We start from the raw sequence: 139,348 nt of genomic DNA, 5'->3' as shown, positions 1-139,348 counted from the left end.
TAGGTAGGGCAAACCATAGGTCAGGGAACAGAGTAGAGCCAGCTCTGCCCCTTCCACCCTGAAGTGGCCAGGAACTGCATGCTGAAGGAGCACAGAAAGGTTCAAAGCAGGGCCACCTGCTCCTGGTGACTGGCAGTGATGCCTGCTCCAGAAGATACTCAGCTGCATTGGGCCAAGAGGTGAGCAAAGGATGGACTTCCACAGTTCAAAAGCTGGTGCCAGCAAACTCCTTGCACTGCAGCCTGTGAACTGATCCCAACAGCTGCCCAAATTCACCCTACCCACCTGGGGCATGATCTGGGGGACAAAAATCCCCACACAAATTCTCAGGCAGAGATTGCTCCACCTTGCTGTCACCTAGCAGTGTCCCCCAGGAGGAAAGGCATCACCTCCTTCAGGGCAATGGTCCTTCATTAATGAGAGACTCCTGTGTGCTGATGGGACATCAAAGTGTCCCTGAAGCCAGGGAAGTGCAGTGGATTTTTCCTCTGGCACTAATCATGGTTGCCCAGCCAATTTCCTTGTGGAGCAACAAGATTTGCCCCTTGAGAACACATTCTTGTAAAGCCTTTCAAACCACAGGGAAGGCTGCAGCTTGTCCTAACCAAGGGCTAGAATGCAACTGCTTCCCACTAACACCTGCTGCTTCTGGAGTGCCCCAGCTAGCAGAGTCTCACAAAGAATCACACAACAGTGGGGCTCAGGAGGGACCTCCAGACATCATCCAGTCCAAACCCCCTGCCAGACAAGGCCCACCTAGAGCAGGTCACACAGGAACACATCCAGGAGGGTTTGGAAAGGCTCCAGAGAAGGAGACTCCACAACCTCTCTGGGCAGCCTGCTCCAGGCCTCCAGCACCCTCACAGGAAAGAATTTTTATCTCATGTTTAAGTGAAACCTCCTGGGTTCCAGTTTGTGCCCATTGCCCCTTGTCCTGTCCCTGAGCATCACTAAAAAGAGCCTGGCCCCATCCTCTTGCCCCCTACCCTTTAGCTATTGATCAGCATCGATGAGATCCCCTCTGGGGCTGCTCTTCTCCAGGCTCTCAGCCCCAGGGCTCTCAGCCTCTCCTGACAGAGCTGCTCCAGGCCCCTCAGCAGCTTTGACTTCCTCCACTGGACTCTCTCCAGTAGTTCCCTCTCCCTCTTGAGCTGGGGAGCCCAGAACTGGACACAATGCTCCAGATGAGGCCTCAGCCGGGCAGAGTAGAGGTGGAGGAGAACCTCCCTCAGCCTGCTGGCCACACTCTTCTTAAAGCACCCCAAAATACTTCAGGCCTTCTTGGGCACATTGCTGCCTGAATGGACTCCTCCAAGGCTTAGCACACTTTACATGAAGCTACAACATCCTCCCCATTCTCCCCACCCCCAAAAAAAGAGTTAAAATGCCATCTTGCTTTCCTGGGTTCTTACCCAGTAAGCTTTTAGGTTGCACATTCTGTGTTCTTTGAGGTATGATTCAAGGCTCTCATTTGGCTTCCCTGCCAAAAAAAGGCTGCCCCCTGATGCCTTGGACCACAGGCTGAAGTGATCCAACACACTGCAGTTCAGTTGCTGCTGTTTAGAACACAGGGAAGTGCAATTCAGGGACAAATTTAAGGCCAGAACAGGCTCTGGGCAATATGCCACATACCTCTGGGGATGGTATGCATAGAATCCTAGAATGGCTGAGGTTGGAAGGGACCTCAGCTCATCTGTCCCAACCCCCCTGCCATGGGCAGGGACACCTCTCAACTAGAATTGGTTGCTCAGGGCCTCATCCAGCCTGGCCTTGGACACCTCCTGGGAGGAGGCATCCACAGCATTTTCCACCACCCCAGCATCCCATAGAAGGTAAGGCACCTAGCATTCTCAGGTGACTTTTTGCATGACCATCATCCCTTCACCTCCAGCTGTGTCCTTTGTGTTCATACCATGTTCCACACCATGGAAATTGCAGCAAAAGACATAACATGGATGCAAAAGACATAAAATGTGCCTTACAGCAGCAGACACCCACAGAGCATCTCCAAGTTCCCTGATCATAGAGTGGCTCAGGTTGGAAGGGACCTCAGAGATCATCTGCCCCAACCCCCCTGCCATGGGCAGGGATACCTCTCAGCTACACTCAGCTGCTCAAGGCCTCATCCAGCCTGGCCTTGAACACCTCCAGGGAGGAGGCAGCCACAGCCTCCCTGGGCAGCCTGTGCCAGAGTCTCACCACCCTCACCCTGAAGAACTTAGAATCACAGAATCATAGATCAGTCAGGGTTGGAAGGGACCACAAGGATCATCTAGTTCCAACCCCCCTGCCATGGGCAGGGACACCTCACACTAGATCAGGCTGGCCAGAGCCAGATCAGGCTGGCCAGAGCCTTCTTCCTAAGCTCCAGCCTAACCCTGCTCTGCCTCAGCTTCAAACCATTCCCCCTTGGCCTGTCTCCAGACACCCTTAGCAAAAGTCCCTCTGCAGCCTTCCTGCAGGATCCCTTCAGCTATTGCAAGGCAGCTCTGAGGTCCCCCTGGAGCCTTCTCCTCTCCAGGCTGCACACCCCCAGCTCCCTCAGCCTGGCCTCACAGCAGAGGTGCTGTGAGGACACTCAGGTGATCATCCTCGTGGCTCCCCATTTCTGGAGGCCAAAGAACTTGTGCCTGATTGCAGTCATTACCCTTGACCTGCTGTAGAAGTTGACAGATGCAGGTTCAGCAGGTCCATGCCTAGGTACTGGGCAGAGCTGGATAAGATATGGCCAGGGAGGGTGAGGGGGAAGGTGATACTCTTGGTTTCAATCAACACTTGGGCTCTCACATTGATTTGTTACCAGCAGAGAGAGTCACCTGCACCCCCATGGTGCTCTTCAGCTCCTTCCCCAGCTCTGCCCCCACACCAGCACACAAGTGGGCAAGCCTTGGCTTCTCTGCTCTTAGTTCTGGGGCAGCCCATCCTACCAGGAGGGTTGCAGAGCTTCCAGGGGGGGTTCAGAGCTATCAGGGGTGTTTTTAGAGCTACCAGGTGGATTTCCAGAGCTACCAGGAGTGTTTCAGAGCTACCAGGGGTGTTTCACATCTACAAGGGGTGTTTCAGAGCTACACTGAGTGTTTCCACAGCTACCAGGAGTGTTTCAGAGCTACACTGAGTGTTTCCACAGCTACCAGGAGTGTTTCAGAGCTACACTGAGTGTTTCCACAGCTACCAGGAGTGTTTCAGAGCTACCAGGAGTGTTTCACATCTACAAGGGGTGTTTCAGAGCTACCAGGGATGTTTTAGAGCTATCAGGAGTGTTTCACAGCTACCAGGGGTGTTTCAGAGCTATAAGGAGTGTTTCAGAGCTACCAGTAGGTGTTTTAGAGCTCCCAGTAGGTGTTTCAGTGCTACCAGGAATGTTTCCAGAGCTTCCAGGGGTATTTCAGAGCTACCAGGGGTATTTCAGAGCTACCAGGAGTGTTTCAGAGCTACCAGGAGTGTTTCAGAGTTTCCAGGGGTGTTTCAGAGCTACCAGGAGTGTTTCAGAGCTTCCAGGGGTGTTTCAGAGCTACCAGGAGTGTTTCAGAGCTTCCAGGGGTGTTTCAGAGCTACCAGTGTGTTTCCACAGCTACAAGGGGTGTTTTCAGAGTTGCAAGGGGTGTTTCCACAGCTACAAGGGGTGTTTCCACAGCTACACTGGGTGTTTCCACAGCTACAAGGGGTGTTTCCACAGCTACAGGGGGTGTTTCCACAGCTACAAGGGGTGTTTCCACAGCTACAAGGGGTGTTTCCACAGCTACAGGGGGTGTTTCCACAGCTACAAGGGGTGTTTCCACAGCTACAAGGGGTGTTTCCACAGCTACAGGGGGTGTTTCCACAGCTACAGGGGGTGTTTCCACAGCTACACTGGGTGTTTCCACAGCTACAAGGGGTGTTTCCACAGCTACAGGGGGTGTTTCCACAGCTACACTGGGTGTTTCCACAGCTACAGGGGGTGTTTCCACAGCTACACTGGGTGTTTCCACAGCTACACTGGGTGTTTCCACAGCTACAGGGGTGTTTCCACAGCTACACTGGGTGTTTCCACAGCTACACTGGGTGTTTCCACAGCTACAAGGGGTGTTTCCACAGCTACAGGGGGTGTTTCCACAGCTACAGGGGGTGTTTCCACAGCTACAAGGGGTGTTTCCACAGCTACAGGGGGTGTTTCCACAGCTACACTGGGTGTTTCCACAGCTACAGGGGGTGTTTCCACAGCTACACTGGGTGTTTCCACAGCTACACTGGGTGTTTCCACAGCTACAGGGGGTGTTTCCACAGCTACACTGGGTGTTTCCACAGCTACACTGGGTGTTTCCACAGCTACAAGGGGTGTTTCCACAGCTACAGGGGGTGTTTCCACAGCTACAGGGGGTGTTTCCACAGCTACAAGGGGTGTTTCCACAGCTACAGGGGGTGTTTCCACAGCTACAGGGGGTGTTTCCACAGCTACACTGGGTGTTTCCACAGCTACAGGGGGTGTTTCCACAGCTACACTGGGTGTTTCCACAGCTACACTGGGTGTTTCCACAGCTACAGGGGGTGTTTCCACAGCTACACTGGGTGTTTCCACAGCTACACTGGGTGTTTCCACAGCTACAAGGGGTGTTTCCACAGCTACAGGGGGTGTTTCCACAGCTACAAGGGGTGTTTCCACAGCTACAGGGGGTGTTTCCACAGCTACACTGGGTGTTTCCACAGCTACAGGGGGTGTTTCCACAGCTACACTGGGTGTTTCCACAGCTACACTGGGTGTTTCCACAGCTACAGGGGGTGTTTCCACAGCTACAAGGGGTGTTTCCACAGCTACAGGGGGTGTTTCCACAGCTACACTGGGTGTTTCCACAGCTGCAAGGGGCGTTTCAGAACTACCAAAGGTGTTTTCAGAGCACAGACCTGTCTTTGCAGCTGCCACATGCCTAGAGGGCTTTAGGGGGGGAGGGGTTGTTTGCTGGAGGAACAGCGTGCAGGCTGCCTGGGTATCTGCTGCCGTTTGGGATCCTCCTTCCTCCCCCGACAGGGGCTTGTCACACTTGGCAGTCCCAGATCCACAGGCTCCACCCTTGGTCTCCCTCCAGCACATGCCACTGGGCAAAATTGTCCTGCTATGAGTATTTGGTTGGAAGGGACTTCTGGAAGCCTCTATTCCAACGTCCTGCTCAGAAGAGGGTGATTGCCAGTGCTCAAGCAGGCCAGCTGCAGTATTGTCTAGAGGATACTTGCACCCCTCCAAAGGTGGAGGCTCCCCGTGGCCACCCCCTCTGGTGATGTGTCCCAGGGGTGCACACCTTGCCCTGTGTGCAGGTTTCCCTCCAGCATCCAAGCTGAGCCTTCCAAGCCTTGATTTGGGCCCTTTGCTTCCTGTTGTACTCTGTGCCCTCACCCAGAAGAGTTTGGCTCTGCCAGCTTTTCAAGTGCCCTTCAAGAAGTTGGAGATCATTATTCTATCACCCTTTGGCCTCCTGCTCATGCCAGGACTTTGTTGCTGGTGGCAACAAAGGGACAGCCTTCAGAAAGGAGGTCACCAACACCATCCTGCTGGATGCTGAGGAGTGCTTGGCACCTTTCAGTGTTTGCAAACAAGCCAGGGAGCACCCAGGCCAGTGGGTGTGGGTAGGCAGAGCCAAGGATCTGGGTGCCAAGGATCAGATCCTCTGCCAGCTAATCTCCTAGCAGCTGCCTGCTCAGTTCCCCTGCATGCCCTCTTGTAAGAGACCAAATCTTCTCTCTCTTGAGGTGAATCAACAAACGTAGAATCACCTTTGCTCCTTGCCCAGACAATAGCTGCCAAGGGAGGGGATGGTGAGCACATGCCACTGGACAGGGACTCTCTGGAATGTGCATAGACAAGACCATCTCTACCCATCACCTACCCAGGAAAGGGAGGATGGTGAAAAGGACAATGGATTCACCACCTGGACACATACCTAAAAAAACCCTGTGCCTGAACAACTGTATAAAAGACCTGAGTGATGCCTGCTCAGGAGAAGAAAGAAGAAAAACTGAGAAGAAAATACAAGGAGAGAAAAGGACAGACACAGGAGAGAAGACATCACCATGTAGAATCACAGAATCAGTCGGGGTTGGAAGGGACCTCAAGGCTCATCCAGTTCCACCCCCCCTGCCATGGGCAGGGACACCTCACACAGGATCAGGCTGGCCAGAGCCTCATCCAGCCTGGCCTTAAACACCTCCAGGGATGGGGCCTCAACCACCTCCCTGCACAACCCATTCCAGGCTCTCACCACTCTCATGGGGAAGAACTTCTTCCTCACTTCCAGCCTGAATCTCCCCACTTCCAGCTTTATTCCATTCCCTCCAGTCCTGTCACTACCTGAGATCCTCAAAAGTCCCTCCCCAGCTTTCTTGGAGCCCCCTTCAGATACTGAAAAGCCACAAGAAGGTCACCTCAGAGCCTTCTCTTCTCCAGACTGAACAGCCCCAACTCTTTCAGTCTGTCCTCATAGGAGAGGTGCTCCAGCCCTCTGCTCATCCTGGTGGCCCTTCTCTGGACACCTTCCAGCATGTCCATATCCCTCTTGTAATAGAGGCTCCAGAACTGGACACAGTACTCCAGGTGGGGTCTCAGCAGAGCTGAGCAGAGGGGGAGAATCCCCTCCCTGGCCCTGCTGGCCACACTTCTCTTGCTGCAGCCCAGGCTCTGCTTGGCTCTCTGGGCTGCAAGTGCTCACTGACAGCTCAGGTTGAGCTTCTTGTCCACCAGCACCCCCAAGTCCCTCTCCTCAGGGCTGCCCTTCCAGCCTGGAAGCAGCAGACCAGGAGGATCCCCCTCTCCATGTCCAAAGTTTCACCTGCTGCAACTCATAGAGCTGAAGAGGGTGCAGAGAGAAAGTCTTGGACTTGGACTTTGGGATCTCTCCCTGCCCTCCTCCAGGGAGGACAGCACAAGCCAACAAGGATGACATCTCTTCCAAGCCAAAGCAGCAGCACCTTTCCTCCACAGACCCAAAACATCTTGGAGGGTGGGGTAATATAATTCCTTTCCTCTCCTCTTTTTTCCCTCTCTCTCTCTCTCCCTTCTCTGTTCCATTCACTTTATTGTGTTAATAAACAGCCTGGCTGTTGATATTTTGGTCTTGTTTGTGCCTCTAATTTCATAACATGGGAATGTTCAAAGAGAACTGAGTCTCTTTCCCTCTCTGGGCTGAGACACCTCTGGAGGGAAGGGATGGGAGGTGGAATTTCTGTGAGCTTTGAGGTTCATCAAGCACCCCCACCCATGCAAACAAGAAGTGCAAACCCTGTAAGGAAGACAAGAGGCACCACTGAAGGATGTCTCTTGCCAGGAGCAAGTTGGCTCAGCCATAGTCCCAGCAGTCTTGTGTGAGGATATGCTGAAGGAAACCACTGTGGAGCTAAGCCCCAACAAGAACACTGAGGCACAAGGCCAGTGTGGGGGAAGTATTCATGGGAGAAGAGGAAGCACATTGCTCCCCGTGTGGGCAAGGACACCACTGCTCAGTGCTCCCCAGTTTCACTGACAGAGCTTATGGGGTGTCCTTCTCAAGAAGGGAGGAGGAGTGTGTGAGGCCTGGAGGCAGAACCAAGAGAATCACAGAATCAACCAGGTTGGAAGAGACCTCCAAGATCCTCCAGTCCAGCCTATCACCCAGCCCTAAGCAATCAACCAGACCATGGCACTGAGTGCCTCATCCAGGCTTCTCCTGAACACCTCCAGGGACAGGGACTCCACCACCTCCCTGGGCAGCACATCCCAAGGGCAAATCTCTCTCTCTGTGAAGAACTTCCTCCTAACACCCAGCCTAGACCTCCCCTGGCACAGCTTGAGGCTGTGTCCTCTTGTTCTGGTGCTGGGTGCCTGGGAGCAGAGCCCAACCCCCACCTGGCTCCAACCTCCCTTCAGGCAGTTGTAGAGAGCAATGAGGTCTGCCCTGAGCCTCCTCTTCTCCAGGCTAAACACCCCCAGCTCCCTCAGCCTCTCCTCACAGGGCTGTGCTCCAGACCCCTCCCCAGCCTTGCTGCCCTTCTCTGGACACCTTCCAGCATCTCAACATCTCTCTTGAATTGAGGAGCCCAGAACTGGACACAGCACTCAAGGTGTGGCCTGAGCAGTGCTGAGCACAGGGCAGGATGACTTCCCTGCTCCTGCTGGCCACACTGTTCCTGATGCAGGCCAGGATGCCATTGGCCTTCTTGCCCCCCTGGGCACACTGCTGGCTCCTGTTCAGCTGCTGTCACCCAGCACCCCCAGGTCCCTCTCTGCCTGGCTGCTCTCAGCCACTCTGTCCCCAGCCTGTAGCACTGCTTGGGGTTGTTGTGGCCAAAGTGTAGAACCTGGCATTTAGATGTGTTCAGTCTCATGCCCTTGGCCTCTGCCCACCTGTCCAGCTTGGCAAGATTCCTCTGCAGAGCCCTCCTGCCCTCTAACAGATCAACTCCTGCTCCCAGCTTGGTGTCATCTGCAAACTTACTGATGATGGACTCAATCCCCTTGTCCAGATCATCAATAAAGATATTGAACAGGATGGGGCCCAGCACTGATCCCTGGGGGACACCACTAGTGCCTGGCTGCCAGCTGGATGTGCCACCATTCAGCACCACGCTCTGGGCACCATTCAGCACCACTCTCTGGGCACCATTCAGCACCACACTCTGGGCACCATTCACCACCACTCTCTGGGCACCATTCAGCACCACGCTCTGGGCCTGGCCCTCCAGACAGTTCCTGACCCATTTCAGAGTGAATCTCTCCAAACCACGAGCTGCCAGCTTTGCCAGGAGCTTCTTGTGGCACACAGTGTCAAAGGCTTTGCTGAAGTCCAGGCAGACCACATCCACAGCCTGCCCCACACCCACCAGGCAGTCACCTGAGCATAGAAGGAGATCAGGTTGGTCAGGCAGGACCTGCCCCTGCTGAATCCATGCTGGCTGGGCCTGATCCCTTGCCCCTCCTGTAGGTTCTGTGTGAGTGCACTCAGGTTGATCTGTTCCATAACCTTGCCTGGCACCGAGGTCAGGCTGACAGGTCTGGAATTTCCCAGTTCCTCCTTCTGGCCCTTCTTGTGGATGGGCATCACCTTGGCCAGCTTGACCAGAAGAGGTGGGATGTGCAAGGTCAGCAGTCCCCATGGAGAAGGGGCCTCAGCAGCAGGCTCACCTACCTGGCAGGTGAGAGCTGTCTTGTTCTGAGGGTTGTTTGCCACAGCAAAATCTTCCCCAGGAAGTGAGTGTGCCCAGCAGGGCCATGCCTTGGCTTCCTTAGTGCAGACATCACCTACTCTGAGGGCATCTACCACAACTACTGCCACTGCCTTTTAGACATGGCTGGGGCATGGGGGCTCCCAGGGCTTCTAATCCTGCTTCCTATGGACAGTCTCAAGAAGGAATCAGCTAGGCCCCACAAAAGGCCAGGCCCTCTTCTCCTTTCTCACCAGAGGCCAGGAAAAAGGAACTGAGGAAAATCAAACATTCCCCAAGAGATGCAAGACAGAGGTCTCACAGCAGAGCAGAAGACTGGCTGAAATCATCAAGAAAAGTGCTTCCAGCACGGCTAAGGAGGTTCTCCTCCTCCTCTGCTCTGCCCTGCTGAGACCACACCTGGAATGCTGTGTGCAGTTTGGAGCTCCCCAGTTCAAGGGAGACAGGGATGTCCTGGAAAGAGTCCAAGGAATGGCTACAAGGATGTTGAAGGGACTGGAACACTGCCTGCTGAGGAGAGGCTGAGGGACCTGGGACTGTTTAGTCTGGAAAAGAGAAGACTTAGAGGGGATTTAATAAATGTTTATAAATATCTGAGGGCTGGGGGTCTGGAGGCAGGGGACAGGGACAGGCTCTGCTCACTTGCTCCCTGTGATAGGACAAGGAGCAATGGATGTAAGCTGCAGCACAGGAGGTTCCACCTCAACACAAGGAGGAACTTCTTCACTGTAAGGGTCACAGAGCATTGGAACAGGCTGCCCAGAGAGGTTGTGGAGTCTCCTTCTCTGGAGACTTTCAAGGCCTGTCTGGATGTGTGATCTGAGCTAGATTGTGTGGTCCTGCTCTGGCAGGGGGATTGGACTTGGTGATCTCTTTGGGTCCCTTCCAACCCCTGACATCCTGTGAACCTGTGAAGGTCCACAGCACTGTCAAGTTAAAGAGAAATGAAAGCAGGGTAATGCAAGAGGAAAGAAAAAAAAACCCCAGCCAAACAACCTTTAAACTTCAGGTACAATTCATGTAAAGAACAGGAGATGTTCACCTAAGAGCTGCACAGACACAGCCCAGAGCTCCTGGGGATTGTGAAACAGACTTGAGTTTCCTCCAGGCAAGCAGGCAGAAACAAGGAGCTGGAGCTGCAGAAACAAGGAGCTGGAGCTGCAGAAACAAGGAGCTGGAGCTGCAGAAACAAAGAGCTGGAGCTGCAGAAACAAGGAGCTGGAGCTGCAGAAACAAGGAGCTGGAGCTGCAGAAACAAAGAGCTGGAGCTGCAGAAACAAAGAGCTGGAGCTGCAGAAACAAAGAGCTGGAGCTGCAGAAACAAGGAGCTGGAGCTGCAGAAACAAGCAGCTGGAGCTGCAGAAACAAAGAGCTGGAGCTGCAGAAACAAGCAGCTGGAGCTGCAGAAACAAGGAGCTGGAGCTGCAGAAACAAGGAGCTGGAGCTGCAGAAACAAGGAGCTGGAGCTGCAGAAACAAGGAGCTGGAGCTATTGAAACAAGGAGCTGGAGCTGCAGAAACAAAGAGCTGGAGCTGCAGAAACAAGGAGCTGGAGCTGCAGAAACAAAGAGCTGGAGCTGCAGAAACAAGGAGCTGGAGCTGCAGAAACAAGGAGCTGGAGCTGCAGAAACAAGGAGCTGGAGCTATTGAAACAAGGAGCTGGAGCTGCAGAAACAAAGAGCTGGAGCTGCAGAAACAAGGAGCTGGAGCTGCAGAAACAAGCAGCTGGAGCTGCAGAAACAAGGAGCTGGAGCTGCAGAAACAAGGAGCTGGAGCTGCAGAAACAAAGAGCTGGAGCTGCAGAAACAAGGAGCTGGAGCTGCAGAAACAATGGCAATTTTCTAGCTGAGTTAGCCTCAGTAATGGTGTCCTGAGACAGCCCAAGCATGCAGAAGGAAAGGAGACCTTCAGTCCTTACTGTCCTAGAGACAGAAAGTCCACAATCTGAAGATCTGGAACTCATACAAACCAGTTAGTTTGGCTACCAAACCAGTCAGAGTGAATGCTCTGCCATTACTCAGACTGGGCTGTGGACCTGCTGGCTCAACATTTCACAAGATTTGGGGCAGGATCTGCCTCCCAACCACCCAGAGCTGTTTATGGAAAGAAAGAGATTCTGGCCAGCCTGTAGTCAACCTCACAACCTCATTTGGAAATGATGCCTTTCTGTGCCCTCCTCACTGCGCTTTGCCAGCTGAGAGGGAGATGTGGTGGAGCACTGAGGAATGAGCAAATCACAGGAACATTCAGGTTGGAAGAGACCCTCGGGGTCACCAAGTCCAACCATTGAGCCTACTCTGCAAGGTTCACCCCTAAACCATAGCCCCAAGCACCACAGATGGAGGGTCTGACTCTGCTCTGCTGGGACTTTGGTAAAGTCATTTCACGTCCTTGTGAAATAAGAGTGAACTAAAAGGCTCCTTTCTCCCAGAGTGAAGTGATTCTGCCTCTTCAGAGGGATGACTTTTCAAGGCAGGGCCAGTGCCAAGCGAAACACAGCCCACAAGGCAACAATGAACATCCTGCATTCGTTGGCACCAACTTGCAAAAGTACTTTGGTGGTTAGAAATGGCTGGGGGCCCAAGGCAAGAATCACAGAGGGTCCTGGTTGGCAGGTATGAGGAAAAATCTGCTTTCATCTGAAGGATTTACAGATTATTAGTAAGATAAAGCATCTTTTTCCCTGCACAAGGAGGTAGTGGAGTCACTGTCCCTGGAGGTGTTCAAAAAACCTGTGGACATGGAACTTTGGGATATGGAGCAGATCCTCCTGGAGGCACTACTGAGACAGAAGAATAATGAAGAGGTGATTGGGTACAGTCAGCATGGGTTTACTATGGGCAAATCCTGCCTGACAAACCTGGTGGCCTTCTATGACCAGGTCACAACCTTAATAGATGAGAGGAGAGCAACTGATGTCATTGACCTGGACCTGAGCAAAGCCTTCCACACTGTCCCACACCACATCCTGCTCTCCAAACTGGTGACACAGGGGTTTGATGGGTGGACCACGAGATGGCTACAGAACTGGCTTGATGGCTGCACCCAAAGAGTGGAGTCCCTCAGGGATCAGTGCTGGGACCAGGCTTGTTCAACATCTTTGTTGGTGCCATGGACAGAGGCATTGAGTGCCCCTTCAGCAGGTTTGCTGCTGACACCAAGCTGTGTGGTGCAGCAGACAGGCTGGAGGGAAGGGATCCATCCAGAGGGACCTGGGCAGGCTGGAGGGAAGGGATCCATCCAGAGGGATCTGGGCAGGCTGGAGGGAAGGGATCCATCCAGAGGGACCTGGGCAGGCTGGAGGGAAGGGATCCATCCAGAGGGACCTGGGCAGGCTGGAGGGAAGGGATCCATCCAGAGGGACCTGGGCAGGCTGGAGGGAAGGGATCCATCCAGAGGGACCTGGGCAGGCTGGAGGGAAGGGATCCATCCAGAGGGACCTTGACAGGCTGGAGGGAAGGGATCCATCCAGAGGGACCTGGGCAGGCTGCAGAGCTGGGCCCATGACAACCTCCTGAGGTTCAACAAGGCCAAGGGCAAGGTCCTGCAGCTGGGTCAGGGCAATGCCAAGCACAGATCCAGGCTGGGCAGGGACTGGCTGGAGAGCAGCCCTGAAGAAAAGGCCTTGGGGGTGCTGGGGGAGGAGAAGCTCAGCAGGAGCCAGCAGTGAGCACTTGCAGCCCAGAGAGCCAAGCAGAGCCTGGGCTGCAGCAAGAGAAGTGTGGCCAGCAGGGCCAGGGAGGGGATTCTCCCCCTCTGCTCCACTCTGCTCAGACCCCACCTGCAGCTCTGGGTCCAGGTCTGGAGCCTCTGTTCCAGGAAGGCTCTGGAGGGGCTGGAAGGTGTCCAGGGAAGGGCCATGAGGATGAGCAGAGGGCTGGAGCTGCTCTGCTCTGGAGACAGCCTGAGAGAGTTGGGGTTGTGCAGGCTGGAGAGGAGAAGGATCCCAGGAGACCTTCTGGTGGCCTTCCAGCATCTGAAGGGGGCTCCAAGAAAGCTGGGGAGGAACTTTTTGGAATATCAGGCAGTGACAGGACTGGGGGGAGTGGAATAAAGCTGGAAGTGGGGAGATTCAGACCGGAGATGAGGAAGAAGTTCTTCCCCATGAGGGTGGTGAGAGCCTGGAATGGGTTGTGCAGGGAGGTGGTGGAAGCCTCATCCCTGGAGGTTTTTGCAGCCAGGCTGGATGAGGCTCTGGCCAGCCTGCTGTAGTGTGAGGTGTCCCTGGCTATGGCAGGGGGGTTGGAACTGGATAATCCTTGAGGTCCCTTCCAACCCTAAAAATTCTATGAGTCTATAGTGATTAATCTGAGAGACATCTGAAGAAATCTGATGGGAGACCTCATTGCTCTCTACAACTGCCTGAAGGGAGGTTGTAGCCAGGTGGGGGTTGGTCTCTTCTCCCAGGCAAGCAGCACCAGAACAAGAGGACACAGTCTCAAGCTGTGCAAGGGGAAGTTTAGGCTTCAGGTGAGGAGAAAGTTCTTCCCAGAAAGAGAGATTGGCCATGGGATGTGCTGCCCAGGGAGGTGGTGGAGTCACTGTCCCTGAAAGTGTTCAAAAAAAGCTTGGATGTGTCCCTTGGAGCCAGGGTTTGGTCGTCAGGAGGTGTTAGGGATTAGGTAATAGGTTGGACTGAATGATCTCTGAGGTCTTTTCCAGCCTGATTGATTCTGTGATTCTGTGAAAACAGACCTGGGAAGAAACCTAGAAATAGGTACAGCCTGAAGGAGACAATGAGGTATCATCAGGATGCTTCTGAGGTGCAAATTCCTCTCCCTCAGGACGAAAAGGCTCTCACAGGGAACACTGAGAAAAAGGCATTGAGCTCTGCTCCCATGTGCTGGGCACTGGCTTGGCCCCACCACATGGTTCAGCTGAACTGGTGCCACTCCAGAGCTGGTATCACCTATGCCCTGAGATCAGCAAGAAGGGCTTTTTCCTCTTCTAACTCAGAGATGTTCATCAAGAAGGAATTCTGTTTGCCTTGGAAATGACTTCCTTATTGCTTGTGTGCTCACTGATTACTTTGTATGCTGATGCTGATGGTGGGAGGACTCATTGCACAACCAGTAAGAGGGATGCTAAAAGATCCATAACTGGCTGATATCAACTTCCCCCCTCCCACCCTCCAGTTTCCACTTAAGCAACACTTTAAAGTAGGTCAGAGCACTAATTAAGTTCTGCATGAAATCTCTCCTCAGTCCATCCTGCCTCCCATCAGCTAGTTAATTAAAACCAGCACCAATATTAGGCTGCTACTTTGCAGCAAGAAAAAAAAAAACAAAAAAAAACAAACCCAAAAAGTAGAAAATCAAATGGCCAGTAATTATCCTTTGGGGGAATAAATTCATGGTGGGATCCTAGGTCTTCATGCTCACCTGCTAGAAGCCAGGATCCTCTCTGTCCTTCTTGGGTCTCCTGAAGGTAACTGGGTCATAGAAACACAGGCCTTGGCTTCACCCCTGAGCCTGGCAAATCTGTGGGAAAGATAAATCTCCTTAAAGCAGAGGCTAGTTTCTCCCAGCTTTCCTGCTGCACACTGGCTCCCTCAGCACTTCCCAAGGGCAGGGCTGATCTTGGAAAGGTTGGAGCTCAGGCTTGCAATGCTCTGGGCTTTGCATTGATGGAGCAAGAGGGGAGGTTCATCTTTCTCTGCTTGACATGCCAGCAGTGTAGGCGCCTGGGGCTGAGGAAGCTGAGCAGGTATGCAGCCAGTGGAGGGCAACAAGCATGGCTGACTTGCTGCTTATGACATGCCAGGGGAAAGCCTTAAACAACTCAGAGCCACCCTCTTCCAGACATCCTTCCCCTTCCCTTCATGAGGAGGGGAGGGAGAAAATAAAAGGCAACAAGGGAAATGTAGAGTCTGGCATCTGGGAAAGAACAACCCAAGGGACCAGTACAGGCTGGGGACTGACCTGCTGAGGGCAGCACAGAGAAAGGGGACCTGGGGGTGCTGCTGGACAGAAGGATGCCCAGGAGCCAGCAAGGTGCCCTGGTGGCCAAGAAGGCCAAGGGAGCCCTGGGGTGGGTTAAAAGCACTATAGTTAGGTCTGTGCCACTCAGCTGGGACAGGTCTGTGCCACTCAGCTAGGACAGGTCTGTGCCACTCAACTAGGACAGGTCTGTGCCACTCAGCTGGGAGAGGTCTATGCCACTCAGCTGGGAGAGGTCTGTGCCACTCAGCTGGGACAGGTCTGTGCCACTCAGCTGGGAGAGGTCTGTGCCACTCAGCTGGGACAGGTCTGTGCCACTCAGCTGGGACAGGTCTGTGCCACTCAGCTAGGACAGGTCTGTGCCACTCAACTAGGACAGGTCTGTGCCACTCAGCTGGGACAGGTCTATGCCACTCAGCTGGGAGAGGTCTGTGCCACTCAGCTGGGACAGGTCTGTGCCACTCAGCTGGGAGAGGTCTGTGCCACTCAGCTGGGACAGGTCTGTGCCACTCAGCTGGGACAGGTCTGTGCCACTCAACTAGGACAGGTCTGTGCCACTCAGCTAGGACAGGTCTGTGCCACTCAGCTAGGACAGGTCTGTGCCACTCAACTGGGACAGGTCTGTGCCACTCAACTAGGACAGGTCTGTGCCACTCAGCTGGGACAGGTCTGTGCCACTCAGCTAGGACAGGTCTGTGCCACTCAGCTGGGATAGGTCTGTGCCACTCAGCTGGGACAGGTCTGTGCCACTCAGCTGGGACAGGTCTGTGCCACTCACCTGGGACAGGTCTGTGCCACTCAGCTGGGACAGGTCTGTGCCACTCATCTGGGACAGGTCTGTGCCAATCAACTAGGACAGGTCTGTGCCACTCAGCTAGGACAGGTCTGTGCCAATCAACTAGGACAGGTCTGTGCCACTCAGCTGGGACAGGTCTGTGCCACTCAACTGGGACAGGTCTGTGCCACTCAGCTGGGAGAGGTCTGTGCCACTCAACTGGGACAGGTCTGTGCCACTCAGCTAGGACAGGTCTGTGCCACTCAACTGGGACAGGTCTGTGCCACTCAGCTGGGATAGGTCTGTGCCACTCAACTAGGACAGGTCTGTGCCAATCAACTGGGACAGGTCTGTGCCACTCAACTGGGACAGGTCTGTGCCACTCAACTGGGACAGGTCTGTGCCAATCAACTAGGACAGGTCTGTGCCACTCAACTGGGACAGGTCTGTGCCACTCAGCTGGGACAGGTCTGTGCCAATCAACTAGGACAGGTCTGTGCCACTCAGCTGGGACAGGTCTGTGCCACTCAACTAGGACAGGTCTGTGCCAATCAACTGGGACAGGTCTGTGCCACTCAACTAGGAGAGGTCTGTGCCACTCAGCTGGGACAGGTCTGTGCCACTCAACTGGGACAGGTCTGTGCCACTCAACTAGGAGAGGTCTGTGCCACTCAGCTGGGACAGGTCTGTGCCACTCAACTGGGACAGGTCTGTGCCACTCAGCTAGGACAGGTCTGTGCCACTCAGCTGGGACAGGTCTGTGCCACTCAGCTGGGACAGGTCTGTGCCAATCAACTAGGACAGGTCTGTGCCACTCAGCTGGGACAGGTCTGTGCCAATCAACTAGGACAGGTCTGTGCCACTCAGCTAGGACAGCTCTGTGCCACTCAGCTGGGACAGGTCTGTGCCACTCAACTAGGACAGGTCTGTGCCACTCAACTAGGACAGGTCTGTGCCACTCAACTGGGACAGGTCTGTGCCACTCAGCTAGGACAGGTCTGTGCCACTCAACTAGGAGAGGTCTGTGCCACTCAACTAGGACAGGTCTGTGCCACTCAGCTGGGACAGGTCTGTGCCACTCAACTGGGACAGGTCTGTGCCACTCAGCTGGGACAGGTCTGTGCCACTCAACTGGGACAGGTCTGTGCCACTCAGCTGGGACAGGTCTGTGCCACTCAACTGGGACAGGTCTGTGCCACTCAGCTGGGACAGGTCTGTGCCAATCAACTGGGACAGGTCTGTGCCACTCAGCTAGGAGAGGTCTGTGCCAATCAACTGGGACAGGTCTGTGCCACTCAGCTGGGACAGGTCTGTGCCACTCAGCTGGGACAGGTCTGTGCCACTCAGCTGGGACAGGTCTGTGCCAATCAACTAGGACAGGTCTGTGCCACTCAGCTGGGACAGGTCTGTGCCACTCAACTGGGACAGGTCTGTGCCACTCAGCTGGGACAGGTCTGTGCCAATCAACTAGGACAGGTCTGTGCCACTCAGCTGGGACAGGTCTGTGCCAATCAACTAGGACAGGTCTGTGCCAATCAACTGGGACAGGTCTGTGCCACTCAGCTGGGACAGGTCTGTGCCACTCAGCTGGGACAGGTCTGTGCCACTCAACTGGGACAGGTCTGTGCCACTCAACTAGGACAGGTCTGTGCCACTCAGCTGGGACAGGTCTGTGCCACTCAACTAGGACAGGTCTGTGCCAATCAACTGGGACAGGTCTGTGCCACTCAACTGGGACAGGTCTGTGCCACTCAACTAGGACAGGTCTGTGCCACTCAGCTAGGACAGGTCTGTGCCACTCAACTGGGACAGGTCTGTGCCACTCAGCTAGGACAGGTCTGTGCCACTCAGCTGGGACAGGTCTGTGCCACTCAACTAGGACAGGTCTGTGCCACTCAACTGGGACAGGTCTGTGCCACTCAACTAGGACAGGTCTGTGCCACTCAACTGGGACAGGTCTGTGCCACTCAACTAGGACAGGTCTGTGCCACTCAACTGGGACAGGTCTGTGCCACTCAGCTGGGACAGGTCTGTGCCACTCAACTAGGACAGGTCTGTGCCACTCAGCTGGGACAGGTCTGTGCCACTCAACTAGGACAGGTCTGTGCCACTCAACTGGGACAGGTCTGTGCCACTCAACTAGGACAGGTCTGTGCCACTCAACTAGGACAGGTCTGTGCCACTCAACTAGGACAGGTCTGTGCCACTCAACTGGGACAGGTCTGTGCCACTCAGCTGGGACAGGTCTGTGCCAATCAACTAGGACAGGTCTGTGCCACTCAACTGGGACAGGTCTGTGCCACTCAACTGGGACAGGTCTGTGCCAATCAACTAGGACAGGTCTGTGCCACTCAGCTGGGACAGGTCTGTGCCACTCAACTAGGACAGGTCTGTGCCACTCAACTGGGACAGGTCTGTGCCAATCAACTGGGACAGGTCTGTGCCAATCAACTGGGACAGGTCTGTGCCACTCAGCTGGGACAGGTCTGTGCCACTCAACTAGGACAGGTCTGTGCCACTCAACTGGGACAGGTCTGTGCCACTCAACTGGGACAGGTCTGTGCCAATCAACTGGGACAGGTCTGTGCCACTCAGCTGGGACAGGTCTGTGCCACTCAGCTAGGAGAGGTCTGTGCCACTCAACTGGGACAGGTCTGTGCCACTCAGCTAGGAGAGGTCTGTGCCAATCAACTAGGACAGGTCTGTGCCACTCAACTGGGACAGGTCTGTGCCACTCAACTGGGACAGGTCTGTGCCACTCAGCTGGGACAGGTCTGTGCCACTCAACTAGGACAGGTCTGTGCCACTCAACTGGGACAGGTCTGTGCCACTCAGCTAGGACAGGTCTGTGCCACTCAGCTGGGACAGGTCTGTGCCACTCAACTAGGACAGGTCTGTGCCACTCAGCTGGGACAGGTCTGTGCCACTCAACTGGGACAGGTCTGTGCCACTCAGCTAGGACAGGTCTGTGCCAATCAACTAGGACAGGTCTGTGCCACTCAGCTGGGACAGGTCTGTGCCACTCAACTGGGACAGGTCTGTGCCACTCAACTAGGACAGGTCTGTGCCACTCAACTAGGACAGGTCTGTGCCACTCAACTGGGACAGGTCTGTGCCACTCAACTAGGACAGGTCTGTGCCACTCAACTGGGACAGGTCTGTGCCACTCAACTGGGACAGGTCTGTGCCAATCAACTAGGACAGGTCTGTGCCACTCAACTAGGACAGGTCTGTGCCACTCAACTGGGACAGGTCTGTGCCACTCAACTGGGACAGGTCTGTGCCACTCAACTAGGACAGGTCTGTGCCACTCAACTAGGACAGGTCTGTGCCACTCAGCTGGGACAGGTCTGTGCCACTCAACTGGGACAGGTCTGTGCCACTCAGCTGGGACAGGTCTGTGCCACTCAACTAGGACAGGTCTGTGCCACTCAGCTAGGACAGGTCTGTGCCACTCAACTAGGACAGGTCTGTGCCACTCAGCTGGGACAGGTCTGTGCCACTCAACTGGGACAGGTCTGTGCCACTCAACTAGGACAGGTCTGTGCCACTCAGCTGGGACAGGTCTGTGCCACTCAGCTGGGACAGGTCTGTGCCACTCAACTAGGACAGGTCTGTGCCACTCAGCTGGGACAGGTCTGTGCCACTCAACTGGGACAGGTCTGTGCCAATCAACTAGGACAGGTCTGTGCCACTCAACTAGGAGAGGTCTGTGCCAGTCAGCTAGGACAGGTCTGTGCCACTCAACTGGGACAGGTCTGTGCCACTCAACTGGGACAGGTCTGTGCCACTCAGCTGGGACAGGTCTGTGCCAATCAACTAGGACAGGTCTGTGCCACTCAACTGGGACAGGTCTGTGCCACTCAACTGGGACAGGTCTGTGCCAATCAACTAGGACAGGTCTGTGCCACTCAGCTGGGACAGGTCTGTGCCACTCAACTAGGACAGGTCTGTGCCACTCAACTAGGACAGGTCTGTGCCACTCAGCTAGGACAGGTCTGTGCCAATCAACTGGGACAGGTCTGTGCCACTCAACTGGGACAGGTCTGTGCCACTCAGCTGGGACAGGTCTGTGCCACTCAACTAGGACAGGTCTGTGCCAATCAACTAGGACAGGTCTGTGCCACTCAACTGGGACAGGTCTGTGCCACTCAACTAGGACAGGTCTGTGCCACTCAACTGGGACAGGTCTGTGCCACTCAGCTAGGACAGGTCTGTGCCAATCAACTAGGACAGGTCTGTGCCACTCAACTGGGACAGGTCTGTGCCACTCAGCTGGGACAGGTCTGTGCCACTCAACTAGGACAGGTCTGTGCCACTCAACTGGGACAGGTCTGTGCCACTCAGCTAGGACAGGTCTGTGCCACTCAGCTGGGACAGGTCTGTGCCACTCAACTGGGACAGGTCTGTGCCACTCAACTGGGACAGGTCTGTGCCACTCAGCTGGGACAGGTCTGTGCCACTCAACTGGGACAGGTCTGTGCCAATCAACTAGGACAGGTCTGTGCCACTCAGCTGGGACAGGTCTGTGCCACTCAACTAGGACAGGTCTGTGCCACTCAGCTGGGACAGGTCTGTGCCACTCAACTAGGACAGGTCTGTGCCACTCAACTAGGACAGGTCTGTGCCAGTCAGCTAGGACAGGTCTGTGCCACTCAACTGGGACAGGTCTGTGCCAATCAACTGGGACAGGTCTGTGCCACTCAGCTGGGACAGGTCTGTGCCACTCAACTAGGACAGGTCTGTGCCAATCAACTAGGACAGGTCTGTGCCACTCAACTGGGACAGGTCTGTGCCACTCAGCTAGGACAGGTCTGTGCCACTCAACTGGGACAGGTCTGTGCCACTCAGCTAGGACAGGTCTGTGCCACTCAACTAGGACAGGTCTGTGCCACTCAACTGGGACAGGTCTGTGCCACTCAGCTGGGACAGGTCTGTGCCACTCAACTAGGACAGGTCTGTGCCACTCAACTGGGACAGGTCTGTGCCACTCAGCTAGGACAGGTCTGTGCCACTCAGCTGGGACAGGTCTGTGCCACTCAACTAGGACAGGTCTGTGCCAATCAACTAGGACAGGTCTGTGCCACTCAGCTGGGACAGGTCTGTGCCACTCAACTGGGACAGGTCTGTGCCAATCAACTAGGACAGGTCTGTGCCACTCAACTAGGACAGGTCTGTGCCACTCAACTGGGACAGGTCTGTGCCACTCAACTGGGACAGGTCTGTGCCAATCAACTAGGACAGGTCTGTGCCACTCAACTAGGACAGGTCTGTGCCACTCAACTGGGACAGGTCTGTGCCACTCAGCTAGGACAGGTCTGTGCCACTCAACTGGGACAGGTCTGTGCCACTCAGCTGGGACAGGTCTGTGCCACTCAACTAGGACAGGTCTGTGCCACTCAGCTAGGACAGGTCTGTGCCACTCAACTGGGACAGGTCTGTGCCACTCAACTGGGACAGGTCTGTGCCACTCAACTAGGACAGGTCTGTGCCACTCAACTGGGACAGGTCTGTGCCACTCAGCTAGGACAGGTCTGTGCCACTCAGCTAGGAGAGGTCTGTGCCACTCAACTAGGAGAGGTCTGTGCCACTCAACTAGGACAGGTCTGTGCCACTCAACTGGGACAGGTCTGTGCCACTCAACTGGGACAGGTCTGTGCCACTCAGCTAGGACAGGTCTGTGCCACTCAACTGGGACAGGTCTGTGCCACTCAACTGGGACAGGTCTGTGCCACTCAACAAGGACAGGTCTGTGCCACTCAGCTAGGACAGGTCTGTGCCACTCAACTAGGACAGGTCTGTGCCACTCAGCTAGGACAGGTCTGTGCCACTCAGCTGGGACAGGTCTGTGCCACTCAGCTGGGACAGGTCTGTGCCACTCAACTGGGACAGGTCTGTGCCAATCAACTGGGACAGGTCTGTGCCACTCAACTGGGACAGGTCTGTGCCACCCAGCTGGGACAGGTCTGTGCCAATCAACTAGGACAGGTCTGTGCCACTCAACTGGGACAGGTCTGTGCCACTCAGCTGGGACAGGTCTGTGCCACTCAACTGGGACAGGTCTGTGCCACTCAGCTGGGACAGGTCTGTGCCACTCAGCTGGGACAGGTCTGTGCCACTCAACTAGGACAGGTCTGTGCCACTCAACTAGGACAGGTCTGTGCCACTCAACTGGGACAGGTCTGTGCCACTCAACTGGGACAGGTCTGTGCCACTCAACTGGGACAGGTCTGTGCCACTCAACTGGGACAGGTCTGTGCCACTCAGCTGGGACAGGTCTGTGCCAATCAACTAGGACAGGTCTGTGCCACTCAACTAGGACAGGTCTGTGCCACTCAACTGGGACAGGTCTGTGCCACTCAGCTGGGACAGGTCTGTGCCACTCAACAGGGACAGGTCTGTGCCACTCAACTAGGACAGGTCTGTGCCACTCAGCTGGGACAGGTCTTTGCCAATCAACTGGGACAGGTCTGTGCCAATCAACTAGGACAGGTCTGTGCCACTCAACTAGGACAGCTCTGTGCCACTCAGCTGGGACAGGTCTGTGCCACTCAGCTAGGACAGGTCTGTGCCACTCAGCTGGGACAGGTCTGTGCCACTCAGCTAGGACAGGTCTGTGCCACTCATCTGGGACAGGTCTTTGCCAATCAACTGGGACAGGTCTGTGCCAATCAACTGGGACAGGTCTGTGCCACTCAGCTAGGACAGGTCTGTGCCACTCAACTGGGACAGGTCTGTGCCACTCAGCTAGGACAGGTCTGTGCCACTCATCTGGGACAGGTCTGTGCCACTCAACTGGGACAGGTCTGTGCCAATCAACTAGGACAGGTCTGTGCCACTCAACTAGGACAGGTCTGTGCCACTCAGCTGGGACAGGTCTGTGCCACTCAGCTAGGACAGGTCTGTGCCACTCAGCTAGGACAGGTCTGTGCCACTCAACTAGGACAGGTCTGTGCCACTCAGCTGGGACAGGTCTGTGCCACTCAGCTAGGACAGGTCTGTGCCACTCAACTAGGACAGGTCTGTGCCACTCAGCTGGGACAGGTCTGTGCCACTCAGCTAGGACAGGTCTGTGCCACTCAGCTAGGACAGGTCTGTGCCACTCAGCTGGGACAGGTCTGTGCCACTCAGCTAGGACAGGTCTGTGCCACTCAACTGGGACAGGTCTGTGCCACTCAGCTAGGACAGGTCTGTGCCACTCAACTGGGACAGGTCTGTGCCACTCAGCTAGGACAGGTCTGTGCCACTCACTGGACAGGTCTGGCACTCACTGGACAGGTCTGTGCCACTCAACTAGGACAGGTCTGTGCCACTCAACTGGGACAGGTCTGTGCCACTCAACTAGGACAGGTCTGTGCCACTCAACTGGGACAGGTCTGTGCCACTCAGCTGTCACAAAAGTGCTGCTGCTGCTTATTTCTTTAAAAGGGTGCCAATAAAACATCAATTACTTCTTGACTGGGGAATTGAAAAGGTGAGAAGAAAGCTGTTTCATGCTTTGGGTGCATGAGGAAGAACTGAAGAGCTCAAAGAAGGTAAGTGCCAAGGTAGTAAACCTTGCAAGGTCATGGCTAGCAGACAGGCTGCAGTGGAGAGTACAAGGTCAGAAGTCCTGGAGGTTCTTCCCTGGCTGGCCACCAGCAGTTTCCCTGCAGCTGAAGGAGCATGCCTGTGTTGCACCAGGAAACTCCTGGCATCTGAAGGTGTGCATTTGGTGGTGACAATACACTTGCCTCCTCGAGTCAGGCAGTTTTCTCAGTTCTTCATGTGTGCCTGTTCCTGGCAGGATCCAAACCAATGTGCCTTTAAGCAGCAGCTCTGGGACTGACCACCCAACCCTGGATCTGCAACCCAAGCCTTTTCCATTGGTAACTTAAATCCTACTGCTGACATTCCTCTTCCTTCCACATCCTCCTCCATTCTACAGAAGACTGCTGGCAGTTTTGAGAAAGGCTGTACAGGTACAAGCTCCTCAAGCATAGGGGAGATAGAGCTGATAAATCCCATTTCATAGAATCACAGAATCATTTGGGTTGGAAAAGCCCTTTCAGCTCATCCAGTCCAACCATTCTATAACTCTACCAAATCTGGGGCTAAGCCTTGGCCCTCAGCACTGCATTGCCAATGTGTAAACACTGGAGAGAGCCCAAGCTGCTGAACAACCTGTCAGCCTGATTACCTTACTTTCCACTCTCTTCCTTTTCTCATCTCCCTGGTCGAGCTGCTCTCCTCCTGGCTGGGGTTGTGCAGCATGGCACATGCTCAACAGACACCCTGCAGGTAAGAGGAGAAAGAACTTGTCAGCATGACATGAAGGTGACAGAGCTTTGCCCTCAGTCTGTGAGGTCTGTGGGGCTGCAAGGGAGGAAGACTATGTCTTGCCATTGGAGCAGGTCATGCTTGGCTCCTGCCAAGTGAGCCTGATGCAGTTAGGAGGCTTTGTCTGAAGGTGGTGATGGAAATGTGCCTCTAACTCTCAGCCTTCAACTGTTCTGCAAACCCCAGCATCAAAGGAATGTATTTTCCTGACACCTCTGCACCTTCCCCTGACATTAACATGTGTGACACCAGCCTTCTGCAGCACTGATCAAAACATTTGGAACCAGTGACAGAAAAGCTGTGACTTCATCCCTCAGATTGCTTCCCGGGAAAGCAGGTGAGTTATTAACTCGTGGCATGACTACCCTGGAAAAGAAGAGGGCTGCAGCACTCACCCCAGAACTCCTCCACAGAGAACATGGAAAAGAGACAACTGGCTCCATAGGACTTTGCTCTTCCCTGTTCCAATGTCAGCTTTGCTTGAGACATTAATGAGGGAGGGTGCCTCTGGGTGAACAACACCCCCATGTGAACCACCAGAGGCTGTGGGGTGACCCTGTTGGAAATTGCTACCACTTGTGAAAGGAGGTGTTGGATTTGGGGAAACATTTGGAACATGCTAAATGTGAAGTGCATAAGCACTCACATTGGCCTTGGAAGTTTTGCTGACCTGGGTCAAGGATGGGATCCTTTCCCCCATAACAGCTGTGGGTACTATCTCCATCAGGTTCCTAACCCTCATCCTCCAGAAAAGAAAGCATTCCATGTGGAAGTCACTACCACCTCTCAAACAATCACAGAATTGATTGGGTAGGAAAAGCCCTTTCAGCTCATCCAGTCCTACCAGTCTCTAACTCTGCCAAGGCTGGGGCTGAGCCATAGCCCTCAGCACCACAGCTCTGCCTCTCTGAAACACCTCCAGGGATGGGCATTCAACCACCTCCCTGGGCAGCCTCTGCCAGGCTTTGAGAACCCTTTTAGTGAAGAGTTTCTTTCTAATATTCAACCTGAACCTCCCCTGGTGCAACATGAGGCCCTTTCACAGGATCACAGAATTAACCAGTTTGGAAAAGACCCCAGAGATCACCAAGTCCATTTCCTCTCATCCTAATTAACCTTGGTACTCTTTTATTTGGTGAGAAAACCAGCCAGCGCTCCAGTAGGTTTTGTACTGTTTCAGAAGTCTTATCTACCCCTTACATGTCTGAGGTGAACCTGACAAAGCAGTTTCTGCTGCCATCACGAGTGCCACGCACTGCTGAGCTGTACAATGGGTCATTTTTATCTCCCATCTTGCATTCTCCTAATGGTTGCTCTTGGTTTTTATAGCTTTGACTGCCATGTGAATGGCAAAGTTGTGAACAGCTTCATGTGGAGAACCAGCTACCGAGGACAGCTGTCAGACCCAGCTAGAGCAACAACCTCCTTGCAAGTAAGTCTGGCTTTGCAAAACAGGGGCTGTTGTCATCTTGCAAGTTACACACCTTTGTGTGTATCTTCAGAAGTCTGGAGATGGGAGCTCTTCCTTCCTTGCAGCAAGGAGAACTGCCCCAAAAGCTTTCTTCCTTTGTATTTTGTTAGCCTTTAAAAAAAAAACAAAAAACAAAAATAATCTCATTTTTTGGATATTTGCAATGCTGGAGGCAGAATAGGCACCTTCTGTTCAGAAGTGCTGTACACCAAAGTGTACAAAGTGTCAAGTAACTACCATGTTCTCCTCTTCTCCTACAGAAGTCCTCCTTGGGGCTTAAGCTGTGTCAGGGGAGGTTTAGGTTGGATATTAAGAAAAAAATCTTTGCTGCAAGAGTGGTCAGGCACTGGAAGAGGCTGCCCAGGGAGGTGATGGAGTCAGTTCAAGAAGTTGTAGATGTTGCCCTTCAAGATAGGGTTCAGTGGTTATGGTAGGTTAGGGTTGGACCTAATGGCCTTTATTAAAGGTCTTCTCCAATATTCATGATTCTATGATGATTCTATGATGATTCTATGACTCTGTGATTAAGGATGTTGGCTCTGGCCAGCCTGATCTAGTGTGAGGTGTCCCTGCCCATGGCAGGGGGGTTGGAACTGGATGATCCTTGTGGTCCCTTCCAACCCTGACTGATTCTATGATTCTATGATGTTCACTGATAGCTGCCTCTGGTTTAAACCTCTAGTGACAAATCTGTCACTGAGCTGCCTTCTCTCCAGCTCCACTCTCACAGCTAGCAGCTTCCTGGCAGCTGAAAGGGATTTAATTGTAGCTGCTCATGTCCCCACTTGTGCTAGGACAGCTGTAACCTGGTTTATTAATCCAAGCTGGCTTTGAATTGTTTCAGCCCACTGACCCAACACAGGATTAACCTAATTCATACCAAAACAACGCCCAAACCCCACTGATGGAGAGCTTGTATAGCTGAGGGGAAGGCCAGAAACGGGCAGAGAGGGTACAAAGGGCAAGCAGGAGTGTAAGAGCAGGTGCAGGAGTGTAAGAGCAGGTGCAGGAGAGCCAGATGTTAGGCTAGCTTAGATCAGGCACACCTTTAGCTTGTCCTCAGGCTGAGCTTTGCTCACAAGAAAGAAATTGTGTTCCTGGGGTATGGCTGCATGTTCCCAGGATCAGCAGAGCAGTAAAGCTAAGGTCACTGCGTGTGACTCGATATCTCCTGAGTAAGGAAGGTCTAAAGACTCTGGTGGCAATCACTGAAACACATTGCTGTGTCCTTATCAGTGTGTGCAGCAGAGGGAGGAGAAACCAAGCTGCCAGAGGACAGGAAAAGCCAACTGCTTCCCCTCGAGGATTTCAGGTCTCCCACTTACTTTCCCCATAGAAGAACACTGAGGGCAGGAACACTGCCAGAAACGTTGGGTCTGGAAGCAGGCAGCTGAAGTGCACAATAAATGTGTATAAATATCTGAGGGGTGGGGGTCAAGTGGAGGGGGCCAGGCTCTTTTTGGGTGGTGCACAGTAATAAGCCAAGGAACAACGGGTACAAACTTGAACACAGAAGATTTCAGCTCAACATGAGGAGAAACTTCTTTACAGTGAGGGTGACAGAGCCCTGGAGCAGGCTGCCCAGGGGGGTTGTGGAGTCTCCTTCTCTGGAGCCTTTCCAACCCCACCTGGATGCATTCCTGTGCAGACTGCCCTGGGTGCCCCTGCTCTGGCAGGGGGGTTGGACCTGATGATCTCTGGAGGTCCCTTCCAGCCTCTGCTATACTGTGAGACTGTGATAAGCAGGGGCATGTTTCTGCCCCTGTGGGGCTTTTCAGTGTTCACAGGGCTACTGGGAGCACCACTGTCTGCCCCCCCAGGGGACACTGGGCACCATCACACTGCAGCCCTGCATTATTGCCAGCCCTGACCTGTGGAGTCCAAAGGAAGCCCTTGCATCAGTACTATTGTTATCTGGCAGAGCACGAAATGTAGCCTCAGGTTCCATTTAAAGCACAAACATGACCTTTGAACCAGGGTTTTGAACGGAACCAGAGGCAAACCTCTCTGCTGTCACAGGAAAACCTGTCTCTCCTTATCTTAGGGCAGCTGTTCCTCCCTGATGTTGAGATGGAAAACAAAAACAAAAAGAACAACAGACAGGAAGACAGAAATCAACATTATCTGTGTCATAGTCCACAGCTGCTGTTGTTCTTCATTTGCTGACTGTCTCTCATCTGGGTCAGGGCAAGCACCAATATAGGCTGGGCATGGACTGGCTTGAGAACAGCCTTGAAGAAAAGGCCTTGGGGGTGCTGGGGGAGGAGAAGCTCAGCAGGAGCCAGCAGTGAGCACCTGCAGCCCAGAGAGCCAAGCAGAGCCTGGGCTGCAGCAAGAGAAGTGTGGCCAGCAGGGCCAGGGAGGGGATTCTCCCCCTCTGCTCCACTCTGCTCAGACCCCACCTGGAGCTCTGGGTCCAGGTCTGGAGCCTCTGTTCCAGGAAGGCTCTGGAGGGGCTGGAAGGTGTCCAGAGAAGGGTCATGAGGATGAGCAGAGGGCTGGAGCTGCTCTGCTCTGGAGACAGCCTGAGAGAGTTGGGGTTGTGCAGGCTGGAGAGGAGAAGGCTCCCAGGAGACCTTCTTGTGGCCTTCCAGGATCTGAAGGAGGCTCCAAGAAAGCTGGGGAGGGACTTTTGAGAGTGTCAGGGAGTGATAGGAGTTGGGGGAATGGAGCAAAAGTAGAAGTGGGGAGATTCAGATTGGATGTTAGGAAGTTCTCCCCCATGAGGGTGGCGAGAGCCTGGCAGAGGTTGCCCAGGGAGGTGGTGGAAGCCTCATCCCTGGAGGTTTTTGCAGCCAGGCTGGATGTGGCTGTGAGCAACCTGCTGGAGTGTGAGGTGTCCCTGGACATGGCAGGGGGTTGGCACTGGCTGAGCCTTGAGGTCCCTTCCAGCCCTAACAATTTTATGATTCTATTTTTGTCTCTGGTCCAGGAACATGGGTGCTGCTGGCAACATGGAAGGGCTTGAGCACAGCTTCAGAGACAGCGAGATGGAGATGTTAAAGCAAAAAGGCTTTGTGCAAGAACACAAGAGTATGGCTGGGAACTGGCAAGCAGATAGACCTAGAAGTTCTCAGAATAGCACAGGTACCATTGATATCTGCCAAAATAAACCAGACATGTGAGCTGCATAACCTGTACTCAGCACTAGGGAGGCCTCACCTGAAGTACTGGGTTCAGTTTTGGAGTCCTCACTCCAAGAAGGACATTGAGGGGCTGGAGAGGGTGCAGAGAAGGGCAAGGAAGGTGGGGAAGGGTCTGGAGAAGAGGGCTGGGGAGGAGCAGCTGAGGGAGCTGGGGGTGTTTAGTGTGGAGAAGAGGAGGCTGAGGGAGACCTCATTGCTCTCTACAGCTCCCTGAGAGGAGGCTGGAGCTAGGTGGGGGTTGGTTTCCCTAGGAACAAGTGATAGGAGAGGAAATGGCCCCAGGTTGCAATGGGGGAAGTTCAGATTGGTTATTAGAAGAAATGCCTTGACTGAAAGGGTTCTCAAAGCCTGGCAGAGGCTGCCCAGGGAGGTAGTTGAATGCCCATCCCTGGAGGTGTTTCAGCTGGGGATCATTTGGAAAGAGAAGAGGAGAATGCTCTGTGTGCAGGCTGAGAATTCTTCCTGGGCCTTTCTAAGGCCCCATCCAACCTGCTTTTGAACACTTCCTGTGGTGGAGCCTCTGCAACATCTCTGGGCAATCTGTTCAATTGCCGTGCTAATAGCAGCTCTACAGTCTTGCTGGTTTTATTCTTGCTTGATACCTTCCAGTCTTAGCATCACTTTCCTTTCATGCCTGTAAATTGTCCAGACATGACATTTATAATGATACAGCAGTCTGAGTGGCAGAGAAAAGGTCAGAACTGCATTCTGGAGCAGAAGTGACTGTACAAAAGAGAAAAAAAAAGAAAAAGCTAATGAGACTTCACATTCCTAATGCTGTGCATTCAACTGCATGATCTGAAAGGGCTTTTTTAATGCGGCTTTAAACAGCTGCAAGCATGGCTGAAGACTCTGAGGTTGTTCAGTCTTTAGAAGAGGAAGACTGAGGAGCAACTTCATCACCCTCTACAACTACCTCAAGGGAGGTTGCAGTCAGGTGGGGCTTGGTCTCTTCTCACATGCAACAAGTGACAGGACAAGAGGGAACAGCCTCAAGTTGCCCCAGGGAAAGTTCAGGTTGGATATTAGGAGCAATTTCTTCACAGAAAGGGTTCTCAGGTGCTGGCCCAGGCTGCCCAGGAGCTGGTGGAGTCACCATCTTTGGTTTAGTGGCAGTGGCTTAGCAGCAGTGGTGGGATTGTATCACAGTATCACAGTATTTCAGAAGTTGGAAGGGACCTCAAGAGATCATCAGGTGCAACCCCCCTGCCAGAGCAGCATCACTGATGCACAGGGCAGTCTGCACAGGAATGCATCCAGGTGGGGTTGGAAAGGCTCCAGAGAAGGAGACTCCACAACCCCCCTGGGCAGCCTGCTCCAGTGCTGTCACCCTCACTGTAAAGAAGTTTCTCCTCATATTGAGGTGAAATCTTTTATGTTCTAGTTTGAACCCATTGTTCCTTGGCTTATCACTGTGAGCTCTAGGCGAGTGGTTGGACTTGATGATCTCAAAGGTCTCCTCCAGCCTCAACAGCTCTGTGATTCTAATCTCTAATTCTGACAGCTGAAGAAAAAGCTACACTGGCTACAGAAAGGGACATAAAGCTTTAAAGGCATTACCTAGGGCCTCTTTAGTCTGGGGTTTGCTGGTGCATTCTCTGCATGAAACTCAACCACTTACTTGCTGCACTGGGGCAAGTATTCCTGTCACTATTCATGAAACCCAGGCTGCCTGAGTGCCATTGGGCTTCACATCACAGCTGGTACAGCCAGGTGGGCTGGGTTGAAAATTCCCCCCCCCCCCCCCCAATATTAAATTTGCCAGAGCAGCTCAGTTGGAAGCAAATGGAGCAGAATTTACAAGCAAAACTACAATCTGCAATGGAAATGTACAAAATATACAGTATTTACAGGGATTTACAATTAATGAACAGCACAAGAACCCCCCTGGCCAAAGACCAAGGGAGCTGCTACAGCTTCTCTCTCCCTGTTCCTTTCCCTACTCCCCTGTGCACAAAAAGGGACAAGAGACAGAGCAGAGAAGACCTTGTTAATAGCAGTCACAACAGAGCAGTGCAGCCAAGGTCAGTAAAGCCAGGAGAAGCATCAGCCAGAGCCAAAGAAGTGAAAAGAGAGAAAGATTGTTTTGCAAACTAAATCTTATGGTAGATACCTCTCCAATGGGATTGTTTAGAACTATCATTATTTTCCTTTTTACACCCAATAGTGACTTTATTTACATTTTACTACTTTCTGTTCCAGATCTGTGAAAAATTTTTAGAGGCATAGCCTAAAACTACCACACCCAGGCTGCCTGAGTGCCATTGGGCCTCACGTCTCAGCTGGTACAGCCTTGAGGCAACTCTGATATTGTGCCTATGGCACACACCACCTCCAACCCCACTTCATCCCCCATGCCAGGGCTGGGAGCAACCCACAGTTTTAAGGCAGCTTCCAAGGTGCTTGGGGAGACTACAGACACATCTTCTAGCTCCATCACTCCTGCTCATCGACCTCATCACAACACTGTCACTGCCAGGGCAAAGAACAAGGACAAAGCAATGTGTGGGGCAGCTACAGACACATCTTCTAGCTCTATCACTCCTGCTCATCGACCTCATCACAACACAGCCACTGCCAGGGCAAAGAACAAAGCAGTGGGCCAGGTAGTGCTGGTTAAGCACAAGTTATTCTTATGCAACTCCTACAATGGAAAGGGGAAAATAGGCTTCCCAACACGTGTGCCCACCATTCAAATAGAGTTTGTGTTTGCAGACCTGAAACAGAGCTTGTAGCCTTGTTTCTGGCATCTCTTTGGGGCTTTTGAAAAATAGAACTTGATTCATCACGAGGCAGGCTCATCTCAGTGACAGGACAAGGGGCAATGGACACAAACTGGAAGCCATTCTTCCCTGTGAGGGTGGCAGAGCATTAGGACAGGCTGCCCAGAGAGGTTGTGGAGTCTCCATCTCTGGAGACTTTCCAAACCCACCTGGACGTGTTCCTGTGTGATTTACTCTGGGTGATCCTGCTCTAGCAAGGGGGTTGGACTGGATGATCTTCAGAAGTCCCTTTGAACCTCCATCATTCTGTGATTCTGTAACTTAGGCTCTGTGATATAAACCCCCATTTCCACTGTTTTTATTGTGTTGCTGTGGTAACAAGAAAAGCAGACCACAATCTGCACTTGTATTCACACAGATACTCAAGAAGAGTTCTATGAACTCATCTACATGCTCCCATTTCTGCAGGGCTTTATATCATCTGAAGGAGCAGCTGAGACTTGCTTGCTGCGTCATGGCAAAGTATGACCTTATCTGACCCAACCATATTGAAGCAACTCCTTAAGGAAGAGGGAGAGAAAAAAGTGCACTGACAAGCTGAATGAAATGTAGACTTGTTTTTTTTCCAGAATAACATTTCCCATCCCACCCCTTTCCTACTTGCTGTACACTGAGCACGAGCTTAATCATCATTCTTAATTTGCTGCTTTTGTTTTATTCAGCAAGAAGTAGTGTGGTAGAATTATTTACAGGAATAAAGGGATTCAAATTTGCATTTTAATCCCTTAAGAACAAAGGCTGAGAGAGTTGGGACTGTTTGGCCTGGAGAAAAAAAGCTCTGGGGAGACTTTAGAGCAGCCTTCCAGTACCTGAAGGGGGCAGGGACTTCTAACAAGGGCTTGTAGTGACAGGACAAGGGGCAGTGGCTTTGAGCTGGAAGAGGGCAGACTGAGACTGGAGATTAGGAAGAAACTCATTACAGTGAGGGTGGTGAGACACTGGAATAGGTTGCCCAGGGAGGTCATGGAGGTGTTCAAGGTTGGATGAGGCCTTGAGGATCATCTTTAAGGTCCCTTCCAATCCAAACCATTCTACGAATCTAGGAAAAAGCATTTTTCACCAGTCTTCTCTCCTGCTTACACCAGTGGAACTTCTTTTATCCTTTTGCCTTCAAAACAAACTGCTTTTGGCTACTATTGCCTTTTGGTGCTTATCTCCCATTACCTTTTCTTCCTGTAAGCAGGGTACTCTGACATTGCAATACTCACATAAATTCAGAAGCACTGCATAATTTTTGGGTGTAGAACAGGTGCTAGGAACATTCCTTTTCCCTACAGCATGCAGGGCTGTCACAAATTCCTTATTACCTCGAGTGTATCTGCAGATGAGGAGTAAGTGGAAAACAGCCTTCTACTTAAAACAACTGATGGCAGGAAGGCATAGAGCAGCCTGGTGCTGACCCCCAGAGCAACACAGCAGCTTCTCTACATGCTGCAGCTTTTTTGTCACCAGGCACAAGCTGTACAAAGTTACTTACCAAACTATTCATGCAACAGAGTGAGAGCACTGCTGGTACAGTCACAACTCCATAGCTCCCTCAAAAACACAGATGAAAACATTTGTCCTATTGTCCTAATATTTTGCTGGATGAATTCCAGTGGGGTATCCTTTTTGTCATAAAATCAGGTCTCAGGAAGGCCACAGGGACAACCTTTTAGCACAGCAAAACTCTCCAGGATTTTCACTTAACGGTCTCAGCTACTCTGCAAGAAACCAGTATCACTCCCAAGCGTTGCCTGCAGCTTCAGAATTCCAGCATCAGCATTCCCACATCAGTTTTCCTTGGGGCTGTTGATATCAATGATCTGGACAAGCGGCTTGAAGTACTCTCAGTCAGCTTGCAGATGGCACTGAGCTGGGAGGCAGTGTGGAGCTGCTGGAGGGCAGGAAGGCTCTGCAGAGGGACCTGCACAGGCTGCAGCCATGGGATAAGGCCAATGGGAGGAGATCCAACGAGGCCAAGGGCTGGGTCTGCACTTGGGCCACAATAACCCCAAGAAGGCTGCAGGCTTGGGGCAGAGGGGCTGGAAAGTGCCCAGCAGAGCAAGGCCTGGGGGTGTTGGTGGGCAGCTGGCTGGAGATGAGCCAGGGGGTGCCCAGGTGGGCAAGGAGGCCACCAGCAGCCTGGCCTGGCTCAGCAATGGTGTGGGCAGCAGGAGCAGGGCAGGGATTGTCCTCCTGCACTCAGCACTGGGGAGGCCATACCTGGAGTGCTGGGGGCAGCTTTGGGACAATCACTGCAAGGACATTGAGGGCCTGGAGAAGGGCAAGGAAGCTGTGGACAAGGCGGCTGCTGATGACCAGCTGAGAGACCTGGAGTCCTTTAATCTGGAGAAGAAGAAGCAGAGGGGAGACTTTCTCGATGCCTACAACTCCCTGACAGAGGGTGGGTGTTCCGTGAGCCCCACAGCCCATACAACCTCCCCATGCAGCCTCCCACACAGCCCCAGAGGCGCCCTTCGAGGTCCCGCCCCTCGCCCCCGGCTCCCTGAGAGCGGGAACGCTCATTGATCTCCCAGCTCTTCATTGCTCGCGTCTTATTGGCTGCTGTAGGAAAGGCGGTCCCGGAGCCGGGGAGGTGACGTGGGTCAGCCCCCTGAGCGGCCTGGGGCGGCTGGAACTGGTTGGTGGCCGCCCCCTCCCCTCCCTCAGCGCTGCGGGGCGGTCCTGGGCAGCCGCCGCGGACCCCGGGGCGGGAGCTCGGGCGGCGCTGCTGGCAGCCCCGCACAAAGGGCTTGTGATAAGTTGGGTGCAAGCGCTCGGCCAGGTCAGGTCAGTGCACGCCGCCGGCCGCGGGGGTGCGGTGGGGTTGCGTGGCGTTGGCGGCAGGTACCAGCTGATGGGTCCTGGAGATAGGTCCTAGATAGGGATGGGGAAAGCGCTGGGGGAGTGGCGCCACTCTTCCCCGCGGGTGCTAGCGGCATGACGGTGCTCGGGCACTCGATGGGTTGGCGATGCGGGGAACTGCCGGTGCCTGACCCTGAAGGTGAGATGAGGAGGACACCGCCGCCGCGTCGGTCAGGCGGCCGCTAAAGCCGGGTACACCCTAGACTCCCAGCCACGGCTCCCCGCGCACACCGAGCCTGCCCTTACCACGCCCTCGCCCCGCCCCGGGGCTTTCGAGGAACAGGCCTGGCCCCGTCCATCCTGCGCGCTCCCTATTGGCTGAGACGAGCAGTGACGTATCGGTAAGGAGTGACGTGGTCCCCGCCTCGCGCCGGCCGGGGGCAGCTGGAACCGGTTGGCGGCTGTGCTGCCCCCGCCCTCCCTTCCCTCCCCCCTTTTCCCTCCTCCCCTCTCCCCCGCCCTCCCCTCTTCTCCTGCCCCGCCCCGCTCCGTGCTGTCAGGCGGCCCCGGGCAGCGGCCGCGGAGCCCGGCGGGCGGGGAAGGGGGCAGGAAGGTTGGACGGCCCCCGCAAGGGCGGTTCGTTGGGTAGCCGGCAGCACCGCTGGGCCAGGTCAGTCCGCGCGGGCGGGCCGGGTGTGGCGGTTGGCGCGTGGGTAGTTGGAGGTCTGAGCGGGGTCGGTTCTCTTTCCGCTGCGGGGAGGGCGCCGCGGAAGCTGGGCCGTGCTCCTCCCGGGCCGTGCTCCTCCCGGGCCGTCGCGGCTGGCCTCGCGTTCGTGCGTTGCCGCCTGAGGAGCGGGACGGCGTTTGCCCCTGAGAGGATGCGGGGGAAGGACGCGGGGTCCGGGCAGCGGGACGGCAGCCGCACCTCTCCCGGAGGGAGGGTGGCAGCCGCGAAGAGCCGTCCTGCCGGGGCTGACCCACGAGCATCGTGGCAAGAGGGCTGCCGGCACGTTAGGCTGCCGGCACTGCGGCGGCCGGAGCGGGGCCGTCACCCCGGTGAGCGTGGCTTGGCGGGCTGCCGGCCGGGGGCACGCCGGGGCTGTTTGTTTGCGTCCCCCGCCGAATGCCCTCGCCCGGGGCGGTCCCGCACTGTGGCGTTATGTAAGGGGCCGGGAGGCTGGGACGGGGCGGGCCGGACCCGGAGGCACGACACGCCGCCTTCCGCCGGGGAGCCGGCCTCGGGGCTGCGTCGTGCGGGGCTTTCGGTGCGGCAGCGGCGACAGCACTCGGCAAGTCCCCGGCAGGCCGGCCTTGCCTCTTCTGAGGGCTGTTAGTGTTTTAATTGCTTAAAGGAGAGGCACTGTGAGGTGGAGATTGGCTGTCAAAATACTGTAGATGTTCATGGTAGAGTGAAATAGCTGGTAAGTAGAAACCTTTTTTTTTTATCATAAAAGAGCATTCCTTAGTGATTTTTACTATTCTAGCACTGTTTCTTGTAAAAGAGTTGTAGAAGATATTAACAAATTAGGGGAATGCTTTTGGCTTGAAGAGAAGCGCCTGGTCTAAACTGTCAGGTAAGCTAATCACAGAATCCCAGGATGGTTGGAAGGGACCTCTGGAGACCTTGTAGTCCACTTGAGCTGGGTCACCTAGAGCAGGTTTCCCAGAATTGTGTCCAGGTGGGTTTTGAAAGTCTCCTTTCAAAAAAGAGTGAGTTTCTTTCTCTTTGAAAGAAGGACACTCCACAGCCTCTCTGTGTATCCTGGTCCTATGCTCAGGCACCCTTACAGCAAACGAGTTTTTCCTTACCTTTGAGTGAAACCTGGATTCTGGTTTGTGTCTGTTGCTCCTTGTCCTGTTACTGGGCACCAGCACTGAAGAGAGGCCATCCCTATCCTCTTGACCTTCACCTTTGATCAGTATTGAGAAGATACCCTCTCAAGTCTTCTTCAGAATAAATAGCTCCAGGTCTCTCTAGATCTCCTCATAAGAGAGACTTAAGAGGCTTTCTCTTGTGCAAAGCAGGTTACTCCTCAATAAAATGGATACAGGCTTTGAAAACCCTTTAAAAAAAGTAGTTTGTTGTACTGAGAACTGTAGGGAGCATTGTCCTTGTTATTTGTCCATGTCATTCCCAGGTGAGGAATGTTGAAGTCCTACCTGGTTAAGATCTTGCCAGCCACATGTTAATAATGAACAGCACTTCAGCAAAGAGTAATCCAGGCCAGGCTGTTCTGGTTTCCCAGACAGCCCCAGCCATTTCCTGACTTTTTCAAGAACTTTGTCTGCAGAACTACTGTGATGTAGCTGAGACAGAAGTTTGCTGCTTGAACAGGTACTTCAGAAATGCTGGAAAGCATTGAAGTTCTTCTTGAAAACAAAGCAGATGCATTCTAGGTGAACACAGTATGTCAGATAGGGATCTTGTATTTGATTACCAGGGCTGGCTTGGCCTTGCAGAGAAGTAGTTGAAGTCACACTAGCAATAGCATCTTAAAGATCCTTTTTTCTCTCTTGCTGTACTCTGATGTGATGGTGTTTTAGAAATAGAACTTGGACTTTGCTTCTTTCCAAACATCAGCAGAACCCTGTTGGTGAAATTCTTGCCTTCAGAGCAGAACAGCATGTCCACATCTTCTATATAAGTTTGTTTTCTGTCCACTGTTACTACTGCAATGCAGCTCGCAGGACCTGCTGACTTTGTGGCTGTCCTTCCTCACACAGTCAAGGTGCAGGGGATGGAAAGGAGGGGTCAGGAAGAACCTTTTGATTGCTTGGGTGAAAAAGAAGGTGTTTGTTTCTAAAAATTCTCCTCCAGTTGTTAAGAGTGGCTGTCCTGGACAAGGACAATCCTCTGACCTAAAATTCTAAAATCCAAGTGTTGTCAACTGTTGCTGCTTAGTTTTAGAGATTCACAGACTGCATTGGGTTGGAAGGGACCCTCAAAAGTCATCTTGTCCAATCCCCGTGCAGTCAGCAGGAGCTAGAGCAGGCCTCTGACCAGATTTTGTCACATACCTGATTTGTTACTTTTAGAGGTACTTTGTAAGATTTCTGATACCTTGCTAGACTTGACCACAAGAAACACTGTACTCTTCACAAGTTTAACTGGATTTGAATAGATAATATTTAAATTCATAGATTCATGGAACCATTTGGATTGGAAGGGACCTTAGAATCATAGAATCAGTTAGGGTTGGAAGGGACCTCAAGGCTCATCCAGTTCCAACCCCCCTGCCATGGGCAGGGACACCTCACACAGGATCAGGCTGGCCAGAGCCTCATCCAGCCTGGCCTTAAACACCTCCAGGGATGGGACCTCAACCACCTCCCTGGACAACCCATTCCAGGCTCTCACCACTCTCATGGGGAAGAACTTCTTCCTCACGTCCAGTCAGAATCTCCCCAATTCCAGCTTTATTCCCTTCCCCCTAATCTTGTCACTACCTGATAGCCTAAAAAGTCCCTCCCCAGCTTTAAAGCTCATCCAGTTCCAACCCCCTGCTGTGGGCAGGGACACTTCACACCAGCCCAGCTTGCTCAAGGCCTCATCCAGCCTGGCCTTGAACACCTCCAGGGAGGAGGCAGCCACAAATTCCCTGGGCAACCTGTGCCAGTCTCTCCCCACCCTCACTGTCAATTTCTTTCTAATATCCAGTCTAGATCTGCCTTCTTCCAGTTTAAATTCATTCCCCTTCATCCTATCACTCCAAGCCCTCATCAAAAGTCCCTCCCCAGCTCTCCTGGAGCCCCTTCAGGTATTAGAAGGCTACTCTAAGGTCTCCCTGCAGGCTTCTCATCTCCAGGCTGAGTATTAAGGGTGTAGTGTGAAGTAGCATGAGGTTATTTTTGTACTTGAGTAGCCTAATGCTTGTGTAACTGTTTCAAAACTCTGCCTTAACCCAGCAGTTCAGTGTGGTTAGGCTGAGATCTCTGCTTTGTGCAGCACAGCCACAAATTTGACAAGGGGAGTTTTCCTGTTGCTGTATACAGTACAGCTTTCAAGCAGGTAAACGTAGCTACAGAGCCTTTTCCTACAGAGCATGGCAGTGTTCAAATGCAGGAGGATGCCAGAGGGTTGTGGTGCTCTGCACTAACCTTGCTTCTGCCAACAGGCACTCCAGCTGCCAAATGACTTGGCTGGGACCATGGTATCTTTCCCCTGCTTCAGGCTGGACATCTCCTTGGTGTTGATAGGTTTCACGAGTCTCAGCTTTCAAGGTGAAGAGTGTTTACTTAAAATCAGAAATATAAAAATACTGCAGCCTTCCAGTCACAGGATCACAGGCTATTAGAGGTTGGAAGGGACCTCTGGAGATCATTGAGTCCCAGCCTCCTGCTAGAGCAGGACCAGAGAATCCAGCACAGAGCACACAGGAACACATCCAGACAGGGCTGCAAAGTCTCCAGAGAAGGAGACTCCACAACCTCTCTGGGCAGCCTGCTCCAGGCCTCTGGGACCCTCCCAGGGAAGAAGTTCCTCCTCCTGTTGAGGTGGAACCTCCTGTGCTGCAGTTTCCATCCATTGCCCCTTGGCCTATCCCAGAGCACAACTGAGCAGAGCCTGTCCCTGTCCCCTGCCTCCTGACCCCCAGCCCTCAGCTATTGATAGACATTGATCAGATCCCTCTCAGCCTTCTCCTCTCCACACTAAACACCCCCAGGGCTCTCAGCCTCTCCTCCCCAGGCAGTGCTCCAGGCCCTTCAGCATCCTTGCAGCCCTCCCTTGCACTCTCTCCAGCAGATCCCTGTCCCTCCTGACCTGGGGAGCCCAGAGCTGGATGCAATATTCCAGGGGAGGTCTCAGCAGGGCAGAGGAGAGGGGGAGGAGAACCTCCCTGGCTCTGCTGGCCACACTCCTCTGAATGCAGCCCAGGCTCCCCTTGGCCTTCTTGGCCCCCAGGGCACATTGCTGTGCCATGCAGAACTTGCTGCCCACCAGCACTCCCAGCTCCTTCTCCTTGGGGCTGCTCTCCAGCAGATCCCCTCCCACCCTGTCCTGCTGCAGTTTCTTCTTCCTTCCCAGCTGCAGGACTCTGCAGTTCTCCTGTTGAACCTCAGGAGGTTCCTCTCTGCCCAGCCCTTCAGTCCATCCAAGTCTCTTGGAAAGAATCTCATTAAGTACCTATTAAAAAAAAAAAAATCTGTATGCCTGGACATCTGAAATCAATCCTGTATCCAATAAAAAAAAGAGAGAAATCTGGCAAACTGTGTTTTCCCCTCACTGAAAAACCTTGTGTTGTGAGTGATCCTTCAACAGAGTTACCCAAAAGAGTTCTGGGTTGGTAGTGTTGCATCTGAGATGTCCTGTAGGAGTTTAGTTAATGTGTGGGTTTAGGATGTTTTGAGGGAAGAGAGTGGAAGAGATGTAGCACAGTATGTTTTGGTGGAAGTTTGCTGCTGTTTGGCTTTCTCATCAGCATGTTGTCAAGTGCTGCTGGTGAAGTCTATGCAGAAGCTCAATGGTTCTTATGATGTGGATCATCTACCTTCTAAGAGTGTAAATGCACCTTTCAGTCACACTCCATGAGATGCATGCCTGAAGGGACAGAGGTTGCAACACTTCAGATTTTCCTCATGGTGATGCAAAAGCAGCTTTTGGTTCTCTCTTTAATCTGGATTCATAGAATTGTTTGGGTTACAAAAGCCCTTTCAGCTCATCCAGCCCAGCCAGTCTCTAACTCTGCTCAGGCTGGGGCTAAGCCATGGCTCCCAGCACCACATCTCTGCCTCTTTCAAACACCTCCAGGGATGGGCATTCAACCACCTCCCTGGGCAGCCTCTGCCAGGCTTTCAGAGCCCTTGCAGGCAAGAAGTTTCTTCTCATCACCAGGCTCAGCCTCCCCTGGGGCAGCTTGAGGCCATTTCCTCCCCTCCCATCACTTGTTCCTGGGAATAAGAGCCCAACCCCCAGCTGGCTCCAGCCTCCTCTGAGGGAGCTGTAGAGAGCAATGAGGTCTCCCCTCAGCCTCCTCCTCTCCACAATAAACACCCCCAGCTCCCTCAGCTGCTCCTCCCCAGCCCTCTTCTCCAGACCCTTCCCCACCTTCCTTGCCCTTCTCTGCACCCTCTCCAGGCCCTCAATGTTCTTCTTGCAGTCAGGGTCCCAAAGCTGCCCCCAGCACTCCAGCTGTGGCCTCCCCACCCTGATTTTCCAGGAGGACAATCCCTGCCCTGCTCCTGCTGCCCACACCATTGCTGCTCCAGGCCAGGCTGCTGGTGGCCTCCTTGCCCCCCTGGGCACCCTCTGGCTCATCTCCAGCCAGCTGCCCACCAACACCCCCAGGCCTTGCTCTGCTGGGCACTTTCCAGCCCCTCTGCCCCAAGCCTGCAGCCTTCCTGGGGTTGTTGTGGCCCAAGTGCAGGACCCAGCCCTTGGCCTTGTTGGATCTCCTCCCATTGGCCTCATCCCATGGCTGCAGCCTGTGCAGGTCCCTCTGCAGAGCCTTCCTGCCCCCCACACTGCCTCCCAGCTCAGTGCCATCTGCAAACTGACTGAGGGACTCCTGGATCCCTTCTTCAGGTCTTTGATAAAGATGTAAGTTGCCCCAAGGCAAAGTGCTGTGGGAATGCCCATGCTGGGGTTTTATAGCTGCAGGCAAAGCTGTGGGCTGGTACTGGTCCCTGTGTCATGTTCAGAGCACCATCACTGAGATGTTGTATTTACTGTTGTTACCACTTCTGATGATTTTCAGTACAATCCTTCCCTGCAGGCCCTGCCAGTTTACAAAGGTAGTGTCTTGCTGAAGCTTGGTTTGTTTCTCTCCTCTCTTCCCCCCTCAGAAGTCAGTTTCCTTCTGCTGCTGAGTAGAACCAACCATTCTGCAGCCCTTGCAGCCAACTCCCAGTTGATACCACTCAACTTTTCATTCAGATCTGTTCTGACAGAGTTGCCCAAAGTATTTCCTGCCTAATTTTGAAGGCTGCCTGTCCATACAACAAAAAGAAGGTTCCAGCCCTTCAGGCTTGTGTCTGCAGTAAGAAAAAAAGTGTGATCCTGTCCTTTTCCAAGCTTGTCTCAAACACTGGCCTGAGAGTGTCAGAAGTCAGAGCCTTGCAAACCTCTTTGAGTTGGCATTAAGTCTCACTTGGCTTGAGAAAGAATGTGGTGGCATCTGGCTTTGTGGATGCTGGGAATTTTTATCAGTCTGTTGGCCAGCTAGGCTGTTCCATTCTGGGACTGCCCCAGATTGCTTGGTGTGTCCTTATCTATGCCTGAAAGGCTGAGTATAAGATACAGGGTCAGTGAACAGCCAACACCTCTTAAAATGTACTGGAGAAGTAAAGATGAAGGGTCATCAGGGGGGGTTTATTTACCACAGGACATGTAAGCCAGAAGGTTACAATTAACTTCAAACTTGGAGTTATTAAATTAACTCTATGTTCTGGTCTATTTTGACTAGAACCAAAAATTATCTTGGTCTTCCCCATTCATGATGACCTTGCTACCTCTGAAAAAGAGCAAGGCTATGGTATGTTAATAGTTGATTGTGCTCTGCCAGAAGGGGAGTCTGAAATGCCTTTTCTTCCAAGTGTCTTTAGGGCTTCACAGCTCTTTACCTGCATCCTCTGGAAGTGCCACTGTAGAATCAGCAGGGGAGGGCTTGGGTTCTCCATTAGTCAGGGAAGTGCATTAGCTCCTCTGGCTCTTGTGCTCCTTCAGATACCTATGAGGAGGAGAAAATTGCACAAGGAAAGCTTTACAGAAATAGGAGAACAAGGAATACGTTTGCTATTTCCTTTTGCCCTCTTTTCAGCCTGCAGTATGCTACACTTCAATCCTTAGGTTTTTTTCTTTTGGGTATATGGAGGTAAGACAGTGATTTCTGAAAGGGCAAGACTCTTGGCTCTTTTCCTGTCTGAGACCATGAGGAGAGCTTTGCCTGCTGGCAGGGAAACCTGGATTGCATGTGGCCCATCCTCCTAGGCTGTTGATGTTCCCCTGATGTAGAAGCCTTGCAGGCAGCCTGTTGTATACAGTGAGGGTGGGTGGTGGGCAGGGTTACCTGAGTCAGGCTTTTGAAGGCAGGTCAGTACAGCCCCAGTGCTGCTGCTTTGCAGTCACCATCTCCTTGGGAAGCCTCCAGAGACTACCATAGGTAAGGGCTTGCTTTGGGGAATGGAGAGAGTGGGAGAGAGGCTTTTGAACTGTGCCATGGTGGGGGTATAAACGTGTTTCTCTTGTAACAGCAAGAATCCCTGAGTAAAGAAACACTTCTTTAGCAGTAATTTTTTTTTAAGTGAAGTGCTGATACCCTTGTATGAAAGTCTACCTGGGTGAGCCCTCTCTTTCCCATGAAGAAGTGGCAGAGATTCAAGTGTTTGCTTGTTTTCAGTTGCTGAGCAGAAGGGAGGGAGTGGGCTGTGGGATGAAGGGCAATTGTGTGCACCACAGGCAAACATTTGGATGCATGTAGTTGCAGCAGACACTTTTGAACTCAAAAGGTTAGTAAAAGTGGTTGCTGCACAAGGACTTAGAATCATGGAAAGGTCTGGGTTGGAAGGGACCTCCAAAGGTCATCCAGTCCACCCCCCTCTGCACTCAGCAGGGACATCCTCCACTAGCTCAGGTTGCCCACAGCCCTGTCCAGCCTCACCTTGAATATCTCCAGGCATGGGGCCTCAACCACCTCCCTAGGTAAACCTGTTCCAGTGTTCCACCACCCTCATAGTAAAGAACTTCTTCCTAATATCCAATCTCAATCTGCCCTTCTCTAGTTTGAAGCCATTGCCCCTGGTCCTGTCCCTGCAGGCCTTTACAAACAGTTCTCTGTCCAGCCTTGTAGCCTCCTTCAGACACTGGCAGGCTGCTCTAAGGTCCCCCTGGAACCTTCTCCCCTCCAAGCTGAACACCCCCAGCTCCCTCAGCCTGTCCCCATAGCAGAGCTGCTCCAACCCCCTGAGCATTTCCATGACCCTCCTCTGGACCCTCTCCATCAGGTCCATGTCCTGTATTGAGGGCTCCAGACCTGGATGCAGTACTGCAGGTGAGGTCTTACTGGGGTAGAGCAGAGGAGCAGGGTCCCCTCTCTCCATCTGCTGGCCACACTGCTTTTGATGGATCCCAGGGTGTGATTTGCCTTCTGGGCTGCAAGTGCCCACTCTCTATGAACCTGTAGTTCAAAAATCTGCTGGGTTGATTTTGTTAAGGGCTTTTTGAGGGTTTAATGTGTTTAATATAATTGTTGTAACTTGTTCTGGCTCTCCTGAGCAGACAGTTTTGAATCCTCTGAGCTGAGGGCTCTTTACGTTGTCCCTAACAGCCCATCTTTACAGGGCTGAAGAGCAGAAAAGATTTTAGTTTTCTTTGCTAGCTTCTTTGGGTGAGGCAGTGCTGAAAATCTGAAGGAGGAACATGGGGTTTGAAGGATCACCTGACACCTTCTTGGTCAGATGATTTGACTGCTGAGGATTTCCTGGCATTTCCCTCCAGGAATTAAATTACTCCTCCTTCTGGGGAACCACCAGTAACTAGACAGTTAAAGGTAACCATTTCCCTCCACCCTAAATAAAGCATTTTGGTATGGTGTTAAAAGCACAAAATGCTTTCTAAGTGCAGGGTAACACACAGGACAGGCTTGATCCACTAACAAGAAGCAGATCTATTTGTGGCTTGCTGTGTGTTTAGTTAGATAATGGTTGGGCTCCCTGATCTTAAAGGTCTTTTCCAGCTGAAGTGATCCTATGGTGGTGTGAAAAGATGAGGGGCAGACCTTTGGGCTCCTGTGCTAAGTGTAATAGCTGGAGCTCTGCTTGCTGGGAAAAATCATGCCTGTTTTTAGTGATGTAGTCTAGAAGTCCAGGTGGAGAGCAGTGACACTGGTGTCCCTCAGGGGTCTGTACTGGGACCTGTGCTGTTTAATATTTGTGTCAATGACACAGTGAGATTGAGTGCACCATCAGCAGTGTGCAGATGGCACCAAGCTGAGTGGTGCTGTCCATGCAGCAGAGGGACAGGAGGGCATCCAGAGGGACCTGGGCAGGCTGAGAGGTGGTGCCCAGGTGAAGCTCATGAGGCTCAACAAGAGCAAGTGCAGGGTGCAGCACCTGGGCTGGAACAATCCTCACTGTCAGTACAGGCTGGGGAGGAGGGGAGAGAAAGCAGCCCTGAGGAAAAGGCCTTGGGGGTGCTGGTGGGGGAGGAGCTGGAGAGGAGCAGTGTGAGCCTGCAGCACAGAAGGCAAATCACAGCCTGGGCTGCATCCACAGCAGCATTGCCACAGATCCAGAGAGCTGATTCTGACACTTTGCTCTGGGGAGACCTCACCTGGAGTGATGTGTGCAGGTGTAGAGCCCTCAGTACAGGAATGACCTGGACCTGATGGAGCGGGGCCAGAGGAGGGTCATGGAAATGCTCAGGGGGTTGGAGCAGCTCTGTTCTGGGGACAGGCAGAGGGAGCTGGGGGTGTTCAGCCTGGAGAAGAGAAGGCTCTGGGGAGACCTAATAGCAGCCTGCAGGTACCTGAAGCAGGCTACAGGAAGAATGCAGAGGGACTGCTCCCAAAGGCCTGCAGGGACAGGACCAGACTAGAGAAGGGCAGATTGAGATTGGATATTAGGAGGAAGTTCTCTACTATGAGGGTGCTGGAACACTGCAACAGGTTGCCCAGGGAGGTGGTTGAGGCCCATCCCTGAAGATACTCAAGGTGAGGCTGGAGAGGGCTGTGGGCAGCTTGATCTAGCTGAGGGTGTCCCTACTGACTGCAGGGGCGGCTGGACTGGATGACTTCTGGAGGTCCCTTCTGGCCTGGACCATTCTGTGATTCTCTGAGACATCTCTGTTGGGCAGCCCTGAGCAGGTGTTCAAGATAAAAAACTGCCTTTTGAGCAGAATTTTGGTGACTTGACAAAGCCAGCTTACCAAGATCTCCTTACAGGTAGCTGCTGTTCTATAGAGAAAAGCAGTATTCTCTTGCTAGGTGGCTTAGGGAAAAGCCTACAGGTAGGTACACAGGATTGTCACAGAACTGGCTTAAAAGCTTTATAGGTTTAACAGGGTTTCAGGTCCTTTCTCTAGGCACAGATGGACAATTCTTTCATTTTGGGGTTAGACATGCTGGTTTTTGTCAAGTCTAACTTTGGAGTTGTGTTGCTTTGGCTTTGGAAATGGCTTTTTGTTATAGATTCATGGAATGATTTGGGTTGGAAGGGTCCTTAAAAACAATCTAGTTCTAGCCCCCCAGGTAGGGGCACCTCCCACTAGACCATGTTGCTCAAGATGAGGCAAAAGCCTGTTGTTGCTTTGGAAAACTGAGTTCAGGCTTCAGTCTCTTCCCTGCTTTCTAGGCTTTGGAAGAGCATTTTTGCCTACTTCAGCTCCTGTTTGGCTCCTCTGCATTTACACTGAAAGGGTGTCAAAGCTGGGACAGTGTGGTGAACACAGCCAGGGCCTTGAACTATTCAGCATCACCATGTGTGCACTTGCAGCCCAGAGAGCCAAGCAGAGCCTGGGCTGCAGCAAGAGAAGTGTGGCCAGCAGGGCCAGGGAGGGGATTTTCCCCCTCTGCTCCACTCTGCTCAGACCCCACCTGGAGCTCTGGGTCCAGGTCTGGAGCCTCTGTTCCAGGAAGGCTCTGGAGGGGCTGGAAGGTGTCCAGAGAAGGGTCATGAGGATGAGCAGAGGGCTGGAGCTGCTCTGCTCTGGAGCCAGCCTGAGAGAGTTGGGGTTGTGCAGGCTGGAGAGGAGAAGGCTCCCAGGAGACCTTCTGGTGGCCTTCCAGGATCTGAAGGAGGCTCCAAGAAAGCTGGGGAGGGACTTTTGAGAGTGTCAGGGAGTGATAGGAGTGGGGGGAATGGAGCAAAAGTAGAAGTGGGGAGATTGAGATTGGATGTTAGGAAGAAGTTGTTCCCCATGAGGGTGGTGAGAGCCTGGCAGAGGTTGCCCAGGGAGGTGGTGGAAGCCTCATCCCTGGAGGTTTTTGCAGCCAGGCTGGATGTGGCTGTGAGCAACCTGCTGTAGTGTGAGGTGTCCCTGCCCATGGCAGGGGGGTTGGGACTGGCTGAGCCTTGAGGTCCCTTCCAGCCATAACAATTCTATGATTCCCTCATAAATGCACACTAAGAGTTTATATTCTCTCCTTTAAACTGGGACTTTTGTGTCATACTGGAGTAGTTTCACAAGTCCAGTTTTAGTGTGAGCCCTGAAACAAGCTGTGTGTGCTTCTGTCTATAAACAACTGCTAAAAATAAATGCTAGAATGTGTCACTATGTACATACAGAGCACCTCATGACACATACGTGGCAGAGGACACAAAGGGAGTGCCCTTCCTGGGACTCCTGTTCTAGCTTCAGTAGTTTGGGGTTTCATCATTTACAGAGATGTTACCTGTGAAAGGTGACCTGCAGCATTGGAACAGATGACCAGGACATCTGTTCCTACCATTTTACCACTGAAAAAGTCTTGTCCTTTAACATGGAGAGAGGGAAATAAGGAGAAATAGGCTGTGAAGTAAAGCAGCAGTAATTACAACAGGCACAGATTAAAAATGGGAGAAGGAGATCCAGAAGAAAAATTGTAGCTGTTTAAACTTCAGGTGTTATCTAACATTTCTGAATGCCTGGGCAGCATAAGGATTGATGATCCACAGATTCTTTCACAGATTGCACTGGGTTGGAAGGGACCCTCAAAGGTTGCAGATGGCACCAAGCTGAGTGGTGCTGTCCATGCAGCAGAGGGACAGGAGGGCATCCAGAGGGACCTGGGCAGGCTGCAGAGGTGGTGCCCAGGTGAAGCTCATGAGGCTCAACAAGAGCAAGTGCAGGGTGCAGCACCTGGGCTGGAACAATCCTCACTGTCAGTACAGGCTGGGGAGGAGGGGAGAGAAAGCAGCCCTGAGGAAAAGGCCTTGGGGGTGCTGGTGGGGGAGGAGCTGGAGAGGAGCAGTGTGAGCCTGCAGCACAGAAGGCAAATCACAGCCTGGGCTGCATCCACAGCAGCATTGCCACAGATCCAGAGAGCTGATTCTGACACTTTGCTCTGCTCTGCTGAGACCTCACCTGGAGTGCTGTGTGCAGGTGTAGAGCCCTCAATACAGGAAGGACCTGGAGCTGATGGAGGGGGTCTGGAGAAGGACCATGAAAATGATGAGGGGGCTAGAACACCTCTGCTACAAGGACAGGCTGAGGGGGCTCAGGGTGTTCAGCCTGGAGAAGAGAAGGCTTCAGGAAGACCTAATAGCAGTCTGCAGGTACCTGAAGGGGGTTATAAGGCTGGAGAGAAAAATGTTTGCAGAGGCCTGCAGGGACAGGACAAGGGGCAACAGCTTCAAACTAGAGCAGAGCAGATTGAGATTGAATGTAAGGAACAACTTCTTTACTATAAGGGTGGTGGAATACTGGAACAGGTTGCCCAGGGAGGTGGTTGAGGCCCCATGCCTGGAGATACTGAAGGTGAGGCTGGACAGGGCTCTGGGCAACCTGAGCTAGTTGGGGATGTCCCTGCTGACTGCCAAGGGTTTGGACTGGATGACCTTTGGAGGTCCCTTCCAACCCAGACCATTCTATGATCTTCTCCAGCCCCCTTGCAGTCAGCAGGAGCAGGCTTTGTTTGAATTTTGGTGGCTTTTTTCCTACTTGGTATCTGACTTTTCTGTAGCTTTTTTTTTGCTTTGAAAGCATCTGTTCAAGTGCTCTGTGCTGCTTGAAGGCAAGGGCTATTGAAAGGTGAATTTATCTCTAGTGCCCTTAGACGCTTAGCAAAGGATTGCTGATCAAAGGATTGCTGATCAAAGGATTGCTGATCAGCATTGTAGTGAAGTAAAGTGCTTTTGCCCAGGTCAAAAGTAGCAATAGAACATTCTTACTTGGTTAAAAATAAAACCCAAGCTAAACTAACCTCCCCCCCCCCCCCCCCAAAAAAAAAAAAAACCCAAACAAAGCCCAAACCATCATAGTGATGTGAAGAAATGGATTAGTTGAGATCATTGCAAAGTTAATTTTGCATCTAATCATCCTGATTAATTTGCAGCTCTCATCCCAAGAAATATACTTAGTCTGGCAGCATCTGGACTTGGACTTTGATATGACTCCTACTTTGAATTGTTATAAAAGGATATTTTCCATCAATAGTGATTCTGTTGTGGTGGGGAGAGTGGGATTCTGCCAGCTTTTTTCTGTCAAGCAGTAACTTGGGGGGGGCGGGGAGGGTAGGAAGTGGAAGCAGAGCCACTCCGGAGTACAGAGGCTGTAGGTGGTCCCCTCCTGCTGTGCTGCTTTGGAGACTGCTTGGTGCTTTTAGTTGTGAAAGGCTGGGAGTATTGGTAGGAGAGCAGAGTCCAAGGTGATGAACTGGAGAGCTGTCATCTCTCATGTTCCTGTTCCTTCAAAGTGATAGTGCTTGGCTATGAGACCTTTCCTGTGTTTTGAAGATGCTGTAGAACAGCACAGCAAGACAGAAATTAGTGCTTATTAAAGGTCATATAATCTTAAGTGTCTTATAATTTATAGTGGGCCTCTCTGGGAGCAAAATTAGCCCAAACCAGGGGTTTGGGAAAAGATTCAAATGGTGAATGCTGCATGATAGCAATACTTGCATAATATATTAGGAGTCTTGTGCTTCTCTGCCACTGGGATTTGTTTCCTCTTGCAGCAACAGATGTAGTTTCTTGTTCCTGAAATGGAATCTCTCTTTATTTTTTTTCTCTCCCACTATAGGAGAGTGCAGATATCCTAAGACAACAGCTCTGCAAGCATGACCTCTTCTCAAGTAACTTTTGAAGTCAGAGGGCCGTCTGTACCAGGTACCCAAATCACTTTTTCTTTTGAATGGTTTAACTGGAAGAAAACTGAATGGGAGAATGTTGAAAGGCTTGGCTGGTCTGACTGCCTCAGAGGCAGAGGAGAACATGCTGGCTTAAACAGCAAGGTAAGTTATTGTGAAGTACATGAGTTAGGAAGTTTCAGATAGGGATTTAAAAATGAGATTTGGGAATTCTACCTTTTTCTTCAAACAGCAATTTCACAAACAGTGTGCTGTAGGTTTGGATGCTCCCTGAAGTGCTTATCCTTGCTTTGAAGCCTTGCTTCTGTCTTTTTGTTCTGTGAGCATTGACATTGTGGATCACGATGGTCAGACCTGCATGGACATGTTTGTTCTGGGTTTTTTTATTCTCTTTGTATACCTTTGTAAGTTCTCCATTACAAGGTGTGACCTCTGCTAGGAGTTAAAGACATGAAATAGGCAGCTTAATGCCCTCTTCTGTCTGGGGAAAAATGTGTAAAATCAATTCCATAACCTAAATGAGGAAGGAACACAAGGTGTCAGATGGTGTGGAACACACAGATTTAGTGGTGATAAGTTGGGCTTCATGCTTTCACCTTTGTCTTTAGGAACTTTGAAGGAAGGTCACCAACAAAGTAAGTGGTGGTTGCCTAACAGAAGCAGCTGAATGTGGGAGCATGGACAGACTGGCAAAATTCTTGTTACAGACAAATACCAGGTGGCATTAAGTGTCTGTTACAGTTTGGGTGGGGGCAAAAAAAAAGGATAGTAACTTCTAAAAAGTGTTGACAGCTGCCCCATGTTAGACCTGTGCTGTGTTTCTCCCATTTGACTGGGACATGCAGCCTTTAGTAAGGAGCAGTGGTTGTAGAGCGTTCTGGAGAAGACTTTAGAGAGTAAATTGACCTTAGCTCAAATAATGCTCTGAAGCACTGAGGTATTTGCAGTGGAGCATTGCCAGCACTGCTGCTTTTACCCTGGATAGTGTTGCTTCCATTGTTCTGGTGGCACTGTTGCTAGTGAGGTTAGCTTTGCTTGTGTCATTTTTTTTTCACTGATAATACTTGTAGCAGAGATGAGGATTTCATGGAGTCATAGAATCTTAGAATGGCTCAGTTTGGAAGGGACCTCAGAGATCATCTATTCCAACCCCCTGCCATGGGCAGGGACACCTCTTAACTAGCCCAGGCTGCTCAAGGCCTTGAACACTTCCAGAGAGGAGGCATCTACAACCTCCTTGGGGCAACCTGTTCCACAGTCTCACCACTCTCACCCTGCAGAACCTCCCCCTCAGCTCCAGTCTGACCCTGCTCTGCCTCAGCTTCAAACCATTCCCCCTTGGCCTGTCTCCAGACACCCTCAGCAAAGGTCCCTCTGCAGCCTTCCTGCAGGATCCCTTCAGCTATTGCAAGGCAGCTCTGAGGTCCCCCTGGAGCCTTCTCCTCTCCAGGCTGCACACCCCCAGCTCCCTCAGCCTGGCCTCACAGCAGAGCTGCTCCAGCCCTTGGAGCATCTTTGTGGCCTCCTCTGGCCTCACTCCAGCAGCTCTGTGTCCTTCTCCTGCTGGGGACAGCAGAGCTGGAGGCAGGATTGGAGGTGAGGTCTGAGCAGAGCAGAGCCAAGGGGCAGAATCCCCTCTGCTGCCCTGCTGCCCACACTCCTCTGGCTGCAGTGTACTGCTTTAGTCCTATCAGCATGGGGAGTAGTTAGTTGGTGGGAGAAGAGTCCTTCTCTTTGAGCACTAATGTGCTCCCTGTGTCCTCATCACTGTCCCTTCCTGTTGATGTCAAAGGCAGTGGTTCCAGGCTAAGTGGCAGGAAGAAAGGGCATTGCCAGTGCAGGAATGATGCTTTGACTCACTGCCTCTAACCAAACCACTTCTGGAATCCACACTGGTGATGAAGTCACAGCACACTGACATGGGTGTTTACCTAGCTGGGACATGGAGTGCTTCATTTTTAACTCGTCCCAGCAGAAGGAAGAGTGTTACTCATGACTGGCTGTGACTCCTTTGGGTCTTCATCAGGACACAGCCTCATACCAAGAGACCTCTGGGTGGCCAAAGATTAGCAATTATGAAAAAAAAAAAAAGAAAAGAGCTTCTGGCTCCCAAGTGTAGACAGAAATTCTGCCTCAACAGAGCTGTCCCAAGTGGAGAGAATGCACCATCAGGGAGGCTGTGGCAAGCTTTGAGGCTGGGTAGAAGGCCTGGAGTAGTAGCATCCTCTCTGCTGTAGCTGAAGGAACTCTGCCAGTAGTAGCAGCAGATTCCTTGCCAAGGGGAGGTGGAGAAATTGAAGATCCCTGAGCTTAAAATGCAAACCCAAACCAAGTCCCACTGCATCCAGAACTGCCTTTGAAGAGGCAGGTCCAGTTTGTTGTCATTGCACTTGTGCCTTTCCTGGGGTAATTAAAGCAGCATTTTCCAAGCCTGGGTTCAGCCCTGCAGCCTCATCATTGGGGTGATTCAGGGGTGACCCTGCATTGTGTGCCCATGTGCCTTGCTGAGTGATAAATATTTACTGAGTGTTCCCAGAGAGTGACAGAGTCACAGAATGGTGAGGGGTGGAAGGGACCTCTGCAGGTCACCTGGTCCAGCTCCTCTGCTAACTCACACAAGAAGACATCCAGGTGGGTTTGGAACGTCTCTAGAGATGGAGACTCCACAACTTCCTTGGGCAGCCTGCTCCTGGGCTCTGCCACTCTTGAAGTAAAGAATTTTTTTCCTTACATTTAAGCAAAACCTCCTGTGTTCCAGTTTGTGCCCATTGCCCCTGGTCCTATCACTGGGCACCACTGAGAAGAGCCCAGCCCCATCCTCTTGACCTCCCCTCTTGAGATAGGAAACAGTTTGAGAAAGGCCAGAACACTCTCCTGATAGCTAGCTGCTACTAAGAGGAGTAGTCATTGAAGTGGCACTTCAAAGATTGGCTACCATGTACACTTAAGATATGCTGCATGCTCCTATTTTAAAGAGATATTCAAGTAATTCAGCCTTCTCTTGGATACCTCCAGTCAGAAGTTCCAACTGTGTGGCATTCAGGTGGTTTTCCCTCCCTCTCCCCCCCCTTACCTCCCTCTCCCCCCCCTTACCTCCCTCTCCCCCCCCCTTACCTCCCTCTCCCCCCCCCTTACCTCCCTCTCCCCCCCCCTTACCTCCCTCTCCCCCCCCCTTACCTCCCTCTCCCCCCCCTTACCTCCCTCTCCCCCCCCTTACCTCCCTCTCCCCCCCCTTACCTCCCTCTCCCCCCCTCAATCTCTCTTCCCTTGGAATTTGTGACCCCCCAAAAATTACTGTGACCCCCCAAATTATTGACCCCCCAAATTATTGACCCCCCAAATTATTGTGACCCCCCCAAATTATTGTGACCCCCCCAAATTATTGTGACCCCCCCAATTGTGACCAAGCCATGATGTGTTTCAGTAGAGAGGGGAAAAGGTGCAGCACCTGACCTAGGCAAACATGTGCAGGGAATTGCAGAGGGGTTGCACTCACCCAGCTGATTGTGTTCTGCATGCTTGCAGTTAGCATCCAAAGAGCTTGGCTCCTGAATTGGAATTGGAACCAAAGATTTGACCAGAAAAAGGGATTGCAGTTCCAGCTGGCCTGTACAGTTCTTTCTGTGAGGTGCTTTTAGGAACAGATCAGCCCGAGGTGATTCCTGGCTTGGGTAGATTTGTTTTGTTGTTCACAACTCCTGTGGCTGTGCAGGGGGTTCACATATAATCCTGGTGGCATCTCTTAGTAGATTTCTCTCTATAACTGGGGAACATAGACAGAATTTTAGAGGTCTAAGGACATCCTCATGACTGTTCCTTAAGGCTTTGAAGTGCCAGCTATATTTGGCTTAGACAAGATAGTTTCTCTTTTGTCTGGAGTTTTCTTAATTACAGACACAGAGATGATGTGCTGAGGGACATGGTTTGGCCCCAGCTGGACTCAGTGTTCTTTAAGGTCTTTTCCAGCTAAAATGATTCTGTGTGACCCTCAGCAGTTGGATCTTTGGGAAATGTCAGGTATGGGCTTGAATTCTGTGTTTCCAGGCTCTGCTGTGCTGAGGGTGTTCAGCTTGGAGAAGGGAAGGCTCCAGGGGGACCTCAGAGCTGCCTTGCAATAGCTGAAGGGATCCTGCAGGAAGGCTGCAGAGAGACTTTTGCTGAGGGTGTCTGGAGACAGGCCAAGGGGGAATGGTTTGAAGCTGAGGCAGAGCAGGGTCAGACTGGAGCTGAGGGAGAAGTTCTGCAGGGTGAGGGTGGTGAGACTCTGGCACAGGCTGCCCAGGGAGGCTGTGGCTGCCTCCTGCCTGGGGGTGTTCAAGGCCAGGCTGGATGAGGCCTTGGGCAGCCTGTGCTGGTTGAGAGGTGTCCCTGCCCATGGCAATAGGTTGGAGTAGATGAGCTCTGAGGCCCTTTCCAACCTGAGCCATTCTACAAACACTCATTTTGCAGTGAAAAATTTGCCTGCTGCATTTCCAGGGATTTTTGAGCAGTATTACTGCAGGAGAGTTTGGAAGCCAACTCTGTGAAGGGCTGGGCTTGGCAGCATTCCCTTTCTCAGTGGGAGCCACATGATGTTGAAGAACACACTTGTGTTTCCCCCACCCCAAAACTGTTCTCTGAGCTGGATAAAGGGAGGTCAGATAGGTGCTGCTGGTGTATCCATTTAGAGCATGGGAATGTTTGGCCATGTAGGATGTACTTAGTAACCCCCTGTGGTTTTGTGTACTGATGATTTTGTTGTTTTTGGGGGTTTCCTTAGGAGAGGTCTTTGCCATCTGTGGGAGCTGCAGCGCTTTGGGCAACTGGAATCCGCAGGCTGCCGTGGTGCTCCAGACCGACGATCGGTAAGCTGGGCCTTGGGGGTGTAGTTTGTGCCCTTGGAAGTGGCTGCAGTTCTGCAATTAACAGATTTTAGTCAGACTTGGAATTTGTGAGCTCTCCAGCTACTCATGCTGTTAGTAAAACTCTCCAGTTTTTCTTGTGTTTCATAGAGTCAGAGACTGCACTGGGTTGGGAGGGAGCCTCCAAGGGCATCTTGCCCAACCCCCCTGCACTCAGCAGGGACACCTCCAGCTAGAGCAGGCTGCAGAGGGACACAGCCAGGCTGAGCTTGGATGGCTCCAGGGCTGGGGCCTCAAGCACAGCCCTGGGCAGCCTGTGCCAGTGTCTCACCACTCTCCTTGGGCACAACTTCCTCCTGAGGTCCAACTTAAATCTGCTCTGCTCCACTTCCAAACCACTGCCCCTAAGCCTATCCCCACAGTCCCTCTCCAGCCTTCCTGTAGGTCTCCATTGCTCCTCATCCTGTCACTCCAAGCCTTTGAATGTTTTGAATGCTTAGGAATGCCTTTAAGAAAATGTTTGAGTGTGCTTTAGAGATGAGGCTTGTCCTCTTGTAGCTGTTGTATTTCAGTAGTTTAATTGTAGACCTTTTAATTATAGACCTTTTGAATAAGAAACTGGTATGGATAATTCTCCATCCTGTAACTGTGCAGCAAGTTGTAGGAGGTGTTTAAAGGTTTTGTTTCCTTTTTAACCTTGATGAGTTTTTACTGTGGCTATAAAGAGATGGGGAGAAGACTGAGAGTTGGATTAATGCTCTGAAGTGGTTTGTGTGTATAGAAGCATGAGAGTACATGAAGAGAGTTCAAATGCAGCAGAGGAATTGTCTCCTTCACGTGGTGCTCGGCCTGTCACTGTTTGTATGATACAGGAAAACAGGGCTCACAGGATGCATTTAGAATTCTGTCAGGGACTTGCTGGGTGATCTTGGCTGAGCCCTTGACTTCTTGCATCATGCTTTCCCCAGCTGTTAAATAAAGATGAGAATTCTTGCTACAGCAGAGCACTTCAGACCTGGAGATTAGAAAGCACAGTTCTTAGTATTTCTTGTGCTTTGTGCCTGTTAAGTTACCTTGTAAAAAAACCTTTCTTGCAGGAGCAGGCTAGAAAAACTTTGAGAATATCACTTAGGACAGAGGAATGGCTGAGGTGGCTGCCTGGCTGTATGTTGAAGCTGTTTGCTTTTGTGTTTTGCTTTTATTTTTTCCCCACAGTCAGTTATGGAAAACTACAGTAGAGCTTCCAAGAGGAGTTCCTGTTTGCTATCGCTATTTTAAAGGATACTTCCTAGAACCCAAGGTATGTACAACATGTTCTAGTTTAAATTGGCTCCTTCTCAGTTCAAAAGCTGCCCTTCTTGGAAGTGAGGGGAAAAAAAATGTTGGAGTTAAACTTTTAGGATTCTGAGAAACAAATCTTCAATTGCAAGGTATGAAATATTGCAACACTTGCAGAGAGCCAAGCAGTTCACCTGGGGAAATGCATGACCATCTGCTGTTACCTTCATCATGGTTCAGTTGGCTTCTCTCTTTCATGGCAGTTAGGGTTTGGAAATCCCAATGTTCTAGGGAAGTGCCTGGGGCTGTTTATAAAGCTTAAGCAGTGTGGTGAACTTCTCCTCAGCTCTAGTGGAGTCATGACGATTTCTACAGGCTCACAGGATGTTAGGGGTTGGAGGGGACCTCTGGAGATCTTCAAGTCCAAACCCCCTGCCAGAGCAGGACCAGAGAATCTAAGCACAGGTCACACAGGAGCACATCCAGATGGGTCTTGAAAGTCTCCAGAGAAGGAGACTCCACAACATCTCTGGGCAGCCTGTGCCAGTGCTCTGTGTGCCTCCCAGTGAGGAAGTTCCTCCTCCTGTTGAGGTGGAACCTCCTGTGCTGTGGTACCCCTAGTCCTGTCCCAAGGTGCAATCATTGGGTGCAGCTGTCCTTGAATAAAGCCTTGAAACAAAATTATTGTGCACTGAAAAATCTTCATTTCCAGTTTAATGTGTGTGGCTACCCATTAAAAAAGAAGAAAACCACAGAGTAAAATTATACTTTTCTGTCTAAGATTCTGACTGAGAAACAGCCCTACTTGAGTGCATTGTAATAAACACATCTCTCATTTTCCTATACCACAATTATTATCAAAACCTTTTTCCTTTGGAAAACTTTGTGTAAAAAAAAAAAAACCAAAAAACAAAATAACACAGTATGTGTTTTTTTTTTTAATGCTAAGAATCAAACCTGGACTTTCAGCAGGGCAAGAATCCCAAGCTTGTAAGCAGGTGCTAGCAGGAGAAAACTGCTCAGTGTGAGCATGGGGATTGAAATCCACGTGGTCCAGCCCCAGGTCTTAAAAGGAGTGGAGATTTTTCTTAGTGAAGCATGAGGAAGGCTAAGTAGCTTTTGTGCTGCATCATTGAGATGTGGCAGTCTCAAAGGTAAAACAAGGAATGGGCTGGCTCAGGCTCTTCTCTAGGTATATATCCAGGTGTTTGCATGACTTGGGAGGAGAGGGGGGAAGCCCAGGCAGGCACAGATGTGTTCTTGCAGGTGTTGATGTCAGAGGTGCATGCCAGTTGAGTGTATGTGGCTGGATCCCTGGCTATAGAGTTCATATAGGGTAAGGGAGTAGGGATGAGGAAGCCTTGGAGTGATCAGGGGGAGTTAAGCAGCTACTTTGTTTTTCTTAATAACAAGTGTAAGAAATAACCCATTTGACATCCTGGCTGCCCTACTCCATTAATGTCCTGGAGCTCTTCACCCTGGGCTGTAGTTCTTTACTGCAGTTGGCATTATGGAGGCTGTAGCTGGATGTGCCAAAGGAGTTAGAGATTCATCTGGTCTATGCCTTTTCATAGAATCAGCCAGGTTGGAAGAGACCTCTAAGATCCTCCAGTCCAGCCTATCACCCAGCCCTAAGCAATCAACCAGACCATGGCACTGAGTGCCTCATCCAGGCTTCTCCTGAACACCTCCAGGAACAGGGACTCCACCACCTCCCTGGGCAGCACATCCCAAGGGCAAATCTCTCTCTCTGTGAAGAACTTCCCCTCCTAACACCCAGCCTAGACCTCCCCTGCACAGCTTGAGACTGTGTCCTCTTGTTCTGGTGCTGGGTGCCTGGGAGCAGAGCCCAACCCCCACCTGGCTACAACCTCCCTTCAGGCAGTTGTAGAGAGCAATGAGGTCTGCCCTGAGCCTCCTCTTCTCCAGGCTAAACACCCCCAGCTCCCTCAGCCTCTCCTCACAGGGCTGTGCTCCAGACCCCTCCCCAGCCTTGCTGCCCTTCTCTGGACACCTTCCAGCATCTCAACATCTCTCTTGAATTGAGGAGCCCAGAACTGGACACAGCACTCAAGGTGTGGGCTGAGCAGTGCTGAGCACAGGGCAGGATGACTTCCCTGCTCCTGCTGGCCACACTGTTCCTGATGCAGGCCAGGATGCCATTGGCCTTCTTGGCCAGCTGGGCACACTGCTGGCTCCTGTTCAGCTGCTGTCACCCAGCACCCCTAGGTCCCTCTCTGCCTGGCTGCTCTCAGCCACTCTGTCCCCAGCCTGTAGCACTGCTTGGGGTTGTTGTGGCCAAAGTGTAGAACCTGGCACTCAGCCTTGTTAAATCTCATCCCATTGGCCTCTGCCCACCCATCCAGCCTGGCAAGGTCCCTCTGCAGAGCCCTCTAACAGATCCACACCTGCTCCCAGCTTGGTGTCATCTGCAGACTTACTGATGATGGACTCAATCCCCTTGTCCAGATCATCAATAAAGATATTGAACAGGATGGGGCCCAGCACTGATCCCTGGGGGACACCACTAGTGCCTGGCTGCCAGCTGGCAGTGCCACCATTCAGCACCACTCTCTGAGCCTGGCCCTCCAGCCAGTTCCTAACCCAGCACAGAGTGAAGCCATGAGCTGCCAGCTTTGCTAGGAGCTTCTTGTGGCAGACAGTATCAAAGTCTTTGCTGAAGTCCAGGCAGGCTATTTAAATATCTTAAGTTACTGTCCACAGCTTGTAAGTTTATGTCAGCTGGACTAGCCTTCCTTACCCTGCAGAAACACCTGACAGAGCTGTCAGTTCAGTGTGAGGGGTGCTGGTTTTCAGAGAAACACAGAAGACTGCAGCTGTGTTTGGTTTTTTCCATTGCTGCATGTGAAATAGCCCTGATCTGAAACTGCTGTTTAAATTGTTACTCAGAGGCAAAAGAGGGGAAGGCCAATAATAGATTTCTTTTCCTGAGGTCAAACTGAGGCCAAAAGCAGATCAGTTCTTACAGCCTAGCAGCTCTGATGGGACAAATGTTTTGTTTTTTCACAGAATTACAGAATGTTAGGGGCTGGAAGGGACCTGGAAAGATCATCTAGTCCAAGCCCCCTGCCAGAGCAGGATCACCCAGGGCAGGGCACACAGGAACACAGCCAGGCAGGTTTTGAATATCTCCAGAGAGGGAGACTCCACAACCCCCCTGGGCAACCTGTTCCAGGGCTCTGGCACCCCTACAGTGACAAAATCTCTCCTCCTGTTCCCATGGCACTTCCTATGGCTCAGCTTCCACCACTGCCCCTTGTGCTGGCATTGGGCATCCCCCAGCAGAGCCTGGCTCCAGCCTCTGGGCACTCCCCCTGCACATCTTTAGCACCAGCAATGAGCTCACCCTCAGGCTCCTCTTCTCCAAAGTACAGCCCCCCCAGCTGCCTCAGGCTCTCCTCCTAAGGAAAATGTTCCACTCCCCTAATAATTTTTGTGGCTCTGTGCTGAACTCTTTCAAGCAGTTCCCTGAGGTCCTTCCTGAACTGAAAGGCCCAGAACTGGACACAATACTCCAGGTGCAGCCTCAGCAGGGCAGAGTAGAGGGGCAGGAGAACCTCTCTGGACCTACTAACCACAGCCCTTCTTATCCCCCCCAGAACAGCACTGAGCTTCTTGGCCACAAGAGCACATTTTTTTTTTCTCTTTGCCAATGCCCATGAGTTGAAAATGTAAGGAAGAGGCAGCAAAGGTGCCCCTGGGCAAGGCAATTTGTGCTGTAAGCTCTGTCCAAGCTCACACTGTATGTTGGTGTGTTTCTGTGTGTAGGTGCTCTGTGTGCTGCAGAGCCTGCCAAGGTAAGTAGGAATTTCATGGAATCCCAGCATAAGGAGCTACTTATGTGTTAAAAGGAGGGGAGGGGAAAAAAAACCAACCTGAAAAGCACTCTTCAAAACAAAATGTGAGTTGCCACAGGATGTGGTTGTCTGCTTAGTGGTTATCTAGCCTGTACCTGTGCAGTGCACAGGACTTGGTTGCTGGTAAACTTAGAAGTGGTGTTTGTTGTTTGTTTGTTTGAAGAAAAGAATTTCAGCTACAATGTTTTCTTCTTCTTTTTGGAAATGCTTTCTCACTGTTCTTCAACAACAAAACCCCTTAGTCCCAACAGGAATATAGTGCAAATGAGGCAGTGTGTGGAGAACTTCAGCATTAACAGCTCTGAAAAAATACTTCTGAGTTGAAGTATCTTAAATGCTTTTATTTTCGTTAGGCCTTTGCTTGTGGTGCTCTCCTAAATGTGACAAGCTTGCTCTGTAGCAGCCCTCCAACACTGAGAGCCTTTCCAAGCAGTGCCATGCTCTGCAGCAGGGTCACTTGAACCTCCTGTGTAGTCTCAAATGCATGTCAAGGTCTGAATATATGCATTTGACACCACATAACCCAGCAAACCCTGCCAAAGACAGAGCTGACTTAAATTGCTCTCCTTTTTCTTCCTTACATCAACTGCATCTTTGAAGATGCTTGAGATGGATATGGTGGGAAGGCTGAGGGTGATCTGTTTCACCCCAACTGTTGCTGCAGGCTTAGATGTGAGGTAATCATTCCCTTCTTTTGGGAGAGGGGAAGGAAAAAAAATGCCTATTGTTTTACTTACCTGACTTTGAAACAAGTCATTGTTTGATCTCTGCTAAATTATTGTGCTTGAAGGCCAGTGCAGCGTGGTGGGAGTTGGACTGATTTGCACTGAAGCATTGTGGTGTGCACATGGCTGTGCTGACATAAAGAGAGCATAGAATGGGCCAAGCTAGAAAGGACCTCCAAAGCTCACCCAGTCCAAGCCCCTGCACTCAGCAGGGACATCTTCCACCAGATCAGGTTGCCCAGAGCCCTGTCCAGCCTCCCCTTGAATATCTCCAGGGATAGAGCCTCAACCACCTCCCTGGGCAACCTGTTCCAGTGTTCCACCACCCTCATAGTGAAGAACTTGTTCCTCACATCCAATCTCAATCTGCCCTTCTCTAATTTGAAGCCATTGCCCCTGGTCCTGTCCCTGCAGGCCTTTGGGAGCAGTCCCTCTGCAGCCTTCTTGTAGTCCCCTTCAGGTACCTGCAGGCTGCTATTAGGTCTCCCTGGAACCTTCTCTTCTCCAGGCTGAACACCCCCAGCTCCCTCAGCCTGTCCCATAGCAGAGCTGTTCCAACCCCCTGAGCATTTTCATGGCCCTCCTCTGGCCCCTCTCCATCAGGTCCATGTCCTTCCTGTATTGAGGGCTCTAGAGCTGCACTCCAGAGCAGAGCAAAGTGTCAGAATCAGCTCTCTGGATCTGTGGCAATGCTGCTGTGGATGCAGCCCAGGCTGTGATTTGCCTTCTGTGCTGCAGGCTCACACTGCTCCTCTCCAGCTCCTCCCCCACCAGCACCCCCAAGGCCTTTTCCTCAGGGCTGCTTTCTCTCCCCTCCTCCCCAGCCTGTACTGACAGTGAGGATTGTTCCAGCCCAGGTGCTGCACCCTGCACTTGCTCTTGTTGAGCCTCATGAGCTTCACCTGGGTACCACCTCTGCAGCTTGAAACCCATGGCGTTTCTCTGGGAAGACAAGCACATGAATACATGCACAGAGAACACTTCACCATAAAACTGGGGCAAATTTTGACTTCTGTATGTTGAAAGAACTTTACCTACATTGTAAACATTTTATGATTCACAGAATGGCTCAGGTTTGGAAGGGACCTCAGAGCTCATCAACTCCAACCCCACTGCCATGGACAGGGATACCTCTCATCTAGCCTTGGTTACCCAAGGCCTCATCCAGCCTGACCTTGAACACCTCCAGGGAGGAGGCAGCCACAGCCTCCCTGAACAACCTGTTCCAGAGTCTCACCACCCTTGTACTGAAGAACTTCTCCCTTGGACCCACTCTCACCCTGCTCTGCCTCAGCTTCAAACCATTCCCCCTTGGCCTGTCTCCAGATACCCTCAGGAAAAGTCCCTCTGCAGCCTTCCTGCAGGATCCCTTCAGGTACTGGAAGGCAGCTCTAAGGTCCCCCTGGAGCCTTCTCTTCTTCAGGCTGATAAGAGTCACTTGATGAGCTAAGACAGTAATTTAAATCCTTTTGCTTGAGGCTCGTTCCTTTCTTAAACAATCTGGCACCAGTCACCTGACTGTGAGGATCTTGCCATGTTTTATTCTCCACACACCTATGTTTAGTGGAGGGGATTTTGAGACTCCAGATGTCCCTTGTCTGGAATGTTCTGCATATCCTGTGATTTAGGAGGATGTTTTGATCTGCACTGTTTGCATGAAGCCAGGGAAATACCTACCTTATACTGTTAAACTCTGTTCTTTAGTTTTTTTGTTGTTTGTTTTTTTTTTCCAGCAGTAAACAAGCATTGCAAGTTTAGGGTCCTTTCTTTCCAGGAACTAAGTTATCCATGCATGCAGCAGGGCTTTTAAAGCTGAATTATTAAATTAGTTTGTTTTTTTTTTTCCCCACACTGGTGAGAGAGTTGCTTAATTATAGAGACTTAAATGTAGTTGTCCAAAATGTAAATAAACCAACTGCTTGGACTGTGGTAATGAAGGTGAAACTTGGGTCTAGACTCAGTAATTTCTTGAGTGTCAGAATGCTTTAGAAAAGCTTCTTGCTAGACTGATAACCCCTGGGTTATCACCTGGTCATCACAAAGGAGCACCTCTGCCCTCACTGCCCCGAGGCAGCAGGTAGGAAATACTGAAGCTAGAAAATCCAGAGCCAAAACCCCAGGAGATAGGAACTGCCTGCTGCAATTGAATTAATTTTAGATGCTGTTGCCTTGCAAAGTCAGTTTATATGCTGTAATTTGTAAGATGTTGCCTGGCAAAGTTGGTTACCAGGGCTTGGATGACTTTGATTGTTTGTGCTTAATTACTTTATTGTCTCTAACATGACAGAGAAATGCAGAGAGATTTTTGTCAGCCCGGACCCAGCGTGAGCAGTTGAAGTAGATGAATGTGCTTGAAACATTCTTGTCAGAAGCAAAATACAGTTGTGTGGAGCTTTTTAGATCCTTTTTCCTGGTTTTCCTAATGCCTATTCTCTTCTGTGGCCTTGAATCAGGAAGTTTGGAACTGGGCTCCTGAACTGTCATTTAAATGTCCACAGAAGTGATGCTGCTACTGCTTCTTTCTTCCCCCTTTTTTCTTCTTCTTCTTCTTCTTCTTCCCCCTTTTTTTTTCTTCTTCTTCTTCTTCCCCCTTTTTTTTTCTTCTTCTTCTTCTTCTTCTTCTTCTTATTCTTCCCCCTTTTTTCTTCTTCTTCTTCTTCTTCCTCTTCCTTCTTCTTCCTCTTCCTTCTTCTTCCTCTTCCTTCTTCTTCCTCTTCCTTCTTCTCCCTCTTCCTTCTTCTCCCTCTTCCTCCTTCTCCCTCTTCCTCCTTCTCCCTCTTCCTCCTTCTCCCTCTTCCTCCTTCTCCCTCTTCCTCCTTCTCCCTCTTCCTCCTTCTCCCTCTTCCTCCTTCTCCCTCTTCCTCCTTCTCCCTCTTCCTCCTTCTCCCTCTTCCTCCTTCTCCCTCTTCCTCCTTCTCCCTCTTCCTCCTTCTCCCTCTTCCTCCTTCTCCCTCTTCCTCCTTCTCCCTCTTCCTCCTTCTCCCTCTTCCTCCTTCTCCCTCTTCCTCCTTCTCCCCTCTTCCTCCTTCTCCCTCTTCCTCCTTCTCCCTCTTCCTCCTTCTCCCTCTTCCTCCTTCTCCCTCTTCCTCCTTCTCCCTCTTCCTCCTTCTCCCTCTTCCTCCTTCTCCCTCTTCCTCCTTCTCCCTCTTCCTCCTTCTCCCCTCTTCCTCCTTCTCCCTCTTCCTCCTTCTCCCTCTTCCTCCTTCTCCCTCTTCCTCCTTCTCCCTCTTCCTCCTTCTCCCTCTTCCTCCTTCTCCCTCTTCCTCCTTCTCCCTCTTCCTCCTTCTCCCTCTTCCTCCTTCTCCCTCTTCCTCCTTCTCCCTCTTCCTCCTTCTCCCCCCGTTCAAAAGGGACAGGGATCTGCTGGAGCACTGCCTGATGAGGAGAGGCTGAGAGCCCTGGGGCTGTTTAGTGTGGAGAGAAGAAGGCTGAGAGGGATCTGATCAATGTCTATCAATAGCTGAGTGCCCTGTGCTGGATTCTCTGGTCCTGCTCTGGCAGGGGGCTTGGACTGGAAGATTTCCAGAGGTCCCTTCCAACCCCTGACATCCTGTGAGCCTGTGAACTGAGGTCATGATCTGCTGTGAAGGGAGGAAGAAGAAAGTTCTCATAACTTTTTTTTTGTTAGAAATCTCTAAGAGTGATGGTTGTGGCAGCAGGTGAGATGAGCATTAAATTCAACCTGCCCTGCAGCAGGAATAAGCTGGCAGCAGTAACATCATTTGATTGATGTTTACCTGCATCCTATCAAAATATCACTGTAAGCATTGTCTGTTTTATTCTGGCCTGACCCTTCAGTATAGATGCTTCAAAATGCATTGGAGAAACTGAATTTGCTTTTAGCTGAGACTCACAGATCAAGTTCCACTTCCTGAGTGCTTCTAAAGTATTTGATGTTTGCTGTTCACTCCAGAAGCATAGCAGATGACATGTGTGGGATGCAGGTCAGGAAGTGCCATCTGCTGCTAAAGCATTTTTGGTGAATAAATTGTTATGGCACTATCCTTACAGTGCTGAGTTTAAAGCCTCTCTGGGTGGTGGTCTTGATCTGAAATCTATTTACAAAGACCTGAAGTGCTGGCACAAGTTGGCATTCAAGTATAGGTGACTCTGGCAAGAGGAGCAAGTCCTTTTGATGAGCAGAGAGACCCAAAGCACCAGAAGGAGAAGCTCTGCAGTGACTGGACCCAAGGCTTCTTATGGCTACCAGCAACAGCCATGCAGTGTGGAGGGAAACTTGTTGGGGTAACTGAGCTGGGAGTCAAACACAGAATCGTAGAATTGTCAGGGCTGGAAGGAACCTCAAGGGTCAGCCAGTTCCAACCTCCCTGCCACCTCATTCTAGATCAGATTGCTCACAGCCACATCCAGCCTGGCTGCAAAAACCTCCAGGGATGAGGCTGCCACCACCTCCCTGGGCAACCTCTGCCAGGCTCTCACCACCCTCATGGGGAAGAGCTTCTTCCTAACATCCAATCTGAATCTCCCCACTTCTTGTTTTGCTCCATTCCCCCCAGTCGTATCCCTCCCTGACACCCTCAAAAGTCCCTCCCCAGCTTTCTTGGAGCCCCCTTCAGATCTTGGAAGGTCTCCTGGGAGCCTTCTCCTCTCCAGACCAAGCAGCTCCAACTCTCTCAGTCTGTCTCCAGAGCTGAGCAGCTCCAGCCCTCTGCTCATCCTTGTGGCCATCTCCTTCCTCTTGTTAGCCAGTAGTTACCTGAAAGCTTTAACCTAGAAAGCTATTTCCAGCTGGAATTGCTCTGAAAGAAGAGAGTGAGTCCCTGTTCTGCCTGTGTGACCTTTGGCTGTATTTGTCATCAGATGTAGCCTTTGGAGGGACAGTAATTTGTTCTGCTTTTGATGAAAGAATCTGATCTGTTCCACTCCCAAACAGAACAGCCTTCAGGGGCTTCACTGCTGACTTGACTGGGTCAGGAAGGACCTCACCCTGCAAACTGTTAACTGGATGAGTAGGTGTTGAGTGATGTTGGGAATGAGAGAAAAGGAGGGGGAAAAAAACAAGGAAGGAAAGTAAATTTTGAGGGAGTTAGAACCCTAACCCTGCAACCTGGATGAATAGATGCTGAGTGCTGTTGGGAATGAGAGAAAAGAAGGAGGAAAAAACAAGGAAGGAAAAGGGAAAGAAGTAAATACTGAGGGATTTAGAACCCCAGCCCTGCAAGCTGTTAACATCCTGGATGAGTAGAGGCTGAGTGCTGTTGGGAATTAGAGGGAAAAAAAAAAAGGAAGGAAAAGACAAAAAGTAAATTTTGAGGGAGTTAAAACCTCAGCCCTGCAAACTGTTGACTGGATGAGTAGATGCTGAGTGCAGTTGGGAATGAGAGAAAAGAAGGAGGCAAAAACAAGGAAGGAAGAGGGAAAAAGTAAATTTGGAGGGATTTAGATCCCCAGCCTTGTAAACCGTTAACATCCTGGATGAGTAGGTGCTGAGTGCTGTTGGGAATGAGAGAAAAGGAGGGGAAGAAAAAACAAAAAGGAAAGAAAAGTAAATTTTGAGGGATTTAGAAGCCCACCCCTGCAAACTGTTGACTGGATGAGTAGATGCTGAGTGCAGTTGGGAATGAGAGAAAAGAAGGAGGAAAAAACAAGGAAGGAAGAGGGGGAAAAAGTAAATTTGGAGGGATTTAGAACCCCAGCCTTGCAAACCGTTAACATCCTGGATGAGTAGATGCTGAGTGCTGTTGGGAATGAGAGAAAAGGAGGGGAAGAAAAAACAAAAAGGAAAGAAAAGAAAAGTAAATTTTGAGGGATTTAGAAGCCCACCCCTGCCAGCATGCTGAATGAGTCCAGAGACACTGGGGGGGGGAGTTTGAAGCAAGTCCTGCAGAGTAGCTGTAAGCTGTGAAGATGTCATAATTCCATGTAACCTCTCCACCCTGTCAGCCTTTCTCACAAGCTTTGTCACCTGCAGGGTGCTGCAGGTAAGAAGCCAGCCTGATCTGTTTTGCTTTCTGTCTTCTTTCTTTTAATTTATTTTTTTTCCTCTTGTCTATCTTTCTCTCTGTCCCCCCCCCCCCCCCCACCCTCTCCAACACCTTCTCGTGGTTTGTTGTTTTGTTTTTTTTTTTTTCTCCTTTCTTTAAACCTATAAGGTTTAGCTCACAACCATCCCAAACAGCTGCACGGGGAGCGGAAAAAAAAAAAGAAAAGAATAATAATTTTTAAAAAATTAAAATAATTAATAAAAAAGTCAGATCTACCAAAAGAAATTATTGCAAGACATTTAACTTTTAAATTACAGACTATCGATGGTCCCTGCGAAGTCATAGTTCACACGTGGGAGACTCATCTACAACCACGATCAATTACCCCTTTAGGTATGGGCATCAACTGCATCTCTTTGAGGCATATGCATAAGGTTGCTGCTGTGCTGCACATTTGGTTCAGAGGGATGGATAATGCCAGTTGGGAGTTGTTGATGGCTTGGAGGTATAAAGCCTTGGGGGTTTAGTTTATCAATTATTATTAATCTAAAGACTTTTTTTTTTTTTTTTTTTTTGCACAACATGGGCCTTACTCTCAAAACAGCAGGAAGGGGCTTAAAAATGGAGTGGAGGTAGAATTCTTTGCTGCCATCCTTAAGATTATCTGTGTTGTTGATTTTTATTTGGGGATTTTTTTCTTGAGGGGGGAGGGGGATTGTTGTTGTGGTGGTTGGCTGGATGGATTGGGTTATTTTATTTTTAATAATTATTTTAATTATTTCATTATTATTTTATTTTAATTTTAAAATTATTTTTATTTTTATTACTATTATTAGTACATTAATTTTTATTATTACTAAATTTTAGATTTTTATTACTGTACTTTTATGACTTTTTGTTATGACTTCTAAGTATTATAACTTTTATTTTATTATTCTAATTACTATTTTATTATTGCTATTAGTTTATTGCTATTATTAGTACCATTATTTTTTATTCTAACTAAATTTTTGTTACTATTTTTGTTATTGCTATTATTAGTGCTATTGTGACTTTTTACTGTGACTTTTTACTGTGACTTTTTACTGTGACTTTTTACTGTGACTTTTTACTGTGACTTTTTTACTATGACTTTTTTACCATGACTTTTTTACCATGACTTTTTTACCATGACTTTTTTACCATGACTTTTTTACCATGACTTTTTTACCATGACTTTTTATTATATTTTGTATTATTATTTTATTGTGATTACCATTAGTTTATTACTATTATTAGTACCATTACTTTTTATTCTAACTAAATTTTTGTTACTATTTTTGTTATTGCTATTATTAGTGCTATTGTGACTTTTTACTATGACTTTTTACTATGACTTTTTATTATATTTTGTATTATTATTTTATTGTGATTACCATTAGTTTATTACTATTATTAGTACCATTATTTTTTATTATTACTAAATTTTAGATTTTTATTACTGTACTTTTATGACTTTTTGTTATGACTTCTAAGTATTATAATTTTTATTTTATTATTCTAATTACTATTTTATTATTACTATTAGTTTATTGCTATTATTAGTACCATTATTTTTATTCTAACTAAATTTTTGTTACTATTTTTGTTATTGCTATTATTAGTGCTATTGTGACTTTTTACTATGACTTTTTACTATGACTTTTTACTATGACTTTTTTACCATGACTTTTTTACCATGACTTTTTTACCATGACTTTTTTACCATGACTTTTTTACCATGACTTTTTTACCATGACTTTTTATTATATTTTGTATTATTATTTTATTGTGATTACCATTAGTTTATTACTATTATTAGTACCATTATTTTTTATTCTAACTAAATTTTTGTTACTATTTTTGTTATTGCTATTATTAGTGCTATTGTGACTTTTTACCATGACTTTTTACCATGACTTTTTACCATGACTTTTTTACCATGACTTTTTTACCATGACTTTTTTACCATGACTTTTTATTATATTTTGTATTATTATTTTATTGTGATTACCATTAGTTTATTACTATTATTAGTACCATTATTTTTTATTCTAACTAAATTTTTATTACTATTTTTATTATTGCTATTATTATTATGATTTTTATTATGATTTTTATTATTTATTATGACTTTTTATTATTTATTATAATTTTTATTATTATTCTAATGGTTGGTATTTTATTAGGATTACTATTTGTTTATTACTATTATTAGTACCATTATTTTTTATTCTAACTAAAGTTTTATTACTATTTTTATTATTGCTCTTATTAGTACTATTGTTACTTTTTATTATTACTTTTTATTATTATTTATTATTTCATTATTACTTTTTATTATTTTTATTATAACTTATTATTGTAATTATCATTTTATTATTATTTCATTGTTATTTTGCTTGGCTTTATTAGTTTGAAATCTTAACTATTTTCTGGAAGCTTAATGCTTTGAGACTAAGGTTCCTTTTCTTTTTATTGATTTTTTTTGTTGTGTGGTTTGTGTGTTTGGGGGTTGTTTTGGTTGGGATTTTTTTGGTTATTTTTCATTTGGTTTTATTCATTTGGAATTTTAACAGTTTTCTGGAAGCTTAATTCTTTGGGACTAAGGATCCATAATTTTTTTTTTACTTTTTTTGGGGTGTGTGTGTGTGTCATTTTTGGTGGTTTTATTTTATTATTTGGTTGGTTTCATTCATTTGGAATGTTAACAGTTTTCTGGAAGCTTAATTCTTTGAGACTAAGGATCCATATTTTTACTTTATTGATTTTTATGTTGGGGTTTTTGTTTGGGGTTTGTTTTGCTTGGTTTTTTTTTGTGTTATTTTTCTTTGTTTTTATTCAATTGGAATTTTAACAATTTTCTGGAAGCTTAATTCTTTGAGAATAAGGATCCATTTTTTTTTTCACCCTTTAAAAATTTATTTATTTTGGGGGGTTGTATATTTTTGTTTGATTTTTCTTGGTGGTGGTCTTGTTTTGTTATTTTATTATTATTTGATTGGTTGGTTTTATTAATTTGGAATTTCAACAACTTTCTGGAAGCTTAATTCTTTGGGACTAAGGATCCATATTTCAGTTTTTACCTTTTCAAATATATTTTTGGGGCATGTTGTTGTTGTTGTTTCAGGTTTTTATAGTTGGTTTTGTTTTATTTTTTTTTTATTATTATATGTTTGGGTTTTATTCACTTGGAATTTTAACAACTTTCTGGAAGCTTAATTCTTTGAGTCTAAGGATCCATTTTTTTTAACTTTATTTTGTGTGGGGTTTTGTTTGTTTTTTGTTTGTTTGTGGTGTTGTTGTTATTATTACTATTATTATTATTATTATTAATAATTTGGAATTTTAACAATTTTTCTGGAAGCTTTAAGTCTTTGAGACTAAGGACCCATATTTTTTTTTTACTTTATTTACTTATTTATTGATTTTTGTGTTGGGGTTTTTTGTTTGGGGTTGTTTTGTGGTTGATTTTGTGTGGAGGGGTTGTTGTTATTTTTTGTTTGTATTTATTCATTTGGAATGTTAACATTTTTCTAGAAGCTTAAATCATTGAAAGTAAGGATCTACACTGTTAATTTTTTTAAAACCTTTTAATTTAATTATTTGGTTTTAATTTTTGTCTTTTTTGTTGTTGGCTTTGCTTTATTTTTTATTGTTGTTGTTTGGATTTTATTCATTTGGAATCTTAACCTTTTTCTGGAAGCTTAATTCTTAGAGACTTAAGGATCTATATATTTTTTTAACCTATTTTTTGTTATTCCGTGGGGGTTTTTTTGTGTTTGGATCTTTTTGGTTGGTTTTGTTTTATAGTTTTAAAATAATAATAATAATTTAATTTAATAATTTTTAATGATTTAATTAATACTAATTTAATAATATTTAAAAATTATTTTGGTTAATTTAGTTTTTATTCACTTGGGCTTTTAACTGTTTTCTGGAAGCTTAGTTCTTTGAGATTAAGGGTCCATAATTTTTTTTCATTTTATTTTTTTAATGATTAGTTTTGCAGTGAGGATGTGGGGAGGGGGAGGAGGAGGGTTATGAATTCGCTGCTGTTTTGCTTCAACTACTATCTCACCAGGAGATTTTTTTTTTTAAAAGCAAAAAATTTTTGAGTTAGGCTTCTTTAAGTGAATGCTTCAATGAAAGCAGACCCCTGGCTGGGCTCATTTAGCCAGCAGTGCAGCAGAAATGCCTTTGGCTGGAAGGAAAGGTGGCTTGCAGATCTGCATGCAAGTTCCTCCTGCTTTCCTGAAGGATGGGGAGGGGGTGGGGGTGGGAAAAGCTTGTTTGGTTTGGGGTCTTTTTAAATGTTAAGTGACTGAAATAACCTTCAATGTGGCTTGTGATTTCCATCTCTGCTGCTGTGGGGTTGCATGGTTTGTGGCTGTCCTTTCTGTGATAGAAAAGGATCCTTTCCCTCTACTCTTAGGAATTCCTGTCTATTAAATACCTTCTGATGTGTTGGAAGACTGTCTGGTGTTAAAGCAACTTGGTTAGTCGTGGAGAGTTACTACCTACCCATGGTCACAGAGTTGTGTGTGTGTGTGTCCCCTCCTTCCCCCTTTTTATTGGATCAAGTTTTGTTAAACTTCACTTGAGTTAGCTGTGTTCCTGTAACAAGATCATGTTTCTGTATTTGTCACTAACCAGTTAGGGAAGCAGCCTCCTCCCCTCTGGCAAGGTCTAGATTTGCTCTCTGGATTTGGATGACATCAAAGGCTTAAAAGTGATTTGTTCGGATTTGGTTCGGGTTTGGTTTTTGGTTGGGGTTTCGTTGTTTGGTTTTTGGCAGGGGTTTGGTTTTTTTTGGTTGTTTGGGTTTTTTTGATTGGGTTTTTTTGGTTGGTTGGGTTTTTGGTTGGTTGGGTTTTCTGGTTGTTTGGGATTTTTTTGGTAGTTTGGTTTTTTTGGTTGTTGGTTTTCTGTTGTTGGGTTTTTTGGTTGTTGGATTTTGGTTGTTGGGTTTTTTGGTTGTTGGTTTTCTGTTGTTGGGTTTTTTGGTTGGTTGGGTTTTGGTTGTTGGGTTTTTTGGTTGGTTGGGTTTTGGTTGTTGGGTTTTTTGGTTGGTTGGGTTTTGGTTGTTGGGTTTTTTGGTTGGTTGGGTTTTGGTTGTTGGGTTTTTTGGTTGGTTGGGTTTTGGTTGTTGGGTTTTTTGGTTGTTGGGTTTTTTGGGTGTTGGGTTTTTTGGTTGTTGGGTTTTTTGGTTGTTGGGTTTTTTGGTTGTTGGGTTTTTTGGTTGTTGGGTTTTTTGGTTGTTGGGTTTTTTGGTTGTTGGGTTTTTTGGTTGTTGGGTGTTTTGGTTGTTGGGTGTTTTGGTTGTTGGGTGTTTTGGTTGTTGGGTTTTGGTTGTTGGGTGTTTTGGTTGTTGGGTGTTTTGGTTGTTGGGTTTTGGTTGTTGGGTTTTTTGGTTGTTGGGTTTTTGTTGTTGGGTGTTTTGGTTGGTTGGGTTTTTTGGTTGGTTGGGTTTTTTGGTTGGTTGGGTTTTTTGGTTGGTTGGGTTTTTTGGTTGGTGGGGTTGGTTGGCTTCTTGGTTGGTTGGCTTCTTGGTTGGTTGGCTTCTTGGTTGGTTGGCTGGGGTTTGGTTTGTTTCCCCCCCAGGTAATACTCAGTGCTTCATGAGGAGTCTTTGAGAAAACGCAGCAAACTCAGGATCCTAGCACTTGGCTGTTGTAATCCTAAATATCATTAGCTTGTGGTTATTCAAAACCTAATCCCACAAACAATGAGCCTGTGGTTATTAAAAGCTGAGGCTGCACAGGCCAGGCCCTGTGATTCTTCCTAGGGAGGAATGGGATGAGTGGCTGTAGAGACAAAAGGTTGTGAAGCTTTCTGTTTGAGAACAGTGTAGTGTGTTTAGACTGCTGCAGGTCAGTTGCTGCTGGGCAGTTTTACTTGGTGCCTAAAGATCCCAGCTCTTAAAACTTGGGAGAGGGCAAGGATGAAAGTTAAAGGTGAAATGAGTGTTAAAGTTAAAGGTGAAATGAGTGTTTTGAATATTTCCTCCTGGGCTGGGTTTCCTCCACAGAGGCAGACTAAGCTTTCACTATAGGTGTGCAGGACAGCTTCCTTGTCTGCTTGCAGGGAACTCAAAAGGGCTGTGCCTCTAACAAGAAAAGCACCTTAGATTCTAGCAGGAGAGAGAGAGAGCATCACAGAGTGCTGCAGCAAACTAAGGAGCTCTGCAGCCTTGCTTTTCTCAGCTCAGATTGCTTGAGGTGTAGAATATCATCTGGCATTCTGTGTGGTTGGTTTCTCTTCCAGAAACTAAGAAAAAGCCTAAATGGGGGTAAGGGGGTGGGGGAAAGCTTTATAGGAGATTGCAGTCAAGCTGCTTATTCTTTGTCTGGTTCTGGTTTTCTGCTTTTAGTTTTGTTTTGTGTTTTATTTTAATAAGTGGAAAAGTAGAATTAATTGAGCTTGACAACCCTTCTTTCTAATGTGAGCATTAATTAGTTTCTTTCATTCTTTCTTTTTCCCCCCTTCCTTTTAATTCTAGAAAATGAAATCACAATCGACGATGGATACTTTGGAATCCGTAGTAAGTGACATTTTTTGACCTCTCCTCTTTACCACATAGCTAATTTTAACCAGATTGTGGGAAAAAAAACATGGACAGGGATTGCCTGTGATGATTTTCTTTTTTTTTTTTTTTTCTTCTCTTTTTTGTTTTTCCCCCTACTTATGTAGTTAGTTTTGCATAAAGCATTTGTGAATTCACACCTGGGCTGTAATGCCTCTGCCAGGCTGCCAGGAAGAATTGGAATATCATAGAATCATTGAATGGTCTGGGTTGGAAGGGACCTCCAAAAGTCATCCTGTCTGACCTCCCTGCAGTCAGCAGGGACATCCTCCACTAGATCAGGTTGCCCAGCACCCTGTCCAGCCTCACCTTGAATATCTCCAGGGATGAGGCCTCAACCACCTCCCTGGGCAACCTGTTGCAGTGTTCCAGCAGCCTCCTGCTGCAGAACTTCTTCCTCACATCCAATCTCAATCTGCTCTGCTCTAGTTTGAAGTCATTGCCCCTGGTCCTGTCCCTGCAGGCCTTTGGGATCAGTCCCTCTGCAGCTTTCCTGTAGCATCCTTCAGGTCCTGGCAGGCTGCTGTTAGGTCTGCCTGGAGCCTTCTCTTCTCCAGGCTGAACACCCCCAGCTCCCTCAGCCTGTCCTCATAGCAGAGCTGCTCCAATCCCCTGAGCATTTTTGTGGCCTTCTTCTGGACCTTCTCCATCAAGTCCATGTCCTTCCTATACTCCAGAGCTACACACAGCACAGCAGGTGAGGTCTCACCAGAGCAAAGTGTCAGAATCACCTCTTGGATCTGCTGTCAGGGTGCTGGTCTTCAAGGTTGAAATTTGCCAACTCCAGCTCACAACTGTGTGTGTTTGTAGATACAGAACAGACTGCTGGATGTCTCTTCAAACCTAGCCCTAGGAAAAACTCCCCTGCCTAGAAAACACTGTCACTTACACTAAGGGTACTCAGCCTGCCTCTTCAGATAGACACAGATTTGCCAAAACCTCTCCTAAGCTCATGCCTCATGTCCTTGTGCCTGCATGTGTCTGCCTCAGGGCATTTCTAGCCCACCTCTCCGTAAATGCTCAATCCCTTGCCACCTAAAGTGGCTGTCATGTCTCATGCAACTCAAAGCTTTTCCGTTTTTCTTCCTGTTGTCAGCAAATGCTGGGCTTGGCTAGGAGCTCTTCACAGCTGCAGGGTCTGCTTCAGCATCTGCTCTGGCAGCCTGTATGTTCTGCTCATCCTGCTTGTGGCCTTGCCTTGTCCTGATGGTGAGGCTGAGGATTCTCCTCCATGCTTTTTTTCCATCATAGCTCTTGCTATATCCTGTCCTGACTTGGAATCATAGAATTGTTAGGGCTGGAAGGAGACCTCAAGGCTCATCCAGTTCCAACCCCCCTGCCATGGGCAGGGACACCTCACACCACAGCAGGTTGCTCACAGCCACATCCAGCCTGGCTGCAAAAACCTCCAGGGATGAGGCTTCCACCACCTCCCTGGGCAACCTCTGCCAGGCTCTCCCCACCCTCATGGGGAACAACTTCTTCCTAACATCCAATCTCAATCTCTCCACTTCTACTTTTGCTCCATTCCCCCCACTCCTATCACTCCCTGACCCCCTCAAAAGTCCCTCCCCAGCTTTCCTGGAGCCCTCTTCAGATCCTGGAAGGCCACCAGAAGGTCTCCTGGGATCCTTCTCCTCTCCAGCCTGCACAACCCCAACTCTCTCAGGCTGTCTCCAGAGCAGAGCAGCTCCAGCCCTCTGCTCATCCTGGCCCTTCTCTGGACACTTTCCAGCACCTCCAGATCATTTCTACACTGCTTTGCTGGCATTGATGATGATGAGTTAAGTCTCACTCCAAAAAGGAGTGAGGTGCTGGAGCAGGTCCAGAGAAGGGCAAGGAAGGTAGGGAAGGGTCTGGAGAAGAGGGCTGGGGAGGAGCAGCTGAGGGAGCTGGGGGTGTTTAGTGTGGAGAAGAGGAGGCTGAGGGGAGACCTCATTGCTCTCTACAGCTCCCTGAGAGGAGGCTGGAGCCAGGTGAGGGTTGGTCTCTTATTCCCAGGAATAAGTGATAGGAGGAGAGGAAATGGCCTCAAGTTGCCCCAGGGGAGGTTTAGGTCGGAGATTAGAGGAAACTTCTTAACTGAAAGGGTTCTCAAAGCCTGGCAGAGGCTGCCCAGGGAGGTGGCTGAATGCCTGTCCCTGGAGGTGTTTGAAAGAGGCAGAGCTGTGGTGCTGAGGGATGTGGTTTAGCCCCATCCTGGGCAGCTTGGTTGGATTAGATCTTAAAAGTGTTTTCCCACCAAACTAATGCTGTGGTTCTAAAAGCCAGCAGCCAATTCTGTCATCTCCTTTGGGTAGTTCATGGAAGACAGATGAGAGGATGCACTCAAGTGCTCTGGGAAATAGCACTGAGCAAGGCTGGTGATAAGGAGGGATGTTTGTCTTTGTGCTGTTGTGTGTTAAAGCCCCTGGGTTTCCCTAAAGTGAAGCTGTTAACCTTGTTTTGTGCTCTGTGTGCCAGATGGTATTGAAACAGTGGATGCTGGGTGGCTGACCTGTCAGACAGAGATCCGACTGCGGCTGCACTACTCTGAGAAACCACCTGTAGTCATCTCCAAGAAGAAGTTCAAAACATCAAGGTTTAGGTAAGAGCCTGCTCACATCTCCCTTTGCAACACAAGGGGTTCTTTATTTGTTTAAATTGATTTTAGCCTTTAAATGGATTTTGGTTTGTTAACAGTGGTATCCTTCTCAGGCCAGTTTTCCAGTCTTCAAGCACTTGGTTTGAATCTGGTGGTAACATTAAGTCAGTACTGTGCTTCACTTGCCTCATTTTGCTACTAAGGCACTGTCAGAATCACAGAAGCATTCAGGTTGGAAGAGCCCCTCAGGAGCACCAAGTCCAACCTCTGACCCTACCCTGCAAGGCTTACCCCTAAACCATAGCCCCAAGCACCACATCCAAACCACCTTGAAACACCTCCAGGCTTGGGGACTCCACCACCTCCCTGGGCAGCTCATCCCAGTGCCTGACCACTCTTGCTGGGAACAATTCTTCCTCCTGTGCAGTCTGCCCCTGCCCTGCTGCAGCTTGAGGCTGTTCCCTCTTGTTCTGTCACTAATCAGCTGGGAGAAGAGACCAGCACCAACCTCTCCACAACCTCCTTCCAGGCAGCTGGAGGGAGCCAGGAGGTCTCCCCTCAGCCTCCTCTCTTTCACACTACCCATCCCCAGCTCCTTCAGTCTCTCTCCATCAGATTTCTTCTCCAGGCCCTTCCCAGCTTCCTTGCCCTCCTCTGCCCTGGCTCCAGCACCTCCACATCTCTCTTGCACTGAGGAGCCCAAAGCTGGACCCAACACTGGAGCTGTGGCCTCCCCAGAGCTGAGTCCAAGAGGACAATCCCCTCCCTGCTCCTGCTGGACACAGCATTCCTGATGCCATCCAGGATGCCTTTGGCTCTCTTGGCCACCTGGGCACCCTGCTGGCTCCTCTTCAGCTGCTTGGCCATCAGCACCCCCAGGTCCCTTTCTGCCAGCAGCTTTCCAGCCACACTGCCCCAAGCCTGCAGCCTTGCTTGGGGTTGTTGTGGCCCAAGGTGAGGCTCTGGCACTTGGCCTTGTTGCAGCTCCTCCTGGTAACCTTGGCCATGGCTCCAATCTCTCCAAGTCCCTCTGCAGAGCCTGCTGCAGATCAACACTGCCACTTCACTTGGTGTCATGGGAGTTCCTTGTGTCCCGTAAGAGTTCCTTCTGTTCCAGCAAACAGTCAGAACCCTTCTAGTTTCCCTGCTGACTTCATAATACTTTCCAACTCTTGCCTTCCTGATTAGTTCCCAAGCTCTCAAGTCCCTGTAAAGCAGGTGTGGGAGCACAAGTGAAGCAGTTGGTAGCAGGCATCTTTCACAAATCCTTATTCCATACTGGCCTGGGTGTTTTGGAAGGAACTGAAGTGTTCTTCGGTATTTCTGCTGTGAATTTCAGAGAGTTTTCTTCTTTGTTCTTTATCCTTAACTTCTTAAAAAGAGTGGGATGGAAGCAGACCTTGGAGTGGAAAGGAGAAGGGAGAAGGCTTCTACGGTTTTGGTTTCTTAGTGCTTTTTCCTCCTTGGCCAAGTAAAGAGCTTTCTCCATGCACCGTTCATCTTCCAGTGGCATTACAGATTTTCAGTTGAGGCAGAGGTGGAGTCCCCAGCATTCTCTCCCCACTTCTGTTGCTGCTTAGCTGGGGTTTTACGTGCAGGAGTGTCTAAAACACAGCCGTAGAGTGGACTGACAGAAGTGGGGATCTTAGCCCTGATGTTTTGAGGCCTGCACTTTGGCCCTGAGTGTTTGATTTCCCTCTTCTCCTGAATTCCTGGTGCTTGGAGCTCACTCACTCTGATTTACAGCTCATTCAGTTAGCCTGGGAGTTACTTCTGTACTTCTGTTACTTCTGTACTGTGTGCCTTACTTGGAGCTGATGCTGAATTTTTGTAGTGTTTTTAATTCATTTTTATCCCCAAAGCCCCAACTCTTTTAATGAGGGGAAAGTTTAGTGACAATTCATCCTCACATCCTGTTCTCTAGAACTTTGCAGTCTTTCCTTGTGTCTTTTATAGCAGGCAGATAGGGAGAGGGAGAAATTCCTGAAGCCTAAAATCTCTGAAGCCTAATCCTTGTCTAAATGAGATGGTTGAAATCCAAACCTGATGAGAATCATCAACAGTTTGGGTGGGAAGGGACTTGCAAAGCTCATCCAGTCCAACCCCCTGCAGTCAGCAGGGACATCTTCCACTAGAGCAGGTTGCACAGAGCTTTGTTGACCCCGACCTTGAGTATTTTCAGGGGTGGGCCTTCAACTCCCAACCTGGGCAACCTGTTGCAGCGTTCCAGCAGCCTTATGGTGCAGGATTTGTTCCTCACATCCAACCCCAGCTGGATGCATTAGCTTAGATAATCTGTTTACCAGCTTCTGCCTCAACAGTTAGCTCAGCCTGGGGATTTTGTGTGCCTGTCACTTCCTATGGCAGTGCCATTTGTCAGGTTGGTGGAGAATCTTTTTTTTATGGGCATTGAGAATACAGCCTCAGTGCAAAGGTTTTCTGTGATTGTAATTGTGTCTTTGGGGTACAACTTCAGTTTTATTAATGAGTTGACATCCAACTAACTAAATGATAATCCTTTAGCCCCAGCAGCAGCTTAGATGATTCAGGAAGATTTGAATTACTCATAGGTGCTTCCATCACTGGCATCATTCATTGTGTGGTGAAGGTTTGCTCTCTGTAAACAGGAATTCTGAGTCCTTAACAGAGAGGCTGATCCTTCTCAGCCCAGGAGTTTTCAGAAATTGCATTGTCTTGAGGGACTTACTGATGCCTTCAGACTATCTGGTTTATGTCTGGCATACGTTTGTCTGCCTTAGCAGGGTGCCCACAGGCTTAGTTGTGTCTTAGCTGCCACCAGTGTTCAGGCACTGATCTGGAATTATTGCTGCTATTTGCAGTGCTGTTCATTAGCCTTTGGGCACTCTGGATGTCTCCAGGCTGCCTCCAGCCCTGCCCTGTAGAGAGAGGGAGAGAATGCTTGTGGTGTTTCCAGGCTGCCTACAGCCCTGTCCTATAGAGAGAGGTGGTGATGAGGGGAATCCTTATGGTGCCTCCAGGCTGCCTACAGCCCTGTCCTGTAGAGAGAGGTAGAGAATCCTTGTGGTGTGTCCAGGCTGCCTACAGCCCTGTCCTGTAGAGAGAGGTAGAGAATCCTTGTGGTGTGTCCAGGCTGCCTACATCCCTGTCCTGTAGAGAGAGATGGTGATGAGGGGAATCCTTGTGGTGTGTCCAGGCTGCCTACAGCCCTGTCCTATAGAGAGAGGTGGTGATGAGGGGAATCCTTATGGTGTGTCCAGGCTGCCTACAGCCCTGTCCTGTAGAGAGAGATGGTGAGAGGGAATCCTTGTGGTGTGTCCAGGCTGCCTACAGCCCTGTCCTGTAGAGAGAGATGGTGATGAGGGGAATCCTTGTGGTGTGTCCAGGCTGCCTACAGCCCTGTCCTGTAGAGAGAGATGGTGATGAGGGGAATCCTTGTGGTGTGTCCAGGCTGCCTACAGCCCTGTCCTGTAGAGAGAGATGGTGATGAGGAGATTTCTTGTGGAGTCTCCAGGCTGCCTACAGCCAGCCCTGTCTTGTAGAGAGAGGAAGAAAATCCTTGTGGAGTCTCCAGGCTGCCTGGAGCCCTGGCCTGTAAAGAAAGGTGGTGTTGAGGAGAATCCTTGTGGTGTGTCCAGGCTGCCTACAGCCCTGTGCTGTGAAGAGAGGTGGCGTTGAGGAGCATTGTAGTGTTCATGAGCTTCTCCTCCTGCTTCTTTCTGCTTCCTCAACGTTTTACAGAGCCTCTGCTGTGACTGAACCATTCGTTTTGCATTTCTTGCTTGAGCAGAGTAAAACTGACTCTAGAAGGCTTAGAGGAAGATGAGGATGACGAAGAGGGCCAAGAGAAAACATCCCCTACTGTCCCTCAGAAAATGGCCAACACTGTGGAGTTCTCCTTGATCAGCAACAACGAATACAAGTGCCGGCACTCGCAGCCCGACTGCGGCTACGCCCTGCAGCCGGACCGATGGATCGAGTACACCATCCAGACCATGGAGCCTGACAACCTGGAGCTCATCTTTGATTTCTTTGAGGTATGTCTCTTCAGGACTAAGCAGCAGCTCCAGGCTACCTCTGGGAGTTAGGCAGCAACCACGAAGGTCTCCCTTTTTGGGGTAGGGCTGGCGTGCCGGAGCTTCTGCACTTGGGGAGCTTCTGCGCTTCTCTGCTGGTTTGTGTCCTGGGATAGGCCAAGGGGCAATGGATGGAAACTGCAGCACAGGAGATTCCACCTCAAGAGGAGGAGGAACTTCTTCCCTGGGAGGGTCCCAGAGGCCTGGAGCAGGCTGCCCAGAGAGGTTGTGGAGTCTCCTTCTCTGGAGCCTTCGCAGCCCTGTCTGGATGTGTTCCTGAGTGCCCTGTGCAGGACACCTCTCAACTAGCCCAGGCTGCTCAAGGCCTCATCCAGCCTGGCCTTGAACACCCCCAGGGAGGAGGCTGCCACAGCCTCCCTGGGCAGCCTGTGCCAGACTCTCACCACCCTCACCCTGAAGAACTTCTCCCTCAGCTCCAGTCTAACCCTGCTCTGCCTCAGCTTCAAACCATTCCCCCTTGGCCTGGCTCCAGACACCCTCAGCAAAAGTCCCTCTGCAGCCTTCCTGCAGGATCCCTTCAGCTATTGCAAGGCAGCTCTGAGGTCCCCCTGGAGCCTTCTCTTCTCCAGACTGAACACCCCCAGCTCCCTCAGCCTGGCCTCACAGCAGAGCTGCTTCAGCCCTTGGAGCATCTTTTTCTAATCCTCATCTGGCCTCACTCCAACAGTTTTATGTCTTTTTTCTGCTGAGGGCACCAGAACTGGAGGCAGTGTTTGACATGGAATGGCACCAGAGGAAGATAAAGATGACTTAGGCTTTTAATTCCAGACTTGACTATGGTCAAGTGCATGTTCTGCATATTAGCTGCCCTGCTCTGTCCCTGCAGAGGAGTACAAAGGGTTTTTTTAATGTATACATTACTCCCCTTCATCTTTGTTCTAAAGGTGACTTGGGATTTTCAAAGGACAGACTATTCCACACATGCAGTTTTGATCTGAAAAGCTTACCAAATCCAAGAGGTTTCAAAGACAATGCCCCCCTGGGGCATCCACAACCACTCTGTCCATTGTCTTTGAAAACTCTTGTCTTCCAGGACAGGTTGGATGAGGCTTTGAGCAATCAACTCTACTTGAAAGTCATCCCTGCCCCTGGTAGGGGGGGTTGGAGTAGATGATCTCTGAGGTCCCTTTCAGTGTAAGCCATGCTAGAACTGGTTTCCATCAACAGTTTCTTCTTCCTCACAGTGATCTTTTTGTTCAATATCCTTATCAGTGACCTGGCTGAGGGCATTGAGAGTCCCCTCAGCAAGTTCCTGATGATACCAAACTGGGGGTGCTGGCTGACACCCCTCAGGCTGTGCTGCCATCCAGTGAGAGCTGGACAGGCTGAGAGCTGGCTGCAGGCAAACCTCATGAGGTTCAATAAGGACAAGTGCAGGGTCCTGCATCTGGGGAGAAATAACAGCAGGCACCAGGACAGGTTAGAGGCTGCCCTGCTGGAGAGCAGCTCCATGGAGAAAGACCTTGGAGTGCTGGTGGGCAGCAAGTTCTGCATGGGACAGCAATGTGCCCTGGTGGCCAAGAGAGCCAATGGGATCCTGGGGGGCAGCAAGAAAGGTGTCCAGCAGGGCTGGTGAAGTTCTTCTACCTCTCCACTCTGCCCTGGTGAGACCACCCCTGGAATGCTGTGTCCAGTTCTGGGCTCCCCAGGTCAAGAGAGACAGAGACCTGCTGGAGAGAGTCCAACAGAGAGCCAGGAGGATGATTTGGGGACTTGAGCATCTCCCCTGTGAAGAGAGACTGAGAGCCCTGGGGGTGTTTAGTGTGGAGAGGAGAAGGCTGAGAGGGATCTGATCAATGTCTATCAATAGCTGAGGGCTGGGGGTCAAGTGGAGGGGGCCAGGCTCTTTTGGGGGGTTCCCAGTGATAAGCCAAGGAACAATGGGTTCAAACTCAAACACAGAAGATTTCAGCTCAACATGAGGAGAAACTTCTTTGGTGTGAGGGTGACAGAGCCCTGGAGCAGGCTGCCCAGGGGGGTTGTGGAGTCTCCTTCTCTGGAGAATTTGCAAACCCACCTGGATGCATTCCTGTATGGACTACCCTAAGTGATGCTGCTCTGGTAGGGGATTGGACCTGATGATCCTCTGCTATACTGTGAGACTGTGAGACTGTGATTCACATCACACTGCTGCATGAAAACAATATTTTAGCCCAAAAGGAGCATTTCCTGTAAACAGGAGAAATTTCTGTTGCCTCACTTGCCTGTCTGGATCTTCCTAAGGAGCAAAGAGTCTGTTTGGAGTTATCATCTGCATATATAACAGCAGGTGTTCTGGGTTTTCTTCTCCTTTCTTCAGGAAGATTTAAGTGAGAAGGTAGTGCAAGGCGACGTGCTCCCGGGTCACGTAGGCTCTGCCTGCCTCCTGTCGTCCACGATCGCAGAGCTGGGCAAGAGTGCTGGAATTCTGACACTTGCTATCATGAGCAGAAATCCAAGGAAGACAATTGGAAAAGTTAGAGGTATAGTTGCTGCAAAGAGCTGTAGCTGACTTTGCTGGAGGTCACCCCTTGCCCAGTGACACCTGGAGCCTTGGGTGGTGTTTTTCTCTTTTGCAGTGGACTACATCATCATTAAGCCGATCCAGGGCTACACTTGTGACATGAAGGCTTCCTATGCTAAATACTGGAAACCAAGAACAACTCTAGATGTTGGACATAGAGGAGCAGGAAATTCTACCACAACAGCTAAGTAAGTTCCTTTGCACCTTCAGCTGGATGTGTGTGGAGGGGGGGAGGGATTGTGTTTACTTTCATTGCTGTCAGTCGAGGAAGCAGTTGTAAAAGCTCCAAGCCATGATGATTTAGGTCAGTTCAGATGTGGGTGTTGCCTACAGCAATGACCTCTGTGTGTGTGTGGTGTTTGTGCAGTGCTGCAGCTAACCAAGCCCTTTCTCCTGGCTGTTGTTGCAGGCTGGCTAAAGTTCAAGAGAACACTATTGCCTCTCTGAGGAACGCTGCCAGTCACGTATGTACGCACGTCTGCACCTGGATGTGCCTGGCCAGTTAAACCTGGCCTGGCTTCTGTGCTTAGCTTCCCTGATTCAGTAGATGAATGGTAATTGCACTGACAAAATGAAAACCACTGCAGCAGGTCACTGGGGAAAAGACCTGGGAGAGAGGGATTAAAAACAGAGCTAGAGCAGGCTCTCATTCTCAAGTTCCTCACATCTGCAGCAGGGCAGGGAGGCTCTGCAGAGGGACTTGGAGAGATTGGAGCCATGGCCAAGGTTACCAGGAGGAGCTGCAACAAAGCCAAGTGCCAGGGCCTGACCTTGGGCCACAACAACCCCAAGCAAGGCTGCAGGCTTGGGGCAGTGTGGCTGGAAAGCTGCTGGCAGAAAGGGACCTGGGGGTGCTGATGGCCAAGCAGCTGAAGAGGAGCCAGCAGTGTGCCCAGGTGGCCAAGGGAGCCAAAGGCATCCTGGATGGCATCAGGAATGCTGTGTCCAGCAGGAGCAGGGAGGGGATTGTCCTCTTGGACTCAGCTCTGGGGAGGCCACAGCTCCAGTGTTGGGTCCAGCTTTGGGCTCCTCAGTGCAAGAGAGATGTGGAGGTGCTGGAGCCAGGGCAGAGGAGGGCAAGGAAGCTGGGAAGGGCCTGGAGAAGAAATCTGATGGAGAGAGACTGAAGGAGCTGGGGATGGGTAGTGTGAAAGAGAGGAGGCTGAGGGGAGACCTCCTGGCTCCCTCCAGCTGCCTGGAAGGAGGTTGTGGAGAGGTTGGTGCTGGTCTCTTCTCCCAGCTGATTAGTGACAGAACAAGAGGGAACAGCCTCAAGCTGCAGCAGGGCAGGGGCAGAATGCACAGGAGGAAGAATTGTTCCCAGCAAGAGTGGTCAGGCACTGGGATGAGCTGCACAGGGAGGTGGTGGAGTCCCCAAGCCTGGAGGTGTTTCAGGGTGGTTTGGGGCTATGGTTTAGGGGTGAGCCTTGCAGGGTAGGGGCAGTGGTTGGACTTGGTGCTCCTGAGGGGCTCTTCCAACCTGAATGTCTCTGTGATTGTGTGGAAAAAAAAAAAACCCAAGCTTCCATCTAATATGTTCTGGTCATGTTCTGATACAGTGAAAAACTAGTCCGAACCCTGCAGAGACATAGGGCTGGAGTAATTTTGGACAAATGAATAAAGTTCTGGCTCTGCTTGAGTCTGTCAGCATGCTCTGAGGTGGCAGAGATCTTGCTCTGTCACTGCTGAGTCTCTACAATCCATGTCCCCAAATGAGACTTGGGAGCTCAGCTGGTAGAACAAAACTGTCCTTTGGTTCAGTCTTTGCTACAAGGAAGGGTTGGAGTCCCTAGATGAGACTCAGTTTGGGAGACAGGTGGCTTCAGGTGCTTACTTCTGTTGCTGAGGTGGTCACTTCTATTCCTTCCAGTGATCTCAGTCATTGAAATGAGCTGTGATAAGGCTGATCCAGACTGCTGAATGAGGCACTGCAGCAGGCTCACCCAAGTCAGAAGCACATGCAGAGGTTCCTTGTCTAGCTCCTGTTTTCACAGTGGAGAGCTGTGATTATAGCCACTTAAAGATCACAGAATGGGAGGGGTTGGAAGGGACCTGTGGAGATGGAGTCCAGCCCCCCTGCTAGAACAGGATCACTTACGAGAGGTGGCACGGGAATGCCTCTGGGCACATTTGGAATCTCTGTAGAGGAGACCCCACAACCTCTCAGGGCAGCCTGGTCCAGGGCTCTGGCACCTTCAGAGGGAAGAATTTTTTTACCTGAAGTGAAACCTCCTGGGTTGCAGTTTGTGTCCATTGCCCCTTGTACTGGCACTGGGCACCACCCCAGCCTCTTGCCCCTGATGCTTTATCTGTTGATTAGTGTTGATGAGATTCCCCTCTAGGGCTGCTCTTCTCCAGGCACAACAGCCCCAGGGCTGTCAGCCTTGCCTCCTCACAGAGATGCTTTAGGCCCCTCAGCATCTTTGTAGTCTACACTGGACTCTCTCCTGTCCCCCCAGAACTGGACACACCACTCTAGAAGAGGCCTCAGCAGGGCAGAGTAGAGGTGGAGGAGAGCTGCCCTCAACCTGCTGGCCACACTCTTCTTCATGCCCCCCAGAATGCCATTGGCCTTCTTGACCACAAGAACAAGGCTGGAACAAGATGACCTTTAAGGTCTCTTCCAACCCAAACCATTCTATGATGACTCCAGAAGCTCCAGAACATCTCCCTAAACCTTTGCAGTCCCTTTTCTCTTGGTGAGGTTGTGGGGAGGAGGGAGAAAGCACCCTGCAAAAGGCATCTGTGTTAAGAAAAGTCATCTTAAGCTTTCTCAGATCAAGCTCACAATATTTGAATGTTCCTTAGAGGGCTTGTAAGGGGAAGCAAGCCGTAGAGATCAGAGGTGCATCGTGGGCATTGAAATACTTTCTTTTCTGTTTCTTTCTCTTTTCTAAGCCATTGCTGACTGTGACTTAACTTGTGACAGCCAGCTGCAGTCAGCTTCTGGTTGGTGTGCTGGAGCTGTGAATGCCTGGCAGCTTGTCTGCAGTTTTGGAGCCCTTGTGCCTCACCAGCTAATGGGGTTTGGTGCCTTCTTTGTGCCTTTCCTTTTGTTTAGGGAGCAGCATATGTGGAGTTTGATGTTCATCTCTCTAAAGATCACGTGCCTATCGTGTACCATGACCTCACCTGCTGCATGGCCATGAAGAAGGTAAGGAAGGCTTCTCTCTGTATTGCATGTTCACGTGTCAGCACTCCAGAAAATGAAATGCCAAGCTGTCCCAGAAGCAGTTCTGGGCACTCAAGGGATGCAGTGGGAATCAAAAGGCAGCGTTACTGTGTGCATCAAGAAGAGCAGGGAAGCTGAGTGTCTTTTGCTGCTGTAGCAAGAGGATGTCAGAGGCATGGGTTGGGACTCTGCAGGCCTGCAACTCTGCTGCAATTAGTTGCCAACTCTGTAGGCTGTAAGAGTAGGAGCTTCTGGTTGGTTTCTGATTCTCAGCCTGGCTGATACTGAAATGTAAGCTCCCCTTGAGCAGTTAGGTACTTAGAAAAGCTCTTCAAGTCAACCCAAAGCCTGTCTTGTTTGGTATCCCAGGAGTGGCCAGGTGATGGAGAACAGAAAAGGGGAACAAAGCAAGGATCTCCTTCACATAGGGAGCTGATTAGCCACAGGTGAACAAGGATCTCCTTCACTTAGGGAGCTGTTTAGCCACAGGTGAACAAGGATCTCCTTCACTTAGGGAGCTGATTAGCCACAGGTGAACAAGGATCTCCTTCACTTAGGGAGCTGATTAGCCACAGGTGAACAAGGATCTCCTTCACTTAGGGAGCTGATTAGCCACAGGTGAACAAGGATCTCCTTCACTTAGGGAGCTGATTAGCCACAAATGGCTTGGCTTCCAGTAGCTTTTGTAGGTCTCTGTTTAGCTCATTTTTCACTTCCCCATTTTGCTCTGTCCTTTAACTGTGAGTTAAACAACAGACTTCCTGCCTTGTTGGGACAGCAAGTGAGGGTGGAGAGCTGCTTGGTGGAACAGAAGGAAAGGAGTTTGGACAGAGGTTCTGGGAGTGGATAATGGCTCTTGAAAGCAAATGTTTTCTTTTCTTTGGTTAGCACATGAAGTTGCAGTTGGTCTCTGCTCTGTTGTAGTTTTCTTCCATGCTAGTCCTGGCAGTGCAAACAAAGGCAGCATGGCAGAGGGGACTGCCACAGGAGTTCTCTTTCTTGTTGGCCCTGCGTCTGTGCCATCAAAGTCACATCCATTTTGATCCTGCAGTTTGTAAGGAGGTTGGGTTTGAACCATGGTGGGCATGAAACTGGACTGAGGGAAATGCATGTTGAGTGTCAATACCTCAGTGTTGGCTTGTGGAGGAAAAATGCCTTCCTAGTGAGGAGCAGACTGACAGGATGGTTTGGACAGGAAACATTTTTATGTCAGGAGACTTGTCTCTCAGTCTGAGATGCTGGCTAGGCTATGACAAGCTGAGTGGCCTTGGTGTGGTTTGTAATCCATTGCCTTGCTGGCAACCCTTTTTTTTCCCTGAACTGGTTGATTGATGAGGAGATCACAGGCTGGATGTGGCTGTGAGCAACCTGCTGGAGTGTGAGGTGTCCCTGCCCAAGGCAGGGGGGGTGGAACTGGATGAGCCTTGAGGTCCCTTCCAACCCTGACAGTTCTGTGATTTTTTTTTTTTTTTTTTAAGCAATGTGCTAACCTCTTCTGAAGAAGAAGCTTTGCCCAAAGCCTCTAGGCTTGGGGGGAAGACCAAATGCTGTTTCTATCACGTTGACACCATCTGTTGTATGCTTCTGCATTGCCTCTGTTGCCTTCTGGCAACTTGATCCTCTTGCTTGGCTTGCCATAGCACTTGTGTCTTAATCAGGAAAAGAGAAAAAGCTGCCTTTGATGCCCCCACTTGAAAAGCACAGAGGCTCTTGTTGCTGTTTTCAGTGATGCTTAATTTGTGTTCTTTCCCTTCAAAGAAACTGGACACAGAACCTTTGGAACTGTTTGAGATTGCAGTCAAAGAACTCACATTTGATCAGCTGCAGCTGCTGAAGGTATTGTGACTTTGGCCACTCTGATCTCCTGTGTGAGCAATTTCAAGCCATGGATGGAAGCTTTCAATGCTGATTTTCTTGTTGCAGTAACTTGTTGCTAGTGGGAGAGAACAGAGGGGTTGAAAACTGTACAAGGAGAACTCATTCCAAGAGCAGTATTTTTGCACCATCTTTGCAACTTGAGTGCATGTTGTTGCTTGTCTCCCCCAAAAGCTGCTCTGCAAACTTGTGCAGATCCACATCATTGTGCTAACAACACTGATTAGGGCCACTGGCAGTGGTGCTAAGGCAGTGCTGTGCAGTCTTTGAAGCAGAAATGTCTGTCACAGTCTGCCTAATGTTCAGCTGTTTCCCTCTCATCAAGGGGGATCCACAGTTCATAGAACTGTTTTGATTGGAAAAGCTCTTTCAGCTCATCCAGCCCCACCAGTCTCTAACTCTGCCAGGGCTGGGGCTGAACCATGGCCCTCAGCACCACAGCTCTGCCTCTTGCAAACACAGTAGATGTTGATCTGCACTTGGGAGGTACATTTGCTGTTGGAGCAATATGCTGTTTGACTGAGTCCAGGGGAGGGCACAAGGATGATCCCAGGGCTGGAGCAGCTCTGCTGTGAGGCCAGGCTGAGGGAGCTGGGGGTGTGCAGCCTGGAGAGGAGAAGGCTCCAGGGGGACCTCAGAGCTGCCTTGCAATAGCTGAAGGGATCCTGCAGGAAGGCTGCAGAGGGACTTTTGCTGAGGGTGTCTGGAGACAGGCCAAGGGGGAATGGTTTGAAGCTGAGGCAGAGCAGGGTCAGACTGGAGCTGAGGGGGAAGTTCTGCAGGGTGAGGGTGGTGAGACTCTGGCACAGGCTGCCCAGGGAGGCTGTGGCTGCCTCCTGCCTGGGGGTGTTCAAGGCCAGGTTGGATGAGGCCTTGGGCAGCCTGTGCTGGTGGGAGGTGTCCCTGGGCATGGCAGGGGGTTGGAACTGGATGAGCTCTGAGGTCCCTTCAAACCTGAGCCATTCTGGGATCCTGTGTGGAGGTGTGGAAGGGTCCATGCTTCAATGGCATGGATTGGTCAGCCTGGCTAGCACTAATTGATTGGGTTTATTTAACTGGGTCTCACTGTCTGCCAAACAGAAGTGCCCTGCCTACAAAAAGGGGAGTCAGGGAATGAGACTGGGCCACTGGAGACCCAGGTAGATACCTGTCCTCAGTCAAGGAAGCACCTGGCTGGTTCAAGAACTCTATTTTAACTTAAAATTACTTGGTCTGCCCTTTTATTTCTTTTTGTGGAGCTAGAATTGGAGTGGCAGGAGGGAACTGTCCCAGGGCCTGGCCCCATTCTGTCGCAGGACAAAGCTCTTTGTCTGTACTTGGTTGGAAACACTGAGTCTGACAGCTGACAGAGGAGGGTTGGATGAGCAGCTTGGATGATCAGACTTCTCCACATCTTCATATTGCATTATATTGTGGATCTTGCTGCCTTTGAATGTGTTTCCTGAATTTTCAGTATGAACTTTTCCTTTGGTTTGGGGTTTTTTTGGTTTTGCATTTTCAAGCTGGAAAGCAAACAGCACCATGTGCTAGGATTTCCTCTTGGCTTCTGACACATGACTGAAGCTGAGCTTAAAAACACTTCCTGAGGCACATCAGTCAATGTTTTAGCTGCAGGAAGATCTCTGTGGGGGAAATATTTGTTAATTTGACTCTTTTTTTTTTTTTCTTTTCCCCAATGCTCTCTAGCTGGCTCATGTGACTGCCCTGAAGGTGAAGGATCACAATGGTAGGTACCCATTTCCCACAGCCTGCAGGCTGATGGATGGCCCTCTCAGAATGGATGTTCTGGGGCTACTTCTAGTTCTAGTCATGGCTGGCTTCACTGGGAATGTTTCTAACTGCTCTTGGGCTTCCTTTTCAAGTTCTATGTGCTGTAGAGTTCTTTGCTGGGAAGTGAAGACCTGGATGAGAGTGACTTCCCTGGGAAGAGGGGAAGGAGGAAGAAAGTGGGGGCAAGAGAGGCAGGAGGAGGAAGGTGGGGGCAGGAGGAGGAAGGTGGGGGCAGGAGGAGGAAGGTGGGGGCAGGAGGAGGAAGGAGGGGGCAGGAGGAGGAAGGAGGGGGCAGGAGGAGGAAGGTGGGGGCAGGAGGAGGAAGGTGGGGGCAGGAGGAGGAAGGAGGGGGCAGGAGGAGGAAGGAGGGGGCAGGAGGGAGGTAGGTGGGGCAGGAGGGAGGAAGATGGATGCATAGATAAATAGATTCTTGTGACACTCATAACAGTTGCCACTGATGTTTCTGTTTTATACTACTTTAAATATAAATTTTTTGACAGCTCCTTAGAATTGTGGCCAACAGCTTAGGGAAGTGCTGTGGGCTGTCTTACTGGTGCCCTAACCTTCTGGCCTTCAACTGTCCCCTTGAGAGGGACAGCAAAATGGCTCAGCCACCCTGTGGCAAAGATGGAGCCTTGGCAGGCAGGGCTGCTGCCACTGGCTGGGATGGAATGACTGAACCGATGAGGTGTGGGAGAAGCTGTTGCTGATGAGCAGCCTGGCAAAGCATTCCAGAAACTGCCATCAGCATAGCAGGAGAATGTCAGTGGTAGAGGGAAGGCTCCTTCAAGGCTGTGAGATTCTGAGCCACTCTTTTTTTTCTTCTTGCTGGGATTAGCAGTGCTGCCATGGCTTTGGATTCAATATTTTGTGTTTCTTTTCAGCATCTTTCAAAGAGGAAGAAAACTCTGCTTTTGAGACTCAGCCATTTCCTTCTCTGCAAAGGGTAAGCAGTGAAGGGGGAGCAGGAGAAGTGCTGGAAGATGAAGACATGCCCTTTGCTTTCAGCATTGCACACCTAGCAAAGGACTGTGGCCAGCCCAGCACTGATCCCTGGTGGCCAGTCACTAGTGGTGGCTCCCTGGTGTCAGTGTTGGGTCCCATCTTGTTCAATATCTTTATTGATGATCTGGATGAGGAGATAGAGACCACCATTAGTAAGTTTACAGGTGACACCAAGTTGGGGGCAAGTCTGGATCTGTTAGAGGGCAGGAGGGCTCTGCAGAGGGACCTAGACAGGCTGGACAGATGGGCAGAGCCCAACAGGATGGCATTCAACAAATCCAAGTGCTGGGAGCTGCACTTTGGCCACAACAACCCCAAGCAGTGCTACAGGCTGGGGACAGAGTGGCTGAGAGCAGCCAGGCAGAGAGGGACCTGGGGGTGCTGGGTGACAGCAGCTGAACAGGAGCCAGCAGTGTGCCCAGCTGGCCAAGAAGGCCAATGGCATCCTGGCCTGCATCAGGAACAGTGTGGCCAGCAGGAGCAGGGAAGTCATCCTGCCCTGTGCTCAGCACTGCTCAGCCCACACCTTGAGTGCTGTGTCCAGTTCTGGGCTCCTCAATTCAAGAGAGATGTTGAGATGCTGGAAGGTGTCCAGAGAAGGGCAGCAAGGCTGGGGAGGGGTCTGGAGCACAGCCCTGTGAGGAGAGGCTGAGGGAGCTGGGGGTGTTTAGCCTGGAGAAGAGGAGGCTCAGGGCAGACCTCATTGCTCTCTACAACTGCCTGAAGGGAGGTTGTAGCCAGGTGGGGGTTGGGCTCTGCTCCCAGGCACCCAGCACCCGAAAAAGAGGACACAGTCTCAAGCTGTGCAGGGGGAAGGTTAGGCTGGAGGTGAGGAGAAAGTTCTTCCCAGAAAGAGAGATTGGCCATGGGATGTGCTGCCCAGGGAGGTGGTGGAGTCCCCATCCCTGGAGGTGTTCAAAAAAAGCTTGGATGTGTCCCTTGGAGCCAGGGTTTGCTTGTCAGGTGTTAGGCATCAGGTAATAGGTTGGACCTGATGATCTCTGAGGTCTTTTCCAACCTGGTTGATTCTGTGATGCTGTGAGATTTTGGCTTAGGCCTCAGCAGCGGTTTGCTGTGGGCCACTGGAGCCTTTTCAGCCCTTCAAAGCAAAAGTTTGTCTGCCTTTCAAGCTTCCTAATTCATGAGCCCAAGATGTACAGCTCAGGCTACTCTACAGTTGCTTAACATCTAGGCATTGCATTTTAATGCACTGACAAATCTTTACTGCTTTTTGGAGGAATAAGACCAAGCAAAAGGCCTTTGGCAGTTCACATCCTCTTGGCCAGGGAGCAGAGCCAGACAGAAGAAGGTTAAATGAATTTCTAGGGTGTTCCCATTTATGTTTATTTACCATTGCTGGGCTTTGTGTTTGGGTTTTTTTTGTCACAGAAACAACTTGCAAGTGTTGCTCACACTTTGATACCATTTACAGTGGTGCTTTGTTTCTTCTAGAAGTATTTTTTTCCCCCTCCTTGTTTTTCCTGATCTGCTCAGCAATATTCCTTTTAAGGACTTGTTTTGCACTAATGCTTGGGTTTAGTCAGGTTATGGAGATGATCAGTGTTGGGTTGTTTACAGGCATATGGCAGAGCATGGATGAAATATGATAGAGTCAAAGAATCACAGAATTGTCAGGGCTGGAAGGGACCTCAGGGCTCATCCAGTTCCAACCCCCCTCACACTCAGGGACACCTCACACTCCAGCAGGTTGCTCACAGCCACATCCAGCCTGGCTGTAAAAACCTCCAGGGATGAGGCTTCCACCACCTCCCTGGCAAATATCCAGCAGTTACAGGACAGAATCAGAATGGGTTGGGTTGGAAGACACCATAAAGCTCATCCAGTTCCAACCCCCTGCCATGGGCAGGGACACCTCTCCCCAGCCCAGCTTGCTCAAGGCCTCATCCAGCCTGGCCTTGAACACCTCCAGGCAGGAGGCAGCCACAGCCTCCCTGGGCAACCTGTGCCAGTGTCTCCCCACCCTCACTGTCCAGATTTTCTTCCTCATCTCCAGTCTAAATCCACCCTTGTCAAGTTTCAATCCATTCCTTCTCATCCTTCCACTGCAAGTCCTTGTCAGAAGTCAGTGATGCCCCACTGTATTTTTTTTTGACTGCCTAAGTAGCTCACTGCCTAATGACAGAAAGTAAAGAACTTAGGCAAAGAGACTCAAGTACTGAGCTTTAATTCCTCTGCCTGCTTCAATTCCTCATATTTTAGTTTGCTTCCTACAAGAGAGGGGAAATGAGGAGTCCCTTCTGTGGTTGTCATCTTTGGAGGGTCAAAGAATCACCCACCAACATTTCCCTCATTTCATTCCCTGGGAGTTTCACCTCTTGATTTGAAGTTACCTTACAGCTGTTTGCAAGAATGTCACAGAACATGGAATTGTCAGGGTTGGAAGGGATCTCAAGGCTCATCCAGTTCCACCTCCCCCCTGCCATGGGCAGGGACACCTCACACTAGGTCAGGTTGCTCCCAGTCACATCCATGTCACTTCTGATCTCATCATGAGAATGGCAACCTCAGGGGTTTCATACCAGGCACTGTATGATGCTTAAGATAAATTTTTGCATCCAGAAAACAAAATCCTGGAATACTAAACAAACAAAGAAAAAAAAACATAACCAAGCAAAAAACCAAAACAAACCCACAATCCAAACTCCATCTCTGCTTCAAGAGTACAAATGGGGCAATGCCCACCCCTCTTGAGGGGAACTGACTTGCAGTTGTACCTTGATAAAATGTTGTCCTTAGGATTTGATCCATTAACTTAGCTTGAGGCTGGGCTCCTCAGCTCAGCTCTGCCTCAGGCTGGGCTCCTCAGCTCAGCTCAGCTCAGCTCTGCCTCAGGCTGGGCTCCTCAGCTCAGCTCAGCTCAGCTCTGCCTCAGGCTGGGCTCCTCAGCTCAGCTCAGCTCTGCCTCAGGCTGGGCTCCTCAGCTCAGCTCAGCTCTGCCTCAGGCTGGGCTCCTCAGCTCAGCTCAGCTCTGCCTCAGGCTGGGCTCCTCAGCTCAGCTCAGCTCTGCCTCAGGCTGGGCTCCTCAGCTCAGCTCAGCTCTGCCTCAGGCTGGGCTCCTCAGCTCAGCTCAGCTCTGCCTCAGGCTGGGCTCCTCAGCTCAGCTCAGCTCTGCCTCAGGCTGGGCTCCTCAGCTCAGCTCAGCTCTGCCTCAGGCTGGGCTCCTCAGCTCAGCTCAGCTCTGCCTCAGGCTGGGCTCCTCAGCTCAGCTCAGCTCTGCCTCAGGCTGGGCTCCTCAGCTCAGCTCTGCCTCAGGCTGGGCTCCTCAGCTCAGCTCAGCTCTGCCTCAGGCTGGGCTCCTCAGCTCAGCTCAGCTCTGCCTCAGGCTGGGCTCCTCAGCTCAGCTCAGCTCTGCCTCAGGCTGGGCTCCTCAGCTCAGCTCAGCTCTGCCTCAGGCTGGGCTCCTCAGCTCAGCTCTGCCTGAGGCTGAAGTCAAAAGGTGTTGATGTATCTTGTGCTGATTGTTCAACCCTGAGGTGTTCTACCTCTCCATTCCCCTGTTTTCCTCCCTCAGTGCTCCTCAGTGCTCAGTTGTCCTTCCCTGCTGTGGGGTCTCTTCATAGTGAATTTTTTTTCAGGTGCTGGAGTCTGTTTCTGAAGATGTTGGCTTCAACATAGAAATCAAGTGGATCTGCCAACAAAGGGTGAGCAAATGGCCCTGTGATCTACTTGCACTTGGCCATTCTGCTGGCTGGAGCTTGGCACTTGAGGGGGCAGTTTGACCTGCAAAGAATGGCACTGTCTGGGGGGTTGTTGATGTGTCTCCTGGTTTGTCATACCCTGCTCTCTCTAAAGCTGGGAGCATTCCCAGCACTGCTCCAGCAAATGAACAAAGTCACTCCAAAAACAACAGCAGCTCTCTAGAGGGTTGAGAGCAGCCCTGTGCAGAAGGAAGGAGCTGGGAGTGCTGGTGGGCAGCAAGTTCTGCATGGCACAGCAATGTGCCCTGGGGGCCAAGAAGGCCAAGGGGAGCCTGGGCTGCATTCAGAGGAGTGTGGCCAGCAGAGCCAGGGAGGTTCTCCTCCCCCTCTCCTCTGCCCTGCTGAGACCTCCCCTGGAATATTGCATCCAGCTCTGGGCTCCCCAGTTCAGGAGGGACAGGGATCTGCTGGAGAGAGTCCAAGGGAGGGCTGCAAGGATGCTGAAGGGCCTGGAGCACTGCCTGGGGAGGAGAGGCTGAGAGCCCTGGGGGTGTTTAGTGTGGAGAGGAGAAGGCTGAGAGGGATCTGATCAATGTCTATCAATAGCTGAGGGCTGGGGGTCAGGAGGGAGGGGACAGGGACAGGCTCTGCTCAGTTGTGCTCTGGGATAGGCCAAGGGGCAAGGGATGGAAACTGCAGCACAGGAGGTTCCACCTCAACAGGAGGAGGAACTTCTTCCCTGGGAGAGTCCCAGAGGCCTGGAGCAGGCTGCCCAGAGAGGTTGTGGAGTCTCCTTCTCTGGAGCCTTCCCAGCCCTGTCTGGATGTGTTCCTGTGTGCCCTGTGCTGGATTCTCTGGTCCTGCTCTGGCAGGGGGCTTGGACTGGAAGCTCTCCAGAGGTCCCTTCCAATCCCTAACCTCCTGTGAGCTGTGATCCTGTGAGAGAGGATCTTAGTAAGTATTGATTGAAATGACTGAAACTTGTCCTTTCTTTCTAGGATGGACAGTGGGATGGCAACTTGTCAACTTACTTTGACATGAACCTCTTCCTAGATATCATCCTAAAAACTGTCTTGATGAATGCTGGGAGAAGAAGAATTGTGTTCTCTTCTTTTAATGCAGATATCTGTACAATGTAAGTGAAGAGAGAAAAGAAGTGTTGCCTTTTTTTTTTCTTTTTTTTTTTTTTCTTTGGGAAAATTTGCTTTGGGCATAAGAACACCCAACAGGATACAAACAACAGCTCCTTTGATGAGAGCTGAACTTGGAGTGCCACCATAGCTGGGGATTGTTTGAACAAGAGCTCCTGACATCCTGTGAGCCTGTGATCCTTTTTCATTTCATACCACATCCTGATAGCAGTAATGCCCTGGTAAGGTTTAGGTGTTTTCTGTAAGCTATGTTTAGCAATTCACATCAGGAATCTTCATTGTACTCTCACATACATTTAAGGAGGAAAACACAGAATGGAACAGCCTTAGGGGATTGTTTGTAAAGGTTTTAAGGGGGGAGGAAAGCATCAGAGGATTTAATATAAATGTTTTAAGGGAGGCTGGACTTAGTAAGTGGAACTCAGATCCACAGCCTGGAAAAGTTATGTTACAGATTCAAAGAATCACAGAATGGTGGGGCTCAGAAGAGACCTCCTGAAACCCAGTCCAACCCCCCTGCTAGAGCAGGGTCACCTAGGGCAGGTAGCACAGGAATGCAACCAGGTGAGTTTGGAAAGGCTCCAGAGAAGGAGACTCCACAACCTCTCTGGGCAGCCTGCTCCAGGCTTCCAGCAGCCTCACAGCAAAGAATTTTTTCCTTATGCTTAAGTGAAACCTCTTGGGTTCCAGTTTGTGCCCACTGCCCCTTGCCCTGTTGCTGGGTACCACTGGAAAAAGAGCTCAGCCCCATTCTCTTGACCTCTTCGACCCTTCAGCTATTGGTCAGCATTGATGAGATCCCCTCTGGGGCTGCTCTTCTCCATGCTCTCAGCCCCAGGGCTCTCAGCCTCTCTCATTGGGGAGCTGCTCCAGCCCCCTCAGCAGCTCAGTGGCTCTCTGCTGGACTCTCTCCAGTACTTCCCTGTCCTTGTCAGACTGGGGACCTGGACTGGACACAACACTCCAGATGAATCCTCATCAGGGCAGAGCAGAGCAGGATGAGAACCTTCTTCAACCTGCTGGACATACTCAGTGCATCCCAGAACACTGCTGGCCTTCCTGTCCAGGGGGCACATTGCTGGCTCAGTGCTCATCTCTGATAGTGGCAGAATCACAGAATGGTCCAGGTCAGAAGGGACCTCCAAAGCTCATCCAGTCCAAGCCCCTGCACTCAGCAGTGACATCCCCAACTAGAGCAGGTTGCCCAGAGCTCTGTCCAGCCTCACCTTGAATATCTCCAGGGATGAGGCCTCAACCACCTCCCTGGGCAACCTGTTGCAGTGTTCCAGCAGCCTCCCAGTGAGGAATTTTTCCCGATATCCAATTTCAATCTGCCCTTCTCTAGTTTGAAGCTATTGTCTCTGCTCGTTTGCAAGCAGTCTCTCCCCATCCTTCCTGTAGCCCTCCTCAGGTACTGGCAGGCTGCTATTAGGTCTCCCTGGAGCCTTCTCTTCTCCAGGCTGAACACCCCCAGCTCCCTCAGCCTGTCCCATAGCAGAGCTGCTCCAACCCCCTGAGCATTTTCATGACCCTCCTCTGGCCCCTCTCCATTAGGTCTGTGCCCTTCTTATACAGAGGGCTCCAGACCTGCACACAGCACTCCAGGTGAGGTCTCCCCAGAGCAGAGCAAAGTGTCAGAATCAGCTCTCTGGATCTGTGGCAATGCTGCTGTGGATGCAGCCCAGGCTGTGATTTGCCTTCTGTGCTGCAGGCTCACACTGCTCCTGTCACAGTTGGTGACACAGTTTGGTTCTCAGCTGTAGTGCCATTGTGCTGCACCAGCTGGGGACTGGAGGAACACGCAGTAAAAAGCAGTGAGATGGAATCCTCCTGCTCTTGAGCACATTTGCTGCTTCTGAGCTTCCTTTTTGTTTCCTGCCCCCTAGGATTAGGCACAAGCAGAACAAGTACCCTGTGCTGTTCCTGACGCAGGGAGAGTCCAAGCTGTACCCAGAGCTCATGGATCTGCGCTCTCGCACCACTCCGATCGCCATCACCTTTGCACAGTTTGAAAACCTGCTGGTAAGCTGACAAAGGCCTGGTGCTGCCCTGCAGCAAAGGGCAACTGAACCACAGGATCAACCAGGTTGGAAAAGACCTCAGAGATCACCAAGTCCAACCTATTTCCTAATCCCTAACACCTCCTGACAACCAAACCCTGGCTCCAAGGGACACATCCAAGCTTTTTTTGAACACCTCCAGGGACACTGACTCCACCACCTCCCTGGGCAGCACATCCCATGGCCAATTACTCTTTCTGGGAAGAACTTTCTCCTCACCTCCAGCCTAAACTTCCTCCTGGCAGAGCTTGAGACTGTGTCCTCTTGTTCTGGTGCTGGGTGCCTGGGAGCAGAGCCCAACCCCCACCTGGCTCCAACCTCCCTTCAGGCAGTTGTAGAGAGCAATGAGGTCTGCCCTGAGCCTCCTCTTCTCCAGGCTAAACACCCCCAGCTCCCTCAGGCTCTCAGAAGGCTTTGGTGTTACCAAAGCTTAACTTCTTTGGCACTCAAATCAGAAGCTCATCAAAGAACTGCTGGAAACCTTTGCTAATTGCTCCAATTTGTTTCAAGTGGCCATTTAGGGTCAGAAAAGACCCTAAATGTGTGGGAAAAATATAATCAGTAGGCTTTTAAATGGTAGCATAGTTTGGTAACATCATGGATGAAACTGGAAGCAGCTGACATATGTGGAAGAGGTGAGGAGTGTTTCAGCAGCTGGGATTTTAATGGAAGCCTTCTGCCTTGCAGGGGATTAATGTGCACTCTGAAGACCTGCTGAGGAATCCATCCTTCATCAAAAGGGCCAAATCTAAAGGCCTGGTGATTTTTTCCTGGGGAGATGATGCAAATGACCCAGACAACAGGAAGAAGTTGAGAGAGTATGGTGTCCATGGGCTAATATATGACAGGTACTGAATTGTTTTTAAGCAGTTGTGATAATGGTAAAGCTGGGAACCCCTTGTGTCCTCCTTCTTGTGAGATCTCACCTCGCTGCCCAGCTGACTGGGTGCAAAATAGCCTTTTTTGAGCTCTGAAATGCAGGAAGGCCATAAACCCAGTTGAGGAACAAGACTAAGACTAATTCCAGGTCTTTCAGCAGTACAGAGGAAGCAAACCAAGTTCTGTTTCTCCTGAAGTTAGTGTTGCCAATGTTCTGTTTGTTCCAGAGCTTTGCGTTCACCATCCTTCCTGTCAAGATCAGCTTGGAGAGGCTTCCAGGGCAAACTGCTAAATGAGTTCCTTCAGAAAGCAGTTAACTCAATCCACACCATTCCAGTAGACATCCAAGTGCTGGGCTGGATCTTTGAACCAAAGTGGGTTTTGACTTCCTTAGAAACTCCAAATGTTTTAGCTTGCTTACTGTGAAAGGATGACGGAGGGGATTGTGTCCCTCTGCTCTGCTCAGACCCCATCTGCAGCACTGCCTCCAGTTCTGGTGCCTCCAGCACAGGAAGGACCTGGAGCTGCTGGATGGGGTCCAGAGGAGGCCACGAAGATGATCAGAGGGCTGGAGAAATCTCCCCTATGGGGACAGGCTGGGAGAGTTGGGGCTGTTCAGCATGGAGAAGGCTGCAGGGAGACCTTAGAGCAGCCTGCCAGGACCTGAAGGGGATCCAGGAGAGCTGGGGAGGGACTTTGGACAAGGGCTGGGAGTGACAGGATAAGAGGGAATGGATTGAAGCTTGAGGAGGGCAGATTGAGACTGGAGATGAGGAAGAAATTGTTGGCAGTGAGGGTGAGGAGACACTGGCACAGGTTGCCCAGGGAGGCTGTGGCTGCCTCCTGCCTGGAGGTGTTCAAGGCCAGGCTGGATGAGGCCTTGAGCAAGCTGGGCTGGTGGGAGGTGTCCCTGCCCATGGCAAGGGGGTTGGAACTGGATGAGCTTTGTGGTCCCTTCCAAGCCAACCCATTCTGTGACTCTCTGGAAAAGGTGTGAAGCAAAGTATTACAAGATGCTGGTAGGTTTGGGAAGTTGTATTCAGTTAAACTTCCTGGTGAGATTCCCAAGCAGCATGAAGGGTAACTGAAGTGTCACACTGGAGAAGACTTGGGAAGTGTCAGCCTTGGCCAGGGCTTTGCCTTGTGTTGTGTGACCTGAGGGGAAAAGCAAGGGGGTAGTAGAACTGCTCTGCTTTGTAATGTGAGAACTGAGAGTCAAGCCAACATGTCCAGAGGCAAGAAAGCAAATCTGTTTGCTCTCAGAGGCCCCTCTAGGGAGGCAGAAGGTGATCCCCTGCCTCTTCAGTGCACAGCTTCTTAGGCAATGGGATCCTAACAGTGGTGTGCAGAACTGGAGGTGATTCCATAGGCAGGTGGGGGGTTTGAATCCAATACTTCTGCATAAAGGCAAGACCTGGTGAGCTGATGTCTGCCAGTGCCAGTCCCTTGGAGTCCTCAGTTCCTGCTGGTGTCACAGAGCTGCTCTGAATGCAGCACTCTGGGCAAACAGGGAGGCAGGGGCCAGCCTTATTTCTGCCTTAACCTGGTCTTTAAGGCCTTAGCTACTGAGCTGCTCAACAAGTGTGAGGAAGAAGTTCTTCCCCATGAGAGTGCTGAGAGCCTGGAATGGGTTGTGCAGGGAGGTGGTTGAGGCCCCATCCCTGGAGGTGTTTAAGGCCAGGCTGGATGAGGCTCTGGCCAGCCTGATCCTGTGTGAGGTGTCCCTGCCCATGGCAGGGGGGTTGGAACTGGATGAGCCTTGAGGTCCCTTCCAACCCTGACTGAATCTGTGATTCTAAGTATCACAGTCTCACAGTATATCAGAGGCTGGAAGGGACCTCCAGAGATCATCAGGTCCAACCCCCCTGCCAGAGCAGGGGCACCCAGGGCAGTCTGCACAGGAATGCATCCAGGTGGGGTTGGAAAGTCTCCAGAGAAGGAGACTCCACAACCCCCCTGGGCAGCCTGCTCCAGGGCTCTGTCACCCTCACTGTAAAGAAGTTTCTCCTCATGTTGAGCTGAAATCTTCTCTGTTCAAGTTTGAACCTGTGGTTCCTTGTCTCATCACTGTGCACCCCCCAAAAGAGCCTGGCCCCCTCCACTTGACACCCAGCCCTCAGCTATTGATAGACATTGATCAGATCCCTCTCAGCCTTCTCCTCTCCACACTAAACACCCCCAGGGCTCTCAGTCTCTCTTCACAGGAGAGATGCTCAAGTCCCCAAATCATCCTCCTGGCTCTGTTGGATTCTGTTGGGTTCAGACTATCAGAAGTTGGAACAGGTCTGGTGTAAGCATCCATATTCTGTACAGTCTGAACTCCAGGAGATCAGTTCCCAGCTCCTGTGAAGCAGGGCTGAAGTCAAGGGGTGATGTGTGTGCTTGTATCAAGGCCTAGAGGCAAGGAGGGCCTGCAGCACTTCGTGTGTTGGTGTACAGGCAGTTTGTGCTATGCTTGCAGCTTCTCATTCCAGAACAGACTGAGGGCTGGATCAAGATGTGCTGCTCCCCAGTTCAGGAGGGACAGGGATCTGCTGGAGAGTCCAAGGGAGGGCTCCAAGGATGCTGAAGGGCCTGGAGCACTGCCTGGGGAGGAGAGGCTGAGAGCCCTGGGGGTGTTTAGTGTGGAGAGGAGAAGGCTGAGAGGGATCTGATCAATGTCTATCAATAGCTGAGGGCTGGGGGTCAGGAGGGAGGGGACAGGGACAGGCTCTGCTCAGTTGTGCTCTGGGATAGGCCAAGGGGCAAGGGATGGAAACTGCAGCACAGGAGGTTCCACTTCAACAGGAGGAGGAACTTCTTCCCTGGGAGGGTCCCAGAGGCCTGGAGCAGGCTGCCCAGAGAGGTTGTGGAGTCTCCTTCTCTGGAGCCTTCCCAGCCCTGTCTGGATGTGTTCCTGAGTGACCTGTGCTGGATTCTCTGGTCCTGCTCTGGCAGGGGGCTTGGACTGGAAGCTCTCCAGAGGTCCCTTCCAACCCCTCACATCCTGTGATCTGTGATCCTGTGTGCTCCCATGGCTTTGGCAGAACTTTTCTTCTCTGAAGGCCGAGTGGTGCCAGTTATCAGGCAGTGGCTGTGCCTGGTGGTCTGTGTTGGACTCACTTCAGCCATCCTGCCAGGTGTGCTCATCTGAACAGGATGGGAAGGCCATGCAGGAGTTGCAGTGAACTTCAGACTGCTTGGGTATGGCCCTGAGTGACTGTGGTGATGTCAGAGGTTCTGGACTGTCTGGGGGGGAGCTGGTTTAGCTATAAACTGTTTGTTTTTTTTTTTTTCCCTTCCCCCCCTCAAACTTTAATCATCCCTTGTAGAATTGGGCAAAACCTGGTAGCTGATGGTGAAGAAGGGAGGAAAACTGTGTCCTGAACACCAAAAGCTGCTGCTACCAAGTGTTGGGGGCAAACCCCTCAGGTAGGGGGTCTGACTTGGCTGTGCATGGAGAAGCTGCAAGGCTCAATACTAATGGCAGTGCTGTGACAAAAGGTCTCAGCAGGGCAGGAGGAGAAGGTTTGCTTGCTTTCCCCTTTGGGCCTTGCTCCACTTGGGCTGCAGATGACTACACACAGCCAAAGTCATCAAACCCAATGGGCAGCCCAGTGCAGTTGCCAGGATAATATTTTGCTTCCTTCTCAGCATCTAAAAGACCCAAACTGCTTGTGGTAAAAGGGCAGCCTGCAGAAAAATGTGCCTCCAGCCTTCTGATTGAACCCTAAGCCAGGAAAAAACCCACTCAGGGCTTTAAATGCATGGCTGGGCATCTGCTGTTCACACACCACATCACTGCTGGTGCTCCAAGGGTAGTTTGAGGGTTAGGTGTTATTTAGGTGATCAACTTCACTGTATCCAGTGAAATTCTGTGGAATGGGTAAAAAAAAACCCAGGAATTTTCTAGTGGGGTGATCTATCTAGTGTGGTTTTGGGGTGACTTAGCTAATATTTTTCTCCTGGAGGAGCCTGTAACCAGCACAGGAAAGGGTGGTTTGAATATAGGCAGCTCAGTAAGAGGCACACAGCCTTGGGCCTTGGCTCTCTCATGTGGAGAGGGGGTGGATGCTGCCTTAGCAGAGCATGGCCAGCAGGGCCAGGGAGGGGATTCTCCCCCTCTGCTCCACTCTGCTCAGACCACACCTGGAGCTCTGGGTCCAGTTCTGGAGCCTCTGTTCCAGGAAGGCTCTGGAGGGGCTGGAAGGTGTCCAGGGAAGGGCCATGAGGATGAGCAGAGGGCTGGAGCTGCTCTGCTCTGGAGACAGCCTGAGAGAGTTGGGGTTGTGCAGGCTGGAGAGGAGAAGGATCCCAGGAGACCTTCTGGTGGCCTTCCAGGATCTGAAGGGGGCTCCAAGAAAGCTGGGGAGGGACTTTTGAGGGGGTCAGGGAGGGATAGGACTGGGGGGAATGGAGCAAAACTAGAAGTGGGGAGATTCAAATTGGATGTTAGGAAGAAGTTCTTCCCTATTTGGGGTGGTGAGAGCCTGGCAGAGGTTGCCCAGGGAGGTGGTGGAAGCCTCATCCCTGGAGGTTTTTGCAGCCAGGCTGGATGTGGCTGTGAGCAACCTGCTGTAGTGTGAGGTGTCCCTGCCCATGGCAGGGGGGTTGGAACTGGCTGAGCCTTGAGGTCCCTTCCAGCCCTGACAATTCTGTGATTCTTTCTTTTAATTAACTTCCCATGACCTGGGTTCTGTTTGCTGAATATCAAACACAGCAGCATGGAAATGTTGACTCAGGAAGCCTCAACCATAGATGCTGAAAGCTTTTCTGCAGTGTGTTTGCTCTTTAAAGGCCATGGTTCCTTAGGGCTGCATGTTGCATTTGCAGGCTGCCAGGCAAAAGCTTTGTGCTCTCTTGGTGTCTTTCCAAACCTGACACCAGTTTAGCTGGCAGAGAGAGGCAAAAGCAGTCCAAACACTTTGCAAAGCTAGAAGGCTGTCTCAGTCTGCACCATGTTCCTTGCATGAACCTGAATGTTCCTCCACTACCAGCATGGCTCCCTGGAGGAAGCTAACTGCTCTCAGTTGCTTTGTTCATCTACTCCATGACTGACTTAAGGCAGCCATGGCAGTTGAAATCTTTCCTGTTTTGTGAGTTGTAAACTCAAATTTACCTTGAAATGTAAACAAGCAAAGAACAGCAACAAAAAGAAAGCCAAGTTGTCATCAGAAGCTTCAGAAATCAGAGGTTTTTTCAGCGTGGCAACAGGATCTTGGTGCTGCTGACCTCACTTTTGGCCTGCGCTATAGCAAAGCAAGGCAGCCGTGACAGACCTGCTGCTGGGTGTCCATCTTTTCAGAGGTGGCAGAGCCAAACACCTCAGGACCCTGGGGTGTCCTGTTCAATTAGCCTCAGGGCTAATTGAAGCAAGTCCTGTCCAAAGGGCTGCTGCAGGGCTTGCTTTAGTAAGAGGAAGTGGACTGGAGGAACCTCAGTGTGTAGTCACAAACAATTGTCCTGCTGAAGAAGGAAGGCTCAGGAGGTGAGAGTTTAACCTTTCTGTTGATGCTGGAAATAATTCACCTGAGAGGTGCTGGAGCTATGCTCTGCTTTGGCCAACCTCTGCTTTTGTGGACCCAAATGAGAAGTGGGACAAGGGATGCTGAGGTAGAAGGGGAGCTGGGCTTCAGGTTGTCCTCTCTGCCCTCTGTTTAGAAGGAACAGAATCTCCACACTGGAGTGGCCTGGTTCCAGTGGGCAGGTTGTACTCAGCTCCTGGGAGGAAGGAAAATTGGAGGTTGGACTGTGCAGACAGCTCCTGTTAGGCAGTTTGGGGTCTGTTTTAGAGCTGGTTTGGGGTACTGGTGCTGTGCAAGTCCTGTCACTGCTGGGCCCTCTCTGTGTGTTCCAGACAACTGGACAGTGTCTGTCCTCCCTTTAGGAGATTCCTGACAGAAGCTGTCCTTGATCTTACTGTAGGGAACTTCATCCATGTCTGTGTTTTCTGCAGAAGTGTTTCCTCCTCTGAATCCTGTTCACTGTTTCACTCTGACCTGCAAATTCTTTGTGATGCCTTGGGCTTGCCAGCAGTTCACAAGTTGTCTTGCCAGAGGGAAATGCAGCTGGCACTCCCTCACCTAGCACTCCCCTGTTGTGCTTGTGCAATGATGGTCCTTTTGGGTGTCTGCCTTGAAATGATGGTAAGAAAGGATGAGGCAAGAAAACTAAACCACTTTCTCAAAGGAAGCAAAGGAAAGTTTCAATCTCCATCAGAGGCTGAGGCAGGCAGCCATGCTCCTTTCTTCCAGAGGTGTTCATTCCAAGGAGATGAACCTGGAGATCTGCAGTACCTGAACCCTGTGGATGCACAGCAGCTCCAAGTGAGGGTGACTGGATGACAGGATTTAAGTGTTGGGTTTGAATAACATAGTGGTGTTAGAAGTGCTGGGAGATCAGAGTGTGTCCTTGCCACAGTGAGTGCTGGGGCACAGCTAGGTTACTGTAGCTGGAATGCCCTTCATAGGCTCACACAAGGGCTTGGCTTGGAGAAGCCCTTTGAGATCATCCAGCCCAACCCTTCTTTAGCTTCTAGAGCAGAGCTGTGTAACACACAGCAAGCTAGAAAGAGATCTGCTTTATAGGGTGGTGGAATCCCCATCCTTGGAGGGGTTTCAGAGCCACAGAGCTGTGGTGCTGAGGGCCATGGCTTAGCCCCAGCCTCGGCAGAGTTAGAGACCAGTTGGACTGGATGCTCTTGAAGGGCTTTTCCAACCCAAACCATTCTGCCACTCTCCGCAAGCAGCAAAACTTAGGGTATTAAGCTGGAGCACTCGGGGTGTATAAACCTCCTGGAATTTAATCTTTTCCTAGTAGGGAGAGGCAAAAAAAAAAATCAAGCAGTTGCTTCATCTAGTTTCCATCTCTGACCTGCCAAGTCATACTGACCAGGCTGGTGTTTTTTTTCTTCTCCTTTTTTTTTTTGAATCCAGGATATATGACTCGAATCCTGAGCAACCAAACATATTCCAGGTGGAGCAGCTGGAACGCCTCAAGAAAGAACTGCCAGAGTTGAAAAGCTGTGTGTGTCCCACAGTTAGCCACTTCAAATCCATATCTCCATGTAAATGTCATCACAGCTGCCTGGAAGAGAAAGCTGTAGATAACCTGAAGAGTGTTCAAATGCAGGAGGACTGATTCTAGGCAGAGTGCTGGTCTGTAGGACTGTTGGAACAGGTTGGTTGGTTGGAAGTCCCCACATAGCAATAACTCTGTTCCTGCTTCCTGACAGCACTTGTGAAAATCTGAACCAGTGAGCAAATACTCAGACACTTTGAGTTGCTGTTCCAGTTGACACACACTCAGTTGTACCTCTTTCCTATCACCCAGTCTCAAATCCTGAACAAGAAGAATGTGAAGTATTAACACCAAGAGTGTTTTTTGTGTGTGTGGGGGGGAAACTAAAAGATGTTAAGCAGTCTGAGGAGGGAAAGCTCAGAAACTTAAAATTGTAGGGAAATTACAATGACCTGATACTGAATCTGCTGAAAAGGAAAAAAAATGGTTTGAGTTGATTTTTTTTTTTTTTTTTTTTACTTCACTGCTACAGCTTGTCAGCCTGTCTCTGATGACAACAGGAACTGGAGTGGTGTTAAGGTAGAGAGAATGAGATCTGGCTGGAGTGATTTGGTACCTCATCCATACCTCTTTGCACTGATCAATCCACCTGCACAAAGCTTTGTGCCACTTCAAAGTCTACTTAGAAGTAAACTGCAATGCACAGTAACTCTTTTTTTTTTTTTTTTTTCTCCTTTCCCCACTCAATTGGAGATTTGGGCTGCTGCCATTGTTCTCTGATTTGCCAATCCATTGGTACAGTGTCTGTGTGCCTGGCAGTCGAGGCGACACTCAAAGCCCCTCTGCTCTCAGCCATCTCCCACAGGCCTGCTAAGACTTCAGCAACCTCTCAGATCCTTTGAACAGGATTACAGAAACATCTTCAGTGGTTGAGAACCTTCCTTTTCTCTCTTTTTTTTTTTTTTTGCACAGTAACCTTAACTTGTAAGCTGCACAAACTACACAACGCATGCTTTAGATCCTAAGCATGAGCCGTAGGTGTTTGCTGAGGTGCTTGCATCCTTACGGTGCTAGTTCTGTCTGAAGGGTGCAAGGACTTAACTCCTCAAGGATTTTATCATCTTTGCCTAAAGCCCCAAGCCTGTGACTCACAAACATTTGCAGGCTGGGTAACCATATGTGGTTTGTCCCCACATCATAACAAGCTCCTGGGCTTTTGTATTCTGCAAGATTTGGGTTCTTCTGTTGGGTTTTTTGGTCTGGTTTTGTTTTTCTTGGAGCAAGAATCACAACTGTACTGAATTCAGATAAACTGTGTTCTGTTGGCTGGTATCTGTCCTCTGTAATTTATTACCAAGTCCTAGTTTAGAGTTGTTAGTAGGTAGGTTGCATGTCCTCCCTTCCTCCTCCTGCAGTTGCAGGTCCTGCCAACACCAGAGCTGTAATTCCTCCTGCAGCAGGCATAAGAAGGGGAAATATTTATTACTTCTTTTTTTTTTTTTTGCTCCTTTCTCTTGTACATTTGACAATGAAACCAGTAGCCTGTACTCTACTCTTCATATGCAGCCATTGCTACACAGAACTGATTGTACAAAGAGCAAAGCCATGGCAGAGAAGTGCTCCAGCCTGCACTGCTGAGCAGCTGCAAACAAACAGCTTCTTTCCACTTGCCTCCCGCGTTGTAGGAGTTCAAGTCCAGTCCTTCTGCACAAACACCACAGTACTGATTAGGCATCTGGGAGCTGTCTTTTAAATACAAAAATAAACCAAAATGAACCCAAAAGTTGTTGGCAGCCTGTCAGCTGTGTTCTGGGGGGGTGGAGGGGAGGCAGGGGGGGCACCTGCTGGCTGGCAGCTGGAGCCTGTGGCTGTGAGCAGGTACAGCACATCCAGATTGCTCCGCCACGATGAATCCCTGAGAGTGTCTCTCAGTGTGTGTCCCTGTGGGGCTCTCCTGGCTTGGGCAACAGCTGTGCAACACCTCCTGGAGTTAGGTGTGCTGGTCAGCATCCACAGAGGTGTGGGAGGGGGGCAGCTGTGATGGGTGAAGCTGTGCCCAGGCTGCTCACTGTGTGATGGTGAGGAGGGCACAGGCACTGGTGTGCACTTGTTTCCCCACCCTCAGGTGCTCAGAGAACAGCATTCACCTCTTTTGCTTGAGGGGTGGCAGTGGAAAAGAACACACCCACTCTGGTGGTGACTGAGAAGCACAGAATCACCTGGGCTGGAGGAGCCCTTCCAGCTCACCCAGCCCAACCATTCTCTAACTCTGCCAAGGCTGGGGCTGACCCGTGGCCCCCAGCATCACATCTCTGCCTCTCGCAAACACCTCCAGGGATGGGCATTCAACCACCTCCCTGGGCAGCCTCTGCCAGGCTTTGACAACCTTTTCAGTGGAGAATGTTCTTTCATGCCCAATCCAAACCTCCCTGGTGCAACTTGAATCCATTTCTTTTTGTCCTGTCTCTAGTTTCTAGGTAGAAGAGACCAACCCCTACCTCTCTCTAACCTTCTTTTAGGTGGTTGTAGAGAGCAAGGTTTCCTGTCACTTTTCTCCACACTGCACCCCCAGCTCCCTCAGCTGCTCCTCCCCAGCCCTCTTCTCCAGACCCTTCCCCACCTTCCTTGCCCTTCTCTGCACCCTCTCCAGTCCCTCAATGTCCTTCTTGCAGTCAGGGTCCCAAAACTGCCCCCAGCACTCCAGGTGTGGCCTCCCCAGTGCTGAGTGCAGGAGGACAATCCCTGCCCTGCTCCTGCTGCCCACACCATTGCTGAGCCAGGCCAGGCTGCTGGTGGCCTCCTTGCCCACCTGGGCACACAGTGGCTCATCTCCAGCCAGCTGTTGTGCTCCAGCTGCCAGGCCAATCCAGCAGGGCTATATAGAACCAAAGCTTGTTGGAGGGTTGTAGGAGCTGGGGCAGGAGAACTACATTCAACTCTGTTCTACAAAAAAATCTTCTCTTGGAAGGAAAGTCTGTGGTGATGAGCAGACAACAGCACCCCTGGGTACTGCTCTGTGGCTGTCAGCTTTAGACTGAAAGGGCCAGACTTGAGTTCTTGGAGACTTCATCTGAGGAGGAAAACCAAAAAGGTTCTTGCATATACCATGAGCTTCAGGACATCTCTGTTACTTCACACTGTCTTCTCTGCAAATAAGTAGAAAGAAGGAGTGAGAACCTTGCCCCTACAGCACAGGAGAACAAACGTTTGTGTATCCTGCAGCTGAGGAGGTCAGCCATAGCCAAGGCCAATGGTATCCTGGGGTGCTTTAAGAAGACTGTGGCCAGCAGGTCACAGAATCACAGAATTACTCAGGCTGGAATAGAACTCTGAGCTCACCAAGCCCAGCCTCTGACCTAACACCAGCACACCGCCCAGACCTTGGCACAGAGTGCCACAGCCAAGCTTTCCTTAAACACCTCCAGGGACAGTGACTCCACCACCTCCCTGGGCAGCACATCCCAATGTCTGATTGCCCTTTCCCTGAAAAAGTGCTTCCTAAATTCCAACCTAAACCTCCCCTGGTGCAGCTTCAGGTTGAGGGAGGTTCTGCTCTGTTCTGCCCTGCTGAGGCCTCATCTGGAGCATTGTGTCCAGTTCTGGGCTCCTCAGTTCAAGAGACAGGGAACTACTGGGGAGAATTTGGTGGAAGGCCACAAAGATGCTGAGGAGAATGGAACATTTCTCAGGAGGAGAGGCTGAGAGCCCTGGGGCTGCTTAGCTTGGAGAAGAGCAGCCTGAGGGAGATCTTCTCCATAGCTAAAGGGTGGATGGCAGGAGGCTGGAGCCAGACTCTTCCCAGTGGTGCCCAGGGACAGCACAAGGAGCAATGGACACAGACTGGAACCCAAGAGGTACTACATGAGCAGGAGGAACAAATTCTTCCCTGTGAGGGTGGCAGAGCACTGGGACAGGCTGCCCAGAGAGGCTGTGGAGTCTCCATCTCTGGAGGCATTCCAGACCCACCTGGACATGTTCCTGTGTGACTGACTCTGGGTGCCCTGCTCTGGCAGGGGGGTGGGACTGGGCGAAGTCCCTTTCACCTCTACCACTCTCATTCCGTAGGAGCGGAGCCGCTGTCTCCCCGCTGCCCTCCCGGCGCTTCCCCCTGGGCTGTGTGCAACGAGTCACTCGGGGGGGGGATCTATAGATCTTCCTCCGGAACGGTGTGGGTGCAGACCCCCCTTCTGCGCCCCTCAACCCCCAGCAGCCCTGCCAAGGCCTACACGCGGTCTGCTGGCCCTGCAGGAGGGGCGGCAGCCGCGCTCGCTGCGGGCACTGCCACCGCCCGCGCTGCGGGTCCCGGGGGGGGGCCTCGCCTTCCGGCAGGGCGACCAACAACCGTGCTCCGGACGAGCTGCTCCGCTGCTCCCACCGCCAGCTGCCACCCAGCGCCGCCGGCCGTTCCCTGGGGTAGCCGTTCCCCGGAGCCGGGGACCCTCTGGGGGGCGGGACCCTGCCGGGGGGCGGAGCCCCACTGGGGGGCGGGGCCTGGTAGGGGCGACCCTGTCGGGGAAGGGCCCTATCGGGGGCGGGGCCGTGTCGGGGGCGGGGCCGTGTCAGGGGCGGGGCCCCGGCGACAGGCGGGAAAAGATGGCGGCGGGGCCGCGGCGCTTCTTCTGCACGGCGGGGCGCGGGCTGGAGCCTTTCCTCGCACGGGAGGTGCGGGCGCGGCTCGGAGCCACCGAGGTGAGGGCTGGGCTGGCACCGGTGCCTGCTTGGGGCGGCGCTGCTCGGCCCGGCGGAGAACGCGGTGCCGGGAAGTCGCTCGGCGCTCCGGAGCCGGGCGGGTGCGGCGTGAGGCTGTGCCCGCCGCCTGCGCGGGGCCCCGCGGCGGTGGTGCCGGTGACGGTCGGGAGGAGTCTTCACAGACCGCCTGGTCCCGCCCTGGCCGTGGGCAGGGAGAGCCGACACTCGGTCACCCCTGAACCGTCCCCAGAAACTGGGCGCCCAGGTGTGCGGTGCCCTCCTGCCTGCCAAGCGGCGACTGGGCGGCTGGAGAGGAGCCAGGGGGTGCCCAGGGGGGCAAGGAGGCCACCAGCAGCCTGGCCTGGAGCAGCAATGGTGTGGGCAGCAGGAGCAGGGCAGGGACTGATCCTCTGTCCTCAGCACTGGGGAGGCCACAGCTGGAATGCAGAGTTCCCTTTGGAGCCTGCAACCCTCACTGCAGAGAAGGGCAAGGAAGCTGGGGAAGGGTCTGGAGAAGAGGGCTGGGGAGGAGCAGCTGAGGGAGCTGGGGGTGTTTGGTGTGGAGAAGAGGAGGCTGAGGGGAGACCTCATTGCTCTCTACAGCTCCCTGAGAGGAGGCTGCAGCCAGGTGGGGGTTGGGCTCTGCTCCCTAGGAACAAGTGACAGGAGGAGAGGAAATGGCCTCAAGTTGCACCTGGGGATGCTTAGGTTGGAGATTAGAAGAAGCTTCTTGACTGAAGGGATTCTCAAAGCCTGGCAGAGGCTGCCCAGGGAGGTGGTTGAATGCCCATCCCTGGAGGTGTTTAAAAGAGGCAGAGCTGTGGTGCTGAGGGCCATGGCTCAGCCCCAGCCCTGGCAGAGTTAGAGAATGGTTGGGCTGGATGAGCTGAAAGAGCTTTTCCCATTGAAACAACCTTCTCTAATTGTGTGGTTCTAAGTGCTCACTCAAAATCCCTTCCCCGTGTGATTTAATTTCTGTTGTCCCCAGGTGGACTGTGTCTCAGGAAAGGTCTTCTTCAGCACGGAGGCAGGGCCGCGTGAGCTGAGGAAGCTGAAGTCTGGAGAGCGACTGTTCCTGCTGCTGAAGAGACTGCCCCCGCTGGCAGCTTCCGGAGGTAAAGGTATGGCCACTGGCTCCCTCCTCCCCTGGGCTTTATCAGACCCTCTGCCTTGTGTGTGCTCACAAATGGGAAGCCCTAGTTCAAGGCCAGTTTGTAAAAGCAATGTTTGGTTGATTCCTTTGATGACAGCTGTGGCTCACAGGAGGTTAGGGGTTGGAAGGGACCTCTGGAGAGCTTCCAGTCCAAGCCCCCTGCCAGAGCAGGACCAGAGAATCCAGCACAGGGCACACAGGAACACATCCAGACAGGGCTGGGAAGGCTCCAGAGAAGGAGACTCCACAACCTCTCTGGGCAGCCTGCTCCAGGCCTCTGGGACCCTCCCAGGGAAGAAGTTCCTCCTCCTGTTGAGGTGGAACCTCCTGTGCTGCCCACCAGCACTCCCAGCTCCTTCCCCTTGGGGCTGCTCTCCAGCAGATCCCCTCCCACCCTGTCCTGCTGCAGTTTCTTCTTCCTTCCCAGCTGCAGGACTCTGCACTTCTCCTGTTGAACCTCAGCAGGTTCCTCTCTGCCCAGCTCTCAGCCTGTCCAAGTCTCTGCATGGCCTCACAGCCTTCAGGTGTCTCAGCCAAGCCTCCAGTTTGGTGTCATCAGCAAACCTGCTGAGCAGACTCTGTCTGTCTGTCTGCCCCCTCATCCATGTCACTGGTGAAGATGTTGAGCAGGTTTGAGGTGTTAACCATCAGTTGTGCAGTGTCTGTCCCCCAGCTGTGCTTGCAGTGCCTTTGCTCCCTGCTATGAAAGGCTTTGCAGTTGTTTGGCAGAGCTCCCTCCCCACCTTTCTTTCAGCACTGGTGCATTCTGCTGTGCTGGTGAGCACAATCCACAGTGCTGAGAGCTTTCCCTGCAGAGCAGTGGGGGCAAGGGAGCAGCAGCAGCAGGGGCAAGGCTCCTGTGCCAGCTGAGCATCCCCTGGAGGAGTGCTGCTGTCTCACCTGTGGACAGAGTTGCAGAGGCTTGGATGCTGTGTCAGCTCCATGCCAGGTGGAGGGATGTGTTCCTCTGTGATCTGAGCTGGATTCTATGGTCCTGCTCTGACAGGGGGGTTGGACTTGGTCTCCTTGGGTTCCTTCCAGCCCCTGACATCCTGTGAGCCTGTGAAAGCTTTGGCACAAACCCTGTGGGTCTCCTTCAGCTTTTTCTGTGTCTGGGTGTGAAAGTCTGGGGGGCAAAGTGGAGAGAAGCAGCTGGAGGGGACCTCTGTTGTTAGAGAGAGATGGAGTTGGGGGTGGGGGGAGGGTCTTGAAAAGGACCTGGTGAAAGAGCAGAAGGGTGAGGAGTAGCAAGGGCTGGGTTTAGAGTAAGAGTTGGTGGAGTAAGAGTTGCTGGCACCTGGTGAGCTCCCTGGTGCCCACAGGTGAGCAGCACTCAGTCAGCAGTGTGCTGCCCTGGGGCTGTCAGTGCTGCCTGCCAGGCCCTGCCGTGCAGCTGGCAGCTCCTGGCCTGATCTGTGCATCCCTGTGGCACTGAGGGGCAGCTTGGGCTGCTGGCTTTGTGTGGCAAGGTTGTGGAAAGAGAGGAGGGCTGCAGTGCTGCCTTCTGTGAGGAGGTTCCTTGAGTGGTTTGGGTTGGAAGGGACCTGAAGGATCATCGGATTCCAACCCCTGCCACAGGCAGGGACACCTTCCATGAGTCCAGGCTGCTCCTGGCCTCAAGCTGCCCCAGGGGAGGGTTGGGATGGACTTGAGGAAAAATGCTTCACTGCAAGAGAGGGCAGGCATTGGCACAGGCTGCCCAGGGAGCTGCTGCAGTCACCATCCCTGGAGGGGTTTGAAGGTGGTTTAGATGTGGTGCTTGGGTGAGCTTGGCAGAGCAGGGGCAGTGTTTGGTCCTGATGAGCTCAGGAGTCTTTCCCAGCCTGGATGATTCTGTGATTCAAGGCCTCAGCCAGCTGCCAGAAGCTTCCCCCAAGTTAGACAGAGCTGATGCCCTTGGCCAAACACACTGAAACAGGAGGTACCAGCAGCTTACTCCACAGCTGCCACTGCTGGAGGGCTCACCTCTGGCTCTGGTGGGTGCTGGGGGCTCAGGTGTGTGACTCAGGTGGGTGCTGGGGGCTCAGGTGTGTGACTCAGGTGGGTGCTGGGGGCTCAGGTGGAGGTGTGGTGGGTGCTGAGGGCTCAGGTGGAGGTGTGGTGGGTGCTGAGGGCTCAGGTGGAGGTGTGGTGGGTGCTGGGGGCTCAGGTGTGTGACTCAGGTGGGTGCTGGGGGCTCAGGTGTGTGACTCAGGTGGGTGCTGAGGGCTCAGGTGTGTGACTCAGGTGGGTGCTGGGGGCTCAGGTGTGTGACTCAGGTGGGTGCTGAGGGCTCAAGTGGGGCTCAGGTGGGTGCTGAGGGCTCAGGTGGAGGTGTGGTGGGTGCTGAGGGCTCAGGTGTTGTCTGCTGCTGGTCCCTCAGTTCCCACATGAGGAGGTCTGGCCACAAGCTCTGATGCCAGCTGTCCTGGGGCTGTAGGACAAGGAGGTGCTGAGGCTGAGCTGCTCATCCTGAGCCTGCTTTTCCTTGCAGGGAGACTGCTGCATGAGATGAGAAGCCTCATCCTTGAGGAGCCAGACTCTTGGCTGGATGTTCTCTCTGCCTGGAGAAACCTTGGAGGAGGCAAAGGGCAAAGAGGTGGTGCCTGTGAAGGAGCCAAACTGCCTCTGAAGAGGAAAGCAGCAGAAGAGACCAAGGGTGCAGCTAAAAGGCTGAAAGCAGAGCCAGGGAGAGAGCTGGTGTCTGAGGAAGGGCAGGCAGAAGCTGGAGAGAAGTGTGTGGCAGCAGAGAGAAGCAGGGGTGAGGGCTGCTGGGCTGGAAGCAAGAGCTGCTCAGGAGAGCCTCCCCAGAGCAGTGCAGAGCAGGCTGGGGGGCAGGGGCAGCCCAGCTTCGGTTTCAGAGTTTCCTGTCGCTGCAGCGGAGCCCTGGCCAAAGTGCTTCCTGCCCAGGTAGGCTCCAGGAGCTGTGCTCTGACAGGAGGGAGCAGAGGTGGAGGGCAGAGGCCCTGGTTTGTCACTGGAGTTGTGTGCCTGCAGCTGACCAGCTGAGCACAGCTGCTGCTCTGTCTCCTCCAAACTGCCCTTCGCCTGCGCTGGCCTTAGGCGAGTGGCACCCCAGGGCTGCTGTTAAGTTCTAGGCACTTCTGCTGAGGGTCAGGAATGGGAAGGGCTTGAGGTAGCTGGGCCTGAGAGGGCTGAGGAGTGCCTGGTTGGTAGTTGACAGCTCCTTCAGTTAGCTCACAGGCTCTTGGCAAGACCAGCAGTGTCCAGGCCTCCATCAGGAAAGGTGACTGTCCCCCTGCACTCAGCACTGGGAGGCCACACCTGGAGTGCTGGGGTTAGTTTTGGGGTCCTGACTGCAAGAAGGACACTGAGGGGCTGGAGAGGGTGCAGAGAAGAGCAAGGGTCTGGAGAAGAGGGCTGGCGAGGAGCAGCTGAGGGAGCTGGGGGTGTTTAGTGTGGAGAAGAGGAGGCTGAGGGGAGACCTCATTGCTCTCTACAGCTCCCTGAGAGGAGGCTGGAGCCGGGGGGGGGGTTGGGCTCTGCTCCCTGGTGACAGCTGATAGGAGGAGAGGAAATGGCCTCGAGGTGCCCAAGAGGAGGTCCAGGTTGGTTATTAGAAGAAACCTCTTGACTGAAAGGGTTCTCAAAGCCTGGCAGAGGCTGCCCAGAGAAGTGGTTGAATGCCTGTCCCTGGAGGTGTTTGAGAGAGGCAGAACTGTGGTGCTGAGGGCTACGGCTCAGCCCCAGCCTTGGTTGGCAGAGTTGGTTGGACTGGGTGAGCTGTGAGCAGTGAGTCTGTGCCTGTGGGGTGCTGCTTGTCAGGGCTGTGCTGTGCAGTGCCTGAGCTGTGCCTGTGGCTGTTCTTTCCCCTGCAGGAGCTGGGCAGAGCCCTTGGCACGGCGCTGACGAAGCAGTTCGGGTGGCGCGCGGCGCTGCGAGACCCCGAGCTGGAGGTACTGCTGCTTGGCTGCTGCCACACCTGCACAGGCACTGCAGGCAGGCAAGACCTGCTGAGGAGCTCAGCCACCTCTTAGGATGCTCTCTGTGGGACAGGAGGGCACATGTCTGAAAGGACATGGGGAGATTGAGATTGGATGTGAGGAAGAAGTTGTTCCCCATGAGGGTGGTGAGAGCCTGGCAGAGGTTGCCCAGGGAGGTGGTGGAAGCCTCATCCCTGGAGGTTTTTGCAGCCAGGCTGGATGTGGCTGTGAGCAACCTGCTGGAGTGTGAGGTGTCCCTGCCCATGGCAGGGGGGTTGGAACTGGCTGAGCCTTGAGGTCCCTTCCAGCCCTGACAATTCTGATTCTATGATTTGCTTTGCCTCCTTCAGGGCTCTGTGCCCTCAATATGCCACACACCTGAACTGCCCCTCAGTGGCCCTGGTGGGCTTGTGAGGGCTGTTTTGTGTTCTCAGAAGAAGGAGGTAGCTGAGCAGCTTGAGTGCTGCTGTGAGATCTACAATCTCCTGCTGCCTAGGATGTGAAGTGATCGTTGAGAGCATCCCCCCGGGGGCACTAAAAGCACTTCCCTCCAAGGCTGAATGGGTTGCTGTGATATGTCAGGATAACCCCAGGCACAAACCCAGGCTGGGAGAAGTCCTGAAGAAAGACTTGGGAGTGTTGGGTGCTGAGCAGCTCCCCAGGAGCCAGCAGTGCCCTCCTGCAGCCCAGCAGGCAGCTGTGGGCTGGGCTGCAGCCAGAGGAGTGTGGGCAGCAGGGCAGCAGAGGGGATTCTGCCCCTTGGCTCTGCTCTGCTCAGACCTCACCTCCAATCCTGCCTCCAGCTCTGCTGTCCCCAGCAGAAGAAGGACACAGAGCTGCTGGAGTGAGGCCAGAGGAGGCCACAAAGATGATCCAAGGGCTGGAGCAGCTCTGCTGTGAGGCCAGGCTGAGGGAGCTGGGGGTGTGCAGCCTGGAGAGGAGAAGGCTCCAGGGGGACCTCAGAGCTGCCTTGCAATAGCTGAAGGGATCCTGCAGGAAGGCTGCAGAGGGACTTTTGCTGAGGGTGTCTGGAGCCAGGCCAAGGGGGAATGGTTTGAAGCTGAGGCAGAGCAGGGTTAGGCTGGAGCTGAGGGAGAAGTTCTGCAGGGTGAGGATGGTGAGAGACTGGCACAGGCTGCCCAGGGAGGCTGTGGCTGCCTCCTCCCTGGGGGTGTTCAAGGCCAGGCTGGAAGAGGCCTTGGACAACCTGGGCTAGTTGAGAGGTGTCCCTGCCCATGGCAGGGGTTGGGGTAGATACCTTTGAGGTCCATTCCAGCCTGAGCCATTCTGTGAATACTCCCCTCCCAGCTTGCTGAAATACTAAACCCTGTTGGAAGTGGCAGCCAGGTTGTGCTCTCTGATTTCTTCCAATCAGTTGTTAATTTTTCTCAATGCTTGTTTTTGGTGTTAAGGACTAGAAGTTTGTAGCAACATCTTCTGTGGCTAGCTGAAAGGGGTTGAGGGGATTGCTGTGTCAGGCTGCCAGATTCTAATGGCATTTTCCCCCTCTTGCAGGTCTTTGTCCATCTTAATGACATTCACACTCTGGTGGGGATTCCCCTTTTCAGGTAGGCCTTCTCCTCCCTGGATTTCTCTTCTGGTTTGAGTGGGCTGGTTGACTGGACTGCCCTGTGGTCTGTCTGGAGCTTACCTGAGCACACACAAGCCAGACTCTGCAGTGAGCTGAGGTTCCATCCCTGGAGACATTCAAGATCAGACTTGACGTGGCCCTGGGCAGCCTGATCTCCTTGGAGATTCATTGAGTCATAGATGGCTGCAGTTCTTCTTCCAGGCCTCCAGACACCTTCTCTTTGGAGCTGTGCCCATCCAGGTGTGGTAGCCACCAGCATCTGAGCCTGCCTGTGCCCTCTGTCAGGGATGGGAATGCTGCTGGGGGACGAAGAGCCTCCTGCTGCTCTCAGTTGTGCTTTTCCCATCCCACTGTTATTCACAGACTCATGGAATGGGTTGGCTTGGAAGGGACCTCAAAGCTCATCCAGTTTCAACCCCCTGCCATGGGCAGGGACACCTCCCCCCAGCCCAGCTTGCTCAAGGCCTCATCCAGCCTGGCCTTGAACACCTCCAGGGAGGGAGGCTCCAGGACCTCTCGGGTGATGTCCCTGCTCACTGCAGTCTGTGTCAATCTCTGTGAGCGACAGATCCAGGCAGTCAGATTTCCTCCCTGGCTGGCTGCAGACCTGTCCAGTCCTTGTGTCCTTTCATCCTACCTGAGCTTTCCTGGTGGTTGTCCTCTGCTCTCCACAGGCTTTCTCTGGCAAGCAGGGAGTACCTGAGGAGGGCAGGACTGCGCTCGACAGTCGCCTGGGCCATGGCCTCCCTGGCTGAGATCAGTGTGAGTCATCTCAGGCTGCTGGCAAAGCCCTGCCTGAGGAGGGGATTGCTGCTCCTCACACCTGGCAGCTCTGCAGAGGGGTGCTGGTTCTTAATGCCCTGTCCCCTAATGCCTGTGCTCAGGGTTTGCTGTACCTGTGCTCGGAGCGTGCTGTCCCCTGCTGCTCAGCCACATGCCTGCTGTCACCCCAGGGCCTCCTCAGCAGAGGTCTTAACTCCTTCTGTCAGTGTCTGTGTGGCAAGATTCCCACTGACCAGAGGCTCACAGGATGTTAGGGGTTGGAAGGGACCTCGGGAGAGCTTCCAGTCCAACCCCCTGCCAGAGCAGGAGCATAGAATCCAGCACAGGGCACACAGGAACACATCCAGACAGGGCTGGGAAGGCTCCAGAGAAGGAGACTCCACAACCTCTCTGGGCAGCCTGCTCCAGGCCTCTGGGACCCTCCCAGGGAAGAGGTTCCTCCTCATAGAATCAGTCAGGGTTGGAAGGGACCACAAGGATCATCTAGTTCCTACTCCCCTGCCATGGGCAGGGACACAATGCTGAGGTGGAACCTCCTGTGCTGCAGTTTATATGTTGTCACTGTCCAGGCTTCAACCTTCCTTTGGGGTTGTTCTCCCAAGGGAAAACAGAAGCAAGTGTGATCATAGAATCACAAAGTGCTAGGGGTTGGAAGGGACCTCCAGAGATCATCCAGTCCAACCCCCTGCCAGAGCAGGGTCACCCAGGGCAGGGCACACAGGAACACAGCCAGGTGGGCTTGGAAAGGCTCCAGAGAAGGAGACTCCACAACCTCTCTGGGCAGCCTGCTCCAGGCCTCTGTCACCCTCACAAGAAGTTTCTCCTCATGTTGAGGTGGAACCTCCTGGGTTCCAGCCTGGCCCTATTGTGCCTTGTTCTGTCCCTGGGCACCACCAAACAGAGCCTGGAGCCTTCCTCCTGCCCCCCAGCCTTCAGATATCAAGATGAATCCATGAATCTTTGCCACAGATGACCTTGGTTCCAGTCCCTGCCTGCAGTCCCATCCTCATCTGTTTCCCTCAGTGTGACTTCAAGGCCAGGTGCATTGTCTGTAGTGAAACTGTCACCAGGGGAGATTCAGGTTGGACATGAAAAGAAACTTCTTCACTGAAGGGGTTTAAAGCCTGGCAGAGGCTGCCCACGGAGGTGGTGGACTGCCCATCCCTGCATGTCTTGGAAAGAGGCAGAGCTGTGGTGCTGGGGGCCATGGCTTAGCCCCAGCCTTGGCAGAGTGAGAGGGTGGTTGGACTGGATGCTCTTGAAGGGCTTTTCCCACCCCAGTGAGTCTGTGCTTCTGTGATGAATGCTTTTCATTGCACTGGCAGGCAGGTGTGGCCTGGGAAGGCAGTGGCTGCTCACTCCCCTGGGTCCCTGGCTGTGTGGAGGTGCTCTGGGCATCCCTGAGCAGGCTTTGTCCTGGCAGAGGAGCCCCTCTGGCCTGGGCTGCCATAACCCCTTTCTTGTTGCAGGCTGGTGCCTGTGTGCTGGATCCCATGTGTGGGCTGGGAACCATCCTGCTGGAAGCTGCCCAGGAATGGCCTGTGAGTACCACAGGGGCAACAGGCAGCACCTTTGCACAGCTAGGCAACTGCTGCAGCTAGAGCTCTCCTTTTCCTGGAAAGTTGTGTGTGGTGGCTTGAAAATTCCCCTCCCCAGCATTAACTTTTGCCAGCCCAGCTCAGCTGGAAGCAAATGGGAGCTATGTTCACAAGCCAAACTACAGTCTGCAATGGGATGCAATGGAGAGGTACAGAACATACAACAATTACAGGGATTTACAGTCAATAAACAGTCAATAAACAGCACAAGGACCCCCCTGGCCAAAGAGCAGGGGAGCTGCAACAGCTTCTCCCTCCCTGCCTCTTCCTTACCCACCCTGTACACAAGGGACAAGAGAAGGAGCAGAGAGAGTTAGAACTTAGCCAAAACAATGCAGCCAAGGTCAAGCAGAAGCACAAAGTTAGCATCTCCTAGCCCAAAGAAACAAGAAGAGAGAGAAGTTGTTGTGGGACCCAAACCTTATGGTAGCTCTCTCTCCAATGGATTGTTTAGAATTATCATCATTTCCCTTTTTACACCCAGGAGTGGTGTATTTACAATTTTACTACTTTCTGTTCAAGGTCTGTGAAAGAAATTTAAAGCCCTAACCAGAGCTGGATCCAGAGGGGGCCTTGCTAGGCAGTTGGTAAAGGTGCTTGAGGACAAACATTCCTCCAGAGGAATGTGAAAGCAAGTCCTACAGGTCTGGGTGCTGGGGGCCCAGTTCCACTGCAGGGTTTGATTGAGGAGAGGGGATTCTGCCCCTTGGCTCTGCTCAGACCTCACCTCCAATCCTGCCTCCAGCTCTGCTGTCCCCAGCAGAAGGAGGACACAGAGCTGCTGGAGTGAGGCCAGAGGAGGCCACAAAGATGCTCCAAGGGCTGGAGCAGCTCTGCTGTGAGGCCAGGCTGAGGGAGCTGGGGGTGTGCAGCCTGCAGAGGAGAAGGCTCCAGGGGGACCTCAGAGCTGCCTTGCAATAGCTGAAGGGATCCTGCAGGAAGGCTGCAGAGGGACTTTTGCTGAGGGTGTCTGGAGACAGGCCAAGGGGGAATGGTTTGAAGCTGAGGCAGAGCAGGGTCAGACTGGAGCTGAGCCTCCAGCAGGAGGGTGGTGAGACACAGGTTACCCAGGAAGGCTGTTGCTGCCCCTTCCCTGGTGGTGTTCAGGGCCAGGTTGGGTGAGCCTTGAGCAGCCTGTGCTGGTGGGAGGTGTCCCTGCCCATGGCAGGGCAGGGTTGGAGTAGCTGAGCTCTGAGGTCCCTTCCAACCTGAGCCATTCTAGGAGTCTACAATTATAAAGCTGCCTGGACATCCCCTGGGAGTGGAGGTGCCAGTGTGGCAGTTGGCAGCATTAGAGGCTGGCTGAAGCCAGCTGGACTCTTACAACATAACCTCAGTGTTTCATGGAATGGGTTGGGTTGGAAGGGACCTCAGAGATCATCCAGTTCCAACCCCCTGCCAATCCCCCTCCCCCCAGCCCAGCTTGCTCAAGGCCTCATCCAGCCTGGCCTTGAACACCTCCAGGCAGGAGGCAGCCACAGCCTCCCTGGGCAACCTGTGCCAGTGTCTCCTCACCCTCACTGACAAGAATTTCTTCCTCATCCCCAGTCTCAATCTGCCCTCCTCAACCTTCAATCCATTCCCTCTCATCCTGTCACTCCCAGCCCTTGTCCAAAGTCCCTCCTCAGCTCTCCTGGAGCCCCCTTCAGGTCCTGGCAGGCTGCTCTAAGGTCTCCCTGGAGATTTCTATAACACTTGCTCCATTCCCCTGTGTGTTGCTGGGTGCCATGGTGGGAGGCCTTCCAGCAAAGGGTTTCCCTGTGCAGCAGGGCAGCTCTGAGAAGGCTCTGTAAAAAGAAATGGCCCTGTTGGCCTGCAAAGTGACCTTGCTCTTTTTCTCTGACCAGGATGCCTGCTACTGGGGAGCTGATATCAGTGACTCACAGCTGGAGGGTGCAGATGTGAATATTAGGACTGCAGGCCTGGGGGATAAGATTGAGTTAATTAAAGCTTCTGTGAAAGGTATGTCTGTAGGGCCTCCCAGGTGTGGCATGCTTGAAGGCACTATGTGGGGCAGCCCCAAGCACAGAGCCAGGCTGGGTGAGGAGTGGCTGGAGAGCAGCCTGCAGGAGAAGGCCTTGGGGGTGTCAGGTGGTGACAGAGTCCCCAGGAGCCAGCAATGGTCCCTGGCAGCCCAGCAGGCAGCTGTGTGCTGAGCTGCATCCAGAGCAGGGAGAGCAGCAGCACAGGGAGGGGATTCTGACCTCTGCTCTGCTCTGCTCAGACCACACCTGCAGCACTGCCTCCAGTTCTGGGGTCCCCAGAATGAGAGGGACCTGGAGCTGCTGGAGAGGGTCCAGAGGAGGCCAGAGAGATGCTGAGAGGGCTGGAGAAGCTCTGCTGTGGGGACAGGCTGGGAGAGTTGGGGCTGTTGAGCCTGCAGAGGAGAAGGCTGCAGGGAGAGCTCAGAGCTGCATTTCAATGTCTGCAGGGGAGCTGCAGGCAGGCTGGGGAGGGACTGTTGAGAAGGGCTTGGAGTGCTAGGCCCAGGGGCAGGGCTTTGAAAGTGGAGCAGGGCAGCTTGAGGTTGGAGCTGAGGAGGAAGTTGTGCCCAAGGAGAGTGGTGAGACACTGGCACAGGCTGCCCAGGGCTGTGCTTGAGGCCCCAGCCCTGGAGCCATCCAAGCTCAGCCTGGCTGTGTCCCTGTGCAGCCTGCTCTAGCTGGAGGTGTCCCTGCTGAGTGCAGGGGGGTTGGGCAAGATGCCCCATGCTGTCTGTGACTGACTCTGCATTTGTCTTTTGCCAGTCCACAGTGGGTTGGTGGCTCTGAGGTGGTATTTGTGGGCAGAAGGGCAGGAGGAGCTGTGAATGCAGGTGTGGAAGGGCTGGCAGGGAGCCCTGGGGGAAGGGAGGCAGAGTGCTGCTCACAGAGCTGTCTTTGTTCTGCAGCCTTGCCCTGGCCTTCAGAAAGCTTCGACGCTGTGATTTCAGACCTTCCCTTTGGGAAGAAGTTCAAGGTCAGCAAAGACATCCAGCTCCTTCCAGATGCTCTTCAGGAAATGGAGAGGTACCTGTGGCCTTGGGCATGCTTGGGCTTTGCTGTGGCTGCCATGAGGGTGTGCAGTCCCCAGTGCTCAGTCAGCTTCGGGCTCACTGGATCCCAAACGCTGCCCAGCTCTGCAGCTGCAGCCTGTGCAGGCTGGGGAAGCCTGAGGCCTCTCCTTGTCCCTTGGAGCTTGTCCTGGCATGGCTTGCAAGGTGTGGAACCATTGCTGGAAGTGCAGGCTGATGAGGAATGAGCTGCTTGTGTGAGCCACACTCAGAGACAGCCTTTACAAGGCAGAAAGGAGGCAGATGGGAGGCTGAGCTGGACAAGCCTAGAGCATGGGCAGGCAGCTGAGGCCAGAGTCCTTTCTCAGAGGCAGGCTGCTGGGCTGAGAAACAGAGGCTGTCCTTTGGGCTGCACAGCCAAGCTGCTAGCAGCCTGTCTTGGCAGGAAGGAGCTCAGGCCAGAAAATGGTGCTGTGCATTTCCCCCCTCTGTTGGCAGCTGCTGGGATATCCAGGTGGCCACCTGGTGCTTTTAGCTGCCTCCTTTCATGTCTCATCCTTCAGTGGCAGAGCTGAGCCAGGCTAAAAGGGGGCTGCTTCTAACAGGCAGCTCCAAGCCTCTGCCCCTTCCTTTCTTTTCTTGCCTCAAAACAAGCCTCAAAACAGCCTGGTGGGCTTGGCCTTCAGCAGCTGTTAATCTCACTCGCCCAGTGTAGGAATGTGGTGGGGAGATCACAGGATCAGAGGATGTTAGGGGTTGGAAGGGACCTCTGGAGAGCTTCCAGTCCAAGCCCCCTGCCAGAGCAGGACCAGAGAATCCAGCACAGGAACACATCCAGACAGGGCTGGGAAGGCTCCAGAGAAGGAGACTCCACAACCTCTCTGGGCAGCCTGCTCCAGGCCTCTGGGACCCTCCCAGGGAAGAAGTTCCTCCTCCTGTTGAGGTGAAACCTCCTGTGCTGCAGTTTCCATCCATTGCCCCTTGGCCTATCCCAGAGCACAACTGAGCAGAGCCTGTCCCTGTCCCCTCCCTCCTGACCCCCAGCCCTCAGCTATTGAGAGACATTGATCAGATCCCTCTCAGCCTTCTCCTCTCCACACTAAACACCCCCAGGGCTCTCAGCCTCTCCTCCCCAGGCAGTGCTCCAGGCCCTTCAGCATCCTTGCAGCCCTCCCTTGCACTCTCTCCAGCAGATCCCTGTCCCTCCTGAACTGGGGAGCCCAGAGCTGGATGCAATATTCCAGGGGAGGTCTCAGCAGGGCAGAGTAGAAGAAAGTGAAGTGGCTCCACAGGACAATCTTCCCTCAGCTTACACTGACCATCCCTCCCTCTGCCTGTGCTTGGCTTCTGCTCTTCCTTGCTCTTTTGGACCTTGCCAAGCAAGCTGTCTCCTTGGGAAGCTGGAGGGGAGGAAGGGACCATTACTGTGAGAGCTCCACCAGTAGGACTGGGCAGTTCACTTGCTGGGGACAGCACCAGGGTGGTCTTGTTTTGCCTCTCTTTCAAAGCCAAGTACCAAGTGAAACAGCTTTCAAACAGTGATCAGGCTTCCTCCCCTTGGGGAGTTTGGAAGCCATGAGGGACCTGTGGGACACAGAAGGGACAGACCTTTGAGCGCTGCCAAAGGGTAGGGCCAGCTGCAGCCTTGCCTTCCCAACCTGAGAAGCTCTTGCAGCCCTGGGAAGCTGTTCCTTTGCAGCCTGGTGGGAAGCTCCTGATACCCTTCAGTACTTGGAGCAATCATGGAATCATAGAAGTGACCTCAAGGCTCATCCAGTTCCAACCCCCCTGCCATGGCCAGGGACACCTCACACCACAGCAGGTTGCTCACAGCCACATCCAGCCTGGCTGCAAAAACCTCCAGGGATGAGGCTTCCACCACCTCCCTGGGCAACCTCTGCCAGGCTCTCACCACCCTCATGGGGAACAACTTCTTCCTAACATCCAGTCTGAATCTCCCCACTTCTAGTTTTGCTCCATTCCCCCCACTCCTATCCCTACCTGATGACTCTAGACCAATACTTCAAGGGTCCAGCTTCCCACCTGCTAACCCACCAGGAAGATCTCCTGAGGGCAGGAAAGTTTGGGAGTCAGGCTAGGGCCCACTTCTCCCATTTTGGAAGAGCTGTAAAGCTGGGGAGTTTAAAATGCCATTAGGAGGCCTGAGCCCTGCCCCTGGCCTGAGCCCTGCCCCTGGCCTGAGCCCTGCCCCTGGCCTTGCCTTCGGCGCTCTGCCACACGTGGAGGGCAGCTGCTGGGTGGGCAGCAGGGAGCTCTGCACAGCCCCGGGCAGGCTGAGCACCTAACCTTTGTTTCTCCTGCCCTTGCCAGGGTGCTGCGTGTGGGAGGCACTGCTGTGCTGCTGCTGAGCCAGGAGCTCCATGGCTCCATGGATGGCCTCACCAGGGCTGCTGCTCAGGACTCTCCCCGCGCCGCTCCCGGCCGCACCAGCCCAGCCACCACCGCCGCAGCCCGGGGCAGCCACGAGCAATCTTCCCCCTTGCTGGATGGAGCTGAGGAGCCCTTTCTGGGCAGCTGTGGGGCCCTGCTGCCAGCCGGTGTCTATGGAGTCAGCCTTGGGAAGACAGAAGCCTTCATACACAAGTACAGGAAGATCTCTGCTGCTGGGAAGCCCTGGCAGCCCTGCACGCTGCCAAGGGGCACCTGGGACCCTGAGCAGCCTGGCAGGGACCTGCTGAAAGCCTGCTGAGCCAAGCCAGCCCCTGCCATGTGTTAGATCACCTCACTCCTTCGGATGGCCTCCAGGCCTGCTGTCCTCTCTTGGATCCAGGAGAGCTGGCAGATGTCCTCTGATGCCTCAGAGGTTCTTCCTGGAAAACCTTGGCATGAGGCAGTCCTCAAAAGGCTGCTTTAGGCAAAGCCTCTCAGCACTGGGAGGGGTTTCTGCAGGAGGGGAGGAGTTCATTTGCAGAGCTGCCAGAACAGATGTGACATGAGCTGCCAGGCAGGGGGCTCCTGGGGCATGAGCTGCCTGGCAGTGGATTCCTGAGATTCTGTCCCTTGGCTCTGCTCTGCTCAGACCTCACCTCCAATCCTGCCTCCAGCTCTGCTGTCCCCAGCAGAAGAAGGACACAGAGCTGCTGGAGTGAGGCCAGAGGAGGCCACAGAGATGCTCCAAGGGCTGGAGCAGCTCTGCTGTGAGGCCAGGCTGAGGGAGCTGGGGGTGTGCAGCCTGGAGAGGAGAAGGCTCCAGGGGGACCTCAGAGCTGCCTTGCAATAGCTGCAGGGATCCTGCAGGAAGGCTGCAGAGGGACTTTTGCTGAGGGGGTCTGGAGACAGGCCAAGGGGGAATGGTTTGAAGCTGAGGCAGAGCAGGGTCAGACTGGAGCTGAGGGAGAAGTTCTGCGGGGTGAGGGTGGTGAGACTGGAATAGGTCCTAGCCTCCTAGCCCCTAACAGGTGTTGTGTGTTGTGATGTGGCTGGGCCAGCCAAGGAGGCATTCACCCTGGTAGCAAAGTTTGTCAGGGCAGGAGCTAAGCCTGGGTCTGGGTCTCAGTCCAGACTGAGCTTTCTTACAGAGAATAAAGAAATGCAGATGTTTGGGTCTGTTGCAGAAGTACTGCTGGAAGCTGTGAGGAGCTGCTGGACAGGGGAACAACACTGCTTACCAGGGAACTGCTTGAGAGAGCCCAGCACAGAGCCCCAGAGCTGCTGCAGGCAGTGGAACATCTCCCTGGGAGGCCAGGCTGAGGGAGCTCTGGGGCTTGGAGCAGAGGAGCCTGAGGGCTGCCCTCATTGCTGGGGAGAAAGCTGTGCAGGGCTGGAGCCAGGCTCTGCTCAGGGATGGCCAAGGACAGCACAAGGGGCACTGGGGGCAAGCTGGAGCAGAGGAGGTGCCACAGGAGGGAAGAGAAGGCAAAACTTTGTCAGTGTGAGGCTGCTGGAGGCCTGGAGCAGGCTGCCCAGAGAGGTTGTGGAGTCTCCTTCTCTGGAGCCTTTCCAACCCCACCTGGCTGTGTTCCTGTGTGCCCTGCCCTGGGTGCCCTGCTCTGGCAGGGGGGTTGGGCTGGATGACCTCTGGGGGTCCCTTCCAGCCTCTTACCATTCTGTGATTCTGTTCTTGTACATCTCTCCATGCTGTGCTGCCTACCCCTGTGAGAAACAGGAGCTGGAGATGTGAAAAAGAGAGAATTCTTCTTCAGCCACTGTGTGCCACTGCCCTTGAGTGAAACCAAGAGCTGTGGAAGGTGATGCAAGGCTGCCCATTCCTTAGAGCTTTGTCACTGGGACCTTGTGATGGGGCTAGGGGAAGCCAGCAATGCTGTGAGCTTTCTGACACTCCAGGAGGTTCAGCTTTGGCAGCAGCAGTGCTGGGTTTTCCAGGAATGTATGGGAAAAAGTGAGAAAAGAGCTGGTATAAACCAGGAACCCTCCCAAAACCCTCTTGCTTCCCTTCAAGGAGGCATTCCAGGTTGATCTCAAATAAGGGTTATAGGAAGTCATGCTTCAGGCCTGTGTCACCTACTGAGAGGTGCAGAAGGAACTGGGGTAGTGGGTCTGGGGAGGGGTACATGGTCTGTGGTGGGTTCTCATGTCCTCACTGGGGATAGCAATGCAGGATCCACTGTCTGCTCAGCACCATCCTCTGCAATACATCTGCATCACCCTTGCTGGGATGCCTTCTTCCCTCCTCCGGTGCAGGTTTTCCCTCAAGAGCTCTTTTCAATCCAAACTGTTCCAATTCAGGTACCCCTTGTGTTGTTCTGCTCAGCACCTACTCCTAAGCAGTGTCTTGCAGGCTGCATCAGGAGTGTGTTGTCAGCTCCCAGGTGCTCCTCCTGGTAGTGCCTCCTCGTGTTCCCCACAGCAGCTGCTGGGTGCAAAGGGCTTCTGTCACTCTTTGGGAGACCTCTTGCTCAGACAGCCCTTGGGACAGTAAAGTGTAGGGCTGCTGTGACCCTCTACTTCATCCTCTTCTCCCTCCTCTAGCAGCACTCAGGGAGCCCAAGTGTCCCCATGCCATCCACAGACATTGTACACCCATGGCTGTGGCTTTTACTTTCTGCTCCTGACAGCAACAGAAGTGTCTTCGTTTCTTGGCACAAAGGCATCTCACTGCCTGCTTCCCTGCACCATTCTGCCATGGAGCTGCTTCTGTTCCCTTCTGATTCAACTCCTCTGTCACTGTGTCCCTCTGAAAGCAGCCCACAGGTTTCAACGCTGCTCTCTTCCCTGCAGGAGCTTGCACTGTAACGAGCACACAGATGGCTGCAGTCCTTCCAGGCCTCCAGACACCTTCTCTTTGGAGCTGTGCCCACCCAGGTGTGGTAGCCACCAGCATCTGAGCCTGCCTGTGCCCTCTGTCAGAGATGGGATGAAAAGAAAATGGCCTGGAAAAGCCTCCTGCTGCTGGAGGAAGAGCCTCCTCCTGCTCTCAGTTGTGCTTTTCCTATCCCACTGTCATTCACAGACTCATGGAATGGGGGGGGGGGGGTTTGAAAGAGACCTCAAAGCTCATCCAGTTCCAGTCCCCTGCCATGGGCAGGGACACCTCCCCCCAGCCCAGCTTGCTCAAGGCCTCATCCAGCCTGGCCCTGAGCACCTACAGGGAGGAGGCAGCCACAGCCTCCCTGGGCAGCCTGTGCCAGTGTCTCCTCACCCTCACCGTCAAGAATTTCTTCCTCATCTCCAGTCTCAACGTACTCTCCAAGCTTCCCTTCCCTCTCACCCTATCCCTCATCAAACCTACTACTGTAAATTCTACTGCTGCAGATGTGGTACTGAGGGAGATGGTTTAGCACCACTCTGGGCAGAGTTAGACAATGCTTGGAGCTGATGATGTCAAAAGGTCTTTCCCAACTGGAATGCTCCTGTGATGCCACGACCATACATGCTGGTGGATTTGCCATGAGCAGTGGAGCAACACCTTGGAGGTGTTTAGTCTGGAGAAGAGGCCCAGAGGAGACCTTGCTCTCTACAAGCCCTGAAAGGAAGGTTAGGGAGAGGGGGGGGTTGGTCTCTTCTACCTAGAAGCTAGAGACAGGACAAAAAAGAAATAGCTTCAAGTTGCCCCAGGGGAGGTTGAGGTTGGGCATGAAAGAAAATGCTCCACTTAAAAGGTTGTCCAAAGCCCGGCATAGGTTGCCCAGCGAGGTGGTCGAATGCCCATCGCTGGAGGTGTTTGAAAGAGGCAGTGGTGTAGTGCCGAAGGCCACAGTTCAGCCCCAGCCTTGGCAGGGTTAGAGACTGAGTGGGCTGGGTGAGCTGTCCCCTGTCCGCCTGCTGTCCCCGCACCCTGCCGTGCAGCACTCGCCGTGTGCCTGCCAGCACCAACGCCCTGCCTGGAGCCGGGCTGCAGGAGCAGCCTGCCGGCACAGCCACACCAACCCACCTCTGCCCGAGCGACCTGCCTGGCTGCTTCGCTCTCCTCCCGGCTCAGAAGCTGGACCTAAGCCTCTCCCCCAGGCACCGGCGAAGACTTCCACACATTAATCACCCTCCTGTGCTTCCTGCGGCACAAAGCTGCCTTAGACGAGGCGGGACGGCCCCGTGCTACCCCGGCACAAAGCCGCAGATCCTGCGCACGGCCGTGACCGGCTCCTGGCGCCGCTCCCGATGCGGAAGAGCGAAAGCAGCTACCGGCCACAAGGTGCAGGCGCGGCCGGCGCCGCGGGGAGGGAGGGCGCAGGCGCGGCCGGCGCCGCGGGGAGGGAGGGCGCAGGCGCGGCCGGCGCCGCGGGGAGGGAGGGCGCAGGCGCGGCCGGCGCCGCGGGGAGGGAGGGCGCAGGCGCGGCCGGCGCCGCGGGGAGGGAGGGCGCAGGCGCGGCCGGCCGTGCGGGCGAGGACGGGCGTCTGGGGAGCGGGGAGGAGGCGGCGGCGGCGGCGGCGGCGGCGGCGCTCGCGCTCCAGGTCCTGGCCCCGCCCCTGGCGGCCCCGCGCGCCCCGTGACCCCGCCGCGCGCTCCCTCCTTCCCTCCCGCCGCCCCCCCCGCGGCGACCACCGAGAGCCGGGGGCGGGGAATGCGGCAGCCGCCGCCGCCGCCGCCTCCCCCCGCCTCTGCGGGCCTGCCGCCGACGGTGGTGGCGGCGGCGGCGGGCGGCCGCCGCCGGGCCTTCTGGTGAGGGGCCGCCGAACTCTCCCGCGGCGGCCTGCTCGGGGCGCTCGGCCCGGCCTGCCCCGGTTCGCCACGCCCGCTTCACCCCCCCACCCCGGAGCGGGCCGGGCTCGCAGGCACCATGCAGGCGCAGCCGCTGCTCTACGAGTTCTTCAGCGAGGAGAACGCGCCCAAGTGGCGGGGGCTGCTGGTGCCGGCCCTCAAGAAGGTGAGGGCGAGCGGGATCTCCTGTCCCCGGGGGCAGGGCTGCGGGAGCGGCGGTGACTCGGGGCCCGGCGCGGCAGCCCGGCCTCTGCGCGCAGTGGGCCGCGGCCGACGCGGTGCCTCGGCCGAGCGGAGCCGGTCGGCGCTCCCCGCGCTCCGGAAGCGTCTTTAAAGGCCTGGGCACGCTTCTGTCGTTGCCGCCGTGCCGGGCGGCAGCCTGCCTCGGCCGGCGCCATGAAGGGGTTGGCCGGCGGCTCGGCGCGGGTCGCGGCACCCTCCGCGGCCGCGGGAGCTGCCGTGCCGGAGCGGTGCTCTGACAGATGGAGCCCTGTAGATAAAAACGGGGCCGTGGGCACGCCAGGCCTGCCGGCCCTTCCTTCGCCGAGTAGGAAGCAAGTAACGCTGCTGCTAGGCTCCCCGAGCGCCCCGAAGGGACGGGGCTGGGGGAATAATCCTTTCGAGGAGCTGCGGATAGAATTTTGATTCGTTAGTGTTCGGGCTTAACGACTTTTGAGTTCAGCTTCTCTGAGTTTAAATACCTGTTTTGCTCGGAAGGTGTCATTGGGACAGACTGGCGAGTCTCTCTCCCTCGGGGTTGTGAGGCTTGCGCCTGGGCTGTGGAAAGAACCTCTTTGGAAGAGAGGGGAAAATGGTGAGGGTGCCTCTCGCACTGCAGCAGCCAAAGCCCGGAGAGCAGGAGGCTTCAGAAGCAGGAGGCCTCTGACAGCCTTGTGAGAGCTGGCTTCGGAGCGCTGCACCGCGGTGCTTTGAGCCTGTTCAGCGACTGTGATCACCTGCAGCTTGTGCCCGGAAGCTGCGCTGCCGGGGCTGGCTGAGCCACTGCATCTTGCAGTATGGACTGGGGAGCCTCAGGTGGTGTGGTTGTGTGAAGTTCGGTGTTTCCTCCTGCTTTCCCCTTGCCGTGTATCCCCTCCATCTTTCTGAGCGTGCTCTCTCTGAGGTCTCCAGCACTGTGTGGTTTCATCCAGTTCTTGGAAGTCCTCTTGCTGGTCTCATCTGTGGTGTGTGGTGGTGGTGCTGATGTGCTTCGATCGATAGCTGCATCTTTGCTTCCAGCGCTGACCCTACCACTTGCTGCTGCTTCTGGGGCTCATAAGCACTTAGCCATCAAACTGAGGTCTGCTTGGAAGCTGCAGCTACCCGCCCAAGGTATCCGCCATCAAGAGCTCCATCCTTTGGAGCCAAGGTTGGTCAGACTTGAAATGAGGCTGGGTGCTAACCTCTGGAGGATGTTAATATGAGGATTTGAGGCAAGGATGAGCTGAGGCTTTGGAATGACTCTGAAGCATGAGATTTCTTCCCAATGGACAAGCTGTCTGTGGCTCCCCAGAGAGGTTGTGGAGTCTCCTACTCTGGAGACTTTCAAGACCCATCTGGATGCGTTCTTTTGCGACCTGTGCTGGATTCTGTGGTTCTGCTTTGGCAGGGTGGTTGTATCAGGAATAGAGTGGCCCAAAAGGAGCAGGGAAGTCATCCTGCCCTGTGCTCAGCACTGCTCAGGCCACACCTTGAGTGCTGTGTCCAGTTCTGGGCTCCTCAATTCAAGAGAGATGTTGAGATGCTGGAAGGTGTCCAGAGAAGGGCAGCAAGGCTGGGGAGGGGTCTGGAGCACAGCCCTGTGAGGAGAGGCTGAGGGAGCTGGGGGTGTTTAGCCTGGAGAAGAGGAGGCTCAGGGGAGACCTCATTGTTCTCTACAACTGCCTGAAGGGAGGTTGTAGCCAGGTGGGGGTTGGGCTCTGCTCCCAAGCACCCAGCACCAGAACAAGAGGACACAGTCTCAAGCTGTGCAGGGGGAGATTTAGGCTTGAGCTTAGAAGCTCTTCCCAGAAAGAGAGATTGCCCCTTGGGATGTGCTGCCCAGGGAGGTGGTTGGGTCGGTGACCCTGGAGGTGTTTAAGAAGAGCCTGGATGAGGCACTCAGTGCCATGGTCTGGTTGATTAGATAGGGTTGGGTGATCAGTAGGACTTGATGGTCTTGGAGGTCTCTTTCAACCTGGCTGATTCTGTGATTTCTTCCCAGTGGACAAGCCATTTGTGGCTCCCCAGAGAGGTTGTGGAGTCTCCTTCTCTGGAGACTTTCAAGACTCATCTGGATGTGTTCCTGTGTGACCTGTGCTGGATTCTGTGGTCCTGCTCTGGCAGGGGGCTTGGACTGGAAGCTCTCCAGAGGTCCTGCAGGCTCACATCCTGTGAGTCACCCTGTAGTAAAGATGCTTGCTGAAGGAATTGGATACATTTCTTGGGGAAAGAAAGGAATTCTGGAGTCTGAAATCAACAGAGAAGGGCAATGATGACAAACTACCAAGGATGACAGACTGGCCCTGCCAGGTACAGTTGTCTTGGGTTTGTTTTGCTGTGCTCTGTTTTCCACTGCGGGCAGAGGGGTGACAGGAGCAGAGTTAGCTCTGAAGGCCTCACACTCAAACTTGCAACTGTCTGTCAGGTCTTGACTCTTAACCTCAGTTCATCTGAGACTACCACCTGCTTCTTACCTCCTCTCAGGCTCCTGCTCCCTCTGCTCCAGAAGCATAGTCTTAAGCTGCCTGGGGTTGCTGTCCCTGTCAAGGTAAAAGGGAAGAATCTGTGTTGTCACCTGCAGTACTGAACAGCTGAATCCTTGAGTTAAAGGACAACTAAATGACAGGATAAAACATTCCAGTTATTATCTTCTTCACTACTGGAGAAGCTACACTGGTGTTTGACAAGCTTCCATAGGTACAAGTAGTGCTGGCTAGGGTGCTCAGCCCTGCTGAAGGCCCCATGAAGCACTGAACCTCTCTGTAGGTGGCAGGTAAAGACATGAACATCCCTGCAGACTCTGACAGTCATCTGCTGGTGAGACAGTGCCATGCTGCAGCCCTGCAGCCTGTGGCTCTGAGACACTTGGCTCCTTCCTCTGCTAGCCAAAGACCTGAGCTGTATCTGGAGGCCAGCAAGGAGAAAATGTGGCAGCATATGCCAGTGAGGTCAAAGGGCAGAGCTGTCCTGGAGGGAAGCTGGTGCCTTGTGGCTTTGTCTGCTGAGCTGCCAGAGTGTGCTCCCTCTGCAGGAATCAGGCTGGCTGAAGCTCATGGGCGTCTTGTTGTCACCAGAGAAGAACCTTTCCTTAGTTTCCCCTGTTAGCTGATCCCAGGTGTTGGCAGTTGTTCTCAGGTGGTGACAGCAAGCTGCTTTCTGAACTCCACCTTCAAATGTAGTAGATACACAAACAGAATCATTGGCTGGGCATGGACTGGCTTGAGAGCAGCCCTGAAGGAAAGGCCTTGGGGGTGCTGGGGGAGGAGAAGCTCAGCAGGAGCCAGCAGTGAGCACCTGCAGCCCAGAGAGCCAAGCAGAGCCTGGGCTGCAGCAAGAGAAGTGTGGCCAGCAGGGCCAGGGAGGGGATTCTCCCCCTCTGCTCCACTCTGCTCAGACCACACCTGGAGCTCTGGGTCCAGTTCTGGAGCCTCTGTTCCAGGAAGGCTCTGGAGGGGCTGGAAGGTGTCCAGAGAAGGGCCATGAGGATGAGCAGAGGGCTGGAGCTGCTCTGCTCTGGAGACAGCCTGAGAGAGTTGGGGTTGTGCAGGCTGGAGAGGAGAAGGCTCCCAGGAGACCTTCTGGTGGCCTTCCAGGATCTGAAGGGGGCTCCAAGAAAGCTGGGGAGGGACTTTGGAGGGTGTGAGGGAGTGATAGGAGTGAGGGGAATGGAGCAAAAGTAGAAGTGGGGAGATTGTGGTTGGATGTTAGGAAGAAGTTGTTCCCCATGAGGGTGGTGAGAGCCTGGCAGAGGTTGCCCAGGGAGGTGGTGGAAGCCTCATCCCTGGAGGTTTTTGCAGCCAGGCTGGATGTGGCTGTGAGCAACCTGCTGGAGTGTGAGGTGTCCCTGCCCTGACAATTCTGTGATTCTATGATTTCCTGCAGAGCTGGAAATGAGACTGGATAGTTTGGGAAGACTTCTTTTGAATGAGTATCTCCTATGAGAGGATTGGCATTTGCCTGACCACTGCTGAAGCCTATAGACCAGGATGAGGATTTCACAGCTCTTGGGGGAAGTTGCCACAGGTAGACTGAATCCCTAAAAGGCCTTTGCCCTGTTGTGACCCTGAGTTGGCTTTGTAATGCAGAGCTCAAACAACAGCCTCAGAATCCCTCTCTTGAAAACCAGATAGTGCTGAAGCACTACAGATAACTTTCTTTTCCCCCGTGAGTTATTTTGATGTTTTTTTTTTCCAAGCAACAAAACCAATAATCACAGAATCACAGAGTGCCAGGGGCTGGAAGGGTCCTCTGGAGATCATCCAGCCCAAACCCCCTGCCAGAGCAGGGTCACCTACACCAGATCACACAGGAACACATCCAGGCAGGTTTTGAATATCTCCAGAGAGGAAGACTCCACAACCCCCCTGGGCAGCCTGCTCCAGGGCTCTGCCACCCTCACAGGGAAAAAAAAATTTCCTCGTCTTTCCATGGCACTTCCTATGCCTCAGCTTCCACCACTGCCCCTTGTGCTGGCATTGGGCATCCCCCAGCAGAGCCTGGCTCCAGCCTCTGGGCACTCCCCCTGCACATCTTTAGCACCAGCAATGAGCTCACCCTCAGGCTCCTGCTCTCCAAGCTCCAGAGTCTCCCTCAGTCTCCCCCATAATAAGAAAATTTCCTCCTCCATCCCCAGATTCTTAGAGGAGCCTGCTTAATCTAGCTGCATTTTCCTTGAACAGCTGCATCTGCATAGAGCAGGATCATCATGTCAGCCCTCTGGGGCTTTGGACTGGATGATGTCTGGAGGTCCTTTCCAGCCCCTTACATTCTGACATTCCCCTTCTCATTTAGGTACTGTCAGGGTAGACTCCAGTGCACTCAGTTAGGAGGAGAGTTGTGCATTGCAGAGCTCCTTGGTTGCTGGCAAAAGGCAGTGACTGTGATGCTGAGGTGCACAAGAAAAGGAAGTAAGAGTAACAGCTGGTGTCTGGAACTGTAGCTTCAGAGATGGACAGATGCTGGGGCTGAGGAGAGAGGATTGGTGGCTTGTGTGGCATCCCAGTAAGGTTGTGTCTGGATTTACTGCTTGCTGGAGCTTAGACACTGCAGTGGGACCCTCTTTTACAGACATGAGCTGAGCAATTCCCTCTAAGAAGGTCTACCCCTTCCTCACAGTGGCTTTTTGAGCCATCCCCTGAGGAGGAGGGGTTAGGATTGCCTTGAGTAAAGTGACAGGGCCTTGCACTTCAATTCCCTGGCAGGTGTGGAGCTTCTCTGCTTCTTTAACAGCTCTTGTAAGGGAAGGGAGTCTCTTTTCCCATTCAGAACACCTCTCTTCAGTGTCCTTGAATGTTATAGAAGGAAACAAGAGGGCTCTGCTGGGGCCTTTAGGTCCCTTCTGGTAAATGCCACAGTAGGAGGCATGTTCAGAGAAGCCCCATTCTGCCCGTAGGGGATCCTCTGGATGGAGTGGACCCAATTTCTGGTATGCCTTTAATTCATCCTTAAGGATTATAAGGCTCTCACTGTGTTTTGGGGTCCAATCCTGGGCCCTGTGCTAAGGAGGCTCTGGGGAGATCTAATAGCAGCCTGCCAGTACCTGAAGGGGCTACAAGAAGGCTGCAGAGGGACTGATCCCAAAGGCCTGCAGGGGACAGGACCAGGGGCAATGGCTTCAAACTAGAGCAGAGCAGATTGAGATTGGATGTGAGGAAGAAGTTCTGCAGCAGGAGGCTGCTGGAACACTGGAACAGGTTGCCCAGGGAGGTGGTTGAGGCTCCATGCCTGGAGATATTCAAGGGGAGGCTGGACAGGGCTCTGGGCAACCTGATCTGGTGGAGGATGTCCCTGCTGAGTGCAGGGGCTTGGACTGGATGAGCTTTGGAGGTCCCTTCTGGCCTGGACCATTCTGTCATTCTATACACTGGCCTAGCAATCCCTGAGAAGCTGGGAATGTGCTTCCTGCAGTACCCAAGGATCCCTTGTATCTTTTGCAGCTCCTTTTTGTTCCTGGAGGTTTGGCCCTTTTCAGTTTCCTCCACTGCACCAGCTACCCACCAGGCCCTGAGAAATTTAGTGTCTTGTCCTGGGCCTTGGCACTTGGCAGAGGGGATACCTAACATGGGGAACAGCAGAGCTCTAGGGGGAGGCTGGAGATGGAGATTGTGGGCTTGGAAAACGGATTCCAAAGGGCCAGCTGCAGAGTGCTGCCTTTTCCAGCACTGAGGTTCCTTTGCTGGTGAATTTAGAACTTTTATTCTGCTCTTAACCTTTTGGATTTTTTGTTATTGGTGTGGGTATTTTTTTCCTATAACATCTTCCCTTGTGGCTCCCTCTTGCTTCTCTACCTCTTGTTTATGCACTGGCAGTTTTCACAGAATCACAGAACCATTCCGGTTGGAAGAGTCCCTCGGGAGCTCAACCACTGCCCCTACTCTGCAAGGCTCACCCCTAAACCATAGCCCCAAACCACCCTGAAACACCTCCAGGCTTGGGGACTCCACCACCTCCCTGTGCAGCTCATCCCAGTGCCTGACCACTCTTGCTGGGAACAATTCTTCCTCCTGTGCAGTCTGCCCCTGCCCTGCTGCAGCTTGAGGCTGTTCCCTCTTCTTCTGTCACTAATCAGCTGGGAGAAGAGACCAGCACCAACCTCTCCACAACCTCCTTCCAGGCAGCTGGAGGGAGCCAGGAGGTCTCCCCTCAGCCTCCTCTCTTTCACACTACCCATCCCCAGCTCCTTCAGTCTCTCTCCATCAGATTTCTTCTCCAGGCCCTTCCCAGCTTCCTTGCCCTCCTCTGCCCTGGCTCCAGCACCTCCACATCTCTCTTGCACTGAGGAGCCCAAAGCTGGACCCAACACTGGAGCTGTGGCCTCCCCAGAGCTGAGTCCAAGAGGACAATCCCCTCCCTGCTCCTGCTGGACACAGCATTCCTGATGCCAGCCAGGATGCCTTTGGCTCCCTTGGCCACCTGGGCACACTGCTGGCTCCTCTTCAGCTGCTTGGCCATCAGCACCCCCAGGTCCCTTTCTGCCAGCAGCTTTCCAGCCACACTGCCCCAAGCCTGCAGCCTTGCTTGGGGTTGTTGTGGCCCAAGGTGAGGCCCTGGCACTTGGCCTTGTTGCAGCTCCTCCTGGTGACCTTGGCCATGGCTCCAATCTCTCCAAGTCCCTCTGCAGAGCCTCCCTGCCCTGCTGCAATTCACTCTCTACCTACCTACCTCCACCTGAACTTCATCCCCCCTGATCCTCTGGGTGTTGCAGTACAAAGCTTAGGGTCCTTACTGATGAAGCAGGTCTGTGATCAAGGAAAAACAACCCAACTTCTGTGCAAGATACTGCACTCTTCACACACCTCAGGCTGTTTTGAATGAGTTGAGCCAGGGACTCCTTGCTGGAATGGCAGTGGATGGGTAGTTTGCCCAGATGTGACAAAAATGACCTGTAACAAACAGCTGTTCATGTTTTATTTCAGTTCTGTGGCTTTGGGATGATTTCCTTTTGTTCAGCACTTCTCTGAAGCTCTGAGAGCTTCTGCTGCCTCTGATGGGTCTCAGCTGGGTGTCAGCCTCTCTGCAGCCTTTCCCACAGGCGTTTTGCTGATGAGTCCTCTCTTCAGCAGGGTAACTGAGAACCACAAGGCTGATGGTGTTGATTGTTAGTGATGGGTTGGGAGCATCACCATGGTGGTTTTGTGTAACACAGCAAGTTGCTGAAGAAGTTCCTGTGTGATCTGGTGTAGGTGACCCTGCTCTGGCAGGGGGTTTGGGCTGGATGATCTCCAGAGGACCCTTCCAGCCCCTGGCACTCTGTGATTCTGTGATTATTGGTTTTGTTGCTTGGAAAAAAAAACCATCAAAATAACTCACGGGGGAAAAGAAAGTTATCTGTAGTGCTTCAGCACTATCTGGTTTTCAAGAGAGGGATTCTGAGGCTGTTGTTTGAGCTCTGCATTACAAAGCCAACTCAGGGTCACAACAGGGCAAAGGCCTTTTAGGGATTCAGTCTACCTGTGGCAGCTTCCCCCAAGAGCTGTGAAATCCTCATCCTGGTCTATAGGCTTCAGCAGTGGTCAGGCAAATGCCAATCCTCTCATAGGAGATACTCATTCAAAAGAAGTCTTCCCAAACTATCCAGTCTCATTTCCAGCTCTGCAGGAAATCATAGAATCACAGAATTGTCAGGGCAGGGACACCTCACACTCCAGCAGGTTGCTCACAGCCACATCCAGCCTGGCTGCAAAAACCTCCAGGGATGAGGCTTCCACCACCTCCCTGGGCAACCTCTGCCAGGCTCTCACCACCCTCGTGGGGAACAACTTCTTCCTAACTTCCAATCTCACTCCCCACATTTCTAGTTATGCTCCATTCCCCCCACTCCTATCCCTCCCTGACACCCTCAAAAGTCCCTCCCCAGCTTTCCTGGAGCCCCCTTCAGATCCTGGAAGGCCACAGGAAGGTCTCCTGGGAGCCTTCTCCTCTCCAGCCTGCACAACCCCAACTCTCTCAGGCTGTCTCCAGAGCAGAGCAGCTCCAGCCCTCTGCTCAACATAAATTAGGCTTTTTCAAAACAGCAAAACCTGTTGCTAAGGAAATGTGGTTTAGTATCAGTCAGATTATTGCATTCTCTGTGCAAGTCTCTGTTACCTGTTAGTTGACACCTCTTTATAATGCAGCCTGAGCTGCTGGCTGTCAGTTTAGACTCAGATTTGAGTCATCTTGTGTCCAGCCTGGGAGCTGTTGTGTTGGCTGATCCAGCCAAGGATGCCCCTGCTTACTGCAGAGGGTGTTGGCCTGGATGACCTTTGGAGGTCCCTTCCAACCCAGACCATTCTGTGAGTCTTTGACCAGTTTGAGACCAAGGCTCTGTGTAAGCTGAATCTGTTTGCTGACTGCTTCCTCTAAGGCTTGTGAGAGTGTTTGAATTCTAATTTATTAGGTGCACTCTGAAAGGGATGGTTTGAGAAAGCTCAAGATCAGTTGCTAAGGCTTTTAAAGCAAGATCCACCTTTGTATTTTTCATCAAAGACATATTTTTAGTTGGTTTTATTAACTTTTTATGGAAGTTTAGATTTAGGGTTGCCTGCTTTTTTTAGTTTTAAGCTGTTGGTCATTCCTGATAGCAATTTCATTCTTTTCATAGAATGCTCTGGGTGGGAAGGGACCTCCAAAGCTCACCCAGTCCAACCCCCTGCACTCAGCAGGGACATCCTCCACCAGATCAGGTTGCCCACAGCCCTGTCCAGCCTCCCCTTGAATATCTCCAGGGGTGGGACCCCAACCACCTCCCTCTGCTACCAGTTGCAATGTCCCAGCCCCTTCCTAGTGCAGATCTTGTTCTTCATAACCAATCTAAGTCTGCTCTGCTCTAGTTTGAAGCCATTGCCCCTGGCCCTGTCCCTGCAGGCCTTTGGGATCAGTCCCTCTGCAACCTTCCTGTAGCCCCCTTCAGGTACTGGCAGGCTGCTGTTAGGTCTGCCTGGAGCCTTCTCTTCTCCAGGCTGAACACCCCCAGCTCCCTCAGCCTTTGTTAGTTTTAAGGGAAGGGGGAAAACAAAAGCAAAAAAGGCTGAGCAATCATATCATAGAATTATCCTGAAGTGCTAGGAATTTTCTCTTGTCCCTTCCAGTGCTCTTAAAGAGAGCATGAAAAGCTGCCCAAGAAATGCTGGCTGGTTTTGGTTTTGCTTTTATCTTCAACTAAAGAGAATTCTGGTGGTTTCCTTTCTGAGAATGAAAGGCTGAGAAGGTTGAACATTGAAACAAGTGATCAGAAGAACTGTATAAGAACAGAGCCATGGAGGCAGGGATTTGTAGCTGTGGATTGTATTTGCCCATTAGAATTTGTTGGGGTACTTGGAAGAATTGAAGCTTTTGTGAAAAGATCTTAAACTGCTCTTTGAGTCACTTCTCTTGTCATGGGTAGATGTTTTTGTGTGAGGGAGGGGATAGCTTCTGTCATTATTTAAGGGAGGGGTTATATGTTTAAATAGAAATCTTACCAAGGGGTGGGTTCTGTCATTATTTAAGGGAGAGGTTAAATATTTGTATAAAAATCTTACCTAAGCATCACTACACTTCAGAAGTTGGGCAGGGTTGAGAGCAGCCCTGAAGGAAAGGCCTTGGGGGTGCTGGGGGAGGAGAAGCTCAGCAGGAGCCAGCAGTGAGCACTTGCAGCCCAGAGAGCCAAGCAGAGCCTGGGCTGCAGCAAGAGAAGTGTGGCCAGCAGGGCCAGGGAGGGGATTCTCCCCCTCTGCTCCACTCTGCTCAGACCCCACCTGGAGCTCTGGGTCCAGTTCTGGAGCCTCTGTTCCAGGAAGGCTCTGGAGGGGCTGGAAGGTGTCCAGAGAAGGGCCATGAGGATGAGCAGAGGGCTGGAGCTGCTCTGCTCTGGAGACAGCCTGAGAGAGTTGGGGTTGTGCAGGCTGGAGAGGAGAAGGCTCCCAGGAGACCTTCTTGTGGCCTTCCAGGATCTGAAGGGGACTCCAAGAAAGCTGGGGAGGGACTTTTGAGGGGGTCAGGGAGTGATAGGAGTGGGGGGATGGAGCATAACTAGAAATGTGGGGAGTGAGATTGGAAGTTAGGAAGAAGTTGTTCCCCATGAGGGTGGTGAGAGCCTGGCAGAGGTTGCCCAGGGAGGTGGTGGAAGCCTCATCCCTGGAGGTTTTTGCAGCCAGGCTGGATGTGGCTGTGAGCAACCTGCTGGAGTGTGAGGTGTCCCTGCCCATGGCAGGGGGGTTGGAACTGGATGATCCTTGAGGTCCCTTCCAACCCTGACAGTTCTGTGATTCTAAAGCTGAACAAAGATTTCTACTCAGGATGGAAAAACTTCTCCAAAGACTTCTTCAGCAACTTGCTGTGTTACACAAAACCACCATGGTGATGCTCCCAACCCATCACTAACAATCAACACTATCAGCCTTGTGGTTCTCAGTTACCCTGCTGAAGAGAGGACTCATCAGCAAAACGCCTGTGGGAAAGGCTGCAGAGAGGCTGACACCCAGCTGAGACCCATCAGAGGCAGCAGAAGCTCTCAGAGCTTCAGAGAAGTGCTGAACAAAAGGAAATCATCCCAAAGCCACAGAAGTGTGTGATTCTGGGTTCCCAACACAGGGCTGTGAAGGACCTGGTGAACTTGAAGCCATATTCCTCCTTTTCAAGGCCGGAGTGGTTCTGTTGCTCTGATTGTTTTTCTATGACTTGAAAGTCCCAGCTCACTTTATGAGGAAGATGGAAACCCTCTGGCTGGTAACTTGA

At 51.9% G+C, this 139,348-nt stretch overlaps 2 protein-coding genes across 2 annotated transcripts; both read left to right on the top strand.

Annotated features, from left to right (window-relative positions):
* Window positions 1–35,030: 35,030 nt before the first annotated feature.
* On the top strand, window positions 35,031–104,592 carry GPCPD1 (glycerophosphocholine phosphodiesterase 1). Its single transcript, XM_054383897.1, has 20 exons — window positions 35,031–35,051; window positions 49,035–49,120; window positions 53,861–53,945; window positions 55,158–55,242; window positions 66,086–66,161; window positions 72,289–72,330; window positions 74,836–74,959; window positions 78,726–78,972; window positions 81,332–81,494; window positions 81,591–81,723; window positions 81,945–81,999; window positions 84,597–84,689; window positions 86,466–86,543; window positions 88,269–88,308; window positions 89,237–89,298; window positions 92,954–93,019; window positions 94,015–94,151; window positions 96,054–96,189; window positions 96,915–97,075; window positions 104,021–104,592. The coding sequence occupies exons 2-20, from the start codon at window positions 49,072–49,074 to the stop codon at window positions 104,223–104,225; spliced, it is 2,037 nt and encodes a 678-aa protein (XP_054239872.1). The 5' UTR covers window positions 35,031–35,051; window positions 49,035–49,071; the 3' UTR covers window positions 104,226–104,592.
* Window positions 104,593–108,698: 4,106 nt separating this feature from the next.
* On the top strand, window positions 108,699–123,544 carry THUMPD2 (THUMP domain containing 2). Its single transcript, XM_054383727.1, has 10 exons — window positions 108,699–108,794; window positions 109,783–109,915; window positions 112,421–112,836; window positions 113,766–113,843; window positions 115,386–115,438; window positions 116,136–116,223; window positions 117,714–117,785; window positions 119,690–119,804; window positions 120,733–120,850; window positions 123,166–123,544. Exons 1-10 carry the CDS (start codon window positions 108,699–108,701, stop codon window positions 123,542–123,544), a joined length of 1,548 nt encoding a protein of 515 aa, XP_054239702.1.
* The last annotated feature ends 15,804 nt before the right edge of the window (window positions 123,545–139,348 follow it).

The sequence above is a fragment of the Indicator indicator genome, chromosome 9, assembly GCF_027791375.1.
Source record: "Indicator indicator isolate 239-I01 chromosome 9, UM_Iind_1.1, whole genome shotgun sequence".
In the NCBI taxonomy this organism is placed as follows: Eukaryota; Metazoa; Chordata; class Aves; order Piciformes; family Indicatoridae; genus Indicator; species Indicator indicator.
The sequence above is the reverse complement of the archived record's forward strand: the minus strand, read 5'-3'. Positions and strand labels throughout refer to the sequence as shown.

Excerpts from the sequence above, each read along its gene's own strand:
- THUMPD2 (XM_054383727.1), top strand. The coding sequence starts at position 108,699 with ATGGCGGCGGGGCCGCGGCGCTTCTTCTGCACGGCGGGGCGCGGGCTG. Across the intron at positions 108,795-109,782 it reads CGCGGCTCGGAGCCACCGAG|GTGGACTGTGTCTCAGGAAA; the intron begins GTGAGGGCTGGG and ends TGTTGTCCCCAG. Across the intron at positions 120,851-123,165 it reads GCTCTTCAGGAAATGGAGAG|GGTGCTGCGTGTGGGAGGCA; the intron begins GTACCTGTGGCC and ends TGCCCTTGCCAG.
- GPCPD1 (XM_054383897.1), top strand. The coding sequence starts at position 49,072 with ATGACCTCTTCTCAAGTAACTTTTGAAGTCAGAGGGCCGTCTGTACCA. Across the intron at positions 55,243-66,085 it reads GATACTTCCTAGAACCCAAG|ACTATCGATGGTCCCTGCGA; the intron begins GTATGTACAACA and ends TTTAAATTACAG. Across the intron at positions 72,331-74,835 it reads TGGATACTTTGGAATCCGTA|ATGGTATTGAAACAGTGGAT; the intron begins GTAAGTGACATT and ends TCTGTGTGCCAG.